At 40.3% G+C, this 136,084-nt stretch overlaps 8 protein-coding genes across 17 annotated transcripts in view; 6 read left to right on the top strand and 2 right to left on the bottom strand.

The window, feature by feature from the left end:
- Positions 1-560, bottom strand: part of fbxl2 (F-box and leucine-rich repeat protein 2) — a 19,529-nt gene extending 18,969 nt beyond the window's left edge. Inside the window, exon 1 of the mRNA XM_034705595.1 lies at positions 30-560. Within this exon, the coding sequence (XP_034561486.1) occupies positions 30-59 (30 nt within the window). The 5' untranslated portion in view covers positions 60-560. The remainder of the gene's footprint in view (positions 1-29) is intronic.
- Positions 561-7,918: 7,358 nt separating this feature from the next.
- Positions 7,919-21,603, top strand: susd5 (sushi domain containing 5). Of its 2 annotated transcripts, XM_034704655.1 has the most exons (5): positions 7,919-8,341; positions 9,553-9,730; positions 14,901-15,010; positions 16,224-16,412; positions 17,284-21,603. In XM_034704655.1, exons 1-5 carry the CDS (start codon positions 8,251-8,253, stop codon positions 19,164-19,166), a joined length of 2,451 nt encoding a protein of 816 aa, XP_034560546.1. In that variant the 5' UTR covers positions 7,919-8,250; the 3' UTR covers positions 19,167-21,603. The 2 variants fall into 2 exon arrangements, with proteins under 2 accessions (XP_034560546.1, XP_034560547.1); XM_034704656.1 differs by lacking the exons at positions 7,919-8,341; positions 9,553-9,730 and adding an exon at positions 11,264-11,388.
- A 2,712-nt stretch (positions 21,604-24,315) lies between these two features.
- crtap (cartilage associated protein) lies at positions 24,316-31,234 on the bottom strand. The gene is made up of 7 exons (XM_034704658.1): positions 30,425-31,234; positions 28,124-28,273; positions 27,460-27,631; positions 27,203-27,331; positions 26,919-27,064; positions 25,244-25,327; positions 24,316-24,705 (listed from the first exon to the last, which is right to left on the bottom strand). Exons 1-7 carry the CDS (start codon positions 30,884-30,886, stop codon positions 24,631-24,633), a joined length of 1,218 nt encoding a protein of 405 aa, XP_034560549.1. The 5' UTR covers positions 30,887-31,234; the 3' UTR covers positions 24,316-24,630.
- Positions 31,235-31,828: 594 nt separating this feature from the next.
- Positions 31,829-44,384, top strand: fkbp9 (FKBP prolyl isomerase 9). Its single transcript, XM_034704657.1, has 11 exons — positions 31,829-32,213; positions 32,921-33,066; positions 35,750-35,939; positions 36,025-36,170; positions 36,887-37,076; positions 38,835-38,980; positions 39,079-39,268; positions 40,501-40,646; positions 42,067-42,230; positions 43,249-43,483; positions 43,527-44,384. The coding sequence occupies exons 1-10, from the start codon at positions 32,011-32,013 to the stop codon at positions 43,426-43,428; spliced, it is 1,701 nt and encodes a 566-aa protein (XP_034560548.1). The 5' UTR covers positions 31,829-32,010; the 3' UTR covers positions 43,429-43,483; positions 43,527-44,384.
- Positions 44,385-51,289: 6,905 nt separating this feature from the next.
- On the top strand, positions 51,290-97,277 carry LOC117827761. 3 transcript variants are annotated; one of them, XM_034704524.1, is made up of 49 exons: positions 51,290-51,629; positions 64,307-64,375; positions 64,939-64,963; positions 65,070-65,087; positions 65,674-65,736; positions 66,605-66,741; positions 66,826-66,942; positions 68,044-68,101; positions 68,191-68,238; positions 68,609-68,677; positions 68,883-69,022; positions 72,061-72,189; positions 72,283-72,340; positions 72,434-72,514; positions 72,607-72,668; positions 72,838-72,903; positions 73,020-73,038; positions 73,130-73,159; positions 74,336-74,404; positions 74,494-74,633; positions 74,835-74,954; positions 75,073-75,130; positions 75,392-75,436; positions 75,545-75,601; positions 75,689-75,837; positions 77,834-77,935; positions 78,025-78,073; positions 78,172-78,246; positions 78,447-79,043; positions 79,270-79,344; positions 79,683-79,819; positions 80,292-80,393; positions 82,750-82,807; positions 82,911-83,059; positions 83,600-85,070; positions 85,969-86,090; positions 86,190-86,303; positions 86,995-87,058; positions 87,936-88,067; positions 88,406-88,507; positions 89,527-89,595; positions 90,146-90,268; positions 90,341-90,415; positions 93,873-94,006; positions 94,093-94,224; positions 94,339-94,396; positions 94,490-94,570; positions 94,701-94,796; positions 95,117-97,277. In XM_034704524.1, exons 1-49 carry the CDS (start codon positions 51,603-51,605, stop codon positions 96,637-96,639), a joined length of 7,494 nt encoding a protein of 2,497 aa, XP_034560415.1. In that variant the 5' UTR covers positions 51,290-51,602; the 3' UTR covers positions 96,640-97,277. The 3 variants fall into 3 exon arrangements, with proteins under 3 accessions (XP_034560415.1, XP_034560414.1, XP_034560416.1); XM_034704523.1 differs by having other exon boundaries at positions 79,234-79,344; positions 95,117-97,276; XM_034704525.1 differs by lacking the exon at positions 89,527-89,595 and having other exon boundaries at positions 79,234-79,344; positions 95,117-97,272.
- Positions 97,278-107,289: 10,012 nt separating this feature from the next.
- On the top strand, positions 107,290-115,298 carry si:ch211-199g17.2. 2 transcript variants are annotated; one of them, XM_034704751.1, is made up of 12 exons: positions 107,290-107,417; positions 111,052-111,098; positions 111,186-111,263; positions 111,349-111,491; positions 111,577-111,699; positions 111,780-111,837; positions 111,942-112,157; positions 112,715-112,848; positions 112,967-113,083; positions 113,209-113,266; positions 113,465-113,509; positions 113,607-115,298. In XM_034704751.1, the coding sequence occupies exons 2-12, from the start codon at positions 111,074-111,076 to the stop codon at positions 114,404-114,406; spliced, it is 1,797 nt and encodes a 598-aa protein (XP_034560642.1). In that variant the 5' UTR covers positions 107,290-107,417; positions 111,052-111,073; the 3' UTR covers positions 114,407-115,298. The 2 variants fall into 2 exon arrangements, with proteins under 2 accessions (XP_034560642.1, XP_034560641.1); XM_034704750.1 differs by having other exon boundaries at positions 107,291-107,417; positions 111,939-112,157.
- Positions 115,299-116,267: 969 nt separating this feature from the next.
- On the top strand, positions 116,268-123,942 carry LOC117827755 (regulation of nuclear pre-mRNA domain-containing protein 1A-like). Of its 4 annotated transcripts, XM_034704512.1 has the most exons (8): positions 116,268-116,727; positions 119,562-119,691; positions 119,871-119,977; positions 120,197-120,291; positions 120,527-120,653; positions 121,075-121,250; positions 121,399-121,549; positions 121,661-121,684. In XM_034704512.1, exons 1-7 carry the CDS (start codon positions 116,577-116,579, stop codon positions 121,528-121,530), a joined length of 918 nt encoding a protein of 305 aa, XP_034560403.1. In that variant the 5' UTR covers positions 116,268-116,576; the 3' UTR covers positions 121,531-121,549; positions 121,661-121,684. The 4 variants fall into 4 exon arrangements, with proteins under 4 accessions (XP_034560403.1, XP_034560402.1, XP_034560406.1 ...); XM_034704511.1 differs by lacking the exon at positions 121,661-121,684 and having other exon boundaries at positions 121,399-121,654; XM_034704515.1 differs by lacking the exon at positions 121,399-121,549 and having other exon boundaries at positions 116,270-116,727; positions 121,661-121,738.
- A 111-nt stretch (positions 123,943-124,053) lies between these two features.
- On the top strand, positions 124,054-133,958 carry si:ch211-13c6.2 (uncharacterized protein LOC100000125 homolog). 3 transcript variants are annotated; one of them, XM_034704509.1, is made up of 14 exons: positions 124,054-124,377; positions 124,634-124,702; positions 127,008-127,032; positions 129,752-129,838; positions 129,947-130,083; positions 130,172-130,291; positions 130,415-130,460; positions 131,161-131,727; positions 131,827-132,070; positions 132,183-132,303; positions 132,418-132,483; positions 132,785-132,889; positions 132,987-133,239; positions 133,379-133,958. In XM_034704509.1, the coding sequence occupies exons 1-14, from the start codon at positions 124,324-124,326 to the stop codon at positions 133,642-133,644; spliced, it is 2,160 nt and encodes a 719-aa protein (XP_034560400.1). In that variant the 5' UTR covers positions 124,054-124,323; the 3' UTR covers positions 133,645-133,958. The 3 variants fall into 3 exon arrangements, with proteins under 3 accessions (XP_034560400.1, XP_034560399.1, XP_034560401.1); XM_034704508.1 differs by having other exon boundaries at positions 124,054-124,188; positions 124,286-124,377; positions 131,161-132,070; XM_034704510.1 differs by lacking the exon at positions 127,008-127,032 and having other exon boundaries at positions 131,161-132,070.
- Positions 133,959-136,084: the final 2,126 nt, after the last annotated feature.

Here is a 136,084-nt window from a genome sequence, read left to right on the forward strand (position 1 = left end):
AGTGAGGTGGTCCACTCCCTCTGTCATACCTCGAACCGGCCCTTGGTGATACCGTTCATGTCTGCGGCGGCACGTCCCTGATACCAGCCGCGCAGTCACCAGTCGAACACCGTTATTGTTTTTGTCGCCGTTTTATTTTTGGTCGGCCGAAGTGTAGTGTAGGAGCCGAGCTGAAGCTGGGTCCTCACACCCTCCTCCCTCCCACCCCCCAGCCGTCAGCGAGGCTCCTGTCTCCGGGTCAGCGAGGGTGGTGGTGGTGTCGGTCCGGGGCGGCCTGCGGTAACGTCAATGCTCGTTGTCTCGGAGACCAGCGGCTCCCCAGCCCGTCTCATCGCAGGGCTACCAAAATAACAATAATAACATGGACGGTCTGTCAAGTGACTTCACTTCCGCCTCTCCCTTCATCGCTCCAGCGCGAGTCAGCTGGCTCCCCAAATAACCTCAAGTTTGATTTCAACACACAAAAAGGCGAAATCAACGCCCGCTGTCACGCATCACTTCATGTCCCACGCATTAAACACACGTATGGTGGCTGACATGGACGTTTTTCCTTTACGTTTTCTGTTTACTTGCGGGGAAAGGGGCGGGTTTACGTGACGTCATTGCTGCGGGAAAAGCACGCGTGGTCGATTTGTTTTGATTGTGGCGGTCTCGGAGAGATTTTGCAGAATAACGACAAAGGTGGGTCTGTTTTATCGCTGTTGCACCGCAGCAGTCACGGGTTCACAACAGCACCAGGGCCTGACCTGACACGAACCTGCGGGACTGATTAAGGGAAGGAAACACTCGCATCTGTTAATGCCAGATCCACGGGCAAAGATTTTCTCTGCGTTAGAGATCATTGACACAGTCATATGAGGACTTCAACTGCAGACATCAGCTACACCAAATAACATCTTCTTTGTCTCCCCTGCGTTGTGTAAATGGTTCATATGGCATGAAAACACAATGCCGTATTGACTCTAAAATAGCAACACTACAGTGTTCAATGAAATTTCTGACTGGTTTCTCTGTATTCTATTAAAATCGTGTTGAATTTTTTTTTTCATAATCCCAGCTATGGCCATTTGTCTCATTGTGTGTTAATACGTACTTAATATTCTTATTTTAATCAAATTCTTTATTTCTCCATTTTAAGTAGATATTTTTACAAAGCTGGTAGGAATATTTTCACTTGACTTATTGATTTGTATTCGTTTGAAAAAAGTTTCAAGGACTTGAAAATGAATTGAATATTTCAAGTCCAACACAGAAACACTTTATAAATACCTCGAAGTTATCCAAAACAACTACAAGGCATTATGGATTATATAAATGCATACATATTAATTCCATGTTTCCATAACAATCACTTTTACTTCAGATAATTTAAGTGTATTTTGTCTATTTGTCTTTTATTATGCCTTTGTGCTTTTACTTTGGGAAGAGTTTAGATGCAGGACTTCCACCTACATAGAAGTTATTATTTCACTATTTTTTAAATCTTTTTTTATCAAGGCTCTTAACATAACCCCCCAACTTCTACTGCAGTTTTTTTAGACATGGCTTCAGACAAACTCCAATGTTAGTTAAATATCCTTAAAAATATCTTTACAGTAGTTCTCAAGATTCCTCGCTTGAGGGCGCTCTTATGCAACCAGCCCAATCCCTGTTCATTCTGTAAGATCATACTGTTTACTCATGCAATGTAGAACAACTCATGTGGTGGTGTGAGGTAACAAAGTAACACTTGTGAATATTTTAATTTCTGTATCTACTTAACTCAAAAGACCACATTTTCTTATTCACTCTGTTTGAAGGGACACTTTGCACATTTGACTTGTCTCCATTTATAAGAACTTTTCAAAAGTAAGTTTGCACTAAACACAAACTGGAGCAGATATAAAACCCTTATATAGAGGTCAAAAGAGGTTCCTTCTTAACCAATCCAATAATCAGAGTTGGAAGAAGTATGCAGATATTCTACTTGTATTAAAATATTCCAGCATAGCTATAAAGAGGGCTGACAGGTAAAGAATGCCATAGCTACACAGTTTCCCCTATTTGGATAAACTTGAGCCCAGCAGTGAATGAAAGGGGAGGCTGGGAAATGTTCCTTTTGTACTTCTCTGTTAGTCCGAAAAAATATGCACAAGACGTACTGTGTTTTTTCTTTGACATCATTTATTTGAATGGAAGAAATCACATGGACTCAACACTTTGGGCAGTTGCTTCACTAAGGGATGATTACATTTTAATAATACATGACATGTTCTGATTTAGTTTGGACTTTTCTCCTAGAAGAATTCTCAAACTATGCATCGTGTACAATTATATCAAGTTATTACTTATTTAAAAAAAACCCAATACAAAACAGTGAATTAATAATTCAGTTATAAGCAACAATCACACCAAAATTGTTTTTGTATGAGTAGCCTTGGGCTTACTTTGAGTCAATTGCAAATGTTGGAGAGGGGTGATCACTCTATGTTCTAGTGAGGGACATCCAAATTATGATCATTTCCAATTAAAAAATATAAGTATTAAAGATGTTTCTATTTCTTTTTTACTGGAAAAATATGATAGGAATAGCTGCCCACACTAAAATCCTTGTGCTGGTGTAACACTTTGCCATTGACCAACTGTTTACACATACCAAGCATGTCACTGTAGTGCCAACATCAGTATAACTTCAACCTAGATGTTTTTTTAATAAATGCAACAGCAAAAGTTGAATCAGTTTTCTGTCTCCCTGGTAGAAAAGAAGGTCAAACTGAGATGTGCAGAATGAGCCACTGGAGGAAAGAATAATTGTTGTAACTGCTGTCCTGAGTCTTTCACAGGAAGTTCTCCCATTCATATCTTTTTAAGGCAGGCAGCATGTCTCTTGCAGAAAAGAAAAGTGTAAGTATAATCCTTAATGGTTGAGCTTTTCAGATATGCCAGTTTCATGGCTGCCATGTTGTGTGGGCTGCATGGCTTACTGAAATGCACCCTCCTTTATTAGACATGAAGGCCTTTGACCTGCACGCTCCTTCTTAAGCATAGCTTTTTTATTGGTGGAGCTTGTCAGGACTGCAGCAGCTACTGATATTTTCAATGAAGAGTCAGAGTATTTTGGAGGATGTTTCTTTTGCACTGCAGTCCCTGCTTAAAGAGTCCAATATTTAACATTAATGTTTCTGTCATTAAGCTGTTGTGAGAAATTGCAAGAATCCTGCACACTGTCCAACTTGCAATAACATTTTTAAGGGTAACGTTTTGTTTCTAGACCATCAGGCAAACATGTTTGCAGGATTCTTGCAATGTCCAATTTAATAAGCTTCTTCTCCCTCCTCTCCTAGGCACCTATGAAGTAGATGTATGTAGCCTTTTCTTCAACTAAGCTTAACTTAATAATTGTCCATGTGCTTTATGGCCCTTCACTGGTTTTATCAATATCATCTTTTTTTTTTGTAATTCTACTGAAGTAAATAGAAAATACATCCAAATATATTATGGAAACACCAAGATTGACAACCATGTCAGTAAGCAGCAGAAGTATTGAAATTGTCCGTAGCAAACAGAGTCATTTATAAGTTGTTGTTACTAATGGTCATACAAATCTCTGAGCCTCCAGGGTAATAACCTATGATCAAAATATGGAACAGAGATAATTCAGATAGAGAAAACATTTTGTTCTTTTTGGTATGAACGCTAACATTTTATAATGCTCATGCTAAAATGCTGTCCTCCATCTGCCTGCATCACATTTTCAACCCTTGTGCCACCACATCTCGCTACATTGCATAGTAATTAACAATCCCTCATCAAAAGTCAAATTAATTATCTCAGTTATTTGAATAGCTCCATGCTCCTCTCTTTCTGACTCTGCTGCGGCTGGCAGCTCAGTGTTGAATGTGTCCTATTAATCGCAGTGACGCTGCTAATATCAAGCAAGGCCACCTCTGTTTAACACACATTGTTTCCACCGTCTTCTGTCAGCTGGTGATCCAGGATGTTTATGATCATAGATGTCCATTTCCTAAAACATGTCAAATGTAGACAATAATACTTAACAGTATTTTTCCTGCCTTTTAGATTGTGTTCCTGTTGTGATTAGTGTCCCAGTTTCTTTGCCAGATTGTTTCTTCAACCCTGCTCCTTGTTTGGATGTTTTCTCTTGGCAGTTCTTCTACTCAGCGTGCAATTTTACTGAATATAAGTATCGCAGTGATTATTGTCACATAATGGAATCAGAGCTGCACTGATATTCACTTCAAAAGCACAACAGCATAACTTGAGATAATATTCTTAATATTGTACACAATATCTTCATGTGCTTCATTTCATATTATACACACATATTCTAATTGCACTCACAATTTTTTTTTTACAAAAACTCTCTAAAAATGTTTGAATCTGATTTCTTATTTACACACAGCCAAGTGAGAGCCATCCAAGTAAGGGGATTTTGGATTGTTATGTTTCACTGAAGGATCAACAAATCCATCCCCCCTGCATACTCAAATCTTTGTCTTGTGAAATCTGTTACTGTTATTTTTTATATCTGAACCTAATGGAGATTTAGTTAGCTATTGCTATGTAGATAAAGGTAGCCATACCTCTGCTGGGCTGCACCAATATGACCACTGATTTCCTCTGAGTCAACTGCACATCTGCATTACGCCTCAATCTGTCTGACAGGACATGTCTCATGTAGGAAGTCATTGGTCTCACACATACTCAGAGCAATCTTGTGGTTGATGTGTGTGTGCATGTGTATTTACCTCCACAGCTCAAATTGTCTGATGGGTGTGTACTGTTGGTCCTGTGAGATTACACACCTGTGTGAAGTCAGGACGTGCACCCCTCCCACAGACACCTGCAGATAACATAATTCTCACCCGCTTCTCTGAGATGGTGCAGGTGTGAATCACTGTCTCTCTCCTCCTCGTCATCCCTCACCTCTCTCCTCCATGACCCCGTAAATTTCTCCAGAAATAGGCCCCTCATAATAGTGAGTCAGGATCCCAGCTCACCCATCCAGGCCCCTCTGAGCAAGAGGTGAAAGTATGAGAGGTCCATGAGAGCAGGGGGGAAAATGTGACGAAGAAAACTACAGAAATGGACAAACATCATTGGAGGATGTGAGGGCACAATGAAGTGGGAGTGTCAGCAGCGTGACTCCACTGAGACAGAGGAAACATGGAGAATAATGAAATGGAAAAGGTGGGATGTACAGTTGTGAAGACGTGTGATACCTCATTAAGGCTGCCACTCCTTGAGGAATTTCCCCAACTTTGTTTCTTTTCAAAAATCTGTTCTCGACTCTTTCTTGTTTTTCATGTATGTATTCAAGTGGAGCTGCATACACATATTCACCATATTGGCCAATTTTCTCAGACATCAAGCTCAGGCTGGAAAACTCAATGCTCAGATAATGCTGACATCAGCATTCAACCACTTCTTTCCACTTATAACTCTGTGGATGCCTGGCTTATCTGCAATTGACCGCTATAGTAAATATAGACATTAAGTTTCTATTTCTGGAAACGTTAGCAGAGACATTTAATATGGAAACAAACTAGTATTCCCAAACTAGTTTTAAGCTTTTAATCACTTAGCTACCATTAACTAGCTTTGGCTGAATGCTAACAATAACCTTTGAATCTTTCAATCTGTGGCATTGCCAAGGCTTTTGCTGGTTTAACCAAGAGAAAAACATCCTTAAGGCACCACGAGGCAACGTCTGTGCACCTCGGTGTGTGGCTGATGTGAAATTAACTCAATTTGACTTACTAAAGGGACCTGTTTCATAATGTCAGGTAGGCCAGTTGTGATGCCAAAAAAATGACATCAAAGTTGACCAAAGAGCTACAGGAGAATTGCAGCTTTCTTTGGAAATTACCAAGCAACAAACCAGCTGTAAGTCTATTTTCAATTGCCCATGGTGACATACAAAGAATATATTAAAACAAGCGAACACAAACAGTGGGTGCAGGCTGGAAGGAGCACTGTTGCAACCTTCTTCATTGAGGCAAACACCTGTGACAACTAACTTAAGTAGGTTGCCCATGAAAGCAACAATACCATCCTTGTACGTGTAATTCATACATATGAGTTCAGGGATAGCTTTAATGTTTGCTTAATATGAGGTTTGATAACAGGGTCATCTTAAGCTAATGGTTTTCAAATAAGTTGTTTTTACAACATAAAGCTTCTTTCCCCCTTTTCTGTTGTAGCCTTTAACACTTTCAAAAGACAATGTTAGCATCCAGCCCACTTCCCAGCTGACGATAATGTTAGCTTGAAACTCCCATAAACTACTATCTTATAGTAGCTAACGCATGTTATTATAACTCAAAATATTGCTCAGTATCCCTTCAAATGTTCAATATTCATTGCATTTTAACTTGCAAATCATCAAGACATGGGTTAAATGACAAAACTATTTGACAGGTTTCTTACATTTATGCTACAGACCTTACAACCTCAAACATCAGTTAGATCATTTGTTAAAAGCTTTCCAGTTCCCCTTAAAACTAAACTATTCAAATGATAGATTAAAACAATAGCTCACATTCAAAATTATGCCATTCAGATTTAGACAGATTCATAATATTTTTATTACTCATAACACATTCCTGCTTTTTTTCTATTTTAGAATGTACTGCTACTACTGTGCTTGTCTGAAATGACAGTAATCTGAATAATGTGAGCGCAATAATTAGAGAACAAGCTGTTTTAGAGATTACAGTTAGGATAACTGATACCTGACTAGCGGCCAAAAATCATTTAATCAAGAAAAATCATCTGTAAATAATTATGAAGGTAATTATTAGTTTTTACATGCTGGTTGTATGTATTATATAAATGGTATTGTTGATATGATAGGGCAATAATGACAGGGACCATTTTTCAAAGATGAATAAAGTTGTGCATGAGTAACATTTTTGAAGGCAGTACTTTCACTTGTATTGGAGGGTGTTTACATGGTGGTTACTCAAGTCTTCTAAGTAATGGATCACAATATATATTGATGAACGGGCCTTTAAAGTCTTTTTGTAGCTGCTCTGGAATAGTACACATGATTTTCTTGGGCAGGTGAAGTTTCCAGGCTTACACAACCTGAACTCTTGACCAAGTTGAGACAAGCACTGAAAATCATCTGTGACAACTGGTCAGCCTCCTTCAGGACATTACAGTGACTTAACTTTACCAGTCACTGTAGTGTGAGTCAAGTCTTAACTTCCAGCTTCTAAATGTTCCGATCTTGAGGCATGACAAATGGCAAAGTTGGAGTAATCGTTCAACCAATCTTACATTAGCCTATACGTTTGCCTTAAATGTTTATTCAAATGTATTGATGAACCATCAGAGGGTAAAGATCATGTTTTATATAGGAGCATGTGCGCACAGTGATAACTTCTATTCCTTGTTAAATGGGTTTTTATATGTTGTAACGTCGCTTTAGGTTCAGTGATCTGGATCATGTACATTCTGGCACTATGTGGGTTGTTGCTGTTATCTTTACCTGCAGATTCATTGAAACAATGCACAGCTCTCTATGGGCTTTAGTCATTCAACTTTATCTCTCTCACCAAATGGGACAGACACACACAAACACGCACACACAGACACACACACATTAATTGAAGGAAGTTTGGCCAGACAAAAAGGACAGCTCACTTTAATTAAGATTTCAGTGCTCAAAGGGTAAGCTCCATGTTGGTGTACTGAACGTGAGGTCCCTAATTATCCAAACTGTCTTTAAATAGCATTGCATAGTCAGTGTGCCAGTCTTCATCACAAATGCACACTTCCTTACATTAAGACAGCGTTGGGAGACTGAGGGTCTTATCCCAGCTCCATGTAATGAACGGGTAGGGCTCCAATTTGTTGCTCATGGACACTTTAGCAGCTGCCGTTTCTGTGTCTGCAAAGGAGCAGCCAAGATTTTGAGCCGTGACGTATTTACCAACAGGGACACGCGAGTTTTCACACCGGTGCTCCATCCCCTTGCGAGGCGACTATTTGGGGAGATAAACCGCGCCTCGCTCTCGAGCCGCTCTGACCGTTCTCTCCCCGTCATCACGCGCACTTGACAGTAAGCTCACCTTCCGGCTGCTCAGTCCACCTCTGTCCAGCAGGAGGGAAAAAGCAGGAGTTCTTGCTCCATCCTCACTTTGACCACCAAGATTGTGAATAACTTAAAGTGGTCTGGAAGTTTTTGGACACGTTCTCCAAGATTATAAAGTGAGATTTAACCCGCAGCTGAGGGCGTAAAAGATGTTGGATCGTTGCAAACAAATTTCAATGTCATGGTTCTTTGGATGCCTGCTGGCTTGTCTATTGGTGACTTCTGTTGTCAATGCAGACGGTAAGTTGATAGTTTGGCTATATTTTAACGGAAAAATGTAATATAAATGTGACAGCAGAGCTATTGATATCATTTTAAAACAAATGTATTGCAAAATATTATCAAAAAGTCGACATGAAGAGATAAATTACTTTTACTGAGTTAAATTTGAATTTGATGAGCCACCAACCGTTTCTCAGGGCGCGAGTGATCGTGTGTTCTGTAATAATGACAGGAGATCTCGCTCTGTTTTAGTCCATTTTTCATATTTCACGCCATGCAGCCGTGCACTGTTAATAAACTGCGTAATGGCTGTACGTATAGCCTCAGCTGATGGACTCCAAATGTCATGATGATTAAACTCCCGCTTATTTCTTAACACTTGATATGACTTGTGAAGGGACAGTGAGCTCGTACGATTGAATTGATTACACCTGTAGCTGATTAAGTTCATTAGGAAGAACATACTACAGGTGCTCACAAAAATCAAGCTGTTAGCCCTGAGTCTGTAGTCTTTCTCACGAGGTGGGGTCAAATATTATATTTTCTATGACGTTGAAATCAGCATTTTATATTGTAAATCTTGTTATAAGGATTCACATATTTTGATTCACTGATTATTTACACCTGCATGTATACTCTATATAAAATATGTATTACAAAATGATCAATATATTGGTATTGGAAATACATATTTTTGCATTGCTCCTTTAATATGCTGTACGTGAGCTGCTTTACTGTTCAACTCTTCATCACAGTGTGGTGTTGGTGCAAACTTGATTTTAATCTAACTAATAATTTTCTAAATGGCATTTAATGTCAAGTCCATGTAAAGCACTTGTGATTTATATCAGTGAAAAGGGCTTCATAAATAAGTGTTACTGAAGTACTTTCTTACCTGGTACAAAAAATAACCTAATGTTGAAATATCGGTCCCCCGAGATTAAATCCACAGAACAACTGCAACTAAATTGCACGTTGTCTGTCTCAAATAGAGATGAAGAGTGAATACACACATCTTTTCGACATGAATAGAACAGTGTACATTTATCAATAAAAAAATGTAGAAGCTCCCGTTCAAGCTTGCTAGTTATGCTTCCTGGAATAAAAAAAGTTAAATGTAATGGACAATATTAACGTAACAGGCTGTGACTAAACCCAGAAGCCCAATTGTAGAATATTTACAACAGCACTTTAAAATAAAAAAGGTAACCAGTGTCCTCTTTCCTCAGGTCGAGTGTTTGTGTTGAGCCTGAGGAACTCCTCTGGTCAGGAGGGCTTCAGAGATGCTGAGCGGGCTTGTGCCTTCCAACAGGCCCGCTTAGCATCCACACAGGAGCTCCATCACGCAGTGGTTGAGTGTTTCTTCTCCCCGTGCACCCGTGGGTGGCTCTATGGAGGATCAGTGGGGTAAGAAAAAAAAAAAGATACAGTATAACAGCGCATGTTGGTTCATGAAGGTCTACATTGTTGTAAGGCACATGTAGAGAAAATTGTGTTTTCTGAAGAGGTCAAAGGTCATCTTGCTGAAAGACATTAAAGCAAAAGGAAGAGAAGGCAGCAGCGGCAGCTATAAAGGGAGTGGGAAGATAGGAGAAGAGACTGACACATTTCAGGGGGAAAAGAGAGAAGAAAGAGAGAAGAGGAGAGAGAGAAAGACTCCTCTGTTCCCTCCTGGAGGAGGAGGGAATTCTGAGCCGGGGTGTCATGTCGACAACTGCCTCCATTTACACCTCTCATCTCCACGGTAACATGACACACAGCCTCCAGCATCCAGAGACACTAACAGACAGACAGGCCTGACAAAAAGTATACCATTATAGCCAGGTGTTTGACTGACAACTTGTATCCTAAAGGCTTCTAGCAGAGGATAAGAAGAAAGTGAAAGTTACAATCCTCTAGTTTACGGGTATCAAAATAAGATGATTTAAAGCCTGTAGGCCTAAGTGTTCAAAATTATGTGTTTGTGCTTTTCAGAGTTCAAATAAAAAGCTGCTTGAATTCTTTAAGAATGAGAGGTGTTTTGGCGATGTTTCCTTATCTGAAGTAGTTCCTAAACTATGTTTTTTTTTTCTTGTCATTCCCCCTACCAAAGAATTTCCTTTCCCTTCATAAATAAGAAGTGCAAAACTAGTCTACGGAAGTTATTTTTCATTACTTGATTAATTATTTTAAAAAATGCCTATAGCCCCAGTTGATTTTTTTCAATAAAAATTATGTGAGTGGTTAATTTACTTGTCAGCTCTGATTTAAAGGTCATCATCACAGAAGATAATAAACAGGAACTAGCTTGAAAATCAATAACAAACAGGACAAACCATCCACAGCTTAAGGAACAGATGTGCTTTTGCTTGAATGCTTACGCTAGCAAACTAAGGTGCTTACATAACATGGACATCTTTACTACATTTTATTGTTTGGCATGTTATTAGCCTGGTGTGCTAGCTAACATTCAAGACAATAAGACCATTTACCCTTGACCACGGCATATAATAAAAATGTCTGCATAATGTTGGCTCTATGGTTAAAGCTGTTAAGACTTTAAGTTTTCATTAGTTTGGGATTAACAGAGAAGTGAAGCAAAAGACCAATGGACCTATGATGCTAATATTGCTAACCCCAGCACAGGTAATACTGGCATTGATCCAGATAGATGGCTAAACAAAATATTGCAAAGCGACATGTTTGATAAAATAAAGTTTGCCGTTTAAGCACTTTAAAAATCAATATGGAATGCTAAAAAAATACTTTATCTACCTAAATCCTTGGCCAAACCAAACTATCAATGCTAGGAAACTTAGCCTGCTACAAAATGGTGGCAGGTCTGAGAATGACAAATGTCTGGACAGAGGAAAAGCTGACACATGCACATCCACATGCTCCTCACTCTGGACGGTGGACTTTGGCTTTCACACCCTCTTACCATGTTTCACAGTGTATCACTTAGCTATGGGTCTGTCTGCTCTAGCAGTGTACCTCTCCAAACTTTGCATCTCGACTTCCCTCATTCTCCTGCTACGCTGTGGAGAAAATGGAGGGTAGGTGGACAAGAGGTACCCTCTGTCTGGGTAGGTCTGATGTAGTAGAAGAAAACACATGTTTGAAGTCTAGCATTTAGTGCAGACATTGTCTCTATAGCCTCTTTTATATGTTGTTACTTGCTATTTGTACGTCTGCCTGTCTGTTCCTCTTTCTCTGTCTCTGCTCCTTTTTCTTGTGCGCAGCCAATTGCAAAATCATGGCAGAAGGCTGTCCCCCATCAGTTTGGTTCTGCTGAGGTTTTCTGCCTCTTACAAAAATTAATCCTTATCACTCATGCAAAGTGCTTATAGATGAAATTGGCTGTTTGTCAATGATATTAGAAACTAATGATGCTTAAGGTGGCCTAGACCTGCTCTATATCTGTTGCCTCTGGATAGACATGATATAGTGCTCTATAAATAACGATTGATTGATGATACCTCAGAGAGCGAGAAAGTAAGTCTGCAGACTGTTGACTTTAAATATCTTTAGATATTTTAGGGGTATAAAGTGATTTATAGTAGTGTGAGTGAATCAACATTTACCTGGCTTTTGACATGAGTTTTGCCTGAGTCACGTCACATAGTTTACTCCAGAAAAAGTCAACATTGAAGTTAACAACTCCCATTAACCCCTTGCTACCACACAATGTCATCAATTATGTCTTATGTTAAAACTTTTAGTGACAGACATCTTGCTTCAGAAGTTAAAAACTATTTCCAAGTTTTGCAGGGACTCCTGATTTTAATTATAATTTCAAATTTTTGTTTATAATCTTTTTCTCTAACTTCTATGTACTTCATCTTTCTTTGCATGCTGCCCCTTATAGATTTAATTTGTACTTTTTCATTATTTTTTCATAATATTTTTTTTACTCATGCCCTCATCTGTTTCTCAGTCTTTTACTTTTGCCTCACCTCTTCAACCCTGTATATCAGAGAATGTTAAGAGCAGCGAACTGAACAGACCCTTGGTCACATTTTAGCCCTGAGGGTTTAATCTGCTCCTTAGATGATAATTATAATAACTCTATTTATATAGCACCTTTAATAAAAGGCCATATAAAAGGCTTTGGTTGGGCAATAAAAACAGGATAATTGGGGTGATGTGATGTCATCTGTTGAAACCGGCAAGAAGGCAAACTGCTGAACTGATGCTAAGGATTTATTTTATGCCTGAAAGGAGGAAGTTAAGGTCAAGTTTGAAGAAGTTAAGTCAGTGGATGACTGTCAGGTCAATATAAATCATTTGCATCCCTACAGTTCATGTGGTGTATTGTACTGTTTTACGTGATTTATGCAAGGTAATGCTCTGACGTTATAGGGCAAGAATATCATTGACATAATATTGAGGTCTCTTGCGTAATAACAAGTACTTCTCAGAATGACTCCCCTACCTTAACATCTTCCTCTTACCTGTCAATCATAGATCTGCTGCCACGGAAACCAACACAATAATACCAGCATACTGAATTAACACTAAGGTTCACAAAAACACACATCAGGATTTTTTCCACTTATCGTTGTGTCATGTAAGGTGAGGAGTTTAAGGAATGGTAGAAATGATGAGAGGTCATACAGAGTTGCTTCCATGAGCTACAGTTGAATGTGAAAACAGAACTTGTGTTTTTTGACTCCCTCACACTGTTTTCTTGGCGGTTTCTGTCTTGCTCTGATTTTTTTTTCTATCTCTCCCTTTCCGACTTTTGTCCTTATAAGCTGAAGTTAGCATGGCACAAGCATGCGGCATGACTCACACCACTTCTCACAGTCTCACTGCGCTGCCAGTCAGAAATTCTTTCCAATTACCGATGCTTTGATTAACTCAGGGACACAAGTTCACACAGACAAGGATGCATACATGCAGACATTTAAGCCAGTGCCAAATTATTTTGTTTTTAATTGTACTTGATTAGATATGCTATTAATCAATCCCGTTTTTAATAAAAGGTCTAATACGTCTGGCTTTCTATAACATTTCTGAGCTCAGTCAGACTCTGCTATGTGTCGGGAGCTGCTATGGGAACATGATTTGATTGGCCTGGGAAGTCTGAGTCAGTCTTATCTGCTGCTTTTGTTTGACAAATAGCCTAATGATGCTATAAACCTTAATGTTGCGACAAAAATAGACTATTTACTCAGCTTTTTTCTGTGCAACTGCAGCTTGTAGACATTATTCATTTGGTCCATGTAGACTGTGCATTATATTAAGACCCTAATGTTATCATTCTTCTATATGAAGCTGGCTGTGACTTCAGGCTCCAGCATGGGAACATCTACTCGTAATGTGCCCCAGTGTGATAATATTGTGCCACAGGCTACGAGTGCTGATACTGCAGCATGTCTGAGCTGTGATAACTTATCCTGGACCCTGATGTCATGACTTAAAAATATTTAGATAAGCAACAAATCAGTGGCCAAGAGAGCACAGAGCACTGTATATAAATGTACATGTGTGATGTAATGTTACCCGTGTTCATAATATGAACCAAACTGCTGCTTAAAATGTGATCTTATTTAGTGGGAATGTCACTTTTATAAGTGATGTCGTCATTAGTTGGAGGAGTACCCAGATTCTTCACTGTTGCAGAAGTACTGGTTTGTCAATTTAACAATACCACAAACAAGGGGGAGCTAGCTCAGTCCACAACAAATAGGTTAATTCCCTTCAGAGGGTCACAAGATAAACCTGGGTGATGGAAGACAACGTACCCCTTTTCGACCGAGGCAGTTTCAGGGCCGGTTTGGAGCCGGCGCTCAATAGAAAACCGTTTTTTCATGTTTCGGCTGTGAGTGAACCGGCTCCTGGCCGGGAAAACCGGTTCCAGAGCAGGTCCAACTCTTTGCTGGTCTAGAACCGCGAACCGCTTACGTCAGGGGTGAGGGGTGGGGTGCGAAGTTGCCGTGATCAAAAACACAAACCAAACTTGTTTCTGCCATTGTCCTGCAGCAAAAAAATAAAAGAGACAAATGGATTCCAAGGCAAAGCAGTGGTCGGCCGAGGAGACAAGCTGCCGTTGTTCGCCATCGTTGTTGTGAGGGAAAGTTTGCGCTAGTGCTGCTGGGAAAAGCGGTCACGTAAATCTGACATCATGACGTTCCTCTTCCACGGGCTCGAGCGGGTGGAAAAACAAACCGGTGCTGTGTTGGTTTGCAAGTTCAACCAGCTCCGAACCAGCGTGAGCACCAGCCCAGAAATACAACCCGGTTCGCGTTGGTCGAAAAGGGGTACCAGTGACCAAATTACACACAAAAAAAGAGTACATTTTATGAATTTCTGCTTTGATTTTAACTTCTTCTTTTTTTTATTTATTTATTTAAACCCTTAATTTTTATTTTGCTCTGCTTGTGGTAGAAATAAATCAAGCTCCTAAAAGTTTTCGACATAGTGTTTGAATATGTTTGATTATGACCGGCCTAGATCCCAGAGTTCTTCAGTGGTGCTTTAATGCTTTACTGTCTGCCTTTTTCTCTCAGGTTTAATCTAATGAGTGTCTGTGTGTTTGTGGACTGATGTATGGCACGATTCAATCATTTCTGTTTTATGAATTGACTTCTAGGACCACGGTGTGTAATGTTGTTGGTGGTGCCCTTAAAGCAGTGGATGTGAGAACAGAAAACGCCACAGAGGACACAGCACACCTCAATGCCTTCTGCATCAAAGCCAGAGGTCAGTAAACTCACCAGCAGATGCATGTTTAACTGACAGCTAGTTACCTGTCAGGATGAAACTCATAAAAAGGACATTACAGACTACATGCACTTTCTTTCTTATGGAGTTTTCTTAAATGTTTTAGCCTGTTTTTAGTGTTTCTTTACTTTTTTTAAACATACGCACTGACAAGCTGAGTTTAGAGATTTGAGGGTGACAGTAGAGGCATTCCTGTAGATTATATCACAGTAATCTAAAACTTTTTGAGAGATTTTATATTTTATATTGATATTTTACCCACTATTTAACCAGAAACGGTGCCTGTTTCTGTACAAAATCCCTAGTTTGTGCCTAAGTTTTGAGATAAGAAATTAAATTCAAATATGAAAGCTTCTTCACTGTTTTACCTGTACATGAATATTTGAGTCTGTGATATGTCTGGATGATACAACCTGAGACGTGAAAGAATATAAGCCACATTAAGTAGATGGTATGGGACATTTTATTAAATTGCATGATGTTACACTTTGACATCAAGAGCGGAAGAGTCTACTGTCAAAATCAGACAAGATTCTTCACAAACATAAATCTGTCATTGACCTGTTAAGGAAGAAAATACATTAAAAGAATTGTTTATGGAATGTTGTTGGCAGCCATTGAAGGATATTGATTTGAAGTAAACCTGGAAAATCAGAGTAATCATAATATATGGAATTACTGCTGTAAATTTAGCAGACCTTATTCTAAACACCAGATTTTCATTGTTGTATATTTTCATTCATGAAATAAATTACTGAAAATATAAAAATACAATATTCAGCATTTATGAGTCAATACATGTGTTAATATTTTTCAAATAATGTGTGTTTCTTTGGTTTAATTACCATGAAAAATTAGACTACAGTGGATACAATACACACCCTTTATCTCACCTAAGTAGCATTGTTTGTGTTTGTCTAAATTAAATCCACATTTTCTACAAACCCCATTACTTCCTGTCCCTTGAGTCCTTCTTATCTCTTTCTGTTTACACAGGGGATTGTGTTGTTGTGAAGCTGGATAATTATAATTGCTCATGTTTTATATGGAACAACACTGTGCACTATTAAAAAGGGATTGCATCATCAGTATCAGCTTGTTTAATAGTTTTTATTGCACTTTCGTTGTGTAACGTATAGAAAAAACATTACGTTCTGTTTGTAGGTTAAATGTGTGTGTTTGTGTTCGACAGATGTACCGTGTGGTGACCCTCCATCCTTTCCAAATGCCCGTCTGCAGGGGCACAGTGGGTATGAGATGGGTGATGAGCTGCTGTACACCTGTGTGCCAGGTTATTTAATGCCCAGTGGACACAAGGCTTTCAGCCTGCTGTGCGACAGCTGTGGAGAGTGGTACGGAATGGTGGAGATTTGTGTCAAAGGTAAGAAAGAAGCTCTTTAAACTGATATCATTGCACAGATTTGTAAAGGCAGACAGAAAAAGGCCTCCCTGACACTCGTCCTCTTCAAAGCTTTGACCTTTGACTCAGACAGGAGACCGCTCTTAGCTCCACCTCCATTCCTCTTTCTTGTTAGCCCTCATTGTTGGATGGTGGTCCTTAATTCCTGGCTTTGGAAAACAACGCCTCAGTTGTTAGTTGGGATGAAAATGGCAGCTATCTCACCTCAGTGTGACATGCCAGTAAGCGGCCAAGCTGAGGGAGAAGAGGGCATGAGTTCTCTATGTAGTCTGTGTCCATGTTGAGCTAATAGAGTTAGCACTGGTCCTTGAACCATCCTGAGATAAAGTGGGGTCAAAAGATAATCTAAGGAGATTAGAAGTTTGACTCTTAGAGCAGTTTAGCACAAAGACTGTACTACTTCCAGCTCAATGGAAATAAAACAAAACAAAAATCCACCAGTGCTTCAGATCAGTATTTATATCTACTTTGTTAAATCTATACAAAATGTTGTTCTCTACCTCAGAACAGAGCAATGCTAGCTGTTTTTTCCTGTTTTGATTCTTGATACTTACTGAGGCTGCTGAATGTAGCCTCCTTTTGAACAGTTAAAAGAGGGATGTCAATCTTTTCATCTATGTGTCTTTATGAGAAAGCAGGTGAATGCACTTTCTAAAAAGTCAAACAATTCCATCTAAAGATCAGAATCCCAAATCTTTGGTAACAACTGCTCTAAAGCTTTATCAGATCTAAGGGTTGTCTGTTATATGTCAGTGCAGTTGTCCTTTTGATTTAACCTGTATGAGTTGATGTAAGTAACAAAGTTAATCTGTCCCCCTTTGTGGTTCTGCAGATGAAACCGTAGGTCATATAGACTATGAGGACAAGTTCCCGGATTCATATGAAGAAGCAGAGCACCACAACGAGAGACCAGCAGAGGCTCAAGGCGAGGTGTACGAGGAGGTGCATGGAGCTGCAAACCCAAGTCAGAAGCCGCAGGAGATGGGCTTCACTGCTGAAGTGGAGGAGGAGCCTCAAGACCAACGTGAAGAGCATACGGTAGAAGGAGAGGTGATTGGTATTAGATTTGAAGGAAGAGAAACAGATGAGGAACGGCCGGTTGAGGACTTCATAGGTCACCCGAGGTGGCAGCAGGAGAGGAGGGAGGTGGTCACCACTGATGTTGCTCCAGCCACACAAGCACCTGTGTCCCTCCTCTCCCAGAAACACCTCTTCTGGTTCCCCTCTGAGGCCTTCCAGGAAGAGGGCCATCCTGTCTCCTCTAATCCATCTACACAGACCACACAGAGAGCCTCAGGGGCCCAATCAGAGGAGAGCAAAGAGCAGGAGAGCCAAGAGAGGAAGGACCATCACCAGCATTCTGTTCCTGTTGATGACCACGATCCTGAACCTGAAGATGATGATCATAATACAGATGATCGAGATGATCGTAATGACAGCCACCACCAAGACAAGGATGACCACGAAGACAGCCACCACGATGATCAAGAAGAAGCGGATAGTCACCAGGAAGAAGATGACCGTGATGATCATATGAAACATTACATCCCAGCTCAGGACCGCCATGAAAAACATGATGACCACGATGACCATTATGATATGGGTGAACACGAAGAGGAGCGAGAACACGTCCGCTACGGCAGCCAGGAATACGATGATCGAGATGATACTTATGATGAACATGAAGGATATGAGGATCATGGGGATTTGACAGGTGATCATGAGAAAGAAAGTCAAGAACATCCGGACGGGTCAGAGGAGCACCCAGACCGTGATGACCATGATGACGGCCAGCATGAGGAGCATTACGACCTGGAGGGTGATGACAATGAGCATTATCCTGATCACGGTGGTCACGAACATGATGACCATGACAGCTATGACGATCATGATAGCCATGAAGATTTCGATGATGCTCACCAGCATGTTATCATTTCTACAGCCAAAGATGATCGTCAGAACATTACCCAGAAGGCAGCAGGTGGAAAGGTGACCACAGATGACACCTGGCTGGATGGCTACCCTGTTGTTCGAGTGGAAGAAAATGATGATTCCACAACAGACGGACTAAGACCAGAGGACGAGGAGAGGGAGACAGTTGTCAGGACATCAGACAAACCCAATGAGGTGGAAATTCGTAGACCTGTCCCTTACACAAACTTACCAGAAGTCTTTATGTCTCCCACTGACCCTTCCTTAGTACAAAGGGGTGTGGAGGAGACGCTACCTGGCTTCACCTACACCGCTGCACCCTCACAGCCTTCTGACTCCCCTTCTCACCCTGACACCCTAGACTACGACACACAGCAAGCCGCTCCCACCCACTCCTGGCTTGGTGGCCCCACTGAACACCCCTACCTCGACCAAGACCCAGCTCAACCAATGCAAGATACGGACACCCTCAGCGGAGTGATAGAGGAGCACACTTTGCACAACCTTCCCGGGGAGAAGGGTGAGAGGGGGGAGATGGAGGGGGAGATGGGGGAGGCAATGTGTATAGGGGAGAACTGCTCTTCTCCTCCTCCCAGCTCCTCCAGCCGAGGGCCCACTGTGGCCGCCATAATTGCGGTAGTGTGTATGGTTGCTGCTGCAGTCATCATCGGGGTGTGGTGTTACAGACGGCAACAGCAGAAGAGCTCGATGTACGAGATGAATGGGAAGGGCCAGAGTCAGAGCAGGCAGGGCCAACACATAGAGATGCAGCAGAAAGTGTAAGAGCAGGAGGCGAAGATGGATGGACTCTGACAGAGGACGGAGACATTTGAGGAAGATTGGGAAGAATTTGAGAGGAAACAGCTCCTCATCTTGCTAGAAAATACTGCAAAAGTGAAGATTTGGGGTAGGTTCTAACAGAAGAGTTGTGCTATAGTCCTGCTTTGGTGAGCAAAAACTTATCCATGATGAGAAAGTTGTAGACAATAGGAAGAACTGATGCAGATACCTGAGTCCGACAAGATCGTAGCAGTTCTGCCTCTCCCACTCATCCACTTTAGGTTTTTACTCACCTTTGTCATACCTACCCAGTATTTTCAAACCCTTAACATCTCACTGGAGTTGTGTCTGGACTGGACATTACTCCAGGGACTGAAAATAGAGATTATGAGGACAAGACCATGTAGGAAAACCACAAGAAGGCTTGCCTTCCCCGCCTGAACATATGAACCAAGACTTCAATCTCCAAACCTCTTGGACATTGTGGTAAAGATTCTGTGTTGCCTTTCTGTAATTTTTGTTGACTTTGCTGAATGCTGGTTTATTATTTTTATTGATCTTTGTTCTTGATTCTGAATTTTTAGTTTGAGTATTTTGTGGTTTGAACTGTTTTTTTTCAATCATTTTTGTCCCAACACAAGGGCGCTCGAGTTCAAAGCGCTTTGGATCCTCGCAGATTTGGGCAGGTAGTCCTGAATTCACAACTAGCCTCCTTTCAAACAAGCATTAACAGAAGAAAGGACGATGATGAGGGTAAAAGTAGATGAGAAAGAGCTTAACAGTATGCAAGGAAGATGGAGGAGCCAGGGAAAGAAAAAAATTTGGGGGAAAGTGTGAGATGGAAGGTTGACCGGTGTAACCTTCAAAGTCTCCCCACCTCTGTTGGTTTTGACAGCCGGCTGGTGAGCGATATGAAACGGGGGTCTTTCGAGACTTGACACTTAGCCGCCCTATATAAGTATGAGTTTGTGTGTGTGTGTGTGTGTGTGTGTGTATGTGTGTATGTGTGTACGTGTGCATGTGCGAGTGTGTACGTGTGCATGTGCGTGTGTTTGTATGCTTGTCTGCGTGTCTCAGGTCTGCCAGTCAATGGTACGTCATTTGCTGATGGCATTCAGACCGAGCAGAGATCAAACATTGTGGTGCTGCAATGCACAAAGAGGAAACTCAAATCCCAACACCCAATCTCAGAGCTAAGTCTAAATTGTTTCAAATATCTTTGGTGGTATTCAATCAATAACTTAGTTTTATAAATAATACGAGAGTTGTCGATGTCTTTGGATCCGAACCACATGACCTAATATATAAATCATGACATGTCCTTATTTTACGTTAGCTTACTTTTGGCCACTGAAAAGACCAAAGTGGTTATCTTGATCACACTTGTCTGATAAGATTTGTTCATTTATCCTCTGGTCTAGTTCTTATAAGTGATTGGTCATTATCCTTATCTAAAATATTTGGGAAATTAGATCATGATCTAGAAATAATAGAAATTGCTGTATGTCTACATGTAGCTCATGTTAAATTCTATAAAGTAGTTTTACTGTCCAGTACCAAAAACTGAAGGTTTGTATTTTTTTACAGTGTACTGTAGCTGTGTGTGATTCTGTGATATTTAAGCTCCTGTTTCTGTGCTGGGCAAAATACTTGAGAGCAAGGCCAAATACTATCACGAAATGTTTGTAAAAAGGTGCAACTGTAAATAAATTCAAGTAATCATAAAAGAAGTCAAAGATAGATTTACAGTATGTGATTCTGTTCATGTATAAAGACCACACAATAAGTTATATGGCAAAAACTAGAACAAAGTGCTTCACTCTAGAGATGTCAAAAGTGGCTTAGACAGGACACTGTCTACATTAGAATTTAATTTTCCTTCATACGTCTCCTACACAAACATCCAGCTTACTCTACTTATCATTTAAAGTGTTCATTTTGTTAATTGCTCAAAAGGTTTCACAATATTTCCTTTTCAATATTAATGTGTCTAAAATTACACATGATGTGAAGACACAGGGAGCACATGTCTGTATGTTTCACTTATTATGAATTATTAAAACTTTCTGTATATAAATAACCTTAACAGATGTGGAAATAAATTTGACTTATGTTTCTTGTCCAAGAATCAAGCACTGTGGACAGAGGATGATAACTTTTCATGTCTGATACAGGGTCTGCTAATCTCCACTTTGTCTGTTGCTGTAATGGGATAATAATGACCTGATCACATACACAAAGATTGTTCAAATACTATCATTTCATTTGGGATTTAGGGAAAAATGATGACACATTTGGAAGCAACTTTTTGAAGTTTACTCATTCTCATGATGCTAATAATTTATCATGTCTGTTACTTCATCTCAAAAAGCTGGATGTGTGTGATGTCAGGGTAAAATGTCGACCGTTTCTTGAAGTCACAATAAAGTTCTAAACATTTCGTTTTCCACTGCTGATTTCTACAAACAAACAAACAAATACACTCATGGTACGGATCTCCGAATGCATGTTTGATTTTCCAGTGACCAAAATAATGTATCCTCTTACATTATATTGTTGCACAGTGATATTGCAGGTTTTAAGTCATAAGGCATATCAAAAATTGTCATCACTTAACTGATTCAAATGGATCATCAAAGGAACCTAGAGAGAAGATGGGTTAAATTTCAAGCTAAAACTAAAAAAGAAAGGCAATCCCTGGAGAAAGTTGTAGTTAGAGCTTGCACTGTGTGTGAATTAATTTTTTGTATTTCTTAAAATATAGAATGACTTCTGATTGGACCATTCTTTGTACACTCTGCAAAAGAAAACTTTCACAGTTCACAGTCACTTCTCAATGGTTGGCAATGAATCAGCCAAAACATAAAACACTTAATAGCTGACCACATGGTGGCGCTAAAGGTGTCACTTTTGAACATGTTAACCATTTTAAGATGTAAAACCTTGCCACAAAGTTTGAGTACTTTTGTCCTATAGACGACCACCATACACATTTAAAATAGTAACATTTCATATGAAATAGAAGTGGGACACTGAGCAGTGGCCCTGCAGAAGTCCCAAAGCTAAGAGAGTAAACTATGACAAACAAGGCAAATAATTTACCAGGTCACCCAATCAAGTGCTGTGCTTTTAGGGGATGCTTTGCAGTTACAAAATGAAGAACATGTTCACCTCTTTAATTTTCAAATTAATACCATGATTCTGAAAAAAAAATGACTAATTACATTCAGACACATTAAATCACATATATAAAGTAAGCATTTCTTTTGACCAGTCGGCCCAGTCTATTGTCTCTTGGACAGGTAATAAACACAAGACTTCTTATTTTCAAAAGCCTTTTTTCCTTTCCAACTGATGCACAAATTTACAAAAGTAAACACTTTATTTAGTATAACTTCAGTAAGCACATACTGAAGCACATTTTTTTTAGCATGGATTCATGTATATATGGCTGTGTGTCAATGTGACTTCAGTTTTGATGTTAGTACGTACAAAAGATTATGTAAGTAAGTATGTATTGTATATTTTCCAGTATGTAGTAGTATGATGTGTTAGCATGTGAGTCAGAGTACTAGTGTGTACATAATAACTTGAGTAAGTATTAGTGTAAGGAATTATGTTTGGTTGAATGGATAGTTTTGTCTTAGTGTGTGTGTTTATATATTTATATATACACTACTTTTTCAACAGTGTTACATGCAATCAGCATTTTCCAGAAGTAATCAGATTACATTTAACCAGAATACTATTTCAGAAATCATCCGATTACTTGCAATCAAAACACTTTTTAAATGTATTCAGACTGCACGATAAAGGAGTACTTTTTCTGAAGTGATCAGATTGAATGGAATTAGATAAATTCAGAACTGTTATCACATTAGTTGTTTTTTTTTAAAAGAGTTAAAGTGGAGAAGTTTTTTTCCTCATGTATCCCATGTTTCCTTTTTCCTCCCTGCACTCAAAGGCAAGCGAGGAATGACCACGTCAGCCAGCACCAGCTTTGAACCAACAATCTTGTCACATACCCTTGTTTCATCTTGAAATATAGCCCTCCAAATCATTACTCTCCGTTCTCTTTTCAATTGCTAATCAGTTGTGAAGCAGTGGAACGAACCAGTCTGACATTATCACAGTATTTGTGTTTTCAAGCCTGAGCATGGCATCAGAGGAAAATGGCTGCCTTATGACTATGAATAATTGTTTGTTATGCAAGTGTTTAAAAGTGACGTGCCACAAAACAAGGTGTGATGTTGACCTCTGACCTTGACTCCTCACAATCAGCCCTTTGTCTCGACTTTTAACTAAGTCCCTTTCAACAGCCATTATTCCCATGTTTGTTCAAAAGAACTAAAGAGGGCAGATTGATATAAAGCATCGGAGAGGTAGAGGCAGAGGTAGTAGACAAGACAGGTGAATACAGGCGGGAGAGGAATGAGGACGCAGAGTCAGAGACGCACAGTAACACAGAGAGAATGTTCCCCTGTGGGTTTTTAACAACAGTGTGTGACAAACGGCATAGAGTCTCAATGTTCAAACATTATTAAACAACTCAGTATTTTCTCTATGTGTCCTGCTGCTCAGCTCAAACTGGGTTTTATCCAAGGTATTTTTGAAGGTATCTTTTCAGCAAAAAATATAGACATTCATACTTTCAGCTTGGAAATCATGATAATTTGCTGTCTCTTTGTTTGTCTTTAATTAAAGTATGATAGTGATAGTAAGATGGTTAAATTGACAGAACTACTGCCCTGAAGTGAAGAAATTCAGCCTTATTAAACTCAATGATTATGTTAATGTTTTTCTCTGCAATTTCATTAACCACAAAATAGTATTTCCCTTAAAAGAATACATCATGAGGCATATGTTTAGCTCAGTGGTTAAATTGCATGCCCCATGTTCAGGTGCTATAGTTACTGAAGCAGCAGCCCTGGGTGTTATTTCCACCTTTGACCATTTGTTACCAATGTTACTCACTCTGTCTTCTATTTTTCTGACTCCATCCACTGCTCTGTCCTCTAAATAAAGGCACTGGAAAGCTCACATAAAACTTGAAACAAACAAAGTAGATGTAGATGCATTCCTAGTTTAAAGAAAAATCTTAATTTAGCATCTGTAGTATGACAACAAAGCTGCATTAACTATTCAAAAAACCCAATGTTTAACCTGAAGTTTTATTGACATTTTACTGCAGAAATGACCATTTAAGACAACATACAAAGTTCACAGTGGGGACATGGATCCACAAAACAGTGAGTTAAATATCTCGTCTCAAATGTTCTTATTAAACATTTACCCACCATTTAGGTACCACTCAAACGGATATTGAGTGCACGAATCAGAAACTGAAGAAATTCAGGATGTGGATCTTACAAGTAGAAAAAACACAGTGATCAATCAGAGTCTTGTACAAAACCCAATAAATACAAACTGGGGAGTGTTGGTGCTGCTTTTGTGTGTTTGTTTTCCATTACTTCGGGGGACCTTCCAACAAAGGGTTGTCATCCTCATCCAGGAACTCATCAATAAACTCCACCACCTCCCCCTGCAGAGAAATAAAACAGGGAGGGTCTGTTTTGTTTCTTAGAGACATTCTTCCCACAGTGAATTAGCATAAATCATCCCACTCACAGTTCAATCTGTGATTTTTCTCATACCTGGCATAACTAAAGAGATTACAGAGCAGAACTGAACAGTATTTACCTCAAACAACATGTAATCCTGGCTTACGGGGTTGCCCTGATGGCCTTGCTCTTTGTGCTGCATCATAATAACTGCAAGAAATGCAGGTGTCATGCTGCCACCTCATGGCTATTTGTCATATTGCAGCCTGATAAACAGGTCTCACATAGTACTGCAGGGTGTCATGTGACCAGACTGTAGAATCAAGGGTGTTTCCATAAATCACTTAAGGACAAATCCTTTGAGAGAAACCCTGACTAAACTTGAAATGATGTTTTAGACAGCATGCAGTTTTGGTTTTCAAATATAGTCTGTGCTTACTGACCCTTTACTTGACCAAAGATAACCGCCTGGGCAAACATCCTGCGATTCACCAACACGCACAAATATGTGGTACTCACCTCATCGTCGCTCACCAGTCGCTGTTTGGAAAACTCCAACATCTGTAGCTGCATTGTTGTCTGATTGTGGTACCGTACTGCCTCCTGTAGCAGAGACATTATGTAAAGTGTGAGTTAAAGTAAACCTACATAGAACAACAAGAAAAGAAGTCAGAAGTCAGGTAAGTCCTTGGACATGTAGGGAATAATGGGATATGTGGAGAAAATGGCCCCTCCCTAATAACAGAGAGTTAAATTCTTATTTTCTTAGGCTACCTTTCTCTCATCTGTTTTAATGTCAAATTAAAAGTTATCAGAAGTAGCCAATTAGACTAGCTTGGCACAAACACGGGGATCAGCGAAAAATGCCTTTCCACCCACCAAAACATAGGCCTCCAACCCAAGCAAAGCCACTACTTGTTTTTATTATAGTTTCAGTAAGCACTTGACAAAAGTAAACGCTACATATAAACGGTTTGTGTTGGCTATTCAATTACGTTGTGAAAAACTATTTATGTTGCACGACAAACCATGACCCACAGAACAACAACAACAACAACAAACAAAGATATGAACTTAAAGCTGCTGTTGGTAGGAATGGTATTAAAAACTGAACTTTTTTTCTGCTGGGTTTGGAGAAAAGGTCATAATGCCCATCGGTACTCATCGGTAAGTGAAGTAATTTGAGACTATTGCGTAATCTCTGTGTTTTCCGATGCCTTTGAATCAAGCAATGTTATAATTCCCCTCGTTCCCGTTATGACGGACCAATCATAGCTAATCTCCAATCCTCTGTCCTGATTGGTTAAAGGGTGGCCCCTACTGCGTCCTCCGATTGGTTATGAGTCTGGCACTATTGTGACTGCACATTCCTATCTGTGTTGGGGGGATAAGAGGAAAACTGGTTGGGAGGGAAAGTGTTGACGTCGAAGTCCCTCTCTCTGAACAGATGTTTACTCTGTGACCACCAACAGCAGCTTTAATGATAAAACATGCTATCTAGCCTAGCAGCTTTCTAATATGCTAAGCTTTGATTGGTAGAAGTGTTCAAAGATATTTAGGTCTACGTCCTTGGTAAGATCTCCTGAAAATCATGAATGAACTTAGACTAACGGCAGCTAGGTAGCTTGGGTTAGCATTAAGACAGGGGAGCACATATGGCCTGGCTATGTCCAAATGTAGTTGTATTAGCCTCTTAGCTTCTCTCAATCAAATAGTAACATTTTATATCTAGTTTGGTGAAACTAAGCAAATGTTTTGGCAGCGCTGTTTAATTTACTTGCTATTTTCTTCTCAGCAAGGCTGAATCAACACTCATGCAGCCTTTTGGAGCAAAGAAACTAAGCCAACTGGCTGCTGGTTGAAGCACCACATTAACCTCACAGACAAGAGAGCTCTTGTGATCTTCTTATTTAACTCTTGGCAAGAAAGCATTTGCACATGCTATTGATTGGTCAAACTACTTCTGAGTTCTTACAGATGAAAAAAATTGCTCACAAAAATATAAAGACAATGTTTTCTTGGCACTGTAGTTTAAAAGCTTCATTGGACTAGATGGATAAGTAATATTCATCCTAATTTTTTACCATTATAGCCTACACTTCGCTATACGCTTTTATATGAACTCCAAACTCTGGTCAGGAACTATTTATGCTTCATTGTGTGCATAAGGTTTATGATCATGAAAATGTCTCACAGGTCTCGGTAGAAAGTCCTCCTCTGTGAGCTCCCACTGGCTTTTGTGGAACTGGTAATACACCACGTTATTCTTCATAACTTCATCACTGGGGTCAAAGAGCATGTAGCTAACTGCACATGGTACTGCGTTCTTCAGGTCATTCACTGAAAATACAAAAGTTACAGCAAATTTTGGCATTTTTACTCCAAATAGACTTCACTTCACAAAAGGCCTTAATGTACAAACATAGTTGCTGAAAACGTGTTTTGGCAAAAACAAAATGGGGACATTATGCTGCTCACATTTATAATAGGCAAACTGCAGGTAGTGGAACATCGTGGCCACAAACTTCTCGACAACAAAACCCCCCACGACAGGTGTCAAGTCACTTTCACACCTCACTTTCCTTTCCAGGACCTCTATGTAGTGATCTGTAGAGGGATGAAAACAAAGCAATGGTAAAAAAAAAACATATTGGAGAGAGATAGATTCAACTGATGTAGAAGCAGCTGTGGATGGAGGAAAAGCAGGGTTGTAATAGAGCTCGGAACTAACTGACCTGCTATGGAGGGGTAAAAGTCTCTAAAGTCTTTGACGTCTCTGGGGCCCTCAGATGCAGCCAGACACTCGTCGTACACTTTGAAGAAGTCCCGCAGAGCCAGCTCCATGTCTGACACAGAGGTACGGAAGTTTTCTCCATTATACGCACGCACTGCGCGCACAAACAAGGTCTGCAATGACACACACACACAATCAGGATAATGCAAGTCAATCATGTTATTTTCGCTTTAGATATGTACTGAATTATTGAAGTACTTTTACAAGGTTGAAAATGTAATTCTTACTCAAGTCAATATCTAATATCATGAACATTTCAATTAATTCACATCATTCATTTTAGCAGCTTTAGCTATTTTTAGAGCATTTTTTGATACATCTTCAAAAATAAGATGAAACAAAAACTGAATAACTCCCTAGTTCTCTGAGAAGAAGGCCACCACATTTTTATCCCCCCAACCGACCAAGAATCATTTTAGTTCTGGTCCCACTTCAGCTCTGCCATGGCCCTCAAAAGGACCACAGGCCCCATTTTGGGAAGCACTTGAGACTGGTTCACCACTGCCTGTAACCACATCAACAAACCCACAGAGCCAATAAAAGCTCCATTTGTGAGTGTGTTTCCTATGTGTGAGTATGTGTCTGTGTTGGTGTCTGTTTACTACCTCATAGGATTTGGTCTCAAGGTCTTTGAGGTGGTCTTCAGATCCAGGCAGACTCTTGTAGTAAGCCATGTTTCTCTTCATCATCTCGTCATCTGGGTGTCTGAGCAGGAAGGTGTGAGCTGCGGACACTGCTTTTGCCAGGTTGTCAGACTGGAAAAAATAACACACATATATTGCAGACATTTATTTTTATAAACTTTATAGAGGAAGTAACAGAAATACAATGCCAACAAAATACAATGATTGAAAAAAGATGAGTGGTTTCAAAAGGCTTTCAAACTGATTGATCCCTGTACATTATTCATGAATATCTGAATGAAGGCATTTCTTATTTGCCCCCTCCCCTTAACTTTACACAACTTATTATTTTGTTTACCATATTTTGCGGAGACAACAAGAACGACTAGGGGAATGATTTTTTTGTTTTCTCATGTACATCATCACAGTCCAAATTGTTACAACTGGCAACAGGACAAGTAAATGTGATGTTATCATATAAGAATACTATGAGAATCAGCTGTAAGTCTGTCAACAGAACATCTAATCCGCATAGGTAGGTAAAAAAATCGAAGGTTTTATCATCATAGTTTTCCAGAATGTGCCACCACAAACTCCAGAATAGCATCAATGCTATTTAACATAGATGCTCTTGATCTCAATAACTCCACTGGTACGATGACTACCTAACTCCTGAAGAGATTGCCTTCATTTAAAGATTTATCATTTTGGTAGTGAAGGACATTAACATAGAGGTCAAATATCTCTCTTGGATGTTTATTTACGTGACATCTGATGACTGTGAAAGCTAAATATTTACATACTGATCAAACTATTGAGTAACCCATGCTCATGTCTCATGGCACAAAGGTGATCACACAGATTAGTTTTGTAATTCTGTATGAAAGGATTAATGATAACATGAGTAGTATTTTGGTAGAAGATGTGGACCAAATATCATGTTTTTCCTGTATACAACCTTCTTTCGATCTTGAATGTATAAATTAACAAACAAAAACAACCTCATTGAGATCATAGGCAAGGCAAGGCAAGGCAAGGCAGCTTTATTTGTATAGCGCATTTCATACACGAGGGCAACTCAATGTGCTTTACATTAAAACATTAAAAGCATTGGAGACATTCAGACAAGCATAAAAGAACACAATTAAAATGACAAATATGATAAAACAGAAAAGAAAAGGAAAATTAGAAATATATTAAAAATTACATTAAAATTTTAATTTAAAGTGGGTTAAAATAATCTAAGATAGGAAGGCAGTGGCAAATAAAAAAGTCTTAGTCTTTGATTTAAAAGAGGTGAGAGTTGGAGCAGACCTACAGCTTTCAGGGAGTGTGTTCCAGATATATGGTGCATAATGACTAAACGCTGCTTCACCATGTTTCGTTCTGACTCTAGGAACTGAAAGCAGACCAGTACCTGATGACCTCAGAGGTCGAGGTGGTTCATAAAGTAGTAGCAGATCAGCAATGTATTTTGGGCCTAAACCATTCAGTGCTTTATAAACCATCAGCAGGATTTTAAAGTCTATTCTCTGACAGACAGGAAGCCAGTGTAGAGATCTAAGAACTGGAGTAATGTGGTCTACTTTTTTGGTCCTTGTTAGGACTCGAGCAGCAGCATTCTGTATGAGCTGCAGCCGTCTGATGGACTTTTTAGGGAGTCCTGTAAAGACCCCGTTACAGTAGTCTACAACCATACAGTAGTCTGCTAAAGATAAATGCATGGACGAGTTTTTCTGCATCCTGCTGAGACATGAGTCCTTTAATCCTTGATATATTCTTAAGGTGATAATAGGCTGACTTTGTAATTGTCTTAATGTGGCTGCTGAAATTAAGGTCTGAGTCTATGACTACACCAAGGTTTGGTCACCTTTGACCTAAATTAACTTAAATTTAGCACATAACCATGTGCTAAACTAGTTTCTGCAGTCAACCCTTGATGACCAGTTAAAATACCACGTCTCTTGAAAGTGTCTCTTTTTAAAAACATTCTAATTTATAAGCATAGCCACCCAAAAGTAAATGTTTGGGAATTGCTTCCTGGTATAAATACATGCCCACTTGTGCATCCGTGGCACGTTGATGACGTAAGGACGCACTTGAGGATAGTCATGACTGACGTAAAAATAGAAACTACATGGATGCACTAGTGTCCGATTTGAAAATTGAGTAAAACCATCATCATATGCTGATTATTCTTGAGAGTGAAAGAAACATGATAGTCTCGAGGGGTTTCGGGTGATTTTGAGCAGCCCCCTCCCCCATATCAACATATTTACTTACTTTGAAGTAGGCATACTGCAAGTATTTGTACGGCTCTCTCCTCTCAAACTCCTCTATGGTGTCCCGGCTGGGCATGGTCTGCCTGAAAGCGGGCAGCCCCTGTTTGCAGCGCTTCAGACACTGCGCTCTCTTCATCACATTCCCAAACGCCCTCAGTTCTGGGAACTCGGAAAACTTCTCCTCGTCGTCCAGCCTCACTGAGCTGCAGTTGAGGTTGCAGAAGGCCTCGCTGTCCCGCAGCAGCCGGTACAGTCGCAGAGACACCTCCATATACTCTACCGTCTCCTTCCACTTCTCCCCGGTGTACTGGTCCAGCGCGTATTTGTACGCGGACTCCAGAGGCATCAGCTCATTCCTAGGGAAGCTCCTGAAGCTGTATTTCTCATACTGACAGTTCACCACTGAGGCGAAAAAAGAGATTAAAAGCACACAAAACTCTTGGGAAGAAGTGGAGGGAGCCATTTTTTAAAGTTTGGTAAAAGCTGGAGGGGGCTGGCTGGGGTGATCCCAGGCTGGAGGTGTGCGTTGATCTTTAGGACCGCCTCAAGTTGCACCACGTATCCGGACAAAAGTTCCCTTCCCCCGGGCACAGATTCTGCAGCGGGAGGGGGCTGCTGGAGCTGCTCCTCCCACCAAATCAAACAAGTAAATCACTGCTGTTCTTCTGTTCATCTACAGTAAAAAATACAAACTGACAGAATACTTTTGAAAAGTTTTCAACGTAACTATAGAAAAATATCTGCACTGTTTGAGTCTTAGGAAAACTCCATAAATATTTCTGTTTAAAGACCAGAAGAGAATGTCATTTCATGAAATGCTTCAACTTGTTTCCTGGTCGCCCCCAATTAAACCCCGGGCGAGATTGAAGTCTCCCTCCCCCTCCCTCCCCCTCCCACTGCCACGTAGAGACATTCCTGCCCCCCCTCAAAGAGGCCTAAATCCCCCCCAACACAACAGCATTAATGCTCAACATCATGCTAGAGCAAACATTTGTCCTAGTTTGACCACTATTAAAATCTGACTGAAATCCAGAGGCGTGTCCAGATGTGTGTTGTGCATTAGTCTGATTGAAATAGCTCCAGAGAGGGGATGTGTCTGCAGCTGCATGGAGACCCCTACGTTACCACGTTGACACTTCTCAGAGGCTACACTGCGCAAGAGCAATACGTGGTGCCCCAAACTATCCCATTCAATCTCACTGCGCGTCAAGAAAGATAGAGATAAACGAGATGGGACAGGAAAGTGTGTTTGCAATTACAAAATAAAAGCACATTCGGCTACCTTAAATGCCCTTGTTTTTATTTACTTGTCATGTAGGCAGTAGTGAGTTATACTTGGGTACTTCTGTTTGTATGATTCGTATGAGAAAACGCTGGATTGGAATCTAATTAGGGTTTTTTTCTTTAGAGTTTAACCGGATGTTGTGCGTTTTTGTCTAACTTGGCGTTCCTGCTGTGGGACAGGGGGGCAGGACTTTTACTCAAGTCAGAGTAAAGGAAACCAAACTAACAGGGAACAGGGAGGTATTGCGTACCCAGGCCGAACTTATAGTTATCTGCATCGTTTTATAGTTATAGATCGTGAAAATGATCCAGTGCATGCAGGGGATGTTGTTGTTCTCTGTTCTGGTGGCGTTTGCAGGCTGCAACGCTCCTCCGGTCCCGTTAGACGACATCTTCATTGAGAAAACTTTCGTGCCGGAGCAGTGTGTGCGCGCAGTCAAAGATGGGGATTATGTCAGGTATCACTATAATGGCATGTTCCCTGACGGCAAGAAGTTCGACTCCAGGTGAGTATCATTTAGAGAATAGGTTTATTATCACCTTTAGTCTCGCTGAACCAACTAGAATGGGTTCGCGATGCAAACAGCGTGCGCGATGCGTAAATGTGCGCGTTAAGTGGTGAGCCACGCAGGCAAGCGGGCTGCCTAAGCTTTGAATCCATATCACCTTCTCCAAAACCTATCCATAATCACAGGGATTAAAAAGGGGCCCCACTTAGATCAGATTGAGGGTTTTGCAAATTGAGACATTGTAGAACATTTTTTGCTCTCTTAAAAAAAATCTGGTTTCATTAGAAACTGTGGACGAAGTCCTCATGATGAGTGTTGAACCCCTAATGTCCATTGATTCCACTTTTGGAGTACCCACGAACTAGATTGACCCATTTAATAGTAAAACAGTGCAAAGTGAATAGCAATTTCCCATGCTCTCCAGATTCCCATGGGGCCTGAAAGCCACAAATCCACTCAGTGTCTTTTGACTTTGTGGTTATTTGATTAAGGCATTCATTGCAAATAATACATGTTTGTGAAATAACTTTAAAAGGCAGTATCATTAAGCTTGGTCCTGCAGTATCAGCTACATTTTGGGGCTGGTGCTCTTATTCCTTTCTATAACCCAAATGTACAGGCTTAAGTCCAAGTAGGTGAACCTGTTTGATTGAATGAGTCATCAAAGCTAGATGAGAATTTTAATTTTGGTTTCTGTCCTTCAGTTATGATCGCGGCAGCACCTACAACGTGTTTGTGGGCAAAAAGCAGCTTATTGCAGGAATGGACAAAGCTCTGGTGGGGATGTGTGTCAATGAGAGGCGACTAGTCAAGATCCCTCCTAACCTTGCCTATGGACAGCGAGGATATGGTGAGTATATCTAAGTTGGCCTTACCCTTGTTTGTCATCACTTCACTGTCTAATTTTTCAGAAACAATTAGGACAGAAAATAACACGGTCTGTATGAAATATGAGTACAGACTGGTGTTTATTTCTCATGAGAGTTATTATGAATACACAGACACAAAGTGAGCACAAAGCTGCCGCAGCTCACAATAACAGAGAGAATATTTGGTCGGACATTGGCAGGAGCATAAAGGACAGAAATGACAGTCATAGGAGAGTATTGTGTTGCTGGAGTCAGCTGGAGCAGAAAGGAAGTGGGCTGCACCAAGTCGTCCATGTTGAATGATGTCAGAGGGACATCACAGACCAGGAAGCAGGTCAGATCTGGATCCAGAATTTCAGCTGGTTGTAACGGCAGGGCAGTGTCAGACCCAAGCAAACAAACTTTACAGATTTTGGTCATAAATAATTCTAGGCTGTAGAAAAACTTAAAACAAATGTGTGTTTATTAGTGCAGACCGGTGTGTCAGTGTGGGTATTTGTGTCTGTGCTCTGTGTGTTAAATAGTTTGATCATGGGAGAGACAGGGGGGGCGTGTGTGGACAGGTAAAAGCTGAGGCTATGTCACCAGAGAGAGAGAAGAAAACACAGAAGCAAAGGAGGGAGATTAAAAACCAGGAAGAGACCTGCCAGCTCATCACTTGTTAGGATTTAATGGCCGACACCCACCCACATGGTCATCTTCCTCCCCCTCCTACTCCTCCTCACATCTTCTTGACTTCACCTTCTCGCCTTTCTCTTTGTCGCCTGCATTTTTGTTGATCTGCTAAAAGCTGAAGCAGTGACTTCACATGCCTACAAGCAGTGAGAGATTTAACCGTTTTAACCATATTATACCCAGAAATAGTGTGTGAGTAAGAAGTGACTCATGCACATATTTGCAAACATAGCAGGTTGCTGCACTCACCAGAATATAATGTTTACTGTAGACGTTAAATATTACAAGTTGATCCGAGGAGACTATAGCTATTACTAAGGCCTCCACATTCATGTCTAAAGATAAAAAATGTAGGCTTCTTTTTTTACATATAGAGGTGTTTACTTCAACTAACTATTGTTTTATAATTAGTTAATTTGCAGAATTTAACTATTTCAGTTGCTCACTTGGTTGAATAAAACCTCTGGAAATGTGTGAAAATGGCTGTTTGTATTTTCAAAAACCAAGGCAGATGAGTTGACGCCTTGTTTGTTTGTAAAAATTCCAAAGATATTCACTCACAACACTTAAACTGATAAATCTTCTAAAAGCAGCGGCTGAATTGCAGTCCAAATATGGTTTTCTAATCACCCTATAAACAAAGATACAAATGAGAATGAGAAGAGGATGCTTTAACTTATATGTCATTTTAGTCTTTAGCCAAGAGTGGATAATCTGGTATCTAGTTTATTTCCATCCAGCAACCTGTGAATTACTCTCTTAGTTTATTCATCATTTATGTCCAAAGGTTGCTAAATAGTATTGGAAATCTCAAAAATAGATTCTCAAAGCCTCCATCTATATTCCAATGGTTAAAAAGTATCAGAAGAAGAGTACACAAATGGAAAGAGATTCATATATTTACTAACAAATAAGGAAAGAGGCATAATGCAAGATATTTGAATAGCTGGAACTCAGAAATATTTTTGATTGATTAATTGATTGATTGATTGGTTAATTCATTCATTCATTCATATTCGGTTAATTTGCTTCCTTGAGTGTTTGACAACACAACATACAGTATATGATAAACATTTTCAGTGTCAAAATACCTATACACTCACCATGAACAAACAGGACCATGAAGAAGAAAAAATGTACAATACCTGCCCCCTTTAGAAATACTTATACCCTAAAAATGCTAGGTAAAAAAACCCAACCCAATCAGTTGTTTTTAACTACATGCTAGGTCATATTAAGACTAACTACTACCATTTCAGTTTGTTAGGTTTGATATTTGCTTCTTATTGCACATCTGACATAAATGCCTCACAGGAGTAGTGTTGGTCACCTCTCAGCATCACTGCAGCCTGATACAGGTACAGCACTGTAGCGTCATAAAGGATGGCTGCTAGAAATTTTCTAGCCAATAAAGTATTGTTTAATAACAAACAAGTCTCATTGCTCACCTTGAATTCATATCAACATCCTTCAGTCAACATTCTGTCTGTCATTTTTCATCTTTTGTCTCTTATTTTTGACAGTTAGCTGTCCCGTAGTTAGTTTTGGCTATCTAACCAGAAATGGGCTAGCTACAGAATAGCTAACTTTAAACTTAATGCTACACTAATCAAACGTTAGCTTACTGCTAAAACATATTTGTAATTCCAACAAAAATTATATAGAAAATTATTTTGTTTTTCTTGACTTAAGGTTGTGAAAAGTTAATTCTTACATTTTCTCTTTCTTCCCAACTCGTTGAAATAACCCTGAAAATTAGCAAACAGGCTCAACCCAGCATGAGTTGATAAAATAACTCTGCATTTTTTGTTGATTTTGGATTTTATATATTTCACTAATGAGCAAGCTTAAAAAAAAGAACCTGTTGTAATTTATAATAATTACATTTATTGTGTTTGAGATCAATCTCATGGTGTATTTCTAAAAAGGCTGTAGAGTAGACTGCAGAGTGATCAATTTGAGAGTGAGCTTTTTTTCTCTCCTCCTCAGGTGACATTATTCCACCCGACTCCATCCTCCACTTTGACGTTCTGCTGCTCGATGTGTGGAACCCGGAGGATGGCGTCCAGGGCAACACCTACCACACACCCTCTGTCTGCTCCAGAAAGGTGGAGGTGTCTGACTATGTCCGCTACCACTATAACGGCACACTACTGGATGGGACGCTTTTTGATTCCAGGTTTGTGTTCTGCATGAATAATTTATTCATACACAAAAATGCACAGACATAAACACACCTGTAACCTCTCTCCTCTTTGCTGCAGCCACACCCGTATGCGTACCTATGACACCTATGTTGGGATTGGGTGGCTGATTGCGGGAATGGATCAGGGCCTTCTGGGAATGTGTGTTGGGGAGAGGCGTATCATCACTATGCCACCATCCCTTGGATATGGAGAGAATGGAGATGGTAAGTTTTTCTTTACTATAACCTGTTTCTTTGAGTTTCATTACTTACATTACTGAAACAAGGGGGCTGGCACCGTTGGCCTAGCGGTTAAGAGTGCTACTAGCAGCCTTAATGAAACACAGTCTAAATAACATATGTCCTCCTCTCATAAGGCAAAAAGTCAACCAGTTTTCAAAGGAGGCACAAATTATCCAAGGCCACCTCTTTGGACATGGCACTGCGTCTTATTAAAGTATTTGACGAGAAGGCAATAAGTTGCCAATTGTTTCTTTGATATTCATTGACCCTTATTTGCCACAAGACAAAATTTTCAAGAAAAAGAGTGTTTTTAAGCAATATGAATATAGAATTTACAAACAACCTTCAACCCTAAAAAGTAACATAAAATCACATCCAGTCCCTTTGCAACATTTAGATTAAGGCTTAATAATTAATTAAAGAAGAAGATCTTCATCCTCTCATCATCAAATAATTTATTAATATATTTATCGTAGTTTGTTTGAATTAAATTCTTGAGCTTGAAACAAAAGTTTGACTAAATTATTTTATGCAATATCCTCTAACTTCTTTTTCCTGGCTGAGGTTAAGAATGGATCGTGCTCACGATAAAACGAAGAACGATGAAGGTTTCTTTTGTTTGTGTCATTCTCCTCTTTATTTGTACTCATTGCTGCCTCCATGTTGTCTTCAACATATCCTACTATTCTGTCCATCAGGTAGCGACATCCCAGGACAGGCATCTCTGGTGTTTGACGTTGTGCTTCTTGACCTTCACAACCCCAGAGATGGGATCGCAGTGACCAATCAGGTGGTGCCAGAAACCTGCACCAGGAAGTCCGTGGCTGGAGATTTTGTACGCTACCACTACAATGGCAGCCTCCTCGATGGAACGTTTTTTGACTCTAGGTATTTATGAATGTTTGATTATCTTTGTGTTAACCACATAAAAACACAGAGTACATCATGAGATTCTAGACAGGGATGAAAAAGTTCTGTATGTTGTTCCTTAAGTATCCTCCAGGTGGCAGCATCTCTCTGTGCATTGAGGACACACTGAGCGAGAAATCAAAACTTAAGAGGACATTTCCTGTTTACGGCTATAAAACTGCATCCTGTCACTGAGTTCTTAACTTGACAAGCAGACATGATTAGTTTGCTTAAAAGTCTGAGAAAAAGTAAAAAATCATATTATATAAAATAACAACGGAATATTCGTTTTTCACTAAAATTGACAAAAAGTTAAAAAAAATACAACTTTGGAGCCCAACAAGACTAAATGACTTAAACGACTGCTGAGGCTCCACCTTTTAAGCACAGAGTTATCTTCCTAGCAGAAACCATATTTTACCCACATTCAAACAATCTCTGCAAATCACAATGCTTGGACAAATGTGAGATATATTTATCTCTGAAAAAAAGGCAATATGCATTTTCAAAGTGAGGGTCTTGTGGACTAAATTTGCATTTAAACCTCATATAGCTCCCATTAAATACTTAAAAAAAAGTATAACCAGTATAATCATATTGTAAAATAATTTAAACCTCTAAATACTAATTTTTATATGCATTACTGAATGAAGTATGCCTGTTTGGGCTCCTACATAATGTAATGTCTAGTGATTTGCTTCAAGGAGAGCTGCTGACCTTTACGTCCTGGTGTGGAGCGTTGTGTTTTAGGGAGTGGACCAAAGAGTAAATTGTATCTTGCAGCAGGTTTCTGTGTAAAAAGAAAAATTATAGTAGTAATAACCCTTATTGATAAATACAAGGCTAATGTTGTTTTGGTGCTCCTAATTTTTCCCATTTTCTCATTGATCTGATGAGAAACATTATTTTCATATGTCTATACGAATCTACTTTTGTCTCCTGTATTTATAATAGCTTACTCTGTGACAGTAAAAAAAATGAACACACAAACAAAAATTGATCTTTTGAGCTGGATAAATATAAAAACACAAGTATCTGCACACCTACAATACTGAATAATAATAGCTTTACTCATTGTACCATTTGGATATTACAAAGGAGAGCCTGGACCTTCATATGCTGATAATTTCCAGTCCAGTCTGGAACAACTAATGCTGCAAAAACATGCAAATGTTTATTTTTTGTTGTTTTTATAGCTCTTGAAAAACTCCCATTAGGGTTGATGGAAACTTTCACTTCACTTTTATGAAAGATTTCTTAAGAAACTACACTGATAAGACACTAGGCTCTGTAGCCTTTTTGTTATTTTCACACATTTCTAGTGTACATCCTGTACAGATGTCAAGGACTTGACATGCTGTCTTTCTGCTGTACGATTCCTGACTGTAATTTGAAGCACTTGGTATTCTAATATTATTTAAAACAAACAAAAAAAACGCACAAATGCCTCACACAATAAACGGCTGGTTACAACTCAAACTGTTTTGGGGCGAGGGTGGGGTTCTTGTTATGACTAATTCTGTGTTCACCATAAATCTCTTCTGTAGAACAGGATGCCCTGAATCAGGGGTCCCACTGACACAAAGTAAACATTAATTATGAACAACATATAAAGTTATGCACTTTATTATACAACTAAGCATTGCAAGAGTTTGAGTTTATTCCCGGACTGTCTTTGATTCTTTTTCTCTATGTGGCAGTGAAAAAAAACTTCTGCTAATATTTTCTGCTCCACAGCTATTCCCGTAATCGTACCTATGACACATATGTCGGCCAAGGCTACGTGATTAACGGCATGGATCAGGGTCTAATTGGAGTCTGTGTCGGAGAGAAACGCACCATCACCATCCCCCCACATCTCGCCTATGGAGAGGAGGGTACAGGTGTGTGTTTAATGCCCTGATGCCCTTACACAGGTCCAACAAATCTCTCTTGGTCATTCTGAATCAACATATCCTTTTATAAATCCTGTTTCTCTCAGGCTCTAAGATCCCTGGTTCAGCTGTGCTGGTGTTTGACGTCCACATCATCGATTTCCACAACCCATCAGACAACACCGAGATCTCCGTTACTTACAAGCCAGAGGAGTGTGAAAAGCAAACCAAGAAGGGCGATTTTGTTAAATATCACTACAACGCTTCACTGCTGGACGGCACGTCCATCGACTCAACGTGAGTAAACTTCTGCGAGATGCTTGAAGGCCTCCTTGGAAATCAAAACATCAACAACAACTGAGAAGACTAGAACATCATCACACTGTCTTTGATTAAGCGTTAAGAAATCTGTGTGGTGAGCAGTGAACAAATGATAGGTGCAACTAGCATGCTAAGGAATATGATGAGGGTACACTCTGATGTAACCTTTGAGAAAATTAGCCATTTCAGGTCTTAGTGTTTTGGAAAAAAAACCAACTTAAGAACAGCATTGTTTTCAATCCCAATGCTAACACGGTCACAGTGACAATCCTAACATGTTCACCAACTTTGTTTTGCTTGTCAGCATGCCAACATCTGCACCGAAGCACCAAACACATAGGAGTAAGAGCAGTGGGGATGCCAAATGTTTTGCGAGTATTTGGCCATGAAAGTTGTGGTTGCATCAAAGTTTTGACCTGATGGTGGCACATTTGGCAATGTGGGGGTATCTATGCTCCAGGGATTAAGATTGTCTTCACCAAATTTCAGGGCAATCTACACAATGGTTGCAGATATATATTGAATGTCTTGTTTTAATTTTCTTGCACTAGGGAACTAAACTAGGGGTCAAAAAAGTGATTCAGATTTACTGGAATATTTCACCCTCGGGTACAGTTAGAGGAAGAATATGGGAATCACTAAAGTCATTGAAATGTATTCTCTGGTGACCCTGCATGTCAGCGAAAGATATATGTTGAGAAATGTGACAGTTCAAGATGAGAAGAAAATTTTACATCATGTAAGAGGAAGTTTGATTTTCACTTCCTCTTCAGACATATTGGACTCTTGTCTTTTAGTCTGCACCAGATTTCATTTCAGACTGCAGGTTCACTCAGTCTGATGATTTCCGTTCTCTATATATAACTACAGTTATATTTTCCTCTTATTATTTAACCATACAGCTTTTTCTGGTTTGCGTAAAAGACTTAAAGCCATCTTATAAATAAGAAATATCAAAATATTCAAAGTCATAAATATAATGGATGTGAAATATAAAAGTTGGGAAGATTATTTTGATTTTTAAAGAGCAAGAAAATCCTCCCTGTAACATTCCCACACAGCAGTCATTATCTGATACACTTCCAAATACAAATTCTGTTTGAGTCTGTGGGATCCTACAATGTTAGAAGAAATTTTAAGAAGTGACATCATTTGTTTGCTTGCTTTGGAATAATGTACTCATTTTACTCTGGCCCATTTCTTCCAAGGTACAATTATGGGAAAACATACAACATTGTTCTGGGAGCAAACCAGGTGGTGCCAGGGATGGAGGATGGGCTGAAGGACATGTGTGTGGGAGAGAAAAGGCACCTAGTCATTCCTCCCCACTTGGGCTATGGGGAGAGAGGAGTCAGTAAGTCACCAACAGCCACACACACTTTCAAAAAAAATAGTGCCATAATAAGGGAGTATATACTGTATGTTAGAGGTGGATTCTTTGGGGAATATCCTGCAGATCCATCCATCATGTAAGAAACATGCTGGGGGTCTTGTCCAAAGAGTTTCAAAGGCTCCTGTATCATGCTCTTCCACAGAGGATTACGTCAAAGCAGCCACCCCTCTTGTTTTTCCGGGTCAAGCCACCAAGCCGACTCTTCCTGCTGTTGCACAGGGGCTAAGTAACTAGTGAGTGACGTGTTATGCAAACCATTTGAACTTCTGTGTGAGTTTGCAAGTCAGACTCCCTTGCAGCACAAACTGGCATAAACTGTGCTGCACAGGAAAGTGGAAGTCCCTCCCTCAGCCTACATCAGCTTTAGGCCGAGTCTTGTCTCATACACTTCCTCTGCAGCAGCAGGATGCATTCTGCAGACAGTTTCACTTCTCAGCAGTTACACAGAGATTCATCAGAATACTATTGGATCTATCTTTAAAAAAAAATTAAAAAAATCTTAAACAGTTCCTTCACAAGAATGAAATAATACGTATCCTCTGCAAAAATATTAGACCCAAAACGTGTCTTTTAAGCAATTAACACACTTTAAAATTATAAAAATGAAAGATGAAATCAACTAGAAATACTGCATATTGCTTACAGGGAATTTAAGCAAGCATATACTTATATAAACAACTAACATCAAAACTCAATCCTGTCATTAGTGTAGTACCACTGTGTGCACAGAGAAGGCTGCACACTTCCTGACTCAGAGACTAAAACCTTCATCACTTCAATGTCTCTGGAGAAGACAAATTGTCAATGCTTATTTTTTGGAGATCACCTCCTGTGTTTGTTTTTGTTTTTTTTCTCTGGGCAGCCATATAGACTGCTAGTCCAAGGTCAGTTAGCTTGTGCCTAGCTTCACTCAGACATAGTGTCAGAAAAATTCACTCATAAACCAACTCTGACAAGTGGAGCCAGCGATGGAGAGACAACAGGAGAGTGGAGTCTTTTAAGATCTTTGTGATCATGTGTATGTGAGTGGGTGCAGCTGGAGTGTGAAACCTTCGCATTTCTGCTAATGGAAACCCCCTTGATCACGTTGTTTAATTTAAGAGCAATTAATCAACAACTTATACAGATAACATATTGTGACACATAATGATAACATATTCGCAATTATTCTCACACATAGGGAATACATTCAGTAATCGCATAAACTCAGAGAAAGAATGATGATCATAATACCAAATACTGATACAAATAACATTTCATAATTATTTGAACCTCCCACCCTGAGTGTTATTATGGTGTAGTTCCCTGAATTTAGCTCTGCTAATTCAGCCAATACTGGTTAGCTACTGTTACTAATACTGCTGTGTGTGTGTGTTTGTAGCTGACGAAGTTCCAGGGAGCGCTGTGATGGTGTTTGACATCGAGCTTGTAGAAATGGAGGAAGGGCTTCCTGACGGCTACATGTTCATCTGGAACGACGATGTGTCACCTGACCTCTTCGCTGAGATGGATAAGGATGAGGATAAGAAAGTAGAGCCCTCTGAGGTTTGTGACAACCTGAATATACAAGTTTCTCTGTGGATCCCATCGACTCAATATAAAGATGGATAATATATCTCCATTTCCTGCTTTACAAAAATGAAGACAAAAGTACCCTAGCAGCAGGCGCTGCTATACAACGCAGGTTACGTTTCTGGTGCCTCTATCATTCACCAAAAGGCACATTGTCAGGTTCAAGCAACCTAAGACAAGAGAAACAATGCACAATTGAGGCAAGACAACAGATTTCTTGAGTAAGCTTGCAAAGAGAACGGTTAGAGAGTGCTCAGTTACAATCTCCAAACGCTCTGAAGCACTCTCGCCGTGTCCTCTCTTTTTATTTCCTTAGGGTGGTCCCTAGTTACCTGAACGTTGCTGCTCTAAGGGATATGGGTACACACAGCAGCAACGAACCAAATATGGCATAATTTCACAACAGAGTAACTAAAAAAAGAGAAAGTTTCTCTTGCTACACAGAAAGATAAAAAACAGGAAACATGTTACACCTGCTCAGCCGTTCATATCTCAGTCAGTCACCAGCTGCAGCATCTCCTCCTCGTGTCAGTTTCCTGGAACACAACTAAAGAACAGTGCAAAACAAGACACACATACACTTATACAGTTATGGCATTAAGTATAAACATTAAAGAGTATATAAGAGTAAATATGGGATAACTTATATACATTATTCTAACACACATTAAACTTACCCCAGCACTTAGTCCACAGCAGAAAAGGTGCTTGTCAGTTTGAAGCACACACTGCAGTAATGGAATGTTGAATAGAGACAGAAAGAATGTTTTATAAATGTTTATTTGACATGCATTTTAATTTTATAAATGTAACACTGACCCATTGGTTACAATGGAGGAGGCTGGATTTATGGCCTATGCTGCCGCCAGTCAGAAGGAGGAGCTCTAAATGTTTTGGCTTCACTTTGAGAGAGCTGCTGTGTCGTCCATCTTTTCATACAGGCTATATTGTATCCTTAACTTACCACCTTCCCGGTCTTTTGTTTCCACAGTTTACAGACTACATCATGCGTCAGGTGAGCGAGGGAAAAGGTCGCCTGGCTCCTGGCTTCGATCCTTATCGCATCATTGACAACATGTTCTCCAATCAGGACCGTAATGGAGACGGAAAGATCACAGAGTTGGAGTTCAAACTCAAAGCAGATGAATCAGCTGTCCATGATGAACTATGACCGGACAGTGTCAAACTCAGATCAGGGTGAAGGCTGAAGGGTCAAGGGCCCGAATTAAGGAGGGGGGAGGGGGGGGTTTACAATGTTTATGCGGGGGGTAGAGCAGAAAAATATGGTGTTGTATGTGAAAGGTAGGGAGAGAGGATTTTGCTGAGAGATTATATTTCTCTTTTATTGTGAGAACATAGAGGACAGTCAGAGGGCGTCTTGTCCTTTCAGGGCCAAAAGAGTCTGAGAAGTAAGACAAAAGAGGTCTATTTTAAGGGCTAAGTATTGGAAAGGAGAAACCTCACGTAAGGACTTTGATGACAGCGAATTATCTTTTTTTTTACCTCCTGTCCCGTCAAGTTCTTGCCTTGTTTTATGTGATTTTTATTTTATTTTTTAGGGTTAAAAAGCACTCATTTTTCTATGTGAGAAAACGAAAGCCTCGCTCCTTTCAACACTCCTCCCTGACTTCAAAAAAAAATCTTGTTTTAATGACTTTCTTTCCGTGGGTGTCAGTCAGTCACCCCACACTGTAATACACTGTGTTGGAGGCTGTTATACTCATCAATACATCTCATGTGTTGATGAAAGTGTTGCAATATATGAAAGAGCTTTAAGTAAGAAAGGAGATGTATGTACAACGTTTAAAGCTAACATCTTGAACAGTTTCACCTTTAAACATCAGGACTCCATCCTAAGGGTCCAATCTTCCAAAACAACACCAAAAGGTCAAACTTTCTAAAAAGTTGCTGAGAACTTCCAGTCTTTCACTTTGCTTATTTTCAACAAGGTTTTCTATAGGCTATTTTTGTCTCCAGCTCCTGATTACAGTTCAAGTCTTTGTATATGTGTGTTTTTATGTGAGAAAAAGAGACAAAAAAGTGTGTGAATGTTTTAGCCTTTGATTCAGGAGAATAACGAGGCTTAAAGATGATAAAAAGTGATTAAATGACCTGACCTAAATATATGACCTGATTCTGTTTGTCCTTTTGTGGTGATGGGCTCCAAAAGGCCATGATCACGTTCACTGTCAGATGTCCTTGAGTGTGTGTTGCTTGCTCGGCAATGTGTACGCTGTGTGTGGTAAAGCGAGGGCAGTGAAAAACCTTAAGAACTCCTTAACATTAGAAAAACTCAGCAATTGTAAAACCTTTCCACTACCAAGGTCTCTACCAGAAAAGGGAGTCTGAACCAAGCGTGCCGGATACGGCCCTGGTGGTGAAGCTTTCAGAAGTGTGTCTGCCCCCTGGTGGCTGGCTGCAGTATAGGTCAAAAAATCTGTGTCCCCCATTCATTTTAATGGGGGAGCAGTCAAACTTTAAAAAATAAATACACGTCGTACGAATGTTCCTCACATCCGTATGCTGTGGTGATATGTAGTTAGTATTTGAGTGTTTTGTGTTCAAGGCTTCTTTTTCCTGAAAAGTTTCTTTTTCGTTAGTTATTAGAGTTTAAAAAACGGGGTTTTACTTCCGGGTTTCCTTTGATTCACAGCCGCCGTAGAGAGAAACTTCAAAGGACACACAGCGTCTTATGACGCTACGCTGTAGGGCGGAGCTTGTTACAGTGGCTTCACAGGCTCTGGCTGCACAATGGCGGGGCCAGGAGCGGGATTTTTTGGCTTCAGAACCGTACAACGGGAAGAGGCGGAGCAATGCTGTCCATTTTTATTTACAGTCTATGGTCTGAACAGGCTTCTTCACCCTCGCTTTGAGTAGCTCATTTAGCCAGGTAGTTTATATGACACTGTCTGAGCAACATACTCCTATGTATACCCGGAGGTATACCAGACACTGAAAGAGCCACTGCAAAGGTTGAGTGAGAATGGTGTTGTATCTTGACCGCCCGTGATGTGTGGATGCAGAAAGAATCTTCGTGACACTGGCTTGCTTGCATAGTAATACGTTTATTACAAGAAAACAATACCAGTATCGAACAAGCACCCGGAATGCTTGGGAGAACAGCTCTGCAAATCTGCTGACTCCCAGAATGCTGTTGACCAGCACCTTTTATAGGTCTGCCAACCAATGACATAGCCTACTGCAAAGCCCAAACTTATCTTGATCTCTAGTTATCTATTTTACCCTCCTGGGCTCTGCTAGCCTAAGGGTTACAAAACTTATCCATGCATGTCGCTAAATTGGAAGGGGGTCTTGTCAGGTTCAAAGACACATCTATCAACAAAGAATCAAACAAGAGACATCAGTTAGCATGTAAGATACTTGCAAGGAGAGCAAGAGAAGGTTTACACTCTTCCCTAAACTCCGATCCTTCTCTTGCAAACCTTTCTTTTTATTGGAATAGGAACGCCCTAGTTACAATAGTGGCGAGTAAGCATAAAGGGAGGGGTTTTGAGGCTTCTCACACACACACTAACATTGCTTAGTCATTACTATATGTGTATGTGTTGTGCAGGTACGGTCCATCACGGGGCACACTGCCCTCCTTCATTTGACTCGTCCTTGGATACTCCTGCTTAAAATCAAACTTCAAAGAACATGAAGTAGATTATACAGCATAGTTATGAAAAACATGATTATCCAGAACAGTTCAAACTGGTTTCATCTGCAAATGAACTTCTCCTTATAAAAACATTTCAGACAGTATGAGAAAGACAGTATGATTAAAACAGTATGATTTAGACAGTATGATAATCCTATATACAGAGTGGACAATTATTCTAACAGGTCTCAATCTAATTTCCTTGAAAGTCTGGGAGAACATAGGTTTCTCCTTGACTTGTTTTACGTCAGTTACTTATTAACTATCAGATACTTCAATGGGATGTGTGTTTTCCTTTTCAGTGATGTTGCCATGGTGTCATGTGCTACAGCTTACCTTTTAGGACACTGTGTATGGGGCGCCATTTGTAAAGTTGTGCACACTGAAAATAACAGCTACAATTCTCAACATTTAGCTCCAAAACGTCATAAAAATGTATAGTGAATTTTTAAGTGTGTGGTTTGCAGTCAAGGGTAAAATGGGTCGATTAGAGCAATAGCACACGGAAACAATAGAGACATACATCAGTCTTGTGACCAATAAGCCACAATGCATAGAAGACTCTAAACACATCAGCACATGTGGTTATTCATTCAGCATAAAGCGCTTAGCATTGGTAGCCAGAAATCCCCTAAGCTTTCATACAACCGCAATTAAAAGCACGAGCTGACATTTCCTGTGTTTGCAAAGCAACTCAGCCAAGAGGAACTACCACATCCTGGCTGTCTTTTCCACCTGAAGACACAACTGTCTCTGCTTGGATATCAGCGTATCTGGCAGATATCTCCACATGGATGAAGGAACGCCACCTTCAACTAAATCTGTCCAAAACTGCACTCATTGTCTTTTCAGCGTGTCCATCCGTTCAACCACAGATTAGTGTCATGCTTGAATCTAATCAACTTGTGCCCACGAACTCTGCCAGAAATCTGGGTGTCATGATTGATGACTAGCTGACCTTTAAGGTTCATGTGGGCTCAATTGCTCGGTCTTGTCGATATGCCCTCTACAACATCAGGAGGATCAGACCCTACCTGATGCAACAGGCCACACAGCTTCTGGTACAGGCCCTGGTGATTTCATGCATTGACTACTGCTACTCTCTTCTAGCAGGCCTCCCTGTGTGTACATTTAAACCTCTGCAGATGATCCAGAATGCAGCAGCACATCTGGTCTTCAACCTGCCCAAAACAGCAAGCCACCCTGCTGTTAATCTCTCTTCACTGGCTTCCAGTAGCAGCTCGAATCAAATTCAAAGCTCTTCTTCTGGCCTACAAAACAGTGACAAAAACGGCTCCTGCCTACCTGGAATCCCTCATCCAGGTCTACACTCCCTCTCGTCCACTACGCTCTGCCTGTGAAAGAGGCCTGGTGCTCACCAGCCAAACATGGCTCTAAATCTCTAGCCAGACTCTCCTCCTCTGTTGTTCCCAACTGGTGGAATGAATTACCTAACTCCTTCGATCCGCAGAGTCCCTTTCTACTTTTAAGAGATGTCTGAAGACTCAACTGTTCAGGGAACACTTAAACACTTAACCCTACCCTTCTCCTCTTTGTCCTCAGGGGTAGAATGAATCAGAAGGACTAAAACCCAGCTCTTATTGAATATTTAGCGCTGAATATTGAATGCTGTTGAATGTTGAATGATATTGTTGACTTGAATTATTTGTTGTGATTAGCTATGGCTACATTATCTTTAAAAAAAAAAAATACCAAAAAAAAACCAAACCTGGCACTTCTTCTGGCTAGATCAACTTGAAGCACTTTGTCGCACTTACTAAGGTTTTTCCCCCCAGTCATTGTAGAATTGTAGAACCCGTAGGAGTCAGTTCTGACAGACTATGGTAAGGATATCTGTATCGCTTTGTGAAGCTCTTATTTTGGTACTAATGGTGCCCAATACAAATTCACACTGCCGCCTAAAGGAAATACCAAAATAAAAGCATCATAAAGCGATACAGATATCCCAATCATAGTCTGTCAGTACTGACTCCTACAGGTTATAGCCAGACTGCCTGCCGTAAAAATGCTGGATAGGCAGTTTTGGAGGCCACAAAGGGGTTTCACAACGCTCAGAGACAATACTGACCCAGTCTATGGTACGTATCATAGACTGTATGAAATATGGACGTAGGATCCGTGACGTCACCCATCTGTTTCTGAAGCGCTGTTTTCAGGCCAATCGTAGTCGGCAGCCATATTGCTGCTGTCAAGCCAGTGTGACGTAAAGAGGCGGGCTTTGAGCCTCCTAGCCAACAGCTACAGTGTTCCCGCCTGTCAATCAAGTCAGCTGTGCCTCTCATTGGAAGACTCGTAATCTAAATATCTTTGAAATTGCCGCGTTAGAAAAAACATTCACCCCCGTACAGTGTGTACCGATAGAGAAATGAGCTATCCAGACTACACTCGTCTTTTGTACCAGCCTGTAAACATGTTTATTTCTGCTGTAAAGATCGGCTTTTTTGAATTGGTGTGTATGTGGTTTCTGGTACATCCGGAGCCAGCCTCAAGCGGATCCTCGATGAACTGCAGTTTTTAGCACTTGGACTCATTTTTTTAGACCGGAGGTTGCCGCCCGGTACGGACAAGCTAAGTTGCTATTGCTAAGTCTGTATCACTTTATGAAGCTTTTATTTTGTTATTTCCGCCAGGCGGCAGTGTGAATTTGCATATCAGCTAAATATTTAGGATCGCAGAGCAACATTTAACATTTAGATTAAACATTAAACATTTATATTTAATGTTTAGATTGATATTTAATATTTAGATTTAACGTTGAACAATTAGATTTAGATTACGGATTTAGATTTAACAGTATTATTATCTTAAATATATTTGCGGCAAGAAAAATAAATGTGATAAAAACTGAAAAACGTGTTGTGACCGGTTGTGATATTTTCAGAGATGTTTTGGAGCTAAATGTGGAGAAATTTTGCTGTTATTTTAGTTCAGTCAGACAATTGCGTTTAAATTGTTTATTGTAGCAGCAAATACATATTCATGTTTGGCGCCCAGGCTCCGGCCTCATCACTCCCTGCAGATAAGTTTACATGCAGACATTAAGGAGTGATGAGCAAAACATACTAAACACCCCCCGGAGCCTGCAGGTGGATGCTGGGGAGACGGTGGGGAAGAAGAAAATATCAGCAATAGGCATGCAGCAGCAGAGGCGTTGACAGGCAGAGGGAGAGATGGGAGATTTTCCCAGTTTAAATAGACCGCCCATTTGAGAGGCAGAGGGCAGGATTGGATGATGGTTATGAGCAGGGGCGTCGCCAGACCCCTTTTACTGGGGCACGTGCCTCAGTATAAATGAGCTGTGCTCCAGTATCAGGGGCGGACTGGCCATGGGAGGTAAAGGAAAATACTTTAGGCGCAGTTGTTAATGTGTTGCATCCACCGCAGTGTTTCCCATACATTCATTAATTCCTAAACAAGTGAAGTCCCACTATCCCCAGCACTGCTTTGGGTTAAAAAAACCCATCATTAAATTCACAATGGTTTGAAAGCTTTCCCTGGTTATAATATTCTGTAAATAGAGATGCAGCTTTTTGTTTCTCATATAGGATGTTTGGTAAACACATGAAACATGACACATTTCTGAGTACTGGTTTCACTAACTAGAAAAAAGCTCTGGATGTCTTGAGAGGGCACGAGAAAACACCTGCCCATAAAATGTGTGTGTGTGTGTGTGTGTGTGTGTGTGTGTGTGTGTGTGTGTGTGTGTGTGTGTGTGTGTGTGTGTGTGTGTGTGTGTGTGTGTGTGTCGTGTCTTAACAGCCCGTGATGTGTAGATGTAGAATGAACCTCGTGACACTGGCCAGCTTGAATAGTAATTCGATTTATTACAATCAAACAGCATCAGCATCAGTAACAAGCATCGCGACTGCTTGGAGGATGACTGTCAGGTTCAAAGACACATCTATCAACAAAGAATCAAACAAGAGACATCAGTTAGCATGTAAGATACTTGCAAGGAGAGCAAGAGAAGGTTTACACTCTTCCCTAAACTCTGATCCTTCTCTTGCAAACCTTTCTTTTTATTGGAATAGGAACGCCCTAGTTACAATAGTGGCGAGTAAGCATAAAGGGAGGGGTTTTGAGGCTTCTCACACACACACTAACATTGCTTAGTCATTACTATATGTGTATGTGTTGTGCAGGTACGGTCCATCACGGGGCACACTGCCCTCCTTCATTTGACTCGTCCTTGGATACTCCTGCTTAAACTCAAACTTCAAAGAACATGAAGTAGATTATACAGCATAGTTATGAAAAACATGATTATCCAGAACAGTTCAAACTGGTTTCATCTGCAAATGAACTTCTCCTTATAAAAACATTTCAGACAGTATGAGAAAGACAGTATGATTAAAACAGTATGATTTAGACAGTATGATAATCCTATATACAGAGTGGACAATTATTCTAACAATGACCGGGCCAGATGAAGTCGCCTCTCTTCTGTCTCCACGTTCTGGCTTAAATACTATGAAGGTGCACTCAAGTTAGAATGAGGGTCTCCTTCAAACATGCACATATATGGACTCTTCAATACAAGTTTCAAGTTAGCTGCTATTTGACTCCATTTATGGGCGCCTTGTTCTGAGCATTTGACAGAGAAGTCAGCTGTCATTGTCAACCATATATTTGCCTATGTCAAAGGTGATCTTTTTTAGGCCCTTCCTAGAGACTTCTGGAGCCTACTATTGTAACTCATTCTTGTGGGTCCCTGGACTTATTTTAAACAACACAGACTAGTATTGTATCTTGACCGCCCGTGATGTGTAGATGCAGAAGGAATTTTCGTGACACTGACTTGCTTGGATAGTAATACGTTTACTACAAGAAAACAATACCAGTATCGAACAAGCACCCGGAATGCTTGGGAGAACAGCTCTGCAAATCTGCTGACTCCCAGAATGCTGTTGACCAGCACCTTTTATAGGTCTTTGAGCCAATGACATAGCCTACTGCAAAGCCCAAACTTATCTTGATCTCTAGTTATCTATTTTACCCTCCTGGGCTCTGCTAGCCTAATGGTTACAAAACTTGTCCATGCATATCACTAAATTGGAAGGGGGTCTCAACCAAAATTCCTTGAATGTCTGGGGCAACATAGGTTTCTCTTTGACTTGTATTACGTCAGTTACTTATTAGCTATCAGATACTTCACTAGCAACATATACTTAATCTTATGTGGTTGAATATCAGATACTTCATGTGTGTGTGGAAGGGGAAATAGTAGGGGACCTGTGCCCCAGTAGAGCTTTATGCCTAGCAACGCCCCTGGTTATGAGAGTGGGACATGTGACGTGTATGGCATTGCAGCTCGAGTTGTCTGCCTGAACTAGCTCACAGGCATCGCTCCATGTGTGCGCAATTTAACAAACGGCGCTCCATATACAAAAGGGGAGGAGTGACCGTCCTTTCTCTCCTGAGCTCCACAGCTCAGCTGCAACTTGTTAGGCAGACAAGAAGAGGAGGCAACAACAGACGCACGTTTTCCAGATTACCTCCTATGTTGGACAGAAGCTGGTAGTGAACGATTGGAGTGTTTTTTCCCCCTGCAGACATGTTAGAAGAGCCGGGTGTTCTGCAAGTGACAATATTACTTTCCAGCCTTTTCCTGTGTGCAGAGAATTGGTCTTAGTTTTTGGCACGTATAGCAGTCAGTTTTGACAATGGAGAACATTAGCCTGGGCTGTCAGGTGAGTAAATGTGTCTCAGTCCTGTTAAAAGTGTGCAACAATGAGAAAATGTGCTTGGAAAACTGAGTGGTGTTCAACTGTGGTATAGTTTCATTTTGTTGAAAACCGTGTGTTTCTGGATATGCGTCGCGTCAGGTGCATACCTCTCTCTTTTTTCATCTTACTGGTGGTTTGTGTAACTGTGTGATGCATGTGATTTGTTTCTACTTCTGTCTTATATTTTGCCTCGTTAGTATAGCTTCACCTGACAGGTCTTGGAGTTAACCTTAGATGACAAAGTGAGACTGCGTGCATGCCAAATTTAAAGTTTGAGAGGTTAGAATTGAAGTATCTCATGTTTACTCAATTTTGTCCAACAGAATGTTTTACGGCACAGTGGCTCCGGGTGTCTCTGGGGAGGGCTTAAAAAAGATCACCTTTGACCTAGGCAAATATATGGTTGACAATGACAGCTGACTTCTCTGTCAAATGCTCAGAACAAGGCGCTCATAAAAGGAGTCAAATAGCAGCTAATGTTAAACTTGTGTTGAAGAGTCCATATTTGGGTGTGTTAGGAAAACACCCTCATTCTAATTTGAGTACACCTCCATAGTATTTAAGCCAGCACGTGAAGACAGAAGGCAGGCGACTTCATCTGGCCCGGTCGTCCTCCAAGCAGTCGCGATGCTTGTTACTGATGCTGATGCTGTTTGATTGTAATAAATCTGATTACTATCCAAGATGGCCAGTGTCACGAAGTTCATTCTACATCTACACATCACGGGCTGTTAAGATACGACAGAATAAAGACACATTACGTGAGCAAGCTTTTTAATCAGGTTTTAATATGGTGATGCAAATGACTTTTTTGGGAGGGGCACGAGAACCTTCCGTCATACACAATTGTGCTCCCTTATAAGATACTGTTAGGTGACATCACATGCCAACATGCACAGGTTTTATTTTCTGGCTTATCATCTTAGTTAAATGTGGGGGTATCGTTAGGGTTGCATAGGGGTGGACATTTCCGGAAAGTTTCCAGTAAATTTCCATGGGAAGTTAAGCTTAGGAATTTTTGAAATATTCCAATTTGGAAACTTTCCATGGGAATTAATGTGAATTAACTTGGAATTGAGGGTAATTTAATGGAAAGGTATCATATCCAAGCATAAGTATGTTTTGTTATAGCAGAAATCCATCCAAAATAATACAGTTAAAACAGATTTGTTTGTAAGTAGAACTTTATCATGTATTTAAAATTGTATTGAACCATCAATTCTTTCGTTGAAGAACAAAAACATGAATGTTGAGTTAAATATTACTCATCCCCCGACCCAACCCATTCAAAAGTTAGCAAAAATGCAATCCCAACAAAGTTCCATTCAAAATGTTAAAGCTAGGGTTGGTAAGCCCGGAAAACTAGCATGAATTTGAATGTAGCATGTCCTCATGACTCTGTCTAACCCCTCCCCTCCTCCCTCAGAGCTCCTCCAAAACGATTATGGTGCCAATATGGCACCATAGGCTTCAAAACAGTGCTTGAGAACAGATGGGTGACGTCAAGGATTCTATGTCCATTATTTATACAGTCTATGGTGTGGCCCTGCAGTGTCAGGGACATTGAGCACAAGCTTTAAACTTACAAGTACATGGCATTTATCAATTTAAGAACTGAAGTATCAATTTAAGAACACCTAAGAACCGTTTATGAATCCAACATAGACTTCTTAGAAACCTTAAGAGTTAATTTAAGAAAAATCTTAAGAAGATATTGGTGAATGAGGCCCTCTGCAATTTATTCAGTAAATTAATGCTCCTTGGCTTCTGGACAGTTGGTCAAACTAAATAGATAATTGAAGATGTCGCCTTTTGCCTTGGGGAATAGGAATGGTCCCTTTCCTTATTTTGAAATTTAAATGGATAATGAATTAAGCTGTTTTTTTCCTGCTGACCCCTTCTGTTAAAATTCTTATTTAAGAATGGCAGGTAATAATAGAGAAAATTCCCAGTCGGCGAATGAGCAGCAGTGATGATGTTTATATCATGCCACTGGTGTTGCAAGATTTTTGCACATCCGTCTGTTTTCATGTAGTATTGATAAATCAAGGATCTTTGTATTTATTAGGAATTCCAGATTTTCAGGCCTGGAATTTTGTGTGATGTCTTGAAATACTGTCGTATCTTAACAGCCCGTGATGTGTAGATGTAGAATGAACTTCGTGACACTGGCCATCTTGGATAGTAATCAGATTTATTACAATCAAACAGCATCAGCATCAGTAACAAGCATCGCGACTGCTTGGAGGACGACCGGGCCAGATGAAGTCGCCTACCTTCTATCTCCACGTTCTGGCTTAAATACTATGAAGGTGCACTCAAATTAGAATGAGGGTGTCCTTCAAACATGTACATATATGGGCTCTTCAACACAAGTTTCAAGTTAGCTGCTATTTGACTCCTTTTTATGGACGCCTTGTTCTGAGCATTTACAATGACATCAACTGTTTACTGTCAACCATATATTTGCCTAGGTCAAAGGTGATCTTTTTTAAGGCCATTCCTAGAGACTTCTGGAGCCTACTATTGTAACTCATTCTTGTGGGTCCCTGGACTTATTTTAAACAACACAGACTAGCAACATATACTTAATCTTATGTGGTTGAATATCAGATACTTCAATACACTGGGGCATATTCAGACCCTCGCAGATGGAAACTCTTTGAGTGTGTATGTATACTCTGACTGAAATTATGTTGTGTTTTACCAATCTTCTAACAATCATATGATTTGTCTTAGCTCTTTGTATGCTGTCTCAGCAGCAAAATGCTGAGGCCAGACTTAGGTCAGAGACTTAGATTAGAGAATGCACAAGTCTCATGATTTCTGGAAAGAAGCAACACTTAAGCCTCATTGTTCTAGCTGTGAGGCTGTGCAGCCTTTTGCCTGAGGGGAGACCATGTGTCAGAATGGTGGGGTCCTCTATAACATGCCCTACCTCAGGTCTGCTGACATATGTCCTCCAGGGAAGGGAGGCAGCTGTTTGAAGTTTATTGAGCTGACTGCAGCGCCTTCCTGACAGCCACAGAGCAGTTCCCATACCAAACAGTGATGGTTGATGTCAGAGTGCTCTCCACACAGAAAGATGTAAGGACGGCAGGGCTGAGGCCTGCCCGCTTCAGTCTCCTCAGAAAGTACAGGTGTTGGTGGGCCCTCTTTATAATGCTGGCTGTGTTGGTGACCCACGTGGAGATGTGCAGGCCCAGGTATTTGAATGTGGACACCATCTCTACAGCTGCACCTCCAATGTAGAGTTGTTCAACCAGGCCAGAAACACACTGACAAAGGAGATCAGAGGAGCTACTCTGAGAAGCTGAAGAGACAACTTTCAGCTAACGACCCTGCATCAGTGTGGAGAGGCCTGAAGAACTAAACCAACTACAAGCTATCATCTCCCACCTGTGTAGGGAGTCAACTGACTGACAACCTGAACCAGTTTTACTGCAGGTTTGAAAGGGACTTAACACCCAACATCCGCTCAGACCATCTCCCCACTCAGCCATCAGCAACCCCTGTAGCCCCTCCCCCTTCTGACGCTCAACCTGCAATCAAGATCTGTGAAGAGTATGTCTGCCGGCTCTTCAGAAAACCGAAGACCAGGAAGACAGCAGGTCTAGACCGAGTCTCACCTGCCTACCTGAAAGCTTGTGCAGACCAGGTGTCACCTGGCTAGATCTTCAACAGATCACTGGAGCAGTGCAAGGTTCCTTCCTGCATCAAATGCTCCAAACAGTTGAGATGACAGTGGACTTTAGGAGGAAACCCCCTGTGCCTTTCCCCCCCTCACCATCCTAAACAGCACTGTGGCCACTGTGGAGTCCCTTAGGTTCCTGGGCACTATCATCTCCCTTGACCTGAAGTGGGAGACCCATATAAGGTGCATTTCGACCAAGAGTTCCAGGGTCTTTCAACACAACTGGCTCTCAGACTGTCACTCCCATCAAAGGGCATCCAGATGAAGACCAGGCTAAAGGAAAAAAAGACAGGAACCTGGAGAGGTCAGCCCCAGCCTCCATGTTGACTAATACAGCAGCTTGTGGATATTTTTTGATACTCCTTTGCTGTCATTGGTTTGTTTTTTTTGTCAGTCTAGTTGCTACAGATTCTATATATTTTGTGATAACAAATGTTAAGTTTTCTCAATGTATGCTATTTGGGTTGCTTTGCACAAGTTCTGAAATAGCAGATTAATGTGATAACAAGTGCTATATTGCTGCAAAGGCCCAAAAAGTTTCCATGAGATGAAATTGACTGAGACTATGCAAATTAGGATCACATTGTAAAAAACCCCCCACAACAATGGAGATGCATTGCAAATGATATGTGCTGCATAAAGCTGAGAAAAAAACCCTCAACTTATTGTCTGCTGAGGCATGGCATTCCACTGTTCTTGAAGGGCTGCCCTCGGGTCATTGGGTCACATTCACAAACTGTTCTCAAGAACAAATATGTTCTTAAAACCCACTTAAGAAGATTCTAACATTCCCCTAAGTTTTCTTATCTGGGATTTGTTCGTAGCCAAGAACAAAATCTAAGAACACTCCAGAGCACTCTTACGCACCTTTTAGTGCTTATATGCCAGTGTTAACTTGTTGGGTATATGGTGTATAGCTACAGTTTTAAGAATAAAGTCACTGTCCAATCGTTAACATTTTTGGACAAACAGTTGAGAAAAGTCTCGTCTGTCTCAAGAAATTTTGGAGTCCAGTGCATGATTGGTTTCATTTAATTTTCGTATTCCTGATGTCTCTCCTCTTTACTTTCACAAGCCTGTGCAATTTCTGTATGTGGCATTGCAGTGTCATGCCCTTATATGGGCATTTAGGGGCGTATATCGATGCTAATTAATTAGGAACACCGAGCACGAGCTTCAAACGTATGAGGACCTGGCATTTTGTTCATCAATTTAAGAACACAGGCGTGAACAACTCTACAGTTTAAGAACTGCTATGAATCTGATGTAGACTTCTATTAGAAACCTTCTTAAGAGTCCATTTAAGAAAAATCTGGGTGAATGAGGCCCATTGAGGTTCTGGGGTGTGGGGTTACGACCCTCTACACGACGACTCAGGCTGTTGATTGATTGTTAGGTGTGGTCTTGGTCTCATGATGTCAAAATGTGAACAGCATGATGAAGACATTGTTATTGAACCAGAACATTTAGGGGTCAATAACAGAGTCAGACAAGTTGTGATTTTTGTGGTTAATCACTGTGTTAGAGTACAGCATGTTATGTAATAAGTCCTGAAATATTGAACAATATTGGACATGTGCATTCAAAAGTTTAGAAAAGGTGTAATTAAGTTCACCTGTAAAGGTTATAGTGCATTTCAGATGCATCAGATAGGTTTAAGATTTAGTCAATATGTGTGTGGTTCCAGTGACTCCACTCTGTTGCGTTTCTGCTCCATTTCTATCAATCCAGAGGCTTCCACAGCAGATCTCAAGACTGCGCACGGCGCATCCATCAGCACAGGGCAGATTGAGTGAGACAGTCAGAAGTCATGTTGTGTTACATTTTTCAAGGAGATGCATGTCAGACAAAGCTACTGCACTGAAACATTGCCATGCCGACCTACGGGTGGGCTACAGCGTCGGGTTGATATAAACCAGGCTTTGGAAGTGCTAACAGTTAAACCCTGATGTCTTGTCAAGTATATTCACAGCTAAAAGGGTAGGGAAATGAGAGAAGATGTGCTGGTTGGCCTAGTGGTTTAAGTGTGAGCTACATTTACCGGGGCTGAAGTCTTCAGAGTAAAGTCTGATTTATACTTCTGCATCTCCCCTACGCAGCAGGGGCTGACGCAGACATGAGCACCACATACTTGTGTGTCGATGTGTCTGTGTCACGCAGCAATACTCCGCCGAAAAGCTTGAGGGCAGTGTGGTCTCTCTAATAGCCAGTCACCTCCTTCCGGCCCCGTTACGATCTCTGTTTACTTTTCCATGGCGATTCAGAGCGTGTTATGTTGATCTACAGTTGATATATGTTGCTGTTTATCATACAGACATGATTACAGGAAGAATAGAGTGGAGGAGATGAAAAACATGGCCGATGTGTGGCCGATGTCCGGGATCCCGGAAGTCCTGTAAATGCAGGAAACACAATGCTGCTGAGTGGACCAATCACAGGGCTTGTGGCCCGTGTCGGTTCTACGCCTAGTTACATTTTGGAGGAGGTGCATATCAGCTATGTACGTAGGCCTCTGTGTAGGTACGGGAGCTACGTGGACCCCCGGCGTAGGGTACGCCGTTGATTTGACGCAGAAGTATAAATCAGCCTTAACAGTCCCTGGTTTGAACCCTGACCGTCCCTTACTCTCTACTCCTCACTTTTCCTCCTATCCAATAAAGTCAAGAATGATGACTTAAAGAAGAAAAGAGGGATGACCCAAAAGGCCAGTGAAGGTCAAGACCCAAAAGGCTAGTGAAGGTCAAGACCCAAAAGGCCAGTGAGGGTCAAGACCCAAAAGGCTAGTGAAGGTCGAGACCCAAAAGGCCAGTGAAGGTCAAGACTCAAAAGGCCATTGAAGGTCAAGACCCAAAAGGCCAGTGAAGGTCAAGACCCAAAGGGCCAGTGAAGGTCAAGACCCAAAAGGCCAGTGAAGGTCAAGACCCAAAAGGCCAGTGAAGGTCAAGACCCAAATGGCCAATGAAGGTCAAGAATCAAAAGGCCAATGAAGGTCAAGACTCAGAAGGCCAGTGAAGGTCAAGACCCAAAAGGCCAGTGAAGGTTATGACTCAAAAGGCCATTGAATGTCAAGACCCAAAAGGCCAGTGAAGGTTATGACTTAAAAGGCCAGTGAAGGTCAAGACTCAAAAGGCCAGTGAAGGTCAAGACCCAAAAGGCCAGTGAAGGTCAAGACCCAAAAGGCCAGTGAAGGTCAAGACTCAAAAGGCCAGTGAAGGTCAAGATTCAAAAGGCCAGTGAAGGTTAAGACTCAATAGGCCAGTGAAGGTTAAGACTCAAAAGGCCAGTGAAGGTTAAGACTCAAAAGGCCAGTGAAGGTCAAGACTCAAAAGGCCAGTGAAGGTCCAGACCCAAAAGGCCAGTGAAGGTCAAGACCCAAAAGGCCAGTGAAGGTCAAGACCCAATAGGCTAGTGAAGGTAAAGACTCAAAAGGCCATTGAAGGTCAATACACAAAAGGCCAGTGAAGGTCAAGACCCAAAAGGCCGGTGAAGGTCAGGACCCAAAAGGCCAGTGAAGGTTAAGACTCAAAAGGCCAGGTCATGTCAAAACCCTTTGCCAACACTTAGTCACAGAAGACTCTGGAGACTAGCGATTCAGAGCGTGTTATGATAATCTACAGCTGATACATGTTGCTGTTTATCATACAGACATGATTACATGAAGAATAGAGAGGAGGAGATGAAATACATGGCCGATGAGGGGCCGATGTCCAGGATCCCGGAAGTCCTGTAAATGCAGGAAACACAATGCTGCTGAGTGGACCAATCATAGGGCTTGCGGGCAGAGTCGATTCTACGCCTAGTTACATTTTGGAGGAGGTGCATGTCAGCTATGTACGTAGGCCTCTGCGTAGGTACGGGAGTTACGTGGACCCCTGGCATAGGGTACGCCGTTGATTTGACGCAGAAGTATAAATCAACCTTAACAGTCCCTGGTTTGAACCCTGACCGTCCCTTACTCTCTACTCCTCACTTTTCCTCCTATCCAATAAAGTCAAGAATGATGACTTAAAGAATAAAAGAGGGATGATCCAAAAGGTTAGTGAAGGTCAAGACCCAAAAGGCCAGTTAAGGTCATGACCCAAAAGGCCAGTGAAGGTCAAGACCCAAAAGGCCAGTGAAAGTCAAGAACCAAAAGGCCAGTGAAGTTTAAGACTCAAAAGGCCAGTGAAGGTCAAGACTCAAAAGGCCAGTGAAGGTTAAGCTCAAAAGGCCAGTGAAGGTCAAGACCCAAAAGGCCAGTGAAGGTCAAGACCCAAAAGGCTAGTGAAGGTCAAGACTCAAAAGGCCTTTGAAGGTCAAGACCCAAAAGGCCAGTGAAGGTTAAGACTCAAAAGGCCAGTGAAGGTCAAGACTCAAAAGGCCAGTGAAGGTTAAGCTCAAAAGGCCAGTGAAGGTCAAGACCAAAAAGGCCAGTAAAGGTCAAGAACCCAAAAGGCCAGTGAAGGTCAAGACTCAAAAGGCCAGTGAAGGTCAAGACTCAAAAGGCCAGTGAAGGTTAAGACTCAAAAGGCCAGTGAAGGTTAAGACTCAAAAGGCCAGTGAAGGTCAAGACCCAAAAGGCCAGTGAAGGTTAAGACTCAAAAGGCCAGTGAAGGTGAAGACTCAAAAGGCCAGTGAAGGTGAAGACTCAAAAGGCCAGTGAAGGTCAAGACCCAAAAGGCCAGTGAAGGTCAAGACTCAAAAGGCCAGTGAAGGTCAAGACTCAAAAGGCCAGTGAAGGTCAAGACCCAAAAGGCCAGTGAAGGTTAAGACTCAAAAGGCCAGGTAAGGTCAAAACCCTTTGCCAACACTTCATCACTGAAGACTCCGTAGACTAGCGATTCAGAACGTGTTATGATAATCTACAGCTGATACATGTTGCTGTTTATCATACAGACATGATTACATGAAGAATAGAGAGGAGAAGAGGAAATACACGGCTGATATGCAGCATCCCGGAAGTCCTGTAAATGCGGGAAACACAATGCCGCTGAGTGGACCAATCACAGGGCTTGCGGCCCGCGTTGATTCTATGCCCAGTTACATTTTGGAGGAGGTGCACGTCAGCTATGTATGTAGGCCTCTGCGTAGGTACGGGAGGTACGTGGACCCCCGGCGTAGGGTACGCCGTTGATTTGACGCAGAAGTATAAATCAGCCTTAACAGTCCCTGGTTTGAACCCTGACCGTCCCTTACTCTCTACTCCTCACTTTTCCTCCTATCCAATAAAGTCAAGAATGATGACTTAAAGAAGAAAAGAGGGATGACCCAAAAGGTCAAGACTCAAAAGGCCAGTGAAGGTTAAGACCCAAAAGGGCAGTTAAGGTCAAAACCCTTTGCCAACACTTAGTCACAGAAGACTCTGGAGACTGATTGCTTACTTTGAAATATTTCATGTAGAACTTGAACTAGGAGAAGTGACATCAACAGTACACAGAAAGGAGAGTGCAGTGATGCCAAGTCAGACCATCCCTCTGGTGTGGTATTTATCCCGACAGATAATGCTTAAGTAATAGGGAAATTGCTTAATATTTCTGTTCAGTGGATATATTATTCATATGGTTATGTTTAACTGACGACTGTGCTCTAGTCTGGAGACATTGGCCCTCATTTATCAAACATGCTCAAGTCAAACAGGGTTTACGACCATTTCCATACAAAGGTCGGCATTTATCACTTTGAACGTGGGCGGAGGATAGACTCGAATCCCACGCCAGGTCTCAGTCTGTGTACGCAGGTTTTCATGTTAGTGTGAAGCACGGTGCAGCGAAGTAAATCTGCTGTGAGAAGAATTTGCACGTATTGTACAGTGCATTATTAGACATACATACAGAGGATCAAAGATTAATATTTAGATCTTTAAATTAGATATGACACCTAAAATGTATTTTAATTTTCGCTCTCTATCGATCCTGTAAAATGCATTTGAAATGACATTGAGCAGTGCGAGCTGTCAGCTGCTTTCTTCCTAGAACAAATGTGTTTTTTTTAACGATTCACTTTAAAAATCTACGAAGCTTTGAGTACTTAGCAACACTCCTGTGTGCACAGTTAACTCTCTATAGGAAATATTGTTGGTGATTTAAACAGAACAACACAAATATGTAAATTCACCAGAGGAAACTGAACTAAACTTTAGCGTTTGAAATAGGTTGGGCTTGTTTTAAGAAGGATGTGATTGATGACAGTACTTACAATGAAGACGATTGTTTTACTCCTGACTATTTTATTGTGTGGGTGTGTGGGTGTGTGGGTGTGTGAGTGTGAGTGTGAGTGTGAGTGTGAGTGTGAGTGTGAGTGTGAGTGTGTGTGTGTGTGTGTGTGTGTGTGTGTGTGTGTTCAGATTTCAAATCCATGCTGTTGACTGCTGCAGTGACTTTCATCCAGACGTATTTTTTCTGACTCTCGTAATGCCTCTTTTCTCGCTGCCAAACAGTTGTATGTTTCTACCTATGTCGCTATGGTGTCAAACACCAGCTCAGACATGTTTCCTGTTTTTTTGCCGTAAAGCGTCCCTCCATGTCGAAGTTCTGTGGGCGATCCCGGCTGAACTGTAAATAATTAGGGATGTGATATTTAAATGACGATTGTTTTCAGCCGCCACATTTATCAAGACCCGATCATTTGTTCGCTGGGATTGGTCAGATACGAATGTTTCATAAATCACTCGTGTGTCCCGTCGTAAGACCAATTCTGCACTCAGATCTGACCCGTTATCATGCAAGATTAATAAATGAGGCCCATTGAGTCTTACACACACAGATGGATATGAACAGAATAGCTAGGGGCATAGAGACCAGTATGCCCTTTTTTATCTGGTAAATCTGGTATGGTGATGTCACAGCCGATACCGATCAGCTGAGCAGGGACAGAGTTCTTTCACCCAAACCGTATAAGAAGTCTGACAATCTTGCAGCATTGAGTGAGTTCTTTTATACGCCGGTTGTCATGTGACCCACAGACACTGATGTTTGCAGAGAAAGGATCATCTTCTCCCTCAGGCGATGGTTTCACAGTCCATTTTTGGTGACCAGTTCATAAGACAACATTCTGCGAAAACTTGACTTGTAAATAAGTAAATAAGTTTACTGGAAGAACTATTGATTCGAGTCATCAAAGTACACAATTTCAAAATTATTTTAACTGTCAGAAATTTGGTTAGGACTGAAATAATTTTTGTGTTTGATGCGGCCCAAAAAGCCTGATTTTACGACAGCTTTTTGAAAAAATTGCAGTGAAAGTTGCGATTTTTTTTTAAAGCTTTTTCCCCCAATAACAACTCAGGGGCAAGTAAATATGCTAAATTACAGTTGTATTAAGAAAGCATTCTTGATGTGACCACTGTGACTGTATTTTGATTATCTTGATTCACAGAAAAATGCCATGACAGGGCTGTATTGCATATTTACGACGGCCCTTGAATGTACCTGCAGTGACAGGCGCACTGGACAGACAGTCAGTTCACGGCACTCTGAAATGCATCTGCATCTTTCAACAAGGAGTTGATCAAAACTTACTGAAGGTGTCTGATGTATCACCCAACTGGATTAAATCAAGCTGTAGACGGGAGCTTTTCACGGTAATAGCAGCAACAACGTCAAACCTCAAATATTAAACAGACGTCCCCCGGTTGTGTCTTTGTCACTGACGCACACCGGGGGGAAAAATCCTCAATGAAGATGAGACAGATGCATGGAGGTGGGAGAGCTGGTTCATAAAGCACACCTCCTGCAGGTAGAGACCAAGCTAACACTGCGCCCCTCAGATAATAGCTCAGCCTGTCACAGGAATGCATTGCTTTTATTTCTAAAGATTAGACGCACAGCGGGGGAAAAATATGAATTCTTAATGTCCGCCACTAAAGTTTCTCTCGTCATAGTCTCATTAACAAATTCAAAACATATGATCTATAGCTTATTAATACTAAAAGAGTATTTTTGAGTGTATAAATAAAAACGTTGTCATCGTCACTTGTCCTGCCTGCTGCCTTCACCTGTTCTCTGTGCGTGTTTTGCTGTTGAAAAGTGCCGATCAAGTGAGGACTTACGTTTATGTTCCAAGGAAGTGAAATTGGTGACAAAACCAATGACGTACAGGGGCTGAGGTTCAGGTGAGAAATCACGCTGATTGGTTGAATTTGCGTTGATAATTGCGATCGTGAAATCGCAACTTCCTGGAGGGACTGCAATATGCTATCTGTACATGCTGTTGATTAACTGCTCTCATTCCTTGCAACATGGCCAAACTGCTCAAATGCAGAAGTGGACAGGGGTCACATTCCAGTTTCGACCAGAAACAACTGTCTAAAGGCCACAGTCAAGTTCAGCAACAGCACTTGAGATGTATACAGAAGTTCTCATGTCATCATATATGCTATGCACACATGTCGATATATAGAAATGTCCTAGAAATGTTCTTGTAACCAGGAGATAAGACTACCTTGTAAGGCTGTCTCATCCTCCGATCTTTGTATGTACATCTTTCAACATGCATATGTGGACAAATCAGTAAACTAAGGAGGGGCTACAGATGGAAATATAAGCATATGTTTTGGATCTTGTATGCAATGAGAACGGTACATTCATGCTGGAGTGACTGTTCTCCTTCACTTGCAAGTAAACTTTTATAAAGACTCTACTCTCCTGTCGTCTCTCCATCGCTGGCCCACCTGTCAGACGTGGTTTAAGAGTGCATTTTTCTGACACTTATGTTAATGGTTCTAACGCTAGATATTATTCCTGACATAATTTGACCATCAATAATTACCATATATTAGCATGTTTATACAGTAGGCTGTACTAAAATGGTAAAGATTTGAGAAGTTTATACCTGTTTTGTATCAGCGTGTAAGCTTTGTCATGAACACACCCAGATACTCTGTGATATTATATGTATATATATTTTGATAAAAATTGTGTCTTATTTTATTTATGTTATGCTGATGCGTCTTTGTGTTGTTTTCCTTTAGGTCTGTTGTGCCAAGTTTTGGAGGGTTGGTGAAATCAAGCAACACATGCATTCAAAGATGCATAAAACGGTGGGAATTAAACTGTAATCGATTGAACACTTAATAAAGTTATTCTCTGGCTGTGTTTTTTTGAAGTAGCGCTAAGAGGACTTACCTGGCAAAACAATAAACTAGGGGTTTTAGCATGAAAGCAATTTCTTGTTGACTACTATTAACCCTTCATATGCACAGGCCCTCAAGAGTTTCCAATCTCACATCATCTGTTAATATTAAATTTGCCAGGAAAATTGAAGTGCGAGTAAATAAACATGTAGATGTTGTTTGGCATGCAAACTCTATATATGAAGGTGTGACCCACATGACCTTTTGTCAATACTACTGCTAATAACCACAAAATCACAAAACTGAGTCATGGTTTTCTGATTGCTTCATTTCCTCTCTTTTAAAGAGCATTGAAAACAGTAACAGTGATAAGTTAGACCTTGAAGCCTTTGACCATCGCCACAGAGCCAAGTTTGACTCTATTAGTTTAGTTTCCCAGATGACTGTAATCCTGTAATGTAAGACTGTTGGTATGTAAGCCTTGGTATTGATAAACATGTCTACTTGTATCCTCTTTTGTCTCCCAACAGAAAATGGAAGAAGTCTTCCAGAAAGGTAACTTTTTTTTTACTTTTAGTGTTCTGTGCATGAAGACATGTGAGACTCAGATTTAATGTCAAGTTCATCGATCCCTATTTTTTTTCTCGTTACTTCATTTTAGATGAGTTCCTTGGTTACGGTAAGTCTGTTTCTTACTCTTGATTTTTATGTCTCTCATTTCCCTACTCTATTCATGTAACTGTGTGTTGTGTGAGAATAAATCTTGCAAAGAAAAGTCACTGCAGTGAGATAAAACAATGCATTTATTTATCTGATTGCAAATAAAAAGATTAATGGCAAACTTTTGGTACTTAACCTTCATCAGACAAAATGATCCAGGTCTAGTACTGAAACTTAGCCATTAAACTTTTTATTTGCAAGTTGGACAGTGGACATTTGCAGTTCTTGCAAATTTTAATTTTAATCTAATTTTGTGAGATTCTTCTCATTCCTCTCTTACGCACCTGTTCTATGAAGTAGATGTTCAAAGCCTTGTCTTCTCTAATGCAACACTAACATCCACATAAAAAATTGGTGATTCAAGGGGATAAAAGTGCACCAACTTATTAAAAACTGTAAATATCAGTTATGTAGCCAAATGTAGCCAAATGTACATCACAACTGCTGTTTTGGAAGTATACTGTAAGTTTTAATTAACCTGCCTACAAAAGATAATGATTCAATATATTGTTTAAAGTTATTTCATAGGTTTCTTTTCTCAACAGGCTTTCCCCCCATTATTATGATGAGCCCATATGAAAGACACAAAATCAGACAACCAATCATTGGTAAGTAAAGTATTTGTAAGTGAATTTTAACTTGAAATCTGCACCAGATGTCAAATGCAGAGTATAGTAGCTATAGATGCCCCACATCTTCTGGTCTACCTCTGGGCTTTTTTTATTGACTTTGTGTTCTGGGAGTGTAATAGAAAAATTGCTTTGTGTGCAGGATCTGATCATACTTTGTCTACTTACACGGGCGGAACATTCTGAGACTTATAAATGTCCTATGTTACATCCTTTTTTTTGAGCTTCTTGGCAGATTGCTTTGAGACTCTGTGTGCGGTTTGCTCCTTCTTCCGAGAATAAAACTGATTACAGACACTTGATCTGTCGACAGCCTTTATTTGGTTTAACGTAAACATAGTATAGCAAATTTCCACAAAAGGAGTTAAAAGCTCTAGAAATAAGGCTATTGATTTTTTTTTTTTGCATTTGTTTTTATTCTGATTCACAGATTAGCCTGACAACACTGTATTTATGTTCTACAATCACAGTTAGACTTCTCACAGCTCAACAGGAAACAAAAACAGGGGTCAATGTTGATCTATAATAACACAGCAACAAAACATCAAGCCATGAAACGTATCATGATCTGTGATGTTGCTCTGTATTCTCTTTGCTGAAGTAAAAGGAAGACATTTTTTCTCTATTAGTTTTTTAATTAATATTTTACTGTCAAATTACATTTTTAAAATGAAGTGGTTGTAATTTATTGCTTAAATTTTCTCACAGGTTCTCATTTGTCTGAATGAGAATGATCTCAAAACGTGGTCATGATCCTCAGATACTTAAAATAATGCTTTAATGTGTTTCTAATCATATCAAAGACTGTTTAAAGTCACTTCTTTATTTGTATTTGACTTTCTCCCAGGCCTGTCTCTGCTGACGCTCTGTTTCAGTCCAGAGACGAAGACCTTCTTTTACCTGTGCCATGTCTGTGAAGAAAAGTGTTCACCAGAAAAAATTGCAGGCCATCTCTCTTCTGGTGACCATTTCAGCAACTACTTTGTAAGAAAGTTACACCATAAAACAAAATTAAAATTAATAAGTGATAGCATAGCAAATAACTTTGATTTGTATCTTGTGTTTCAGAGCTACACGGACCCAAATGTGCTGAGTTACTCCTGGATCCCCGGCATGGATATGATAGAGATTCTGAGGTCTGAGATCTCAAAGGAAATCGGAAAAGCAAAAACCAGACAGCTGCAGGTTCGTAACCAAAAGCTATGTTGTTGTGAGGGATGATGTTTAGTAAGCAGGGTTTTATAGTGGAATGAAACTATGATAGGTTGAGCAAGATGTCCGTACTGGTTTGTAACCTTTAATCAGTTAATGTTCTCTACTTTAATGTTCTTATAAGCACCCACAGCTGCAAAGTAATTAGGTAACTTCCATCTACAGAGAACACCCTGTTCTTCATAAATGACACAGCTATCTTTTATTCTGGACAGGCATTAAGTATTATCAGAAAAATACACTCTTAAACCACCTCTGACTGGTGGGCCAGCGGTGGAAGAACGACAACAGAGTAGAATATTTTCTTTAATGTTTTACTTGCAAGTGAAGGAGCACTGTAATTCAAGCATGAATGTACAGTTCTCATTGCATACACATCCAAAAGCTCATGCTTGTACATCTGTAGCCCCTCCTTAGCACACTGATTCGTTCACATGTGTATGTTAAAAGATGTATATGCAAAGGTTGGCGGATGAGACAGCCGTACAAGGTGATCCCATCCCCAGAGAAAAAGAACATTGCTAGGATATATCTATATATGGACATGGGTGCACAGCATATATGACAACACGGGAACTTCTGGATACATCCCAAATGTTGTAAGTAGACTGTGGCCTTTAAGAACAGCTGTGTCTTGTCGAAAGCTGGAATGGGACCTCTGTCCACTTCTGCTTAGAGCATCTCAGCCACTTAGCAGGGAATGAGAGCAGTTTTAGTGAATAACAATGTACAGATAGTTTATCGCGACACATAATGATAATATAAAGTAAATGATTTTTCATCACAAGTATAGTGTTGAATCTTTATTCTGTCAGATGCACAGACTATACTGAATGTCATCGCGCTGTCAGCTGACCTCTTTTGCAAAGCTTAAAACTCACAAAGACAAAATGATCATCTTCAGCTCTCAGTGTGTGCCCAAAACTTCAGTTGGTTAATCATTGTGCATAGATGTTCAGATTTAATCTACCATGACTGTGTTTATTTAAATTGTTTTATAGGTTTTGACATTTTCTCGGACTTAGTTATTGGGATTCAAGCATTAACACCTCTGCCTCTGTTTTCTATGTGCAGATGTTGGATTTACCAGAAGATCTGTTGAAGAAGCTTGCAACATGTAGCTACTCTGAAGGTATATGATTCTAAGATTTCTCTGAAGTATTGTTTCATCAGTTCATTGCATAGTGTGTTGATGAAAAATGCTCTTGTCCTTCTCGCCAGTGATACGATCTCTGAGTGAAAACGAAAGGCTCCTGAAAATACTCGAAGGTCTGGCACACATTTCTTAAAATCATGTCTGTTGTAGTCAGATTATCAAAACAACTGTACCATTTTGCAATCAGATTAACTTGCAACAACATTTACACATATCTGCTGAAGTTCAAAGTTTATTCTTGACTTCTAAGGACTTTTCAGGACCGTAGAAAGTTTTCCAAAGAAGTCAATAATATCAAATGATAAAGTGAAGTTGTATGACAAGATCCACATTGGCTAAAGCTTTTATTTAAGCTCCTAAGCAGTAACTGGTGGACTGATGTCTCTTTGTATTGTATATCTGTGTTCATTTGTTGCTCTTACTCTTCTCTTCCTTCTTTCTTTATTCTTTTTGTCGTTTAAATGTTCACTTTTTTCCCTGCAGCTGTAGAGCCAAAGAGGATGATAATACAAAAATACCAAAGAGACAGCAACAGGAAGCATCCACTTCTAGGTGGGTATCTGTGCCTAAAATGACCTTGTGATCTAACAGAATGACTCAATGAAGTTTTCATTGTAGAGGATTTGTGCTTATGCAGAAGAGAGGCTGTGAAAAAAAGAGGAAATCCAGGGGGAAATGTATAAATGTTATCAATATGATATTTGATTATTATTTGATAACATTTTCCTCTTTGCTTTGCCCTGATTTGGTCTTGCAGGCATACAGCACATTGTGGAATGCATTTGTGTTGTTCCCACTGAGAGGAGACACTACCTCTGCACTCTCTGCAACCTAACTTGTGCCACCCACATGGTCATCAAACATGTCCTGAGCTTTGACCACATCTATTGCTACTTTGTAAGTATTGTTTTAGCCCTGAAGGGTTTAAGAGTTTTGAGAGATCTACCCCCAAAAAGGTTCAACTAGAACCAGTCTGACAGTCCAGACACCAGACTCGTACTCCATCTGTACGCACAAAATATGTCTTGCACACACACCTCTTCATTATGTCCAACAGACCGGACCCAACTATAGGGCAATGACCTCACTGGTACAGGAATGTCGTTTCCTCTTATCGGGTTTGTGCAGACACCCAAATGTTCCTGTATCTCTAACAATAGAGTTAAATGTGCCAGAAAGAACCTGTTTTGATTAAACACCAAAAGTGAAAGCGTGCTCTCCAAATCACATCTGATCTCCACAACTGGAACCCTAACAGTGCAGGCCACCCACAGGACTGCCATTAATAAGACGATTTTTTCTTTTTTTAAAGTTATATTTTTTGGCATTTTTGCATTTAATGTACAGGACAACTGAAGAGAGACAGGAAATGTGGGGAGTAGAGAGTGGGGAAGGACATGCAGTAAATGGTCGAGGCTGAAATCGAACCTGCGACTTCTGCGACAAGGTCCACGGCCTCTGTACATGGGGCGCGTGCATTATTGAGGGAAATCTCGTCATACATACTGCATGTTAAACAATCACAATGAAGTTTAAAAGTTAACCATGAAAAACTAGATGCAGTAAGCTTTCCCTGAGTGTGTACAAGTGAAGAGGTTGTGTGTAAAAGATCTGCGAGTATGGCCTGAGGGTCTTTGTAGGGATGCCAAAAACCAGAAATGCCGAAGCTGTTAAAACCAGCTACAAGGAAGCTCTCTGGCTGACTGGAGTCTGAACTAGTGAGCAGACCTTCAGAGCTTGATGTGTTGGTGTACACAACACTAAAAATATTCCAACATTCTGACTAGGGTATTTTTGCAAACCCAAAGGGAATTCCTTGAAGGTGGGACTCTGGCAACAAGACGTAATGTCCAAAGAGAATTATTGTTTTTTGATTCAATGGTAGTCTCCACTAATCGAGAACATCTATGGGGATTAACACTTGTACTAAAATATACTGCAAAAGTTATTTTAGTCAGTCTCTCCCGGGAGTACTCAGAGTTTATTTGGACTGCTCTCTTTGTCTGCTGGACTGTATTGGAAATTTACAAATGCCTTGGTCCAGTGAAAAGTGAATATCTGTAATAAAGATTGTCTTGAACAGCAGAGCTTATCTTTTAATGATTTATTTCTCATAAGAAAGGTCAAACGTTCAACAGAACATCAGGTCTGTAGACTGTAAGTGACCCAATAGATTTATATACAAAATAGGAAAAAAAACCAAGGAGGAGTTAAATGATCCAGACCATGTATGGATGCACCTGTCTTGAGGGCCTGAGACACAATAAACTTTCCCACAGCTGTACCCAAGGCCAAACTTTCACTAGCACACGGACATGTACAACAGAGATGGGAAATAGTGCTGTCTGGTAATCTTCCACTACACCTGCTGCCTGGTAATTTTCCACTACAGGACCAACCAACTTGCTGCATCTGACTTTAACTTTCTCCAGAGAGACTTTTTGAGTGGATTTCTGACCGTCCAGCGGAGCAGTGACCAGAAATGAGGCTTCAACTCAGTATCAAAGTTTACACACAAAGTTTTATTCATGCAGGATGAGAGAGAAGTTACAGCATACTCAAGAGCATCTGAAGTTCTCCGCTAAATGACAGAGATGCTCAATACTTTATAGTTCTTCAAACATAAGGGAGGAGAAAAGGAGGGGGGAAACATGTGTACGTGTCATCTTAATACAGTTGTTCATAAAGAAAAACAAAGGGGGGGGGGGTAACAGGTGTGGGTGAGTTGCAATCAAGGGTGAGCAAAGGGTCATGTCAGGTGAACATTGTACCCTGGAAACAACAGAGACATTACCTCAGTCTAGTGGTTTACAAAAAGCACACGTCTGCACATATCCTATTCATCTTACGACATTTGTGGTTATCAAAAGCATATATCAACAATTCTTAAGAAAGCGTACATCGGTATCACTGAATATTTATGTAATCATAAGGCACTCATTCATTTTAATATAAACCGTTTGTCATCACGTTACCAAAAAAATCCCCTCAGCTCACATTCAACCGCAACATGAGACTAGGGTGGGCTTCTCGGCCTTTTGCAAGGCCGCTGGCTGAAGATGTGTTACCGCATCCGGGCTGAACCTGCCTTGAGCTTCAGAAGCGGAGGTTCTGTCCTTGATTTCACCTTTGTGCAGGTATTTGCACAGATCTCTGGCCTTATGCCTTACTATTTGCTGGCTACTTCAATAAATCATATATAATGAAAAACATATGGATACAACTGTTGAAAGAAGAATACATGAGCAAGGAATACATGAACATAATAAGAAACGCATGATTATCTTTAAGGAAAATGCATGATTATAATAGAGGTTATTAATCAAGATTCCACAATATATGCTTTTGATAACCACAAATGTCGTAATAGGAATATGTGCAGACGTGCGCTTTTCGTAAATCACTAGACAGAGGTAATGTCTCTGTTGTTTCCTAAGTACTATAATCACCTGAAAACACCCTTTGCTCATCCTTGATTGCAACTCACCCACATCTGTTTTCCCCCCCTCCCTTTCTTCTTCCTTACGTATAAACAACTGTATTAAGTTCACACATACACATGTTTCTCCCCTCCCTTTCTCCTCCCTTATGTCTGAAGAACTATAAAGTATTGGGCATCTCTGTCATTTGGTGGAGAACTTCAGATGCTCTTGAGTATGCTGTAACTTATCTCTCATGCTGCATGAATAAAACTTTGTGTGTAAACTTTGATACTGAGTTAGAAGCCTCATTTCTGGTCACTGCTCCGCTGGACAATCGCCTCACGTCGGGTCACTCTACCACAATTCCCATGGAAAGTTTCCAACTTCCAACCCTTAAATTTAGATGTTTTTATTGGATATGGAGCTAAGTCGTGAATTCTTAGCAGAGTGTTGTCTTGTGAGGTGTTTTTTAAATTGTTCTATAAAACTAAACTCAGTTTTATTACCGTGCAGAGAGCGTGGCACCCCTCCACTTTGCTGTCAAAGGAAAGCTACAGTGATTACCCTGCTTTTGCCAACATGGTCCTCCACTTAGTGAAGCAGACAGAGGAGATTCATGGTGCTACAGACACTGATATGAAGGTAATGTAGAGCTTCTAAGTCACCTGGAAATATCTCCCCAGATTAAATGCCTTTGTTGGAACTGATGTGAAACTCTTTGACTCTCTGTTACAGCAAGTGAAGCTGGAGCCTGCTGAGTACACATCAGTGAATTTCACCTGTTACAAAGAGGGTTGGTATTGTTTTCATACTATACTTGGTTTTTAATGAAGTGGATCTTACGGGGGAGGAACTTTTACTAATTAACTTGTATTGTGGCTTTAAGCTTTGAAGGAACTGGAATCCATCACAATGGGAAAGGAGGATAGCACCTTAATTACTGTTGTCACTCCAGGACAAAAGCTTGGTTGGTATCATTTAGTCTAAAATAGTTTGGTCATACAGTTGTATACAAGTATTTGATGCATAATTAGCTAAAATCGTCTTTTTTCCTCTTAGAGTATCGATCTGTGGGTCAGTCTGGACCAGTGTTACCCAAGCTGATGAAAGTACACTGTCAGGTAATTATTTAAGATTCTCTTCACTGTAGGTAAAGTTTGATCCAATACTGTTTCTGTAGGTAAAGTTTGATCCAATACTGTTTCTGTTTCATAGAACATGTACAACACTGTTCAATACATTTAACTGTTTCCCTCTTCTTTTGTTTTCCCTGCATATCCCTCATGGCAGGAGTGTAACATAACCGTCAACTTAAGTCAATATACAAAACATTTGAAATCTGTACGTCACCAACAGGTAAATCAACATTTTCTTCAAACTGTTTCAAAAACAAGATTACATTTGGATTTTTCACCATTACTCTTTACAAAAAAATGAGACCTTAGAATTGTTTTCCTTCTTATCCTTTCCAGATGTTGAGGAGACATTTTGGTAAAAGTACACTTTCCTTTTCTCTCATTGATAATTTTGTGAACTGTGCTGCACATGTAAATAAGATCAGATTTTTTCTTCTCTCCTACAGGTGAAACAGATTTTGGTTATGAACACAGAGGTACGTCTTTCCCCCCTGCTACAGCATGTTCCAAATCTTAGTTCAGAGTAGGGATGTACATTTTAAGTATTTTCCGTGATCGATTTTTGGAAATGTTAACGATCAATTATCGATTAATTGATTAAAAAAAACCCATTATTATTCTTACGTCAAAAACAATGCCAAATAGGTTGTTTTCCCCCTAGATTGTATTTTCTACAGCAACAAAATGCATATAACTTACGGGATTGAATACGGGCACACGTTTGACACGCAGAATATCAACGATCAGGCTCATTAAAATATTCTCCGCGGACATAGTCTTATAAAGTGAAGGCTCATAATACTAACAGAAAAGTACTTCAGACTCACAGTGTCCAGTTTTCTGTCTACTCGTTCTTATTGAGAAAAATAAACGTGTATTCGGTCAGGTGTCAGCCAGGAGCCTAACCGGGTCATAATGAGTCCGGCTGGAGAAAAGCCCAAACGGCTCTGATGTTGCTGATTTGCAAACATAGCATACCAGAATTTCCCACCTGTCTGTTGCCTTCGTGTCCAAAGGTGGGAAATATCCTGTTTAAAGCTGTCAACCTTTGTGTCCGTGTCGTTGTTGGCAGCAGTTTTGTATTGATCCTCTTTTAAAAAGCACACGTGGAGACCTGACGCACAGCCGCAGCCGCCAGCTGAGCGTCTCCGCTGTGCGCAACACCTTTACCAGCTGATTCACATCCAAACATGCTTTGAACTTAAAACACCTCCCTGATAGATGAGTGTAATATGAGACCACGTGATGTTTGTTCCACGTGACGGAAAATTGATAACAAAAACGTGTGTTTCGAGTAATTTCTTAACAATCAATTAATCGATAATCGATTAATTGTGGTCATCCCTACTTCAGAGACATCAAACATCCCTCAGAAGGAAAATCAGTTTTTCATTTAATGTTTTCTACATGATATACCATATTCATATTTTGTGTTAGATATAAATCTACTTGCACGGTGAACATAGTTTTTGAACAGAAATCATCATGATTGTGTCGTTTTTCAAAATGTACCTGCAGTTATGATGGTATTAAAATACTGAAAATGGTTTTGGCTGCCGTTGTTGATGTTAGCGTCTCCTGTAATTAAAAAAAAAAATCGAAAACTTACTTTGCCTCTTGTGGTGCTCTTCCCTCTCTTTCCCTTTTAACAGTAGGAAAAATACCCTACCTGAAGACATACGTGTTCCTCAAGGAGTGCCTGAGCGAACAACCAGCTGTTGGTGAGGGGTCCCATCGTTGTGTCTTTGTTTCCGTGTGTTAAACTGCAAAGTGTTGACTTATTCTGTTGCTTGCTTGTGCGTTCTTTCAGGTGTTTCCCAGCTAGTGACATGTGTGAGCTCTGAGTCCAAGGATGAACCTGTTTGTGTGTGCTTTGCCTGTGCGGACTGCTTCTTGGATTCCTCAGCCAAAAGCCACCTCAGCTCTCAAAAACACGCCATAAATACATTGGTGAGCTTTTGTTATACAAGTCTTTTTTGAGTGGCAGCGATAGCACTGATTGAGGAAGCTCTCTAATTAGATTTGGTTTATTATCATACTTTGACATAAGTATTTTTAGAAGCAAAATATATATATAAATTGATCTCTGACAGCAAACTCACATGGAATATAACTTGCTTCTTATTAACTACATTTGTTTACCCTTCTTAGCTCTATCTGAATCCCTGGCGGCTCCCTCTTGCATGGGACAATTTTGGGGATTTGACTGACTTGGGGTCGGCAGCAAGGGAAGAGGAACGAGAGAGAGAAGCACGTCTCACGGTGATGAAGGTAAGACGCCAGTAGGAAGGACTTTTTCGGGCATAAATCTAATAGAATGGAAAAATTGGTTTTCTTTTACCACGTATTAACTGGAAGCTGTTACTAATTAAAGATTTATTTCTCCTAGATACTTGATATACCGGCCTGTGTGTTGCAGGACCTCAACCCACCAAGTTACAGAAAAGGTGGGAATTGATTTAAGGTGATATTATTCAGACACAGTTGGGAAACATTTTCTGTCTTTCCTCTGAGCACTGAAACAATTGTTTGGGGTGCAGTAAACATTGGTGAAGTTCTTCAAATCAAGGCACAGCCAAAAGTGTACCCCTCTTGTCTTGAAAATTTCATTACATAGCAGTGCTTGATTTTATTTGAAGTGGGTTTTTTTGTAATGCTTGCAACTGTGTGTTTATGGTTTGTTGTCCTAATCTATATTTTGTCTGTAGTGATGAGGAAACTGAAGCAACACTACTCTCTCCTGAGACATGACGGTTAGTAATCAAATTATTCTCTCAGTTAATATTATTGGAACTCTTTTTTTTTTTCTTCTAAATCTCATCTCAGGCATTTGTGTTTTTTTCATTTTTATATCTGTGCAGTTCCCCCCTCTGAAACATGCACCAAACTCAAAGGAAAAGAGAGGTTTCCTCTGCTGGGTAAGTACCAATAGAGAGGAATAACAGTCTTGTCAGAAGTCTAAGTCTAATTCCTTCTGTGGATAATTTTTGACCTTTTTGTTGCAGGTAGAGAATTCATAGCCAAGTTCAATGTGTGTGTCAGAGAGCATCAGTCCACAGACGTGGCATTTTTGTGTATGCTTTGCCAGAGGAGACTGTCAGGCAAAGAATGTGACGCTCATGTGTTCAGTCGGGAACATATTAAAACATTCATTGTGAGTACTTTTCATTAATAAGGTCAACTTTGTTCACCACACTTTTGGTAAATTTGCTATTCATACACTTGATATACCTGATGTAGTTTTATGTTAGAGGTCACAGATGATGAAGTTTTTCTCAGCTGAAGTGATTGACATGGGTTGGGAATCAAGTGAGGCTTGTTGCAAGATTTGGAGCTCCATTAGCTTGAAGAAGAAAGAAAAAAGAAAAAGACATTCATATTGGATTTTATTTGCCATCACTCAAAAGTTCTGTGCACATGTTCAAGGTCTTTTCGCACACAGTGAATGCATGGATGTCCTTTAAAGCATGCATTTTTGCTGCAGAGTGAATTGTTAAGCTGGGCTGATCAATTATTCACCACGTACATTCAGCCTTAATAGGAAATGTCACCAGGCCTGTGTCCTGATGCGAGTGGTTGTTTATTCTGCTTTGGCAGATCCTGTTTATAGAAAGGAATGTCACCGGGCCCTTCTCATCAGGCCCTGGTCTCTCCGTTGGAGTTGCAGAATCATTCTTATAAAGCTGAGTCTGCCAGAACAGAAAATTACAATATGAATGAAAGACTTCATGAATGAATGACTCACTTAAATTACAATAGGACTATAAGGATAGTTAAGTTTAAACTGTTTGCTCAGTATGAAGAGATGCTTATGATATATGGACCAAAACAAAATGGATCACATTTAGGATGATGTACAACTCCAGGAAATGAGAAATGTTTGGTATAATACAAAAAGTAAAGAAGACATCTGCCCAGCTGACATCTGGTATTAACACTTAACATTTGGTATGGTATGTCAGTCTGAAGGATAAAAAGCAGATTTGTTTAATGAGACGTTTAATGACGACTAACAGTTTATACAATTTTTAAAACTTACAGCTGATTCAAGTTTATGTTGTCTGAACATGAAATACATACATTTGCCATTTGTGTCTAATTTGAATGTGTGATGACTCCCACATTCATTCTTTCATTTTGAAAAAAAACCCTAAAACATTGTGTTTGATAGAAATCTAGAATTTACTTCTTTTTTTTGTAACCTCGTTTTAACAAGTAACAAGCTTGGATTTCAATGTGATACAAAACTCTGTAGCTTTATCGAAATGTAGAAAATTTGCGCTATTTCATTGTTTAAAATAAAGATGGAGCCACTTTTTGCTGCCATGGGCCCCCAAAACAGCATTAGCTTCTGGCCGGGGAACCTCCTTTGCAAACCCACAGACAATGCTTCAAAATATGTAGAGGAATTTTTTGAGGCTTGTATACTTTCATATATTCTTGAGACCAATTTTTTACTGTGTTTTTTTTGGTATGCATCATGAAATATAGAAATCATATTGTATTCCTTCTCCTCTTTGATTTCAAATTTTTTATGATAATAGTCTCTGGCTTGCAAGTACCTATGGAAGTCTTGCTTTTCCAGTCCAAATGTGTCTGAAATTGATTCATAACTCTGAAATCTATTGTTTGAGGCGAGGGTACAAAAAGAAGGGATACCTCTCCTAGCCCACTGTTTGAAGCCCCCGTCCAATCTAGCAGGATCAAAACCTGGGTCGTATGCTACCCAACTCAAGAACCTAGCCTGTTTCTCTATTTGTAACTTCATCAAATCTTTAAACCATAGCTTAAGAGTAAATACAGTCGATTGATTCAAGCAGTTATAATGTATTTCAGCTTGGCTTTTATTTCCTATTATAGATTGTATTGGAATTTTTAGCTGTGTAATTTCCAAGTATTTCCATTTAGATTCGTAATTTGGAGCACACCAGTATACCAAGGGTTTCAGTTGCGCAGCATAGTAATAACCATGGTACCTTTTCAAAAGAACAAATATATGTGACTGTTTACAAGGCTGAACGTGTGTGTGTGTGTGTGTGTGTGTGTGTGTGTGTGTGTGTGTGTGTGTGTGTGTGTGTGTGTGTGTGTGTGTGTGTGTGTGTGTGTGTGTGTGTGTGTGTGTGTGTGTGTGTGTGTGTGTGTGTGTGTAGAGCCGTTTTCACCCAGGGTCCCTGAATCCAAACACTGATGTAGAGACCCTTTTGGACTTGGCCAAACAGGCAGTACGCCACCACATTGTGCTGAACATGCAGGTATTCTATACCAGACATTTCTGTACCATCTTCATGAAACATCTCCTCCTGCAATGTGTTTATGTTGCTCTGTTTTCCTGCACTGAAAGGAAATTGAATTGGACAGGCCCATCAATGAGCCATGTTCATACAAACAGGGTGAGTATGTATTGTGTCCTGCAACTAATGTAACACATCAGTGTGCATGTTACTGGGAACTGGCTTTTGAATGTAATCATATCATTTTTGTGTACTAGCACTTTGGATCCTTCAAGCTGCAAAGTGGAGAACAGGACAGCTTGACCCACATATAGCTCCTAAAATGAAGCTGTGTAAGTCTGGCCGAGTTTATTAACTACACGGTTTATTATAATGATATGAAGGTGTCTTATGTGCAGTAGACCGGAAGAGGTATGGCTGAGGCTTGAAAAAGATTATTTTTTAACTCAAGGATTATTTTTAACTCTAAGACACATTTGATGGTTTCTTAAAAGAAAATGAAGAAATTTTAATTGTTATGCATGTTTCCTAGTCCCCAGAGGAACTGTGAAAGAAACAGACAAAGACCCTGTGAAAGACTTCAGCCCTGAAAACAGCAACATGGTGGAGGACTCAGAGAAAAGGTGTCCAATGTCTACAGACTACTTAGTCAAGACGGAAGTTGAGGCCGAGGTCACCATTATACAATGTGCAGAGCAGGAGGTTGATGGAATAACACCAAGTGAAATGGAGTCTGTGAAAGCTGTCATCAAGAATGCCGGTGAGGCATGTCAGGCAATAAAAGGGGAGGGGATAGAAATGCCTGTTTTGAGTAAACCAAGTGAGGAGAAGACACAAAGCTGCGAGTACACACACACTGACTTGAGAACTGAGATTGGATTGCAAAGTGGCAACAATCTAACAAACTTGGAGAATTACCCATGCAAAGAAGAAGAAATAGAGAACCCTATCAGCATGCCCCAAGAATCCCAGGACCCATGTCTTCATGGTGTTAAGGAGGAAATAATGGGCTCCAAACAAAACCAATCTTTTCCAGAAGACCAAAGTCTGCCAAGCAGTAAACAAAAGAAGGAAGCCACAGCAGAGGAAGGAGGAGGCAGACCAAATCAGGAGAGTGTAAAGGACAAAGGTAATGAAGTATTGCTTTGTTTCTGATGGTTTATTTGATGACATATATATGACCTATTTCTTGAGTGAGCACTTAGAGTCATAATACGTTAATAATGGTTTGCTTGTTCTGATGTTGGTCACAAATGAAGTGTGTGAATGCACAGCCATCTTTTTTTAAGTCCTTATGATTTTCTGTGTTTCTGTGGTAGATCCTCAGTCTCAGGTTACCTCTGGCTCTCTTACAGCATCACCGCACAAACAACCAGATAAACTGTGGAGATATATCAAGACAACAACAACACAAAGGGAGCCTGTGATTGGTCAGTTTTTTTCTTGAAAACCTTCATGTTTAATTTATACTGGTAAGCTGGTGAAATTTTTGTCTTTTTTGGGACACATGAAGATTCAAGGATTATTCCCTCAGTAGATGGGGCACACTGAGCTTGCTGCTGGGCAAACTGGCGCCCCTACCTTTAGGTTGTTGCTGAGTAAATACAGTGTTTTAGGGATTAAATTGGAGGTCAAATGGAAGATCAGTGGGGGAAAGGAAACTGTTTTATTTGTTTCTTCAAAAATGATTTCTGAAAATAAGAATAGTTATAGCCAGCCAGGGGGATGATCAAAAAATATTTTTAATTCTGACCAATTGTTCTTCCAGGCTTAGGCGCACTTCTTGAATGCAGTTGTGATCAGCATGACCCCATCTACCTCTGTGAGTGCTGCTGTATGAAGATCCTAGAGAAGGACATCGTCAGCCACGTTACTGGAGTGTACCATCACAAGATGTATTTGTTGGTGAGTACATTTCTTATTGTTACTTTTCTTAAGTATAATAACCTATTTTGACAAACCAATTTCCTTGATCGTGTGTTTAAAAATGTCAAAGATTCAGAGGTTTAAATTTTTTAACCTGTTGGGAGCTTTGGGGGCACCATATTGTTCTATAAATTAGTTATTTTTGTTCCCTTGGGTCATCCCATTGAATTTTTTGCAGCTTCTCTCATTCACTTTGTATTTTCATGTTAATTTTCAAAAGCAAATGAGTTCAAATTAAATCTTGAATAAAGGTAGCCACTACCATCACTTACTTTTGAATCTCCCAGAGTGATTTATCATCTTGACAATAAGAGTACAGCCATCTTGATTTAAAAACAAAAACAACAGCATATTTTAGGAAGTAGTTTAGATTCTACCACATTGTATGTATACATAACACATTATCTATTGTGTAGTTGTAATGCTTCTGTCTGTATGTTTCTGACATTAGGGGTTTGAGGATCTCCCAAGGCCACAAGGAGTGCACCCAGGGATGAAAATCGGTCATTTTGCTGCTCTGTGTGAGGAACATTATGGATATGGGGAAGCTCAGGTTTGATCCTTTTCCTTTGACTTGTTTCTGCCTAGATAATAAAGCTTTACACTGTTTTATTACTATAAGTATTTATTATTTACTAAAGTAACTAAGCTCTTAAAGTGATACTTCAGTTTTTTTGAAGGGGGGTCGTATGAGTTACAGTACACTATTGCTCCTGCTAGCCAAAATGCGTGCCGGTGAGCTCTTCCCCTTTTAATGAGAAAATTCCCAGAGGACCGGCCGGCAAGCTAGGCTACAATTCGCTGCGGACGGGGCCGCCTATTTCGCTAAAGTTGAGAAAATATGGTCCAGGCACTCATCACGTTGCAAATGCATCCACCAGTAGAAAAAAATTAAGCTATTCAGTTTACCGTCAGAAACCCCCTTTGTTTTGGCACTATTTTCGGACGCACCTCGCAGACCGGTGTTCTTCCGCTGCATGAGCATGGATACCATCTGATCAGCTGTTTGGATCAACAAGCACGTAGCAGGATCAAGTAGCGGTATCGGTCTTTAGAGTGAATTAAACTCACTTTTCTGCTAATTTAAAAGGTGGTACATACCTGTCTTTATCCCGGCTGTTCAAACAAGCAAACCTCCTGTAAGGCAGGGAACTCTGGATGATGAGTGATGCAGACTGGAGCCGTATGTGAGCTGTTGGTATCCTCTGATTCAGAAAGGTCCTGAAGTATTGATGTCACTAAGTCCCTCTCCCGACAGCAGAAGCTCTCTGGGTTCGTTGGCATGGGCTCACGGTACATTGGGTAGCATCTGGAGTTCTTCCTCTGTAAACTCTGATTCATAGAGGCATCCTCTTGTGTCCACAGTAAACAGCATGTCATCGTCGCTGTCAGAATCACTAATTTCTGCAGTTTGTAGTTTTTGTTCCTAAAAGTGTCTGCTAAAAATTCTACGTGCTTGTTGATCTAAACAGCTGATCAGCGTGTATCCATGCTCATGCAGTGGAAGAACACCAGTCGGTGCATCCGAAAATAGTGCCAAAACAAAGGGGGTTTCTGACGGCAAACTGAATAGCTCCAATTTTTTCTACTGGTGGATGCAATGGCACCGTGATGAGTGCCTGGACCATATTTTCTCAACTTTAGCGAAATTATGCGAAATAGGCGGCCCCTTTGGTTTGGTTCAGGGTGTAGTAGCCCAGTGGTTGTTGCCAGGTTTCAGTGAGACAGAGGATATCTAGTTTATTGTCAGTGATGAATTCGTTGATGATGAGACTCTTGTTATTTAATGACCGGGTGTTGAACTGAGCGACTTTCAGATGATGTGAACTGATTTGGTGGGAGGACTTAGGGAGAGAGCGGAGGTTGGCTGTGTTGACGTGCTTTTTGATGTGGGGATGAGGTGCAGAAGTGGGAGTGGAACGGCGTGTTGTCCAAATGGATGGGATAGTATGGTGGCCCTGAAGTGAAAATCACAACGGCAAATCAGAAAACACAATGGCAAATCAGAAAACACTATGGCAAATCAGAAAACACTACGGCAAATCAGAAAACACTACGGCAAATCGGAATACACTACGGCAAATCAGAAAACACTACGGCAAATCAGAAAACACAACGGCAAATCAAAAAACACAACGGCAAATCAAAAAACACAACGGCAAATCAGAAAACACAACGGCAAATCAGAAAACACAATGGCAAATTGGAATACACAACGGCAAATCAGAAAACACAACGGCAAATCAGAAAACACTACGGCAAATTGTCGGAGCCTACAGAGAAGCTGCTCACACACAAAAGAGGCGGTGGAGGTTGTATGTTGAGGGATGTAGGTCTTGGTTGTAAAGCAGCAGTAAGGTGGTGTCTGAAATGTAGTGTCAAGATGGCAGGATATACCGTGGATCCAAAACCTCCAAAACATGTCAAAAACCTGCATTCTCCAATAGAGATTGGTTGGTTGAATTAGTAATGAATTTAAACGCCTTCTCTGTAACTTTTTTGTCCTCTTCGCTCTTCTTTTAAAGTCCAGCGCTTGTAGCCTCAGCACATCAGCCTTTTTCCTCTGCTGCTTTAATGAACATGCTGTATTACGTTAACTTTGTAGGTGTTGTATCAGATTGGTAGTATTGAACTTTGCTGCTACTGCCATCACGAAACGGTCATATTGCATATAATGCAAGTAGCTTTCCATACTGCTGACATTCTTGCCATGGGATGCTAAATTTACTAGCGCATTTGTGTTCTGTTTCAAATTATGTTCAGTTTTTGACAGCTGATGTAAAATGATCAGGGTGAGATCATCGACTAAACTGCCAATCCCTTATGAGATAAAAAATGCCCGATAGCTTAGAGTGGGATTGGAATGAGGACATCCCTACACTGATTTATTGTTTATTTCTTGGCTCCAGGTTGTGGATGTGGACGAAGATGCTTACCACAATGTACTGAAACAAAACTTTAAATCGGGTAAGTGTAAATAACTCCTGAGGTAGACTGTTAAAATTACTTTGATGATTCTGAAAGTGTGACTGACGCTATTTCTTCTGTACTTTCCGTCATATCTTTAAAGCCCTGCAAATGGCGAAGGCACTTCAGGCTCTGCAGGACCGTGTTTGTGAACCCACCTCAACCTTAGCGCTGTCCAGTGCTCAGCCTGTGGACAACTCACTCATCCCTCGAACTCAGCACAAGCACAATTTTATCATGGATAATTACCAGGTCAGTCAGTATGGCATAAATTAGATGAACTAATTATTGGCCATTTCTTCCCTTTGTAATGTAGAAGTCAAACCACAATGACCTTTCTCCTCCCAGTACGTGAGTGAATTCCTTGAAGTTGTTTTGTTTGGCTCCTACAAATACTTTGAACATACACAACAGTTTCATACATTTTCCAGAGAGAACAGATTATTATTGACCTTTTGGAATTGTTGTTGATGTTTTATTTATAGTTTAAGATCAGCTCTTTTTCAGCCACAGAATGAAAATTCCCTAGAGAGCAGTATAAGAAACAGTCTGAAGTGTTAGGTCACACATAAGAACAAAGGAGTTATTTTTAAGCTCAAAACTTGGAAAAGGAATACCAGTACTAGCTAAAAGGATAACCAGAACATCATAGGATGGCACATCGTGTACTCCAGTCCTGGGAAGTTAACTAGATAATGTATTTGGTGTGTAGTGAAATTTAAGTTGTGTAGCTCTGCAGCTGTAAATGGGTTGTCCTCTAATATGGACTAATATGGTTGTTCTGTTTTAAAGGTGATAGACATGGATATTGAGAGTGGTTCAAAGAACTGTGAGGCAAAGCTACCCTCAATAACCAGCTCCAAAACAGTTGGAGATGCTCCTGGTTCAAGTGAAGATGTCAAAAGAACCCTGGTGAAAGAAACTGGTTCAGCCCACAACACTTACTCCTGTGAGACGGTTTTGAAAAAAAGTGAAGACGCATCATGTCTTGTGTCAACAAGGGGGACAAACACAACATTTATACATCCTGACTCCAGAGAAAATGCCTTTAAAACTGGAATCACTTCAGACGAAACTGTCAGACCAAAACAAGAAGGAAAAAAAGGGAAATTAGACACTGCTGTAACCAGCTCCACCAAATCTATGGCAGCCATTCCTAAATGTACAGTCAAAGCCTCCAGTTCTACTCCAGAAAGCTTTGACAAAACAGCAACCCCCATTTCCAAGCTTACTGCCAACATATCCAGCTGTACTACAGCCAAATCAGGAAAATGTGCAGCATCTACATCCAGTGCCATCGCCACCACCTTCAAGTCATCTACAGCCAACTCCAGTAAGAAAACAACAACTACTGTTGCACCTGCAGGTCACACTAACAGTAGTTCTGCAACAATCAACCACATTAAAGAGGCTGTCTACAAATCGACATCCAGTGCCATTGTAACAACAACCAAATCGACTGCAGCCAACCTTAATACCAGTACAACAACCACCACATCTTCAGCTCTGGATAATCGTAGAGCTACAACCACAACTAACAGTGGAGAAACTGCTTACAAATGTGCAACATCCGCATCAGGTGCAAGTGCAACCACCACCAAATCCATTGAAGGCAAACCAGTTACCAGCGCATTAGCCATCGCAACTGCAGCTCCAACCAACAGTGGTTCAAAAAACACCACCAGCAGTGGGATTTTAGTCACAACCAACAATAGTAAAATAACCTACAAGCTTCCCACATCAACATCCAGTCACAGTGCAAGCACCAAAAATTCCACTTCCACCAAAATATTTGCAGCACCCACCAACAGCAGTACTGCAGCCAAAACTAACAATAGAGAAACTGCTTACAACTATGGAACATCTATATCAAGAACCGGTGCAGCGTCCACCAAAACCACAAGGGCCAACCAAGATCCCAGATCAAGAGCGACCCCATCTGCAACTTCAACCAACAGTGGCACTACAGCCACCAGCAGCAGTAGAGGAACCACACATAAACCTGCAGCACTTACACCCAGTGCCAGTGCAACCACCACCAAATCGACTGGAGCCAAGCCATATACAAGTGGAGCAGCCACCCCATCTGCAGCTCCAGCCAACAGGGGCACAACCACTGCTAACAGTAGAGGAACTTCAGTTAAATGTGGAAATTCTGAGGCTTCTTCCAAGACTGCCCTTGAGAATAAATCAGGAATGTCAAATGCTGATGTTCCACCAAATAATCACAATAGTTCTGCATCTAAAGCCACTCTTAAAATTGGTAAGTACGTCTTACATTATTTATACCCAAAATGTATTACAGTGAAGTGGCATTTCTAATCCACAACAGTCATAACAAAAAGCATTATGTATGGTTTTGGGTTCTTTTGTTCTTGTGAATGCACAGGCAAACTCTTTAACACTATGCTAACAGTCTGTGCTGTACTTATGTACCGCTAAAAAGCAAGTGGCTAAATTATTCATGATGTCTCCCTTTGTCCAGCTTTTTATCATCTCTACTGGCATGCAAACTGTTTTGTTACCGTCCCCCAATATCACTGTAGTTGGGTCATCTTGCCTCTGTGTTCTCTAACACTTTGTAAAATCTATTGAAATGCTCTTAATAGGGCTGTCAAAATTGCTCCAAAATGACGTTCGAATATTCGCTTTAAAAAAAAACCCATAGGTTCAAACCATTCAAATATCTATATTTGCACATTATGTCAATAACAGGTGGACAAAGTAATACAAGGAGACATAACTACTTGTATAGGTATTTTTATTTCAGATTTAACATGGCTAAAACATACCTACACATTACAAAACAAGTAAATGACCTAATGGCCTATACCGTAACACTTTTAAGACCGTAGACCTCTCGCTTGCACGCTTTTTTTCCACAGTCGAATATTAATTTTCACAATCGAATCTCCGTTTTTTTTAATATTCGAATATATATTTGAATTTAGAATATTCGTTGACAGCCCTAGTTCTTAATAACGCCTTAAGGAAATTTTATTGGCCTAAACATCAGATTGACTTGAATTTTGTGATAAAGGTCATCTCACAATGCAATAATTTACACCGTAGTTAGGAGAAAACTTCCCACAAATGTCTGTTTTTATTGTTATAACAGTTCATAATATCCTTATTTGTATCATGCTGTATTTATTTCACAGGTTTAAACTACTTGATTCAAGTGTCCTGTGGACAAAAAAAGCAATTCTACTGTCGGCTGTGTTCAGTCAAGCTGAGACGGTCGGGTCACCTCATCAGCTCCATGCACAAGTACAAATATGTGGTGCGTGCTGGATCAGTTTTGTTGGAAAAAAATGTACAAGACTTATAAAGCGTGGCAGTATCAAAGATGAAAACTTTCTGCCTTTCATGTGCTTACCAGAAAAAGAAGTACCCTGAGTTCACTGCCAAGCCGTCTGAGATTGTAAGCAAACTAGACAAGATAGTGGCCCACTTGGCAGAGATTGAAAAAGATGTAGAGAACCCCGGCATTCAGGTGAGACACATGACTCTCAGAAACATACAAGAAAAGACGAACAATGTGGGCGGGGTTGTTCTGCTGTCAATATTTTGTATCACATCATCACAAACTCATGAATAATCCTTTTACTTCCTAACAGGGCAGATTTTTATTCAGGCATAGACAATGAACTAGACGGCAAAACAATGGTGATGCAACAACATACTTTATGTTTTGTCCATCAGTGGCTAGGGGTTCAGTTAAATATTAAAAATAAGTATTTAGGGGTGCTATGGCCTAGCGGCCTAAGCGCCGGCCCATATACAGAGGCCATAGCCCTCGTCATAGAGGTTGCAGGTTCGATTCCAGCCTCGACCATTTGCTGCATGCCCTCCCCACATTTCTTGTCTCTCTTCAGCTGTCCTGTCCATTAAAGACAAAAATTCCCCAAAGATATCTTTTAATAATTAGTCTTTAATAATGTGCACACCATGATTGACTTTGCACACAATCTTGACTCTTTCATGTTGTGTAGGGGACCTAAATCATGAATTAAATATGATCATATTCAAACACTTTTTTATTGAAGTTCAGCACATTAGGTGGATTTTGTAAAACTTGTTTGGAAATAGTCTGTAAAGTAACACCGTCCACGCTTGAAAAATGTGCTAAGCTACACATCTTGTTCTCAGTAACCATTGAGTGATTATTTCTGTCCTTCTTCTAGAAAGTGGAAGTGAGTTTAGATGCGTACACCAAGCTGGGTGACCCTCTACTTTCAACAGACAAAGGTACCGAATCAGTTAAGAACTAATAACACTTTATAAATCACAACTCTGCTTGTCTTACAGATGAAAACTTTAACCCATAGTAGGCCCTGACAGCTGTTAAAGTGTTTGTGTCATTACCCTCTGATAATCGTAATCACTACTATAAAATAATATGAGTGGTCTCAGTGATATGTGCTTTGTAGCCTTAGGCCATAATACTGACAGCAGCCTCCTCTGCTTTGAAGAAATTGTTTTCATTGGGATAAACTCCTTGGGATATGTCATCTCATTTTTAGAGGGGGTCCCAAAGGGGGTCTTTTGGACTCAGGTCAACAGGCTGTGGTTTTCTGACCATCCCAGGTGGTTGGGGAGAGTTATAGCTCCTTTCTAGCTAGTAGGCATGTGTTTCATGATCAGAGGAGCAAAGTCATTCAGAGCTTTGTACACAAATGTAGCCAATGAACAACTGATTCTGGGAGGCTGGTGAATAGATACAGTAGTCTGGATAAAGTTTGAGAAATGTGAGTATGCATTTTTCTGCGTCAGGCTCTAACAGAAAGTCAAAAACATTTTCAGAAACTGTGGTAGGGAGGGGATCCAAGCAACAGGTAGGGGGTCTAACTTGCTCAATGATACTTTCTAGTTGTTCATAAACCAAGTGAGTCAACGTAACAGCTGCTGTTTAAGGTGTAAGGTTTGATAAATTGAAGATCTAAACTTCCTTTTTTTACAACTCTACTGGGCACCAACCTCAATTATCTTATGGGTCTCTGTGGTTGATTTCTTCACAGAAGAATCACTTTTTAGACGTTTAGATTTCTGTTATTTTTCATGACTGGAAGTTGTTTAACTGTTTGTTCAGTGTCTTGGTTTTGATTTACCCTCTTTTCAATCGTAGCCTTTGAAAAACTGATGGAAATGATGACACAGAAAGACTCAGGGGTCTCCTACTCAACAAGTGACGCGGGGGAGGTGTGGACACCAGACGCTGCATTCCCAAGTCCATTTGAGGCTTCAAGCCCAGATAACGGTAAATTCAAGGGTTCCCAAGTTTTAAATGTGTTTTCTTCATTCACCCACATATACAGCATAAAGTTGTCTGTCTTTGGACATGTTGTTTTTAGCTCTAGCTGAGGTATTTTCTGGAAATTTAATTCTGGTTAGCTTAAAAGAAGTATGTATCTTTTGTGTCAAAAGTACAGTATATCAATTTCTTGAATGTTTGTCTCAGATATGTGCTCGTGGCAGAATGAAACACCTGGACTTAGTTCTCCAGCTCAAACTGGATTTCAGGACAAACAAGTGATTTGTTCAAGACTCTTTGTCCATGTCATGTCACTCAGTCATATACTGCTGTTGTTATTTTAGAAAATGAGGCCGTCTCACAGGATGAAAGACATCGTGCTGCAGGTCAGTCAGACACAGCTGAAGGTTGGAAAGGTTCAGATCTTGAAGCTGAACCCATGGCAGGTATGTCTGTCTTTTTATCATTAAAGCTGGGGTTGGTAGTCAGATTTAGATACACTTTTTGTTATACTGATTAAAATGATCTGTATGTCCCGATGGCAATCAATACATAATGTGTTCTTAAAAAGGAACGTAAAAAAGCCGCTATCTACAGCCGGAGTAAACCTGGGAAAACACCAACCAATCCCTGCCTTTGGGAGCCAAATTATGAAACCATCAAATCCCATCCTGCCGTTCTGCCCGCCTCCTGCGCGTACATGTCATGTTTGTTTGAGTTTTTAACTTTCACTATGATAATGTTTTGGTGTTTTCTTAACGCTGAATGAGACATGAGTTGACGTAGTGCAAAACACAAACGATGTGCTGAGGACCGGTTTTGAATCAGTCACAATCATATGGTCACGAAGCAGCGGCGCTCGTGCATGTGAGCGGGGGCGTCGTTTTGGAGGAGCTCCGAGGGGAGGGGAGGGGGGTTAGAGGGAGTCCTGAGGAAATGCAACACACACACACGCACTCAAGTTTCCTGTATGTTATTGTTGCCATCTAAAAAAGATGTTTGGCTACCCCCAACAAATGTTATGTGACCCAGCACTACGTAAGAACTTCTGGGAAGTTCTCACATCAACAACTCTCATAACCTCATACAGCTGCACAATGCCTGAATGCCCCAGCTTATGGCCATATACAGATCTGATACCAAACCTCCCAATAATATTGAATCTCCCAATACTAACTGTGTGGTTAGCAAAAAGCAGGCAAACACAGCACACGTTTAATGTTTACAATTTCAAATCAGGCCCTGATCGTCTTTCCAGCAATTGGGGAAATCACTCAATGTACCTCACACAGGAAAATCTGGAAAGATAATCTTTATAAACATAAAAAAAATCCAGCCTTTGCCGATCGTCTATAGCATGTAACCCCCTTTTCGCACTGACCAACAGATAGCTCATATTTTTTTTATTTTAAGCTTCTACCAAACTAAAACAGTTAGACTAAAACAACATCTCTGCTCTGTTTAGTCTTGGTTCAACAGAACACATTTGGGTCTGATGTGGAGTCCCAGGCTGAGGTTAAAGTCACATCTGAAGGTAGGACTCATTTCAATTAGTGATAGACCGATATGTTTTTTTCAGGGCTGATACCGATTATTAATAGTCAAGGAGGCCGATAACCGATATTTGGAGCCGATATTCATTTGCAGTAAAAGGGAAAATATTGGCGTCAAAATTTTGAATGATACAAAATCCAACACTTAACTTCATTTAAATGCCTTTAAGCATATTTTTATTGAAGAGCTTTTCAGATTTGCAACATGTTAAAGGTTTTTTTTTATCGTAGACTATAGACATCTTTGTTTTATAATTCTAACACAAAGTGCAGGGAGCTCCCAGGCTCAGCAGCATGTCTTGTAAAGTTAAATGAAAACTTAAACAAATAATGATTTAGTGAATTTTGAGCTTTAAATTGATCTCTTATCGGCTGTCGGATTTTAAAAAAGGCTGATGCTGATATTTGTTCAAATGCAGAATATCGTGGCCGATAATCGGTCTATCCCTAATTTCAATAGTGCACTTGTTACCTTCATTGTCTCCTACTTCTGCATCCTAATGTATTTACCCAAAGCCATCATCTCATCAGTGAATACAGGACAGCAGAACCGACCAAGAGCCAGTCAGACAGCGGAACAAGCAGAACAGCCAGGATTTAGTTCAAGACCTGAGCATCACAGTGCACCACAGGCACTCCCAAGGATTCCAATGGGTAGGATTAAGTCCGAGCATTTGAGTCATTGTTTTTTTTTCACATGATAAACTTATTTTTAATTTGTCACAGGGGACTCAATATGGGGCAGCAGTAATTTGTCCATATATTTGACTGTGAAGAAACTGGACTCTGAACCAATCATAGGTGGGTGTATCACTATGACAGATTTCCTTTAACCTCATAATTGTTATTGTGAACAATGTCAATCTGGCTGTGAAAAAAAGATGTTTGTGACAAAAATTAATTTCTATTTTCACATTAACCAGTTAGTTTAAGTGAATCCAGCAACACATGTAGTATTCTGTTTCTGCTGCATTTGAAAATGAATCAGTTCATTAAAGAGAGAAAACACTATCTAAAACAGAGCTCCTCTATAACTTGTTTTATAAGTCCAATATATTTGGACAGTCATTTTTGGCTTTCATTTATGAATTTGTTTTCATCCATGTTGCGTAGGGTACTCTGGCAAGTTAGTGGCAACTCAGCATCATTCTCTCTCCTCTTGTGTTGTGTGCATGCAGGCAGGTGTGAGTAAGTTGCTATGTTTTAAACAAAGTGGTGCTGCCACAATATCAATATATTAACCATACGTAAGCTGTTAATATACACCAATAGCTACAGAAAAGATGTTAATAATAATAATAATAATAATAATAATAATAATAATAATAATAATAAATTTGATTTAAAGGCGCCTTTCTCGGCACTCAAGGACACCGCACAGATATATATATATATACATACACAAATTTACATTAGAGGAAACAAAATCAAAGTCAAAATGAAAACAATATAAACTAACAAAGTGGTAAGAAAAAGAATAGAAACAAAAATGACAGTGCAATTGGAGTCAGATGGAGTAGGCGGTTTTGAACAGATATGTTTTGAGTTGTGATTTCAAATGGGGGAAAGAATCTGTGTTTCTGAGTTGAGGTGGCAATGAGTTCCAGAGACGGGGAGCAGAGCAGCTGAATGCTCGGTTCCCCATAGTGGTGAGACGGGCGGAGGGGACAGACAGGTGTATGGAGGAAGAGGATCTGAGGGAGCGGAAGGGAGTGGGAACATGGAGGAGGTCGGACATATATGGGGGGGCAAGGTTGTGGATGGTCTTGAATGTTAGCAGGAGGACTTTGAACTGAATACGGAACTGAACAGGGAGCCAGTGGAGCTGTTGGAGGACAGGAGTGATGTGGTGGATGGAAGGGGTTTGGGTAATGATACGGGCAGCTGAATTCTGCACCAGTTGGAGTTTATGGAGGGATTTGTGAGGGAGGCCGAAGAGGTGAGAGTTGCAGTAGTCCAGACGGGAAGTGACAAGGCTGTGGACAAGGATGGCGGCAGTGTGGGGGGTGAGGGAGGGGCGGAGACGATTGATGTTACGAAGATGGAAGTAGGCAGTCCTGGTGATGTTATTGATGTGTGATTGAAAGTATAATGTGCTGTCAAGGATGACACCCAGACTCTTAACCTGGGGGGAGGGTGAGACAGAGGAGTTATCAATGGTGAGGGAGAAGCTGTTGGATTTGGATAGAGTGGATTTGGTGCCAATGAGGAGAACCTTGGTTTTATTACTGTTTAGTGTAAGGAAATTTAGGGTGAACCAGGTTTTTATTTCAGAGATGCAATCAGTGAGGGAGGTGGGCGGGAGAGTGGATGAGGGGTTAGTGGTGAGGTAGAGCTGGGTGTCAGCTGCATAACAGTGGAAGTGAATGTTGAATTTGCGGAAGATATTACCGAGGGGAAGGAGGTAGATGATGAAGAGGAGGGGCCCCAGGACAGAGCCCTGGGGCACCCCTGTAGTGACCGAGGAAGGAGTGGATTTAAAGGACTTGAGTTGAGTGAACTGTGTGCGGCCAGAGAGGTAAGATGTGAACAAGTCTAACGGAGTGTGGGTGATACCAATGGAGGATAGCCGAGTGAGGAGGGTGGTGTGACAGATGGTGTCGAAGGCTGCACTTAGGTCGAGGAGGATGAGGATGGTGAGGAATCCAGAATCAGCTGCCACAAGGAGGTCGTTGGTGATTTTAAGGAGTGCTGTTTCAGTGCTCGGGGGTGAACCAAGGGGCGGAGACAGAGAAAGAGACAGATCTGTTTTTTAACGGAGCAAGATAATTGAGAATATTATAGAGTCCAGTGTTGTAATGAGAGACCAGATCATCAGGAGTGGATGGATTGGGGATGTCAGGGAGGCAGGAGGAGTGGATGCTAGAGATGAGAGTGGCGAGGTTAATGTTCTTTATATTCCGGAATGAGATGAGACGGGGTGGCTTAGAAATGGAGAGAGTGAGTTTGACTGTAAGGAAAAAGTGGTCAGTTATGGGGAGTTTATCAGCTGTAATGTTGAGAGGGGTGACACCAGTGCAACAGATTAAGTCCAGAATGTGTCCTTTGGAGTGTGTGGGAATAGTGGTGTGCTGCTGACATCCAAAACTATCTAAACAGGAAGTGAAGGCTTTGGTGAGAGGGAGATTGATATTGTCCATGTGGATATTGAAATCGCCCAGCAGTATTATGTGTGGTGAGAGAGAGGATAGATGGGTGAGGAAAGCAGCAAAGTCATTTAAAAAGTCACTATTCGGTTTAGGGGGGCGGTAGACAGAGGCAATGATGGTTGGAGTGGGACCAGACAACTCGCAGACAGTGGATTCAAACGAGCTGGAGACGGGCACAGACACCGGCGAGACTTTCCATTTCTCGCGGTGAATTATCGCGAGACCTCCTCCCCGACTGGAGCCACGGGGTTGACAGGTGTAAACAAACCCACTAGGAGTGGATTCATTCAGCTGGGAAAAATCGTTGGGCTGTTGCCATGTCTCGGTTAGACAGAGAAAGTCCAGCTTCCGATCGGTGAGGAGGTCCTGGATGAGGTGTCCCTTGCCCGTCAATGAGCGGATGTTGAGTATACCAAAGTTGAGAGCGGTGTTGTCGCAGCTGGTGGTGGTGCTAGCCGACCGGGCTAGGTGGGCTAACACGCTGTGGTCAACAATCTGGCTGGGTGTCGGGAGCTGGACCAGATGGATTTTATTGCTGTTGAGTTGTACACCCTCGGTGGATGTATCGCCGGCGGGGCTGGAAGGTGATGTCCGGGTGGAGGTGGAGTGCCGCTGGCGCAGGTCCAGGCAGGTGACAGCGCAGCCGGAGCAGGTCAGCAGCCGAGTACTGGTGTAGGCCCGTCACTGGACGGTGAACAGGCAGGAAAAAGAGCCAGACACGCACAAGCCAGATGTATGTCCGACCGGCCCTCATTGTGGAAGAGGACTCAGGCAGCGTCGATTTCCAGGTAGACGCCAGGTGAGGCTCAGGCCGGGACAGGACAGGTAAGCTAACGGCAGTTAGGCTCACACAAGCTGTAGTGCCGACAGATTTTAAACGCGTTCCAGTGAAGGCAATTGCAGGGTCATAAAACCATAAAAAGTTACCGGCGAGCAGCGGCAGCAAGTTGCGCCAGCGTCCGCTCGTCACTGGAAGTCAAAGATCAGTGTTTTGTAAATGTGATTAAATGACTGACTGTATCATTGATGTGATCTGCTGCCAGATGCCACATTTGAAAAAGTTTCCTCTCCTACTAAAAAGAAAGTGTGACGCTCATTGTTTCGATCAGGTATGGAAGCTGTGTGGGAGTGCAGAGGGCTGAAGCAAAAAACCTTCTACCTGTGTGAGTGCTGCAGCGAGAGGCTCGTCATCAATGACATCTGCAAACACATGATCAGTGTCAAGCACCGGCTCAATCACATGGTTAGTGGTGTCTCAGTAACTTATTGAAGTCCTGCAAGCCAAACACTATTTGCCTCTAAATTTGAATGCAATGTGGATGTTTTCAGCTAAAGGAGTACAGTCAGTTGATGGCGTTCTGGCAGATGGAGAATCTGGAGCATGAGATTAAACTGAAAGTCTTAAGGGACGTTGCGTTTGAAGTCTCACACCGGGAACGCACCCTCAAGAAGGATGCCCAGGTAGCCTATAAATGACATTTATCATGTATTTTATTTTATTATTTTGTGGAAACAAGTTGATGTACTAAGCAGAAATACACCTTTTGCTTATGTTCACCCCGTGTTCTTTCACAGTCTACAGTACTGCCACAGGATTTGTTTGAATATATCAAAGCAGCTCAATTCAGTGAAGGTAGAAGTAAACTCATTACATATGATGGTCTACAAGATGTATGGTCCATATGAGAATATGGTTATTGGTGTAATTATCTTTTTGCTTTTGCAGCTTTAACATTTTTGCAGGACTTAAAGAAGAAACAGAAACTGAGCGTTGTCCGTCCCCCCATCAGCACTCAACAAAAACAAGGTGAGTCCCATTGTTCCACTAACAGTCTTTTTTTCTTACACTATAACATTCTTATACTCCGTTAAACTGAAGTGACCCTCACAGGCAGAATGCAAGTATGAATTATTATTTTTTGGTTTCTTGTGCACAGACCAGCTGCCTGGGGAGCAACAGAATCGAGCAGGATGTACGTCTACGGAGATGCATTCTGCACGGGCACCAGAGACAGACAAGACGAGTGACGAAGGTATGAAAATATTTTCCCTTAGGGTGAGCTCCACTCCTGAAAATCTGGACCAGAAGTGCAGAGAAGTTACTGTTTGAAGTACTTCAGAGTCCAGAGTTTTCTCCAAGGCTAGAAGTTAAAAGTAATTTTATGACCTGGGGGACCAACAAACCAGAGACTGGTACAATTCATATACTGTATGTCACCAACAGTTTGGTAAATCTCAGCTAAAAGTTCAAAAGCACAAATTCACACCACAAAGTATTCATGTGCTTAAAATGAAAATGATTAACAATGGATCATTTCCTTTCTCTGACCTGTACCTCATGTTTTTACTCCAGTTGTAAAAGTGATACAAGAAACAGAGGTGCAGCATTTGGAAGGGGTCATCCAAACAAAAGTCTCAAGTCCTCCAAATGAGACTGGTGTCTGCTCAGAATCATATTCTGTAGTTGCCAAAGTCCCTGAGGCTGATATATGTTCAAGTCCCCAAGAGACTGGCAGCAACCAATCAGAACCCAGACCACCAATATGTCAGCCTATCACAGGGTTACAGGTGAAACAGACAGAGCTGCGCCGAGAGTCCCCATCATTCTCAAATGACTCTCCAAAAGTGAGTCCAACAGTGCCAGTGTCTTCTGGAGATAAAAGGCTTCTCACCAGGAAAAGGCCAGCTGTTGTATCTGTTGAAACGCACACCAGATCTTGCACAGGTAACCCTCCACTTGAGGGGCCTTTGCCACCTAAAAGGATGTGCAGCTCACTGCAGCCCAGAAACAAGTCAACATCTAAGTCCACTTCAGTTCCCCCTGCTGCAATCTCCACTCTCCTGCCTGCTGAGCACAAAAACATAGAACCTGCATCTGAAGAATGCATGACAGAAATAACTTTTGCAGACCTCATCGCTCTTGTGATGGAGAAAAGGACAGAAAAGAAAATGTCCCCATGCATGGTAGCTCAGCCTAACGCTGAGACTTCTACATCCTGTGCTAACAACCCATTTGTAGGTGTGAAAATCAAACTGGAACCAGAGTTTGAGCAGACTACATCCACGATGCCAGCCAAAAAGAAAAGATTGGATTCAAAGGTTCAGCTGGATGACGCTACAGACGGCACCATTTTACCGTCTGCCACCACTGCCAACCCCAGCGACCAACAAAAGCAGGGACGGCATGCTCATAGTATTTGTGGAATAATGAACCCATTCAAAGCTTGTCCCAACTGTGAAGACACCAGTCATAACCCAGAGTCTCGAGTGACAACAGAGCCTGTCAGCAGCGAGGTTTCTCAGTTGCCAATTAATGCCATCATAACTCTCAGGCCGGAGTCCTGTAAGCTGCAGCTCATAGGCAACTCTAACACGCAGGGTCACACTGAAGTGAGCAATCAGGCTGCTCATAGTCTCCCCTCAGTGGAAACAGCAAGCCACAGTGACACTCAGGCAGCTTCAGCAGGGTATGGTCAAACCAGCCAAATGGCTTACATCCCAAATGCACATTCATATTATCTGGCTTCAGGGGCTGTTGGGGGCTCCACAACCCCTGTCAACCCATTCACATATCCTCCCAGTGTATACCAAGGTGGAGGGTACACTACAAGAGGTGTCTACCAGAGCCTAGGATGGATGGAGCAGCAGCAGCATTTCATACGGCAACAGCAGCTAATGCAACAGCAGCTACAGCATCAGTATTTGTATCCCTCATGTATAAGTGCTGCTGCAGCAGGCACAGTGACCAATGAGACTGCCTACCAGGGCCCCTCTCACCAATCCAGCCAACAGCTTGCCAACTATTACCAATATGAACAAATTCAGCACCCAAATAATCCACAACAGTGGCAACATGAAGAGAAGAAACAATTTTAAAGAATTAAAAATGATATGTTAAGTCATTTCCAGTACATACACACACACACATGCACATAAAGTGTACATTATTGTTACATAATATTCAATACACCTTCAGAAGCCTTTTTTCTTCATTGCTTTTTTTTTATTTTTTTTTTTATGCAAAACTGTCTTCTTTGGTATTTTCAACACTTAGTTTCAGTTTGTGTCATTTTATTTTCCTCTTATGAACAAATACTGAATTTTTCGACAAAGTTGAGTGTTTTGTCAAGTTTACAGTTTTTATTTCACACCTGTCTGTCAAAGCAGAAACAAAGCCTTGTTCTTGCGTTAGTAATATTTCTGGTTTGGAGACAGCCCCATATGTGAGTCAGTTTAGTTTAAACTAATGAAACATCTTAAAAAAAATAAACCTTTTCTTTCTGGAAAATTAAAGAAAGACAATAAAAAATCCCTGCTTTAAATATGAATGATTTAACTGTTTGAGAACCTTCATATCGAGCAACTGTAGCTTTTTTCTGTTTTTAACATTTCTGATGTAGTTTCAGAAGTTCTGGGAATTTTCTATTTTTTATATTCAGACTTTATTTGTATAAAAGTCTCTTTTAAAATGCATTTTCTGTTCAATGTGAAATAAAATGTTTTGTAATTTCCATCTATTGGCTGATACTTGTGTTTTTCTGTCTTTGTAAACAGGAATGTTTGTGTTAACCTCTCCGTTCCTCTGGATAGTTATACCTGCATTCATGAAGAGCTTTTAGCAGGTGATGCAGCTCTAACAGTAGCATTAATCAGCACGGGGCAGATTGAGTGAGACAGTCAGGCCGCGGAACAACAGGGGGTATACTACGAAGTGAGTTCAGCATATCCTAGATATCTTCTCCTGATCCGGCTTCACCGAACAAAGGAGGTCGCGCTAAACCGTCATACGAAGCTGGTTATCAACATGATTAGTCAATCCAGAATTACCCGAGCGCGTTCACATGAACGGGGCAGAGAGGGCAACATGTGACCAATCACAGACATGGACAGACTGCCGTCAGCACATCCACATATTTTTCAAACACTGCACTGATATTAGAAAAATATGAAGACGTTAAGCACATAGGCTTATCCAGATTAACTTCAACACAGCTGTGTTTGAAACATAAAGGAAGAACTGAGGGATAAGCCAAAAACTGTTGTGAATGTGCAAATGACGTCTTATTTCTCATCACTTAGTGCAGATATATCTGACTATAATAACTCTGTAATTCCCTGACAGTCTCTCTCTCTCTGATTTCATCTGGTGTCGTGTGACAGTTTTAGACGTAGTATTTCAGCTGCAGTCCTGACGGTATCAAACTAAGCGCTGTGGTTATAGGACTAATAAAAATGAGAACGATTCAAAGAGATAAGCACCCACAGTTTTAGATTGAATGCTGTAACCTAAAACACTTTCATCTGAATAATCTGACTTCAGACTCTGTTAAAGTATGATGTCATTCGGGTGGCGGGCACAGTGGCCGTGGCGATCACAGTCACGATGGTGTCTGAGTGGGATTGGCTGCAGGGAATCCCATAAAGCTGGATTGTTGACAAAACTCTGTCATCCACAATTTGGACCCGTTAGCATCCAGTACTGATGTCAAGGATAAGAAACCACAAGTTTTAAAAGAGATTGAGGAAACTATTGATAAATAAAATAAAAATACAATTAAATTAAAATTGGGACTTAAACAATGTTTAGGAGCCATGCATCATCTGCAAAGCCAAAAATATTTCTGAAAAATGAAGAGTGTGATAAGAAAACACTTGTAAAGATCTGCCAACAGGTGTGGTGAAAGAGATAATGGCCAGATGCCACTACTACGTAGATCTGACCAAAGCGAAGACGAGGAGGAAGTCATGGTAGAAGGAGAAATGACTAATCAATATCCATTTTTAATTATCCAAACTTCATTGTTGTCTTAACATTTGGTTTTGATGTTATCTTTTAACTTTTTGACATTAGCTAAATTGAGAATAAACACATAAATAAATAAGATAAAAGGAATAACTAGAAAGTGAAAGTATGAGAATGAAGTGATTTTACTACAACATTTGATGTTTGTTGTTTTTGCAAGATGTTGGTTGTTGATTTCTCTTCCCAGGAAAACTTTTGGGGGACTGAGTAAGAGGGCCTGCTTGTCCAGGGATCCCACAGCATACATGAACTCAAATACTTATACATGGACAGTGGACCCTGAACAACAGTGAAAATGGACAAGAGGACCCTGAATAAGAACATTATGTATGGTCTTCCGTTTTGGAATATCATTGAGGGCACATACAACTAGCAGCTAACACTGCTGTGGGGTAACAGTTTGATATTTTAGTATGTTTTCTTATACATTTTTACATTATTGGACTTTGACTTGTTATGTTGTAGTCTGTGACATGATGCATGGAAAATGTCTGTAGGATTTTTTGGTAATAATCTTAGCAAGGTATAATGTTTTGGTTTATTTCTCTATAACTATATGAGTATATACGTTTTTACAAAGAGAGGAATATGGATATTGAATTGTATGGGGATTTATTTTTTTTAATTTGCTTTAAGAATTATGTTTTCTGCTTCGAGGTGAATATATTGGGAACTCAGGTTTTTTCTATTTTTTTCGATGCCTAGGGCCAGTGGCAGGGAAAGGTCCATTGAAAGGTCAGATGGGATGACCAGCCTGACTTTGGACAACTTTTTGTTTTTGTTTCTGAGTTTCCCAAATGTATTTGCTTACATTTTGTTCCCCCATAGTTTTCTGTATCCTCCTTTTTGACATACTTGGAGTACTAAAGGTGGTTGCCTAGGGCAGAGGGGCCGTGAGTGTCTTTTCCCTGTCGTGAATTGATTAGTGAATCATAAAGGACTGATCACTGCCTGACAGGTTTTAACTCTCACACTCCATGAATTTACTCTAATGCTGGGATTTGCTGTGACATGGACTACAGTTATCTTTTGAACTTTCTGTGTGTGTAATTAAGTGAATGTTACATGTTTGCTTGTGATGATAGACTCTGTGTAGTCTCGAAGGGGGGTTATGAGGTATCTCACATGAAGTTATACAATACATACATTTTTACTGCTTGGAGTGGTCACAGAAAGTTCAGATAGAGACACCTTCACGGATCTGTAAATTACGGTGACAAGGGTTGGAGCCCAGCATTGGTGTAAATTACGGTGATAGTTAGCATGCTTTTATCAACAGAGCTGAGGTCCACTACTGGATGGAAAACCAGATTTTGAGAAATGTGTGTGCGTCGTGGACATCACTTAAACCTATATAAAGGTTCCCTGTAGTGGAAATTCTCTGATTTACAAATTCGTTTTTCTTCAGTTTGTAGAAAAGGAAGGTGGTATCTGCTTAGGGGATGTCTACAAAATCATTTCCAGGCATCAGGGCTTATATAACCTGAGAAAAGAAGTACAGTGTTTGTGGGAATGGGGGAAAGGAGAAGAGCATGTCTGGCTGCATAGACTGTTTCAAGGGAAGGTCATTACAGCTTGTCCTCGTCTGGAATTAGCAAGGGCCTTATCAGCAGCATGCTTGAGAGCCCCTCATAGCCAGACCTGTAGATTACCACAGAATATGTAGTATAATTCACCACAGCCATTTATCTGGTAGTGTTTTGACAAAAAGGCAACTTTTGAGGTATCGTTCATTTAATTTAACGAATTAAAACAGAATTTACATATGAAGCCAATAAAAGTACTTGGCGTAAGGTTAATTTGACTTTGCAGCAGAGCATCAGTGTGCTGGTGTAGCTCAAAATAAAGACTTCACTGTCACTCACACACATATGGTATGATTCAACTTTCTCTTTTTTATAGTGCAGCTAATGCTTTGCTTACATTCTTGTGTTAATGCACTTGTTATTTTCACTGTGTTAGTTAAAACCAGGGCTTTACGAACTACAAAGAGCTACACTGCAAATGCAAGGCCTAAAAATAGAACTAGTTCTTTGTGCCCCATACTAAAGCTTGATAGCAGCTATAGGCTCCTCCTTCTGCCTAGACCACTGCCTTCATGAAATTTGCAGAGCTTAGAATTAAGATAAGATACTCCTTTATTCGTCCCACAACGGGGAAATTTAATGAAAGGATCCTTAACCTGCTATCAGTAAAGTGAATTTATTCCAACCCCAATAACAAGAGCAGTCTGGGGGAAATCCTGACAGGAGATTACTTTAACAATCAGTAAAAGAAAGAAAGCATCCTTTTTAATGATTCCATACAGTCATGGTAGGTTTGATTTGGGCCTTTAAAGTTTTATTGTGTTTTTTCTTTTCTTTTTTAAACAAGAATAATGAACAACAAAGACAAAACAAATAAAATGAACAATAACAACATCAGATAAAATAAGTAAATATGTAAATAAATACAACAACAAAATAATACTAATAAATACAAAAAATAGAAATGAATAAATGAAAGAGGTTGGCAGGAAACAGTGGGCATTTCCATTCACGTTTTCATTTAAATTTAAGTTTGCATTTACATATTAAGGCAATTACCATACATTCTTCACAGAGTTCTGTTGCTTCCCCCAGTCTTAAAGCCACTGAAGCTGTGCCATTGTTCTTTTGGGCTTTTATAGTTGAGTTACTCATCTAGATTATACTTTGCTCACAATTGCACTAAGTGATCATTCAGTTAATGTTAACAATTTGAAAAAAACTTTCCAGACATCCTATTCTGCATAATAGTCTACATAATGCAGAACTGATACTGAATGGAGGAACTCACAGCTTTGTCTTTAGTCAAGAGTCTTTGTCTGTACTAACAAAGTTTAGGATCCTTCATAGTAAGGTGATATGTCAACTAAAAGTTAATTTATTCACATAGGTGTCGTGCTCTGAAGACCTTGAAGTGACAATGGTCAAGTGACCATGGTCAAAGGTGCCAACTGTCACAATCAGTCACATCTATAGGCAAAGTGCTCTTCTCTTACAAATTCCCGAGTCCTCCTGGAGCCGTTCTACAAATAACTGAAACCTCCTGGAGTCCTTTTAAACAACATAGACTAACAACATAGACTTTGTCTTATGTGGTTACATATCAGATACTTCATGGGCATTAACATTTTTTATGTTTATATGTCAGTGATGTCAGTGTCACTTCAGTGTGACTTGAGTAGCTTCAAACAATGCCAGCTTATCTTTTAGAGCTTTACTTAGGCCTTCAGTGAGTTTGCAAAGCAGACAGCTGGTAGAGTGATCTGACCATCAGGACAGAGTCTGCACAAATGACCCATAGTAAAGATTCAGCATGGTATTTATTACCTACTCAGAGCATAAGATGACTGCATCGTTGAATAAAACCAGGGAGCTTTTGTCAGGTTCAAAGACACATCTATCAACAAAGAATCAAACAAGAGACATCAGTTAGCATGTAAGATACTTGCAAGGAGAGCAAGAGAAGGTTTACACTCTTCCCTAAACTCCGATCCTTCTCTTGCAAACCTTTCTTTTTATTGGAATAGGAACGCCCTAGTTACAATAGTGGCGAGTAAGCATAAAGGGAGGGGTTTTGAGGCTTCTCACACACACACTAACATTGCTTAGTCATTACTATATGTGTATGTGTTGTGCAGGTACGGTCCATCACGGGGCACACTGCCCTCCTTCATTTGACTCGTCCTTGGATACTCCTGCTTAAAATCAAACTTCAAAGAACATGAAGTAGATTATACAGCATAGTTATGAAAAACATGATTATCCAGAACAGTTCAAACTGGTTTCATCTGCAAATGAACTTCTCCTTATAAAAACATTTCAGACAGTATGAGAAAGACAGTATGATTAAAACAGTATGATTTAGACAGTATGATAATCCTATATACAGAGTGGACAATTATTCTAACAGCTTTTTACTGTTGTCGTATCTTAACAGCCCGTGATGTGCAGATGCAGAATGAACCTCGTGGCACTGGCCAGCTTGGATAGTAATTAGATTTATTACAATCAAACAGCATCAGCATCAGTAACAAGCATTGCTACTGCTTGGAGAACGACCGGGCCAGATGAAGTCGCCTCTCTTCTGTCTCCACGTTCTGACTTAAATACTCACTCCCTAGTCTCCTCCTCAGCTATGTCTACAGATGACAATATATAAATCACAGAAGGCCAGTGTGTGAGTAACTCACTAAATATAAGTTAGCACAGTAATAAGATAATATAATGTCTTCATATTTCTCCACTACAAATATTGTACCCAAATTGAGGCTTCACTGACTGGAAAATATATACAGGACTATTAGTGGTTTTAGCTGAAAACGTGTGGCCATGCTAATGACAAATTAGCCTGTACTTGGACACCATTGATCACAAAAAACGGGTTCCTCTGACAGAAGGCAGACACCATTAAAACAGGATTTACGAAAGTAAGACACAAATGAGACACCATTAGAAACCAACGCCGAAAAAGCAAATTAAGGCAACTGAGGGCAGAGAGATGCATCTTTCTACGCCCACAACTTAAGATATTTTTATATTACATGTCAGAAAAATTCACTCATAAATCACCTCTGACAAGTGGAGCCAGACGACAGGAGAGCGGAGTCTTTTAAGATCTTTTAACTTGTAAGGAATGAGTAGCTACAACTCGAGATGCAACCTCCTCATTGCCTTTAACATAGAAACAATCCCTTATATCTTCATCTGTAGCTCCTCCTCAGTTGCTGATTCGTGAATATACATAGCGGAGGATACTCAGACAAAAAGTCATTGGACAAAGGTAGCCTTATATTATAGTTACATAAGCACTTCTGTAAATGTGTCTGCGTGTATGTGAGTGGGTGCAGCTGGAGTATGAAACCTTAGCACTTCTGCTTATGGAAAAAAAAAAGCCTGATCACGTTGTTTAAGGAAAGAGCAATTAATCAACAACTTATACAGATAACATATTGTGACACATAATGATAACATATTCACAATTATTCTCACATTATATATTAATATTATTTACTTAAGATTGCATTATGACTCTGTCAAGAAGAATATTGCTCTCTGATTCAACTTTGCTGGACTCTGGTGCTTTTCCTGAAGAGAATCTTGTAGACTTGGAAACTTCAACTGGGGACAGGAAGACACAGATACAGTAGATTAGAGAAAGTGATGTCGGAGGATATCCGGGAAACTAACACACTGTCGTCTTTTAAGTCACTGTCGTATATTGACAGCCCATGATGTGTAGATGCAGAAGGAACTTCGTGAGACTGGCTTGCTTTTAGAGTAATAGGTTTATTATAGGAAAACAACACCAGTATCGAACAAGCATTCCAGACTGCTTGGGAAGACGACTCGGTCAGATTGTGTCTCTCCCCCAGAGGCCACTAAACACGTCCTTTATATAGGTTTAAGTGATGTCCACAACACACACACATTTCTCAACATCTGGTTTACATCCAATAGTGGACTTCAGCTCTGTTGATATAAGCATGCTAACTGTCACCGTAATTTACGCCAATGCTAGGCTCCAACCCTTTTCACCGTAATTTACTGAACAGTAAATTCTTTCACATTTAATGCTGCAAAACAGCAAAGTGGAGTCATAAAATTACAGATTCATATTTTATTTTCAGCCTTAAACTAGTCCCAACCAAAGTCATACATATAAATTGAATAAATATAACAGCAATATACCTGACAGTTGCTTTAAATGTAATGATGCTAAAGGAACCTTTATAACTGCATTTGGGAGTATGACAAAATTAGGAACTTCTGGAGGGAGATGATCAATAAAGTCAGTACTATTTTCTCAGTTAACATTCCAGTAGACTCCAAGATGATCTTGTTACACATATATCCGAGTGGTCTTAATTTGAGAACCAAGCAATGCAAGTTTATTGATTTTGCTATACTGCAAGCAAAACGAACATTGGCCTTTAAATGGAAGAAAACTGATGCACCTACAATTGGTGCTTGGATTAGAAATATGGCACAATGTATGTCAATGGAGAGAATAACATATACCTTGAAGAACAAATTAACAGTTTATGAGGGAATCTGGAAACTATCTAATGATTATATTAAGAGTGGAGCTATAGGAGGGCTGTTACAGGCTGAAAACCAAGACTGAGATTTTCCCTCTATAACATCAAGCGGATCAGTGTCAGGTTCAAAGACACATCTATCAACAAAGAATCACACAAGAGACATCAGTTCGCATGTAAGAAACTTGCAAGGAGAGCAGAGAAGGGTTTACACTCTTCCCTAAACTCTGATCCTTCTCTTGCAGACCTTTCTTTTTATTAAAAAATAGGAACGCCCTAGTTACAATAGTGGCGAGTAAGCATAAAGGGAGGGTTTTTGAGGCTTCTCACACACACTAACATTGCTCATTCATTACTATATGTGTTGCGCAGGTGCGATCCATCACGAGGCACACTGTCCTTCCTCCTTTGGCTTGTCCTCGGATTGCCCTGCTTAAGGTCAAACGTTCAAGGAACATGAAGTAGATTATACAGCATAGTTATGCAACACATGATTTTTGTAGAAACCAAATCATACTGGTTTCAACTATAAAGAACTTCTCCTTTTCAACCACAGACGAATTTCTCCTTTTCTGTAGAACAGTTCAGACTGGTTTCACCTGCAAATGAACTTCTCCTTATGAAGACATTTCAGACAGTATGATTAAAACAGTATGATTAAAACAATATGATTAAAACAGTATGATTTAGACAGTATGATAATCCTATATACAGAGTGGACAATTATTCTAACAATCAGACCCTACCTGACAGAACACGCAACACAGCTCCTGGTTCAAGCTCTTGTAATGTCACGCATTGACTACTGCAACTCTCTACTGGCAGGCCTCCCTGCATGCACAGTTAAACCTCTGCAAATGATCCAGAACGCAGCAGCACGTCTGGTCTTCAACCAGCCTAAGACAGCTCATGTCACTCCCCTGCTCATTTCGCTACACTGGCTTCCAGTTGCAGCTCGCATCAGATACAAAACTCTAATCATGACTTACAAAGCAGTAACCAAAACCGCTCCAGTTTACCTGGAACCCCTCATCCAGGTCTACTGCCCTTCTCGCCCCCTACGCTCAGCCTCTGAAAAGCGCCTAGTGCTTCCAGCACATAAGGCCTCAAAATCACTAGCTCGACTCTTCTCTTCGAATGTTCTGTTGCCCCTAAATGGCGGAATGAATTGGCCAACTCCATTCGATCTGCAGAATCCCTCTCTACTTTCAAAAGACAGCTAAAGACCCAGCTCTTTAGGAAGCACTATGCACTTAGCTAGACTGTTCTCCACTGTTGTCCCCAGTGGCAGATCATGTCTTCCAGCTACAATTGACTAGCACTGTCCTGCTCTACTCTGGGAAACTGTGTTCAGCTCTTGAGTGACCCAGCACTTGGTACTTTGATCATTATTGTGGTAATGTTAATTGTTGATGATGATAATGGAAGGTCTTAAATTGTTTGGTTGCCTCATTGTAGATGTTCCTTATTTTGAAATAAATAAATAAATAAATAACTTATTTACTTTTGTGCATTGCCTTTACACTGCTTGGCAGTACCTGCACCCAAATTGACTTGAAGCACTTTGTTACCCGTACGGATCTTGTTTCCTCTTGTCTAGATCTTTGCGTGTTTTGTTCTTGTTCTCGTATGTACGTCGCTTTGGATAAAAGCTTCTGCTAAATGACATTGTAACATTGTAACATTGAGATACTTATATGGACTTGTGGTAGATCCCAGAAAAAAAGACGAAGACACTGAGAACCAGTGTAACTTACATTTTTTGTATATGTGGATGTATTTTTTTACTTTATTCAAGGTACCTTTAACTGTAATAGAGATTCTGTCTTGTGTCTTTAACAGACTTAGAGAGAGAGATGAATGTGGGTGGGACGGGGTGTTTTGTTTGTTTGTTTGTTTGTTTGTGAGAAAATAACAAAAAATGACTTTTGTATTGTACAAAATGTTAATGTAATATTAATGTCTGTGTAATGCACATTGTACATGGAAAAGTCAATAAAGATATTGTTTAAAAAAAAAAAAAAAAAAAGTCATACATATACCACAACAGTTTACTGCTTTGATTGGGGACTAATCACCGTGTTGCCCCGCCCACTTTCCTCTGTGCGTAGAGAGGACGGGCAACGGTTTGGAGATGGGAATTCCGCTCTTTTTAAAGAGCTGGTTCTTTTGGATCGGCTCACTACAAAGAGCCGGCTCTTTCGGCTCCCAAGTGGCTCCTCGGATTTTTTCTTGTTTAAATTAATGTATTACCTAAAATAATGTAAAATTATATGTAAAATGAGTAACTAATGTAAAAAACATTCATTATATCAAATGTGTATTATTTATGAGGCTTTATTTATATACTCAACATGGAGCAGAGTGCTACAAAGACCCGTCTCAATTAGACAAAAAGGTCCAATCTCTGATTGTAGGTATATTATTTATAAACTTTTAAACACCTTACATTAACAGCAGGTTCCCTTCACTGTTTTTATTCTTCACTTATTGCACTGATGGATAAATAGTTCTAATGTCCTTGACCTGGATGATTGAGATCCTTCACAGACAGATCTAATGTGCGTTTGCAGGTTTTTTGTGGACCCTGATTGATGACATTTTCACATCAGGGTTTCAAAAAAAACAAACCCTCCCGTCATTCACTTCAAAGAGTCGGTTCTTAGAGCCGGATCGTTCGCGACCGACAAATCACTACAACGGTTAACTTTTTAACCTGTGGTGCATCTTCACTACGGATTCTAGCAGCACGCTCCCCGGGGACACTTGGAAACCACGCTCATGACGGTAGGAATACATGAATTTAGAGATGTTTGATCTTGTGAACAAGCTGTTGTCGTGGCACGTTGAAATGAGACTTTCCACGGTTGAGCTACTTTAAAATGTACTTTAGTTAGTTCACGATACTTCTGTCGGTTTAAATGTGTTTGTTAAATTAACTGTAAACTCTATCGCTGTAAATTCACATGAACTGTTAGTTCACTGTTGCTGTAATTAATTAACTAACACACAGCTTAAATTAAGATATCTGAGTGACAGTATGCAGCTGTCTTTATCCATGGGTTTATATATCCTGTATCTGTTGTTTCCAATTCTCTATTGATGACTATGTTGTGATATAGTCTACCACTTAAACTTTACCCGACTTGCTGTGACAGAAGTTTGAGCTGTTTTTTTTTTTTTTTGTCCAAAACACAAACTTTGAATGACCTGGACATTGTTACTGTGAGACGTCTTATCTTATCTTGACCCTGCATGAGCAAGCAGTGGTCTCAAAGCGCCACCTGCTGGTTACAGGTATGTCAGTGAAGGTTCTTAGCAGGGGCGTTGCTAGGCATAAAGTTCTACTGGGGCACAGGTCCCCTACTATTTCCCCTTCCTCTCTCTCTCTCTCTCTCTCTCTCTCTCTCTCTCTCTCTCACTCACTCACTCACTCACTCACTCACTCACTCACTCACTCACTCACTCACTCACTCACTCACACACACACACACACTTTTTATGGGCAGGTGTTTTCTCGTGCCCTCTAAAGACATCCAGAGCTTTTTTCTAGTTAGTGAAACCAGTGCTCACAAATGTGTCATGTTTCATGTGTTGACCAAACATCCTAATTGAGAAACAAAAAGCTGCATCTCTATTTACAGAATATTATAACCAGGGAAAGCTTTCAAACCATTGTGAATTTAATGATGTTTTTTTAACCCAAAGCAGTGCTGGGGATAGTGGGACTTCACTTGTTTAGGAATTAATGAGTGCATGGGAAACACTGCGGTGGATGCAACACATTAACAACAGCGCCTAAAGTCTTTTCCTTTACTTCCGATGGCCAGTCCGCCCCTGATACAGGGGCACAGCTCATTTATACTGAGGCACGTGCCCCAGTAAAGTGGGTCTGGTGACGCCCCTGGTTCTCAGTCATCCAGGTCTAATTCAAAGCTTGATCCGTAAGGCAACTGGACTGGTAGAAATTCTTGAAGATGTTTCATCTCTCCTCTGAAAGACTTCTTCAGTTCTGTTCTGACCAGACTGGGGAAGAGCTATACAATATAAGCCTCCAACAGTCGTGGGGGTGTCCAGGTAGTCACAAAGGGTCCTAGGTAGGGTCGTTAGCCTAGTTTCTGGCAGTGGTTAGGTTGATGGGTCAGCTGTGGGTCGTTAGAGTCAAATGATGTCTGGTGTGAGTGTGGTCTTACTTGTTTTGAGAGAGAATTCAAGACAGTGTTGTGTGCTGGAGACAAATGGTGTCTTAGTCCACCACCTCTGTTAAGAGAAGGTGGTTCAAGCATAGATGGCTTTATTCACCCCTCTTTCCTACCAACTTTCCTCTCGGTCCAGGATCTGGACCTGGCTGTCCCCAATAGAGTGTCCCTTGTCCTTGAGGTGTATATACAGCTGGCATGTTCAGTCCTGGCCGTAGGAGCAGGCTCTTCTGTACGGTGGCCCTGAAGTGGAAATCACAACGGCAAATCAGAAAACACAACTGAAAATTAGAAAACACTACGACATTACGAGGGTACCTACTTCTTCCAGTTTGGTTAATATCGTGTTTTCTGAATCGCTGTTGTGTTTTCTGAATTGCTGTTGTGATTCCCACTTCAGGGCCACCGTACTTGTGTTGGACCATGCGTCTGTGGAGGGGTTGTTTTGTTTCACCAATGTACAGTTCCCTGCAGTCTTTGTTACATTGTAAGGAATAAACTACATTACTCCTTTTGCGCTGAGGTGTTTTGTCCTTGGGGTGAACCAGTTTTTGTCTCAGTTGCAAGGCTCGAAATGAACCGGGATGTTGTGTTTATTGAAGATCCTCCGGAGTTTCTCTGAAACCCCAGATAGGTATGGATAGGAGGATCCTAGCTGGGCCTTCATCAAAACCTCCAAAAAGCACATTTCTAACAGATAGGAGAACAGCAACAAACGACAAAGCATTGTGTGGTGACAAATTCCTGTGTGTATGATGTATTCCATATGATTTCGTTGTTGTTTTTAGAGAAGAACACTGCTGATTAACTTCTGAGTTACTGTTGTATATCCTACACCACAGAGAGCTATTGTTTGTGTCCACAGAAAGCTGTTGTTTGTAGCAAAACTGAAGGTCAGCCTGCCTTCACTCCTATGCCTACACTGAGATAAGAGAAACCGAAGATGTGAAGCCTTCACCTCTGATGGCGGTGAAAGTAGAAGTTGTAATGGCAATTTCTTGTTTAGGTTATGATGTCAGTGTGATGGAGGAAATGAACTGAAACAAATGGTTGTCTTTTGCCAAGTTTTATTATCAACACTCTTTGCAAAGAGGGAGAAAGCAGTGACAACGAGTGAATTTCTCTCAGTCAGGCTTCCTCCCCAAAAGTGCATGAAAGCAGAGTATATGAACCAGTGAAAGCACGTGTGGCATATGACAGGAAGCTCCTCCAAAAAAAGGTAAAATCATCTAGTCTAACAGAGATCATTGACGAAGTAGAAACAGGACACATGAGAGAGCATAACAGGATACGTAAGCAAGCTACGTGGGAAAGCTAGGATGGGAGTACAGGAAACCTCCCGTCTGCGGCCTTGGAGAAACTCTGCACCTGCACCAGTTTCCATCAAACCCCCCGTCTGCGCCCTTTGGAGAAACTGCACTTGCACTATCAGTCTTACACAAGCACATCAGAAAAACATCTAACTCAGTAATTTTCCACCACAAAGTTGTACGTGTAAAACTGCAGATGTCAAATGACCAATGAAATGACTGAAAATGTATTGCTGATGATTATTGTCCAATGAAAACATGTATTTAAAATGTTAGAAAGATACAATGTTCGAAGGTGTTTAAATAGGGAAACTCTTCCCTGGGACTCTCTCTTTGACCGTCTAGGAAGACTGTTGCTGTGAGACTCTCTTTCTTGCAAGAATAAATTACAAAGAAAGACAAGTACTTCGCTCTGAGTTACTCTTTCTTTCAAGAAACAGAAATTTCCGAAACAATTGTTATCCCATACCATAGGCTAACGACCCTACTTAGGACCCTTTGTGACTACCTGGACACACCAATGACTGTTAGAGGCTTATATTTTCTAGCTCTTCCCCAGTCTGGTCAGAACTGAAGAAGTCTTCGGGTGAGAGGTGAATCGCTTCAAGAATTTCTACTAGTCCAGTTGCCTTATAGATGTAGCTTTGGGTTACAGGTATGGTTACAGCCACTGCTATTACAACATATGGGTCTGTAATATGGATAGACTCATGTCCAAATACTGTACAAGTATGATTCAATGTGTAAATAATACCACTTATATACAAACCTTCAAAAGAAGAAGATATTTTAGATTCTTATGCTCCTAATGTTATTGCTTCATTTTATCTTGCTACTGAGACAGAAATCTAAAATACTCCAGCCATCTCACTACAGTTTCATTTATGTCTCAAAATTGCAACTACACTGCAGGTGGTGAATCTACAACTTCAGCATGCAGCCAACTGAAGCAAACAAAGGTACACTTTCCTTCTCTTTATGGGCGCTCTCATGGCTACACTGCTTTGCTGTATTCTTGTTTGTCAGATGCATTTTCTTTTTTCTAGGATGTCCTCCGAAGAGCCGGCTGTTGGATTCTCTGACAGTGTATCTAAACAACAAGAAAAGACTACAGCCCATTATTGGTAAGTTGAAAAAGAAATACTCATGTTGGACTTCTGATTTCACATTGTGTAAGCTGAGATGGATAGTCCTTTTCTGTACATTCAGGTCTGGGCTGTATCACAGAATGTTTGAAGATGGGTGCACAAGACAGAGAAGTATTGTACCTTTGTGAGGTGTGCGTGTGTCGACTTAGTAAAGATGACATACGGAACCACATTATGGGGAGTCTCCACAGATACAACTACATTGTAAGTAGCGCTGTGAAAGGAAGACCATTTTTTATTCTTCTGCCATAGACTGTGGTGTTTAAACAGGAGATGTTTTGCTTTACAGAGAGCCTGGCACCCGGATTTAGTGTCTGAATGGAAGGAGAACTGTGACCTGTCTAAGCTGGCCTGGCCACTGATGGAGATAGCAAAGACACTTGAAGGAAAAGAGGGCCCTGGAGAAGTACAGGTGTGTTATTTTGACTGTTTGTCTTTGCAGTGTGGTGTTTTGGATATAAGTAATCAATTTGTTTGTGTTTTTGTGTTAAGCTTATAGAGCTAGAAGATGCTATATACCAAACAATGGCAGTATTCAGTGAAAGTGAGGGTAAGTGACAATTGCCCCACCCTACCATCCTTTTATTTTTTTACTATGTTAGATGCAACCATTTTTTCAAATATCAATGTCATTCTCCTTCTAACCCACAGCAGTTACTCTGATCCAAATCTTAAGAACTCGACATGTACGGCTCGAACCTGAGAGCCACTTTGAGGCATCATCCGTGCAGCCACAGAGGACTGTGTTGCTTTCTGAAAACCAACAGAGATGGTCTGATACCAACCCTGACATGTTCCTTGATGCCTTTAGGTCATCAGAGAGCGGCTTCAGCTTTCTTGATAGCTATAGAGGAACTGAGCCTCTCATTGGTGAGTACAGATAAAAAATAATGGCAACATACAGCGGGTGTAAACTGAAGATGAGACCTATAGAGTAGGTTGTAGACTGAGGAAATAATACATGTCGATTTTTGTAAGGCACTACTGCTGCCAAACCTACAGCTGCTGCATCGAAGACTTAGCCTCTGTATATGGGGCGCACGCTTAAGCCACTAGGCCAACAGCGCCTGTAGTGTTGTTATCTCTCCTCACAGCAGCAGCAGGAGGATGGTGAACTGACATGGGTAAAAAATGGTAAGCAATTACAAAAAAATTTGTGGTTTTGGGATGTTAAACGCATCTCAATTGTTGCGTCATCACTGACAGGCCTAAAAAATAATAGTTTCTTGAACTCCTCTGGAACACTGCTGACTTAGTTTCCTCTTTGAGTCAAGCTTATCAACTGTTGGCCCTAGTCTCATTATTTCTGTATAGGGTTGGAAGTGAATCTGATCTCTTTGAACTAGTAAGAAGAAAGAGTTTAAATGACTTTCACTGAATATCAAGCTATTGCTTTAAAAGAAGCCCCTTTTATGTTTTTGAATCAGGTGTTTCCAGAGTGGTTGAGTGTAGAGGTGAAGATGGCCACACGTACTGTTTCTTATGTCACTGCTGCCGCATCAGATCCACCAAAAACATCATTGATCACCTAACCAGCTCATCCCATCTTGTAAACTACTTGGTCAGTTTGTCTTGGATCAAAAATCTAAATGCAACACATCCATTCTGTATCAATACCTATCCAAAAACTGCAGGGAATATGTGAAGGTGAATTCAACTGAAAATGTTTATGTGTGCAGGTGGAAACTCGTCCTGAGCTGATGGAGGTGTTGACAGCAAGTACTAGCGAAGACTATCAGCTTCTTCAGTCACTGGCCAAGAGTGTGGAGCAGGAGGAGGGCAGAGGAGAGCTACAGGTTTCATATTTACCAATTTTACAGATTATGATTAATATTCATGTTAGCTGTACATTAACTTGTATTTTCTGTACCAAAATCATCTCAAACTTATATATCTGAAATGTTCAAACTTCATATTCCAGGTGGTTAAACCACCAGAATCCCTCTGCGTCCAGCTGACTGAGAGAAGTTATCACTGGTGTAAGTAGAGATGCACTCTTTTCTTGTTTTCAAGTTAGCTCCAGCTTTCAGCTCTTTTGGATTGATTAATGATGTGAGTATGACACTTTATCTTTCTTTTCCAGCATTTGAGGATAACACTTTTACCTCCTATTTATAGTGCAAAAATGAATGCCTATTTTTTTCTCTGTATATTTCCAGTATGATTTTGTTTTCCAGGTTTAAAGATGCTGTGCGAGGGATGGACACAGACTGACATCCAAGGTGTGTCTCATTTAAACGCAACTTCTCACTCTAAAGGAGCCACACCCTTTTTCAATATTTTCTAACAGTTTGAGCCACATTTGAATTTTTCTTAAAGGGCCCAATGGGAACAGAGAAATGACAGAGACAGGTGCCACATCGCTGTCAGAAAGCAGAAAAGGGAGAAAGACAGCAAAGAAGATGATGGAAAAGAGAACTACTGTGTTCAGGGTAAGCCTGCCGCACAGTCAAGGTTCACTGCTGCTGAGAAGGACGTCTTTCTGCGAGGACACCTTCCAACCAGAGGCATGGGAGTACATGTTACCATCAGGCTCAGATCGAATCCACTCCACAGAGTCTGGATCAGAAGAAAATTTGTTGAACTTTGACACCACCTTGGGGTCAGAAAGAAACATCACAGTCAAAATATCTGGAGAGGAGATGGGTTTCCAAAGTGGTGATGAGCATTTGAACCAATATAGAAACTTCAGTGGGAGAGAGGAACAAATCTCTCATGAGGGAAACAATGACAATGGACAAAACACACCTCAAGACCCATCAAGTGAGATGTTGAACAGAGAATGGAGAAATAACTACCCACAAGTGCAAAATGAGTGGATGCTGCCTCCTGGGTGCCCCACTCCGGACTGGGCGTCTTATTATGCTTCCTACGGACATGTGGAATGGTACACGCCAACTTCCCAGAGTACAGTTCATACAGAAGTGCCAACAGAAAATACACAATCGGAGGCGATCTCACATGCACCTCTCGGTTGTAACTACTATGACTATTATAACTATTATAGCGATTATTATCAACAACAGGCCCATCATCAGTATATGGCACAAAATGGTCCAAGTCTACAGACAGCTGTTGATGGCAGAATGGACTACCTGGTTGATCAAATGTTCACTTAAATCCTGTGAGGATCAATGTGCACCATTGTTCAGGAGATCCCCTCGCTCACAGTGGCAGCACAGTACATCATTTGAAATTGAACAGAGAGAAATGCAAGAAGCTCACTACTGGCCATGTGCAGACAGCTCCCTTAAGTTGTGTGACAGCATATGCCCTATATCAAGCCATTCCAGGAAGCCGCTGGGTGATACCTAACCCTTACTATGAAACGAAACCATAGACAACCTGTCGCCAGCAGTTTCCTCACATCATCGAGCCTACTCTGAACTTGAGTCACAACCTCTGGTTAGTGTGGCTGATGACTTCTTGTCTTATTATTAATTCTGCATATGAGAACCGTACAATGGCACTTATTTCCCCATTGAATGAAAGACACTTGATACAGCCCAACACGGCTCGTAATAGTGCAGTGGTGTCTCTGATGTGTCCTCAAATAAAGCCTCTGGTTTCTGCCAGAAATGGGAATCTCCTAATAGAGGGATTTTTATCTTGCACTGATGAAACCTGCTGTGCCACCAAAGTCAGTTATGTGCGTACTTAAATGTTTAGACTCGACGTTATTCAGTCTGACAAAATATCCCATTGTATGATTCTGATGGGGATTTGTGTGATCTAGTTATATAATGCCTTTATATTGATTTTCCATGCAAGGCATATTGGGGGAAATTTTATATTGGTTTGATTTGCTTTATAGAAACAACAGAAGTTGTAAAAGTTTCATCATACTGAGCTTCTGGTTAATATTTGTCATCAATATATGGAATGCAATTGACTTTTCTATTTCTTTCTTTTCTATGTCCGACTGTGACTGGAAGAACTCCAAAGTTGAAAATGTATCAAATGTATGATGACTAATTTTTTTTGAAAATAAAGGTTAATGTCATAAAAGAAGGTCTGTTGAGTTGCTGAAGTCAGTTGTATTATTTTGCAGTGTTTCTTGTCAGTCAAAGACTGTACACTGCAAGTCAAAAGTTTGGACAAACCTTTTCATTCAATGTTTTTTATTTATTTTAATTATTTTCGACATTTTGTTTAATACTGAAGACATCAAAACTATGAAATAATATGGTTTTGCCATAATATAGATTACAGCAGTAGTCAAATAGGGCTATCCATTGAGTACTAACCCTACCTCTGAACAACAGAATTGATGGTCTCAAACACATTAAGAAGGCAAGTCATTCTACAAATGAACTCTTGACAAGGCTCATGCTAATAAGAAACCATTCCAGGAGACAACTTCATGAAGCAGACTGAGAGAATACCAAGAGGATGCAAAGCTGTCATGAAGGAAAAAGGAGGCTACAGAATCTAAAATATAAAACATATTCTGCTTTGTTTAACACTTTTTTGTTAATTAAATAATTCCATTTATGTTATTTTATAGTTTTGATGTCTTTGGTATGACTCTACAGTGTTTCAAATAATTCAAATAAATACAAACCCTTGAATGAGAAGGTGTTTCCAAACTTTTGACTGGTGGTGTATATATGGACTAAGGTGTATAAAAGGAGAATACTTACACTGAGTTGCCGTAAAAAAAAAAGCAATATACATCTATTAATCAATCATAAATCGATGCAAATTAAAAAATTGTGAATCTGAATAAGCTCTGTAAACTAAATTGTTGAATAAAAAGCAGTTTTCTCCCTAATTCCTAAATATATTAAGTACATTAGAGGTAACTGTGATCAGCACTACGCTCTGCAAACAAACACAAATACTGCAATTTAATTTGACCTCAAACTTGTTTTCATAAGGTTAAATCAATCAGTTCAACCCTTAATACACGAGGCTCCTGCGAAATACTCGATAAGTTGCAGAGAACTGAAAGGTGGATTTTGGTAGTGAAATCAGTAAATTCCATCAGACGTGAACGCACCTCAGCTGCTGTACGGAAGCTGGTCTCTCCTGCAGGCTTGTGTTGCCCGGAGCTAAACCGGAGAGACAGTCGCACACAACACCAATGCGAGGACGTCGTTAGCCGGTTAGCACAAACAGCAAGACTTAATAATAGCAGACGTGTGGCCTTTAATTTGGATGGCTCCCCTCACTGTATCGATCGGCTAACTAGCTGTAAGACAGCTTTAGAGGAGCCGTCTGGGAGAACATTATTCTGAAGCTGCCTCTCTCAGCGTCCCCCTTTTTACTCTGCACAGTCTCGACAAGATGTCAGCTTTCTCTGAGGCAGCTTTAGAAAAGAAACTATCCGAGCTGAGCAACTCTCAGCAGAGTGTGCAGACGTTGTCTTTGTGGCTTATACACCACAGAAAACACTCGAAGACCATTGTCAATGTTTGGATCAACGAACTGAAAAAAGGTAAGGTCGGCATGAGCTAGCTAGTTTCCCTTAAATAAAGACAGCTAACAAGCCTCCTCAAGTCACAGATAAGTTACATATAACTGTGAATTGTCGGCTACAGAAACTGGCTTATATATAGCTCTGGTTGAGACAGATTTAAACTTTTAAAACTATCCAAAGCTCATGCAAAAGTTAACTTATGCAGCATGTCTTTGCACAATAGCCGCTAACGCTAACCAACTTTTGTGCAGAGCTACTTTGAACAATTTTGTGTCAGCAGCCCTGACCTGACTTACAGCAATGATCTGCTAGCATTAACCACCCAGCTCCCCTTCATTATACTGCACAGAAAGACCGATACATATATCCTCTGGCTTTCACCATTTGCACAGTGTATGCTAATGTTAGCTTTTGAAAATTGAACAATGTCAATAGTGTTTTTATGACTGAACTCTGTATAAGGCCACACTTTAGCAGCATCTTGCTCGCTGCGATTGTTATTTAGCTTATTCACAGGGCGATAAATTCTCAAGAGGTGCATCAAAAAGTAGCCTTAGCTCTGCTGTTGTGGTTAAAATTGTGTCATTTGAAAAGCTGCAAGCGATCAAATGAAAGCTGACACGATTGCCATGACATACTGCATAGGTAACAACATATCTGCATCCTCTTGAAATGTCCCACGTGGTCAGAAAACACTTAATACAGCTTTAAAGCGTCTGTAATTGACAGTGGTGGACGAAGTACACAGCTTCATTACTTAAGTCAAAGTATAGATATTCCTGGTCAAACATTACTCCAATACAAGTGAAAGTTGCTCTGTCAGATTATTACTTGAGTTAAAGTACTGGAGTACTTGCTTTTAAAAATACTTAAGTATTCAAAGTACTTCTTCAAAACTTTCAAAACGTTGTATACTAACAAAGCATGATGGCAGTCAAGAATACATAGAAGATATGACCATGGGTGCTCAGGTGGAGAATTATAGCCATCATTACCACCTCTAAATGAACTGCCTGATCTGAGTGAATTTTGCTCTGTGTTTGCTCCATGTTCAACCGTGGAGACGCACAATATACAGGTACGACTAAACCACTGAGACAAACAGAACTACAGAAACACATTTTACTGTCTTAGGGATCAGATTTCAGAAAAGAGAAGGCAATTCATGAGCTGACTTCAAAGCAAAAGTAGTGAGTAACTAGAGCACTGATAGAAATGTAGTGGAGTAAAAAGTACAATAACTGTCTTATGAATGTAATGGAGTAAAAGTAATAAGTTCCCCCCAACATTAATACTCAGGTAAAGTACAGATACTCAAAAAATGTACTTAAGTACTGTACTCAAGTAAATTTACTTTGTTACTGTCCACCACTGGTAATTGATACTTCTTTGATCGCCAACTCATGACTGAAGGAAGGGAAGTTATTTGTCATGATGAACCTGTGGAGAAATCACCCTGACTTAACATGTTCCTCTGACTTTAAGCAACTTTCAGGTCATTGTTTGGCTCTACTGTTTTGATTGGACATACTGCTCTTATGATATCATTATCAGCTGGCGCTGTAACTCTTTATGTATACCATACTTAAGCTCCAAACAACTGACACAGGTAGAAGCAAACTGGTGACCGTAGTAGAGCATTTAAGGTGTAAAGAGTGACATTTTCCTCAGGAGTCAGTGGAAACTTCAAATAGAGCTAAAAGGAGAGTCAATATTGAGCTTAAATTAGCCATGATTTGCTCTAGTGTGCGTCATATGAGCTTGAAAGACAATGGTATGTTAGTATTATGTTCACAGTGTTAGCTTCTGCCACTTCCAAAGTGACAAAAACAACAGTTTCTGAAAGTCCACCTTCATCTTCTTTTCTTTAACAATAGACCCGAAATAGGTTCTATTAAAAATAAACCTTATTGTTCCCCGGGGGGAATTTTAGACTCACTAGGAGTAAAAGATGCCCTGGATCAGGGTAATTGATACACTAATCTCATATCTGTGCAGTTAACCTATGCGTTTTGTGAGTCAATTTTGTGTTACAGTTGTACTGACACTCACACTTAACCATTACTTATGATTGAGTTAGTTTCCTGCATATATTAACTTCTATCAAGCAGGTAATGCAACATCATGATAGCTGTAAACTTATACATTTTCTTTAAAATGATACACAAATTGTGACCTGTGATTTGAAGGTTATTCACTGTTTAATCCCATTTATTGACTCTGTGTTATACTGTGTTCAAAATACATTCTATGTCACTGTTAATGCAAGAGAAACTAAACTGAATGTTTGGAATATACTGCCATTAGGACTAAGAGATTGCAAACTGATATGTTTGTGTATTTAATTGTATACAACTTGTAAACAAACCTATCCAAATCGAGGGACAAAAATACTGTCTCTAAGAACAGAAACATAAACAGGGTTTGTTGCTTTACCTGTGGTTAATACTGGCACACTTCTCCTTAGGGTGCTAGTCAACACGCTAATGAACTCTCAAGTGGATGTTGTATTTTTGAAGCTTGTCTGCAGACTGAAAGGAGGGTGCAGTTTGTATGATGAATTGGTCCGAGGAGACAGCACCTTTTGCTGGAGCTTTCCTCCCAGATCTGTGTTGACTATTATGTGTCTAAAAACAACAAACATGCACCAGTATTTGTGCGATAATGTGACTCTGTATTTGTTGCAGGAGAAATGTGTTATTAGTTGTGGTTGGATGTGAGTTGCCTGTTAGAAAGAATATTACAACACATTTGTAATGAGGTAGTATTTCCTTGTAAGTAGTCCTGAACATTTTACACCACTGTTATGGTGTAAAATATATTTTTGTCTGTGTTTATTTGCATGTTTGCAGCTCAGGTTTCACGCAAGCTTACCTTCCTCTACCTGGCCAATGACGTCATTCAGAACAGCAAGAAGAAAGGACCAGAATTCACCCAGGACTTTGCACCGGTCATTGTTGATGCATTCAAACATGTAAACAGGTAATCGTTTATCTTTTGACATTTTATAAAGACACTGATGCAGAAGTTTGGTTTTAACATGTGTGACTTATGAAACTGTAGTAAGGGATGTGAAAGACTTGCATCTGAAAATGTGATTTAGATACTCTGTGTACTCTTCTTCCTAAGAATTAATCCTATTTGTTGTGTTTCTCGTTCAGAGATGGGGAGGATGGTTGTAAGAAACAGTTGGGTCGTGTTTTGTCCATCTGGCAGGAGAGAGCAGTGTACGAAAACAACCTGCTGGATCAACTCTCACAAGTCCTGGGTAAGTTCAAGAATATTTTCCTACATAGGTCCACATATCCAAAAAGTTGCATTTTCAAGCTAGAGCTTTGAGAAGGTGAGGTCTTTCTGTTAGAAATATACGTTAACACCATAGTTGATTGGCTTAATGACAGGGCACATAGCATCAGGATTATATTCTCCATGTTATTGAAGCTATAAAACAGGACTCCTGTGATGTTTTTCTTGTTGTAAATCCCAGATGGAGAAAAGAAGGCGAGGAAGAGGTCATATGAGGCAATCCAACCAGATGATGAGGACTTTGCCACCCAGAGCTCCCCAGCCGAGCCCCCACAGGTGCAGGCTTAGACAATCAGTAATGCTATTAATAAAGGGCTCAGATTTAACAGTGCTCTTAACCAAATCACTTTGTGACACTATACAGTTGATACATCTACCTCCTCCTATATGTACTATACAATATTTTTCAGATGTGACACATTTGTTTTTGCTACTCACTTACTCTACCTCTCTCCCACTCCCTGCTTGTCTCTCTCCCCCCTCTCTGCTTATCATCTTCCCTCCACCTCAGACAGCAGACTTAATCCGAGCTCTGCAGGAGCTGGAAAACGCAGCCTCCGGCGACTCCGTGCTGCGTCAGCGCATCTCCTCTCTTCCTGCTGAGGTGCAAGACACGTCGCTGCTTCACAGAATCACAGGTAGGAGGCAGGACACTGTTGCTTAATCCCACAAGAGTTTTACTTTACGTATTTAACATATACTAAGAAGCAGACAGTGAATGACTTGTTTAGAGATTTAAAGATTGTTCACTATACCTCAATGTCTTGGTCATGCAACCACTATGAAATTGGATAAAAGAAAGGACAAAAATCAAAGTGCCCTAACTTCAATAAAAGCTGAGGGGCTTCTCGGCACAACACTGAATTATCAAACATAAAAATGTGCTCAGAATGCCTCCCTGTGACATGGAAAAAAAAGTTTAATTTGCCTTTTATCATCCAAGAGCTTATAAAATTGTCCCAGTATTAAAAGATATCTGAACGTCCTTTCATTGACCCCTCTGTACTGATTTGTTTTAAGCACTCTTCCCCTCTCTCTATGTGCTTCTCTCGATTGTAGATAAGGAATCAGGAGAGCGGCTCTCCCGGCTAGTGGAGGAGGCCTGCATGTTGCTAGCAGACTACAGCGGCCGCCTGGCTGCAGAGATTGACGATCGGAGACAGCTAACGCGCACACTAACGGTGTTCCTGCAGAGCCAGAAGGACGGTTTGGTCGAGAACGAGCAGAAACTAGAAGTGCGTAAACTCACTTTTTTGCCTTTCAATAACTGTCATTGTGTGCGTGCTTTTTCATGTCCGTGTCTCATTATTCATTTCTGCTCTGTGTGCTGACACCTCTTGTCTTTCAACCTCTTTAAGTAACACTTCTATTCATTTATTTCAGCTTGTTGCATACTCTTGCAGAATACCTGCTATGTTACTGAATCAGGTTGTAAATGTTAATTTGAGCGTTAGGCCGGCTAGCATTACAAACACATTTTCATTAAATCTTTTTCATATCTTTTTCACCAAATAATAACTCCGTGCGTATTCAGGTAAGTGTCAACCAAAACTCTTCACCATGAAAATCTTCCGCAAAGTTGTCTTGTTTTATTCATAGCTATCCTTATTTCTGGTGACATTAACTGTCCAGCTTTTATTCACAGGATTCCAAGAGGACAAAATACTCCATAAATGTATCTTCTGTTGTAATAAAAAAAAATGAAAATAAAAAATAAAACCAATTTTGTGAGTGCTTTTATTTTGCTGTAACTTTAAGCTTCAGTTGATACATGTATTGTTCAAACTTCCAGTTTTAAATATGTTTTCTATTAATAGTTATACCTTATTTTGTAATGTGGACATTAATCATAAACCTCTGTTCAAAGTTGATTCAAAGGCTGGCTGAAAGAAAAAGTGAATTAACTCAGCATAGGACATCTCCTAATGCCAACAAAATCAATAAAAACAGACGGCATGTTTGAAGTCTTAAAATAGAAAACACTATTTCACTCATTGATTGGTTGGAAGTCAGTTATGTAGTTGGAAAATCAAGACTCAGATTGAACTTAAATCCTCCAATGGCTGAAGGAAATGTTCATTTCAAACTACACACCTACATGCATCTTTTATAGTAAGCAAAGTAGAAACACAAGAAGTGAAACAGGATTATGAGAGGATTTTTTTTTTAACTTTCATATCCTCCATGAAGTTAAATAGCTGATCTTTGTACAGATTTAGGGAACTCTTAACGTCGTCAATGTGTCAGTTTGATAGAAGTTTACAAGCTCCCTGTACCTTGTTTAGTCTTCTTTACTTCCAAGAGTAAAATAAATCTAAATATTTAAACGTGTTATTTGGTGTTCTCAGAGATATATGGAGGAAAATATATTTTACTTTGATTGCTGTTCATGTTTCTTAAATTGAAGGGAATATTAAACATGTTGCAAGTTGGACATGAACATGAGGCTAAAACAATGATGCAACTTATCTCCCCATGCATTCTGTGGTTCGAACAAGATGCTACACTAACTTTATCATGTAAACAACTAATTGTAAGGAAAAACATAAAATGTCTAATGGCAATATTCTGCCAGAAATCCCACTTTGAGTTGTTACGTTTAAGGACACTTTAATCAACAGCACATTATGTGATGTAATATTCAATACAGACTTATCTATTTTTCTCCTTGTTTTTACACCTTCCTCCTCTCCTAAATACAGCCATTTACTACTCAATGAGTTGCCTTTGAGTGTTTCTTAAATGAAGAAAACCTTGTTAACCCTTCAGACTTTAAGAAATTTGACCTCTTACGCACCTTTTTGGCTTTTTCAGGAATACAAACGGAAACTGGCGAGGGTGACCCAGGTCCGAAAAGAGCTGCGTTCACGTCTGAATAATCTTCCAGGAGGACGCTACAACTCTTCAAACTGACTGAATTCTCTCTCCTGACTAGATACCTGACTCTCCTGCTACTGAAACACGCCAAACTGATCGGCCGCTGCTCTTTATTTTGCAAAGTGTCTGTGTCCCCTGTGTGGTGACCAGTGGTTCTTGTTCTGTTTCCAACAAATTATTTATTCACTTGGATTTTATTAAGAGAACCCTCTTATTTCTCTGTCTGTGAGCTCACCTGTTTGTGCGGGTTGTTACCAGAACATTATAATAATCAGACACAGGCCTCTCATGCCTTGGCCCTTGTCCTTCTAACTTTTACAGCTTTAAAGTTGAATGGATGATGCTGGTGTGATATTTTTGTATTTATAGTGATGTAAGATAATGCACCAGAATGTACCCCTTTAGTGTGATCATTTGTAACACTTTTCAGTGTTTTGGGCTGCTGTCTAAACTTTGTTTTTCAATCTTTGCAAGTACGTCTGTCTAACTCTAGGTTATAGATCATTGCAGTATTTGTCTAATCAGGATTTATGTTTTTTGTGCAGTGTGATAAAGGCCTAGGAAAAAAATGGTATAAATGTGAAACTGTATTCAGAGAATTGATAGTAGACCATGAACCTGTCAGCTCATTGAAATATGTAATTAACACTCTTTGTAAGAAGGGTGCATTAACCATTTCTCAGTCTACATATTCAAATTGCATGTAAATATGACGGGGGGTTTACCAGTGAGTGCTCATGATTCGTTTCCAAGTTATCATGGCTTGCCAAATGGTCAGTCAGATGTTTACCGGGGTAAATCTGTACATTGATATCTTCATGGGTGTCCAGACCTCCACTATAGGCCTACTGAAATAATGAGTGAAGGAGTGTTGTCTTGTTAACTATCATACTGTGTCCTTCATTTATCTTAAGTGAACTGAATGCTGTGCAGATCCCTCACAGCTTCATTGAAGCCCCAGTTTTCAAAGCCGAAGTTAAGCTTTTTGTTTTTGTACTTATGGAGCTATTTCTTCTTAGAACCAAATAAACAAAAGAGCTACAAATGTAACAGGCCTGTCTGCAGTGTGTGCAATTGAACATTATTGTACCATAGGATTGTACTTTAGGTCAGGACCATGACCAACAGAGGGCGGAACTACAAAACCACCGGGAAGAGATTCACAGACGCACAGGAAGTACCCTGACATCATCGTCACAATTTCGACTGTGTAATTGTGTAAACACAATTTGTTGTTTGGCCTGAAAATATTTCAAAATAAAAAAATACATTTACCAAATCTTCAGAGTTAGAAAGGTAACATTGTGCTGGTTGCAGGTTAACAGCTCAAAGACCAGTCAGCGGAAGCTAGTTGAACGCTTGCACAGCTAGGCTAACTCACTGTTTCCACTAGCTAACTCGACGATACCTCAAGTCCTGAAACAAACAACAATGGACACTTTCGAAACGCCGTATGAAGAAGAGGCTGAATTCATTCAATGCAAGGTAAGATAGCGTTAGCTTGCAAACAGGGACAGGCTTTAGTAACACCGAGGTTCCAGAAAGAAATGCAGCATGGCTTCAAACATTTAGTTACTTTCTACACGTAGTTGCTCTATAGCAGGATAATATATCGTCTATTAAAACATCTCCTTTTTTGTTAAAACATTGAAGACGTGTTCATTAAAAGTGTTGTATAGGGCAGCCTTTGTGTATTTTGTTATTTGTTTTCCTTCATTGTATATGTTGTCTTTGATTCCAGGTATGTGAGAAATCCATAAAAGGAGAAAGCTTGTACAAGATACACCTGACTACACCGGGACATATGAAGGTAAACATTGCAATTTACTGTTGTTCTAGTTTGATGTTCAGGTTAATGGCCAGATTAATAACTTGTGAATATTTTTGGCATGTCCTGCTCATTTCTTTCATTCAGTCACAAGGTACAGGATAAAGCTCACAGCTGGAAACGAGGAGCAACCATGAGCAATGTTTCACTATCTTTCCAAGGTGTTTGCAACATCTTGGCACTAACAAAAAAACTCTCCAGGATTTGAGTTCTTACAAATTCCCTTTTTTTATAACCCCATTACCTTGCTTTGTTTAGCACTACATGCATCTTGATGTGCCAAAGTCACATAAACTGGTTGTACAGTAAGTGCTGGATCAGTGACAATTACAGGCAAGGTGTTCAGCATCCTCGCAGGATTACACTGTAAGCTGAAATTCTTTGGGATGTTGGCATGTTCTTTATTTGTGCTTGAATTCTGGATCCCCCTCCAGTCACTTCTTGAGCAACGATGACTTACCACGAAAAATACATGCTTGCAAATATTTGTCTGGGACCATCATGAAGACTCAATACATTCATTTTGGAGGAGCACCATGGTTCTGGAAAGTGCAGCTTGCAGTAAGTTCATGGAACCACTTGAAGGCAGTGTGCTATCTCTAGTCTGTATAGCTTGATCTAAGTTTCCCTCATGTTGTCTTGAGTTATCATGCAAAGATTAATGGACACAACGTTCAGCTTTGCATCAAATAATGACTTGTTTCTGTTCAGCAGCAGTCAGTTGTTTTCTGGACCCATCAACATCGCTTTTCTTTTTGTTGCTCCACATCAGTCAAGCTCTCAGGTTGAAACTAACAACATCCTGGATACTTTTACAAGAGGCTGGAATAATTTAGGCGAGCTTGATAACAATCACCAATAGGAAGTGATCATCTTGTGGTTGACCGCTGTTATTTTGCAGAACAGTTTTTACTCGTGATATGCTCTTCTTTTGGAAGCAAGTCCTTTTATAGTTATTTTTTGTTTCATGGGGAAGATGTCCTTACCACCGTCTCACAGGCAACGGTTCATAGTGATGCAGCAATGTTCTTTGTTCTTTCTTTCCAACGACTCCTGAAGATTGGCAGCTCCGGGTCTTGTAAAGTCTTCATTTCTGCCATGGTTCTTTGATTCTATCAAAAGCTCGTCAAAAGTCAGAATGCTCCTGTGTTTGACAGCTTTATGTTCTTCAATGGTGCCAATCACAAGAAACCCAAGATTCATTTGATGCAGAGAACAATTTGCTTCACACTTGTTGCGTTTATCCTGAACATCACTGGAGTTGGGCCTGCAAGATCCATGATCAATAACGCAAATACATGTGAGCATTGCATATTCAAACACCTTGTCCACACTGGGCCCTAACAGCAACTTTTCTAAACACTATTCCTTTTCGGCAGTTTATAACAGAGCTGTAGTCTCTGTGATATCACCCACTAGTGAAGATGTGGTTTTCAAGCCCACGTATGGTGGGCAACATATTGGAAATGCTGACTCAACCAAACTATCAGTCAGCCTAGAAACATGCAAAGAGGTGGAGCTGAGGTGCGCTTTAACTCCCCTGACAAACAGCTACAGCCTGCCAACCTGTCAGGCAACTCAGCCATGCCCCTAACTATGCACATTATTGTGTGACTCTTAGCCTTTATATTATCTAAAGGGATATGCCATTAAAAAATTCAAACCCTGTACAATATGTTTGAATAAATAAATAAGCTGCATACCCATAACTGTTTTTTGAACCAGGCTGTACACATATTCAACTTTACTGAAACATGGGCATTTAAACAAGGACCTAACAAGGAGATCTTTTGCACTTCATTTTACGACACCACAGGTTGCTGCTCTATTCGGTCACCATACCTGTGTGTGGTCAGTGATGGAGGTTACTGCCTTTAAGAGAACCTTCTTCAATATTGTTCCATGCCTTTTGGTTGTCTCTTTGTACTTGAAGAAAACAGGATACTACTCCTTACATATGCATTTGTATGTTCAATTTGCTCTTGAACACGTGTAATGTAAGCACCCACAAGGAAAACGGCACAATATTCAGCATTATGTTTAAATACCGACAAACAGGAAGACAATAATTTTTCCTTTACTGCTTTATGCACTAAGTGTTAAATAATACCAGAGAGAATACTGCACCTCAAGTGAGCTGTAGTTCTGGTGACCAATTATATGTTAAAGAAATGTTTCCGTGATGTAACCCTTTCTGTGTTTGTAGCAGTGGTGAACTCTAACCAGTGTCCTGTTTACCAAGCACTGATTGACTTCATTTTTATCGCTCTCCTTTCATCCCTGACAGAAAGAGGATGGCTTTGTTGCTGCTGGTAAGTAGACTTCATCTTCCACTTAGTCATTTTGTTCTTCTCTGGCCTTGAGATATTTTTAGCTGTCTCATTTTGGCAGTTGATTCAGCGATACCCAGGTAACAGAGGTCAGTCCAATCTGTGTCCTGTTTTTTTTATTTTAATTTAAAGTCAACAATGGTTCTGATCGCCAACATTTAAATTAAAACGAGTGAAAGGACATGTCACACTTTGCGAGAAGTCAGATTCTCAGTCTCAATGTCAGTGCCCAGTACTCTCTTCGGTTTAGGTGAGTGTTTACCCCTGTGTAGAGCGTGCAGGAAGAGGAGGAAGACTCTTCTGCACTGGTGACTCTTTGTGTTGATATCACCACAACATGCGTAAGGACTCAACCCCACTACAAATGACAGAGTGGAAAAGAATACACAGGTATCTGAGGCAAGAGAAAAGAGTTTAAAGCAGGGATACTCAGTATCATCAACATCTCCCTGGCTTGCTGTGAATGCTTCAGGAAACTGCCTGTTGAATCCACACATTAAACATTAAACTGACTCAATACCGGGGGTCTGGGCTGGTAGATAAATAACCGTTTACATCTGGGTCGACAGATGTAAATATATGAGGTCTCACTTTCAGGTTCTCTGGGTGATGTCTGGACTTTTTCGGGAATGTTTTACCCCGTGTGAAATGGGCTATAGCTGTCCTATAAATGAAATAAAGAAATCTTGTCATGGGATGAAGCTGTCTCTTACTGAGACACATTTCCACACTTGGTTTCAGTGTTGCCATTGATGTTAAAAGGTATGGCTGAACCCATCATGCCTCCATTTGCAGAGAAAATGGTTTCTTGTCACCCAAACTGTTCAAGGCAGAGATGTGACAATGCTACTTGACCAGTAATGTCTGGAGAAAAGTGTTTTGGTGGGAGGACAGGTAACATGCAGAGAGTGTAAGGGGAGGAGAACTCTCTGAAATAGGTGACTGTTGGACCACAGATTCAGTGGTGGGGCAAAGTCGTCCTGTCTCTGAGTCAGTGTCAGGTGTAGTGTTGAAGGCGTAACAGAGGAGATTAGGTATCTGCACCCAAGTCAGAGCCAGCAGGATAGAACAGCGCTGTGTGGGAAGTTGACGCTGCTTTCTTTTTACTCAATTTGCCTCTTTAACTTCTGCAATGTCATAGCGCTGTGTAAAAGAATAAAAACTGGAACACCATTATGATATTGTTGTCAGAGGTTCATCACGATGCTGGGGCAGAATGGCTTTGTAGAAAGGGCTGCAAGCTGCCAATGGGTCCAGATCAAGCCTTGGATCTAAAGTCATGGAGGAATTGGTAGGCAGGTTAACCAGGGTCAGAGTACTGAAAGATGAGCTGGGGGACATCCCTGGGGGTAACTGGCTGGCTTTGAGAGTACCTGTCTTTCTCCACCTGGTGGGGAAAAAGAAAACTACTGTGAGAGTGTGTGGTAAGTTTTACAATCAGATAAGCAAAGATTGCTGTGGACTTGGACTGGTCGAGTGGATGAGCAAGCAGCATACATTAACAGTCCTAATTGGTCTGTTCCAGTTTGGTGTGGGAACAAAATAACTAAACATTGTGTCTTTTGTCCATAAAGATAAAAACAAGTAGAAGTCAGCCTACCTTAAAACAACACTCAAAAAAAGGGTAGTTTTTTTTTTTTGTGGCTACTCATTTTTGAAAGTTCTGTCTTTTAATTGGTCCAAAAAATTCCTGTACTTTTTTTTTTTTTGAGGAGCATGGGTTGTACCGGTGCTTGGTATAACCACCCCTAACCACCTAGCGGATTCATTAAGTAAAAGACTGGCCCATGAGTTCCTCTAAAGACCTGTTGTTACATAGCGTGGATCCTCTGCTGGTGTTCATTGAGTGGACACTGTTTTTCCTATTCAGTCCAAATGGATGGCTTTGGCACAAAATCTGGCAGCACGGACTTAGCCTACTCAAATGAACTGCAGCCAGAAATGGCAGCTATACAAATCATGGACCATCAATTCTGGAACATCAGTAAGCACAACAACGCCTCAGTGGTTCATTCAAGAAGAGGTGTTATGAAGAAGCTGGTGTGCACAAAAAATGTCAGCTCTCCCAGGCTGATTTTGTGTCACTTTTTGTCAATAGCTTGGGCACAAAATGTAGAGAATAAATATGTTCAGCTTCCTTCAGGTCAGAGAAGAAACACCAACAGAAATGATGATAGGAAATACAGTTTTCCATCTGTAAGCAACATCAGCATTTTGTTGCTCTTTCCCACATTCTGGATGTTGAGACAGAGTTTTTGTGGCATAAAAGTCATTGTGGCCCTTAGCTGAAGACATCCACACAACAGAACCAAAGATTCATATGGTACCTTCGATTGCATCACATGTTGATGTCAGAGATGATCTCCCTGTTGATGTAAGTAGAGCAAAAGTCGGGGACTACTTTGCCAACTTTGCAGCTTGTTAATGAAAACATTCATTGTTTATTTGTAGCAGTCAAATTTCTTATGTCAGTATGTAAGCTGGAGATTTCACGGGCAATGCTTAACAAAAAAAGGATGCACACAAAAATGAAATTGGATAAAGTAGTGAAACTGTTCACTGGTGTTTGTGTCACAAATATTATTGAGGTGAGCAGTATGTGACACTCAGGTTTGACCATAGATATTGAGTGCTGAATGATTAGAAAATGCTTCTTTGGGATGTTTCCTTTTGCTAATTACTCATGTTTTATTTTTTGCAGGGCTGTCTGTCAGACAACAAGCAATACCAATATTTGAGAACATTTTACAATACCTGGATTACATGAAGCTTGATGAGCCCATCATTGGTGATTAACTAAACACAAATCCTAGTGATTTGATTTAAAAAAAAATAAAAATAAACACTCAATAAATGTGATCCCTTTTTTACCTTTTCCTCTGTTCTCATATTTTAGGTCTGAGCTATTTGGAAGAGTTACCTAGTGACCCACAAACCGGTCCTAGATACAAATGCAAGCTTTGTCAACAGACAGCAAACCTCCCAGAAACAGTCCGACATGTGATTGGACGTAAACACAGACAAAAATACGTGGTAACGCATCATGAACGGTCTCACACTCAGGATTTAATATTTATTTAGTACATAGAGACAAACTGAAAATGCCTTCTCGTTAATGCAGAATGTGGAACGTCCGGATTTGGTGACCTGGGATACAGAAACTGTAATGCACCAAGGAGGGAAGATCATACGAGCCAGAGCAGAGATAATAGAAAGACAGGATGGACGTGGAACTCCATCAGTAAGACACACTAACATCCACAAGCAGACTAATAATATCATTAAATATGTAACATTTTAATCATATCAAATGTTTGTAAAGGAAAAAAATTGTATTTGGTTTTACCTTTTTTTTGTGTTTCAGACATTAGCGAGAAAGAGGAATGTTGGACCATTAAACATCCCAAGAGGTACATCCAGACCTTGATTTTAGATTTAGATTTTTTAATCTCACTATGTGTACTCCTTATAGTTCCACACAAAGGTAAACATCCCATGTATCTTTTTCATTCAAGTCTCAGAGAAAGCAGTAAAGCTTGCTCTTAATACCTCAGAATGATTTACCTTGTGTCTCCCTGTAATGAATAACAAATAAGTGTTGAAACAAAAGAGTTTCGCTAAAGAAACCTTGCTGCACATAACAAATGGTCTTTCTTGTATCAAATATGAGCTTTTATCTCATAAATTCTTGGAGGTGTTTGGAGTTTCACTACAAACTTTAGAGATGAAAACAGGTTAAGCAAATATTCATAACATGCCAAAACTTGTAATATACCAAAAATATGTTGGAGGGCTATTTGTCAATGATAGGGGCCTTTTTGATACTAGATTATTGAATTTGATATTACAGATATAACGGCTATTAGCTGAACTTAAAGGTATTTAGACAATGTAGGTACTGATTGGGCACTGTTAAAGAAAATAACCTGACGCACACAAAAAACATTATCTGCCTGGTTTACGTTAAAAGCGAGTCCCACTAATGATATCAGCGATTATGTCCAAATAATCCAGTCATTAAAGAAATATAAATTTCCAACTTCCAACTTCATCTGCAGTTGGGCAGTTTACAAGTTACTTTATTAAACCATGTTCACTCTTCTTTCTCAGCTCCTCCAAGACAGAACCAAAATCTTGGCCGAAACATCCCACAGAGAACAGTCCAACGAGATATGCCATCATACCTACCACGACTCATGGACTACCAGGATGAGTACTATCAACAAGGGAGGTTTCCCTCTGAGCATCTAAACCTACCTCCATCCCAACCAGAAGACCCTTACATGATGCGCACGGAAGAAGACCTGCAAAGAGTAGATTACAGGGACAGTGATACACGACAGTATACAGACCCTGATTATCGTAGGCAGTATGAAGGAGAACATGTTGAAGATCCACAAATAAGAGCTCCACATGTGACAGGTGGTGGTCCCCGGTTTAATTCAAGAGAGGAGATGGCTCAGCAAAGAGCCAGCGATGATTACCCAGAAGAGGATCCTTTCAGGAGACCTTACCCACAGAGAGATCTGCTGAAGGAGTTCTACTCTGAAGAGGTGAGGCGTCGACAGGCTCTTTCAGCCGAGTGTCAGCCTTCACAGCCAGGGAACCAAGAGGTCGGGGACCGACACTGGCCTCTGCCCCGGGACTCTGTGGCACCTGAGGGTATGAATAGAGCAGGTAGGCTGGGTCCAAGTGAGACAGAGACCAAGAGAAGGAGCTTTCCAACACAGATGGAGGGTGAGCTATCACGAGACACTTTGTTTAATGTGACCTTAGATTTTCTGGGTGATATGAGGAAACCACATCAAGAGGAGACAATAATGAACCCAGGGCCAAGCAGAGTAGGACCCCCTCAACCCCCGAGGCGAGTGGAAGTGGGCAGGACTTTGTCTGACATCCCAGAGCCATTCAGGCGCTTCCTGAAAAGGCCCTCTGATGAAGAGGAACAAAACGGTAAAAGGAAAAGAAAAAGTCGCTTCTCTGACGCCACTGCAGAGGAGGTGGAAACAACTAAGGAGATGTGAGTGATAATGTACCTCTTTGTTGACACTGGTACATTTTGAAGGAACTGTTTAATACTTTTTGTTTTCATCTAACATTGTTTTGTGGGTATGTTTGATTTGTACTTCAAGGTTTAGCAATGATTTTGGACCTCAAAATCCAAAGTTTGGCGGTCATCCTAGACACACTGGTCGCCCAGGGAGACCTGAAATCCATGAAATGCAACACACTAACATGTACATACAATCACAGGTAAGTTATCAGTTAGATATGTTGATTTTTATCACTTCCCTTACTTACATATCATTGACTTGACTGATCAGAAGAAGAAATTAATCACTTGTTTTATGTCATCTTTTTTTCTAGAGCACACATCAAACTGAAATCAACCAGGCAGAAGACTCTGATTCAGGGGGTGTCTTTGATATGCTGGTAAGATCATAATATTACAAAACACATATTAGCAGTGATGTGTCTTTATCCAAAATTCCGCTAAGAGGATCTTTCATTCGTGTCAATCTTGGTGAATCCTTTGGACAAAGCAGTATGCCTAATCGTTTTGATCTTCTGTCTTATGTGCATTGGTAGTCTTTTTTTGAAAGTTGAACTCCTCCTGCTTCCTCTTTATAGTCGAATAGAGTCATCAGTATTCATTTCCAACTGTTATATGACCAGTTAAAGTGCCTAATAGAAGCTTTAACTTTGTATTTTACCTCATTTCTCTCTTTAATAGAAAAACATCGAAATTGAGAATGCAGAAGAAGCCAACTTCCTGAAAGGCAAACTTTGTGACCTTCTGAAAGAATTCAAAAACAAAAAATCTCAGAAAGCTACCGTGGTATGTGTCAACCAGAGCAGGAGCTGTCTTTTTAAATTAACATGTAGTCCCCTAGAAAGCTAGGTAAATAAATAAACAACCCTTTTCTGTTTTGTAGCAAAATAGCCAAGGACGAGCAGCCATGTCAAAAGACATGTTCAACCAGAGCACAGAGCTGGCTCCAAAGCACCGGTATGAGCCAGGGACAAGACAGGATTCAGACCATAGACGACCAGAGGAGCTCTACTACCAAGAAGATCACAGAGGAAGAGGCAGGGAGTATGAAGATATTATACCTGAGGAGCGCCCGAAAGAATACAACCATCCTGTACGCGGAGAGCCCAGACAGTCGATTAGGAGCCAGTATGAAGGTAAATCAGAATCTGCCTTATTTTTGTTCCCATTAGATATGGCTGAATATGTTGCTTTAGTAGTGTTGAACGGAAGGCATTTTAACAATTACTTGAAGACTAATTTGAATTTTTTGTCTATGTATTTTTTTTCTTTCAGAGGATTTCGGGTGGCAGGGTTCGTCTAGGACGCCACATGCCAGCCATCCAGATGAGGCAGCATGTTATCCTGAAAGGTTTCAAGAAGCCAGGCCCTCTCGTGACTACAGACCTGCTGCAGCCGTTGATGACAAGTTTTTGGACTCTCAATCTCCTGCACCTCCAACCTGCTATGACCGAGGACTCCGGATGGACAGGGGCCCTCGGTACTTGAATAACCTAGACAAAATTACCTCCACCTTGTTGGAGCTTGTGTCAAGAAAATGATCACCAGTTTTATTCCAATGTTTCTACACATAAACAAATATTTACTTTCATTGATTTCCTCAGTTTGAAAACATTATATGCTGTTAAAAAATGCTTTAATATAACAGTGTTTTTGTTGTTGCTTAAGATGTGTGGATCAATTGGACTTATAGATGTCTTTTTGTTACAGTAAAATATTTTATTATTGCAACAGTGATGTTTTTTTAATTGATTTATTACTGTTATCACCAACAGCAATAATATGAGTGATTTTACTCTATTTGAATTTTTTACTGTGCAACCATAAATCTATTAAAGCTTTTATTTAAATTGAATTAGCTTTCCCTGACTGCTGTTGTTAAACAGTTATAACAAGAGATGTTTGAAGAATGTTCAATTATACAGGCACAATAAAATAACTAAAATTGTTAGTATATTTTGGTTCAATGTAAATAATATGAAGTCATTTTAAAGTGCTAATATTAATACTACTTTGAGTAGTATTTTTAAAATACTTTTTTATTACTATCATTAACTTCAATATCGCTCATATCAATCAACTTGTCTGCATTCATTGTCTCTTAAAAAATGGAAACACTCTGGAAACCCTGCATTATTCCCTGTTTAAAAATATTACTATAGATAATAATGCTTAAAGATTTAATACACTGTAATGTTAAAACGCCTACATTTAATACATACATAGCACAAAGCACGCAATTTTCAATTTAGGGTATAAAATGAAGACTGGTAGGAGTCCGTCATGCTTTTCCAACACTGCCCCCTACACCCTCTCCCTACCAGAGGTGCCAAGTAACAAAGTACAAATACTTTTTTACTCCTTACATTTTCAGGCAATAATCTGTACTTTCTACTCCTCACATTTAAAAAAAATAGCCTCTTTACTCCTATTGACTAATAGTAAGACCCTTTTGGTCAGCACCAGCTGTTCTGGGTCTTGAATGTGTGTGGGTGCTTGATGCTTGGATGTACATTTACATTCCAATAAAGGCTGTTGATAACATGCCTGTGAAGTTTGACTTTTTGCACCATTACAATACTTATAGGCACCCAGTCATCATATTTTCCGCTCCATGAAACACGTTAATGCTCAGTACAGGGTTCCCACTCTTTTCCAGAGATCATTTTCCAGGACATTTCCAGGACATTTTCATTGATGATCAAGCTGGTATGACCGTCTAAATTTAGTTCCTAATTTAGTTCCTAAATAGTTTAATATGTTCCTCTCAGTGGAAGTCTACATTGAAAGACATGTAGTCTATGGCTATCAATGAAATCATCGCTTACATTCTTAAAAATTATGGCAAATTGATAATAGAATAATGCAACCACAGATGTACAGCACTTCACTTTATTAGTGCAACCAAGTAACAATGATGGGCAACATCTCAGCTTTCTCTTTTCTCAAATAATATAAAATGAGCTAAGAAAAAAACAAAAGAACCTGCAAAGGAATCAGGAAGCTGCCTTACTGAAATAATTAAATAATAATAATAATCAGAGGATCAGTGCATTAATGAGCTAAATAGATCTGAATGACAAAAATGGCCGCAAATGTTTCTCAACTCAACTCAAACTCAAAATATACCTGCTTAATCATGATATTCATCCTGCTAAGTGGTCGATATAAAACAAAGCAAATGTCACGTTTTTTTATTTGAGTTACCGTAAACTCTTTTCAGAAAATGTAAACTGACTTCCTGCCTGGCGATGTCTATTATGATCAGCGATGTCTACAACGTGGAGTTTCTGTGCAGCTGTGTCGCTGTTTTTGTTCCGTTTGTTTTCACTATCGGGATTTGCACTCTTACTAGCTACAGCAGGGGTTCTCAAACTTTTTGGAGCCAGGGACCCCTTACAGGTGAGAAAATTGTCCAAGGCCTGTAAGGTGTTACAGGTGAGAAAATTGTCCAAGGCCCCCTCATAATTGTAACACAGATTAAGCACATTAGTGATGTGTCATGATCAAAAGCTGCGGCTCTGAAAGTCGATGCTTTATAGTGAATCAGAAGAGCCGGCTCACATCGAGAGAGAGCCGGCTCCCAATTTTTCCCTTTCGCTGCTTAGCTCTCACAGTAATCAGCCCCAGCTCTGCTCACAGCAGAACTTTGTTTTGATTGGTCAGCATGGCGGCCATGTGGCCAATCACATGTGAGGATATAGGATACAGGTGATAGAGGGGAGGCTGTGTATCCTGGCTTCATCTGTTCCTTCAGAGAGAGTCTTCTTGAAGACCGGGCAAATACTCACTGCGAGGAGAAATCGGATCAGCCCATCCAAGCTGAGGCATCAGATTTTTCTCAATGCCAACCTGAGGACAATAATAATGTTTGCTCCAGTTCGGTTCTGGTTCTGTTTGCATGAGTTTGGCTCTGGTTCTGTTTGCTCAAGTTCGGTTCTGGTTCTGTTTGCTTGAGTTTGGTTCTGGTTCGGTTTGGGT

The sequence above is a fragment of the Notolabrus celidotus genome, chromosome 16 (genome assembly GCF_009762535.1).
Source record: "Notolabrus celidotus isolate fNotCel1 chromosome 16, fNotCel1.pri, whole genome shotgun sequence".
Taxonomy (NCBI): Eukaryota; Metazoa; Chordata; class Actinopteri; order Labriformes; family Labridae; genus Notolabrus; species Notolabrus celidotus.

What these genes read in the sequence shown, in the direction of transcription:
- fkbp9 (XM_034704657.1), top strand. Translation starts at nt 32,011, where the DNA reads ATGATCCAGTGCATGCAGGGGATGTTGTTGTTCTCTGTTCTGGTGGCG. An exon ending in CTATGGAGAGGAGGGTACAG is followed by an intron (nt 38,981 to 39,078) that starts GTGTGTGTTTAA and finishes TGTTTCTCTCAG; the next exon opens with GCTCTAAGATCCCTGGTTCA. An exon ending in GGCACGTCCATCGACTCAAC is followed by an intron (nt 39,269 to 40,500) that starts GTGAGTAAACTT and finishes ATTTCTTCCAAG; the next exon opens with GTACAATTATGGGAAAACAT.
- si:ch211-199g17.2 (XM_034704750.1), top strand. Translation starts at nt 111,074, where the DNA reads ATGCAGCCAACTGAAGCAAACAAAG. An exon ending in GCCAACTGAAGCAAACAAAG is followed by an intron (nt 111,099 to 111,185) that starts GTACACTTTCCT and finishes TCTTTTTTCTAG; the next exon opens with GATGTCCTCCGAAGAGCCGG. An exon ending in TGAGAGAAGTTATCACTGGT is followed by an intron (nt 113,267 to 113,464) that starts GTAAGTAGAGAT and finishes TTTGTTTTCCAG; the next exon opens with GTTTAAAGATGCTGTGCGAG.
- crtap (XM_034704658.1), bottom strand. Translation starts at nt 30,886, where the DNA reads ATGGCTCCCTCCACTTCTTCCCAAGAGTTTTGTGTGCTTTTAATCTCT. An exon ending in TTGAGACCAAATCCTATGAG is followed by an intron (nt 27,632 to 28,123) that starts GTAGTAAACAGA and finishes GTGTCATTGCAG; the next exon opens with ACCTTGTTTGTGCGCGCAGT. An exon ending in GCAGTTTGCCTATTATAAAT is followed by an intron (nt 27,065 to 27,202) that starts GTGAGCAGCATA and finishes TTGTATTTTCAG; the next exon opens with TGAATGACCTGAAGAACGCA.
- LOC117827755 (XM_034704512.1), top strand. Translation starts at nt 116,577, where the DNA reads ATGTCAGCTTTCTCTGAGGCAGCTTTAGAAAAGAAACTATCCGAGCTG. An exon ending in GATCAACGAACTGAAAAAAG is followed by an intron (nt 116,728 to 119,561) that starts GTAAGGTCGGCA and finishes GCATGTTTGCAG; the next exon opens with CTCAGGTTTCACGCAAGCTT. An exon ending in GCATTCAAACATGTAAACAG is followed by an intron (nt 119,692 to 119,870) that starts GTAATCGTTTAT and finishes TTTCTCGTTCAG; the next exon opens with AGATGGGGAGGATGGTTGTA.
- susd5 (XM_034704655.1), top strand. Translation starts at nt 8,251, where the DNA reads ATGTTGGATCGTTGCAAACAAATTTCAATGTCATGGTTCTTTGGATGC. An exon ending in TTCTGTTGTCAATGCAGACG is followed by an intron (nt 8,342 to 9,552) that starts GTAAGTTGATAG and finishes CTCTTTCCTCAG; the next exon opens with GTCGAGTGTTTGTGTTGAGC. An exon ending in CTTCTGCATCAAAGCCAGAG is followed by an intron (nt 15,011 to 16,223) that starts GTCAGTAAACTC and finishes TGTGTTCGACAG; the next exon opens with ATGTACCGTGTGGTGACCCT.
- si:ch211-13c6.2 (XM_034704508.1), top strand. Translation starts at nt 124,324, where the DNA reads ATGGACACTTTCGAAACGCCGTATGAAGAAGAGGCTGAATTCATTCAA. An exon ending in CTGAATTCATTCAATGCAAG is followed by an intron (nt 124,378 to 124,633) that starts GTAAGATAGCGT and finishes CTTTGATTCCAG; the next exon opens with GTATGTGAGAAATCCATAAA. An exon ending in GTGGAAACAACTAAGGAGAT is followed by an intron (nt 132,071 to 132,182) that starts GTGAGTGATAAT and finishes TTGTACTTCAAG; the next exon opens with GTTTAGCAATGATTTTGGAC.
- LOC117827761 (XM_034704523.1), top strand. Translation starts at nt 51,603, where the DNA reads ATGGAGAACATTAGCCTGGGCTGTCAG. An exon ending in GGAGAGTGTAAAGGACAAAG is followed by an intron (nt 79,044 to 79,233) that starts GTAATGAAGTAT and finishes TTTCTGTGGTAG; the next exon opens with ATCCTCAGTCTCAGGTTACC. An exon ending in ATGGATATGGGGAAGCTCAG is followed by an intron (nt 80,394 to 82,749) that starts GTTTGATCCTTT and finishes TCTTGGCTCCAG; the next exon opens with GTTGTGGATGTGGACGAAGA.